The sequence below is a fragment of the Phoenix dactylifera genome, chromosome 3 (assembly GCF_051530095.1).
Source record: "Phoenix dactylifera cultivar Ajwa chromosome 3, Ajwa_hap1_PhDact_Kaust_v1.1, whole genome shotgun sequence".
Lineage (NCBI taxonomy): Eukaryota > Viridiplantae > Streptophyta > Magnoliopsida > Arecales > Arecaceae > Phoenix > Phoenix dactylifera.
The window spans coordinates 8091862-8230342 of NC_143192.1; the positions used below are offsets into that span (position 1 = coordinate 8091862).

The following is a 138481-nucleotide window of genomic DNA, read 5'->3' on the forward strand; positions in this document are numbered from 1 at the left end:
ACTAACATTCAGAAATATCTCTGTCTTTCATGCATCTTTTTAAAAATTTCTCGAGTTAGCATCTTCAAATTGGTTTTAAGTTTTCTTCTTCTTTTTTTTTCAATTCAGTTTCTCACATTTATTTTTTCTTGCTTGCATTCTTTCCATGTGTAGTTCTGCAGCTTTGTTGTAACCAGTTGTCTGGGAGTATACCCACCCAACTGGGGCTTTTGAAGAAGATTAATGTTCTTGCCCTGCAGTCGAATCACTTGACTGGTGCAATCCCTGCAAGCTTAGGGGATTTAACTCAGTTGATGCGATTGGATTTAAGCTTTAACCAGCTTTTTGGTTCAATCCCTGTTAAGCTAGCTCAACTCTCCCAGTTGGTAGTGTTTGATGTTAGGAACAATACACTATCTGGCAGTGTTCCTTCTGGTAATTTGCTCTCTTCTTGTTAAGCTTGATTTCTTCATTATTGCTTTGTTAAGCTACCTTTGTGAACTGATTCAAGACATTTGGTTGAAGATTTAAAGAGATTGGCTGATGGATTTCAGTATGGGAATAATGCTGATCTTTGTGGAAATGGATTTCCTTCTCTGAGAGTTTGCACTTCTTCTGATCTCTTCAATCCCAATAGGCCTGGTGCTGGTATATTACCGCAGGAGAATCCATATTCAGCTAATCTCAACGTGCACTGCAACAATACCCACTGCTCCAACTCTTCAAAATCAGCTGTAGCAATTGTTGTTGCCATTGCTGCAGTTGTGTTTGGAGGAACAATTTCAGGCCTTTTGGCCTTTTCCTGGTATCGACGCAGGAAGCAAAAGATTGGCAGTCCATCGGAGGTCTCAGATAGAAGGCTTAGCGCCGATCAGACCAAGGACTTTTACCAAAGGAGTGTTTCTCCCCTCATCAGCCTTGAGTACTCTAATGGGTGGGATCCTTTGGCTGATGGGAGGAGCAGCGTTGGGTTCTCTCAGGAAGTTTTACAGAGCTTTAGATTCAATCTGGAGGAGGTGGAGTCTGCGACTCAATACTTCTCGGATGTTAACTTTCTTGGAAAAAAGAGCAGCTTTGCTGCAACTTATAAAGGGATCCTGCGAGATGGGACCATGGTTGCAGTGAAGAGAATCAACAAGACAAGCTGTAAATCGGAAGAGGCTGAGTTCCTTAAGGGGTTAAAGATACTGACTTTGCTGAGACATGAGAATCTTGTTGGGCTGAGGGGATTTTGCTGTTCGACAGGAAGGGGAGAATGCTTCCTTGTTTACAATTTTGTTGCTAATGGAAGCTTGTCACGGTATCTGGATGTGAAGGGCGATGAAAATGGCCGAATTCTAGATTGGCCCGCAAGAGTTTCTATCATCAAAGGCATTGCCAAAGGTATTATAGTTACATATAACAATTGATGGATGGTTCCTTTTGTTCATATTTATTTGTTCCTTTAAGAATAGTCCATTTAGTTCAGAGAGTGTGTGATATGAGAAACTAAATGAAACACTAAATTTTGATTGAGGTTGATTCCTTGATGCTTGTTGCGAATTTTCCTTTACATATTATCATCTTTTCTGAAATTTAAATTGAAGTGAAGAAAATATAATATTAATGAGTCCTTTCTACTGAATGAATACATCTTTGCTGAGACTTCATTTTGCAGTCTCCGAACTCATTAAAACACATTTTGCAGGATACTGGGTTAATTTTCTATATTTATCGTTCTCTCTATGAATCATGAGATTAATAGGCATCGCAGATTACATTGAAATTCAAATGGCTCCTTCTCAATTCTACCACCTTTGTATAACTTCATCTTCTTCTCTTTCTTATCTAGGCATTGAGTATTTGCACAGCAACATGACAAACAAGCCCTCTCTGGTTCACCAAAGCATATCGGCGGAGAAAGTCCTTATCGACTATCATTTTAATCCTTTGCTCTCTGGCTCCGGCCTGTACAAGCTTTTGGCTGATGATGTTGTCTTTTCGACCCTCAAAGCCAGTGCTGCCATGGGTTACTTGGCCCCTGAATACACTACTGTTGGCCGGCTTACCGAGAAGAGTGATGTGTATGCCTTTGGGATCATTGTGTTTCAGATTTTAACAGGGAAGAGGACCACTCACTTACGGCTGGGAGCCGAGTCTGGAAATCTTGAAGACCTTATTGATGAGAATCTAAATGGCAACTTCTCCAAGCCAGAGGCAGCTAAATTGGCAAGCATTGCTTTACTTTGCACGAGTGAAGCTCCAAACCAGAGGCCAACAATGGAGGCCATCCTTCAAGAGTTGAATAGCAGCTGCTGAAAGTAGCTTGTTCCTGTCGAATTTTCTTAACAAAGAATCCAAAGTCCTTGGCTGAAGAGAAAGGGAAATGTGTTGCTGATGCAGAACCATTTGGCTGTCCTTTACATAGGATTTGGATCTTGTAATGTGTTTTATGTCTGACTGGGCTTATTTACCCTTGTAGGGGGTAAGAGCATGTGATCTCTTTATGGCTCTTGAGACAATTAGAGAGGAAACAGATGAAACCAGCTGGTGTAACTTTTTCTTTTCTTTGATCCTTGTGCGTCAGAATAATGTCCAAATTCCATATTGTGTAGATTGTGAGATGATTCCATGCAGAAAGAGCCAAGCGCTTTGGGCAACATGTGATTCCCATATGGATGCATGTCTTTTGTTGTGGCCTACTTTCCCAAGTGTGGCCACAGGCAAATGACAACTAATGTCTGTGGTCATTCTGCTCCTCGGAATGGGACCATTCTGGATGATGGGCGTTCGGCAAAAACTCATAAATATTAAATTTTGTTGCTTCCTTCTGGTTGTGGGCCTTTAGATGTTCCTGTAGTTTTGTCTCGGTTTGATGCAGTGTTGATTAGGTGGTGCTCCAGTGTAATGGACTCCAATGGTGGGCAACCAATCTAGCCTCACTGACATGTATCCATACAGAGAGGCCATCAGGGTGTTTAAGATTTATATTGATTTGTTTGATGCTGCTAGCCTGCTACTTTTGCATGCAAGTCTGAGACGTTGTAAGCATACCTTTTGTTGGGGAAATCACTCTATGGAATGAGAGAATAAGACTGCCGGCCTGAACAAGGCTGTCTCCAAATGCTGAATGCAGCAGAGAATTCCTGAATCCTGCCTGCATGCTTGAACTTTTTAATATTTTTTCTGCAAAGAAATGGCATGGTTAGGATTGTGAATTGATATCCAATTTCTGAATCAATTGTGTCAGAGTGTGGCAGCCTGTAGCAAACAAAGCTCCACTACTTTTCATGCTGCAGCCATAACTGATGAACTAAATGGTCTTCACTCAGTATAGCCTTCAATATAGCTCCAAATAACGGTCAATATATCTTAGAAATAGCCATTGAAAGTGTTTCGGGATATCTTTGTCGGGGTACCTTTTAAACTGTAACAATCTAGAACCTCATCCAAAATGGCTAGCCGGAAGGTATTATTTGGGTTCCTTAATCCTGTATAAGTACCTAAGATCTATCCAGCGAATAACCAATGTGGGACTAAACATACGCCCGCACGGGTCCTCACATACTCTCTCCGTTCAAGCCCTGACGTCTTCGTCAGGCTAAGGATTCAAATCCATTCAAATCTAATCACAAACACCACGATCGGCTTATAGTTAGCCCCAATAGATCCGTGCTGCAGTGTCCTCTAGTCCACATAAATTATGGGCCGGGTCCGCTTTGATACTATTTATAATAACTTAGGAACTCACCCAAAATGGCTAGTCGGAAGGTATTATTTGGGTTTCTTGATCCTGTATAAGTATCCAAGATCTATCCAACGAATAACCAATGTGGGACTAAACACACGCCCGCACGGGTCCTCACATAAACATATATAACAGCTAATAATAACAGTCATTATGCAAGAGTTGTTACTGTTATGTGGGTTTGGAGTCATTTGAAGTCATAAGAGCGTAAACTAGTGACAACCTAGAAGAGTATGGATAATAAATCAGATTTCTATACCATTTCTGAGCTCGAATTGCAGAAGTTAAAAAAAAGAGAAGTAATGATTCAAATACTGTTCTTATTCTCGGGGCCATCCATGCTTTTTAAGTTGATGGTCCAGATGTATTCTTTTCAAGCAATGGTTCACCTTAAGTACTGGTTAGATGTACATGCAACTTGTTATTGTTTCAAAATCAAAGCCATTTGTTAACATGACCTAGACCAATTACTAAACTAGTCTGGTGATGTGGTAACCGAAGTGCTGGCTAGATGCTAAGGGAAATTTGACACACAGGTGGACGGTGGATGGGTCAACTAGATGGATCAGAGGGGACTATAGGATCGGTTAGATATCCTAAATATGCCTTTTTTTACTAGGTTGTAGTGACGAGCACATGACTGATGTTTATTCCACTTATCGATGGCATGCTAGGATGGATTATATTGAGCAGCCCAATGCATTTGGGGGCCTAAGACGAACTCACTAAAAGGGACCTTTTTTCTTTCTGTTTTATCTTTGAGGCCTTCCCTGCACCAAGCCAGCCTAAGGCAAACTCACTAAGGTGGATCTTTTTTCTTTCTGTTTTGTCTTTGACGCATTTTCTGCAGAGGATTTTCTTTGGGCTGGAGCCTTAGGCCTAAGGATTGGGCTGGTCTTGCCTTGATATAATCCAAAGGTGAGCCAAGAATGAAAACTTGAACTTTTTAAATAATCAATCCCGGCCAATATGTAATGGTAAGATGACTGAACTTCTCTATCCTAATAAGAGAGAGCATGCCAACTGTAATGTCCGGGCCCACAACCTACTAGGCCCAATAAGAAATAGGCCCAGTTAGGGGTTTGGGCCCAAATTTTTACTGTGGGCAGTATTATTAGAATGGCAACCAGGAAGAGGTTGCCACCTACTGCTAAGAAACGAAAGGATAAGACCGACAGGGGAGGGTCACCTCACGCCCCAAGTGGTAAGCCAGGCACCATGGCAGAGCAGGGAGAGGTGGCCAGGGTCACCTCACGCCCCAAGTGGTAAGCCAGGCACCATGGCAGAGCAGGAAGAGTTGGCTAGGGTCACCTCACGCCCTAAGTGGTAAGCCAGGCACCATGGCAGAGCAGGGAGAGGCGGCTAGGGTCACCTCACGCCCCAAGTGGTAAGCCAGGCACCATGGCAGAGCAGGGGGCGGCTGTTAGTCCCGGAGCCAGAGGGTAGGAGGGATGGGACTTCACAGAAGGAAATCCCCAGCCATGCAAACCCTGGGACGGTGACCTCACCCCCTGCTGGCAGCCGATTCCGACGCGCCTGAGACAGGGGGGCGGCTGACAGTCCCAGAGCAAGGAGGAAAGGAGAGGATGGGACCTCTCAGAGGGGGGGTCTCATCCCTTAAACAAATTATTTAAACCTCTGCCGGCAACCCCAAGTCACAGACCCCCTAGAACACTAAACTAGAGAGCCAAAGCCCTGGAGCCAAAGGCGATGAAGCCATGAAGCTCTGAGAGAGAAGGAGGGACTACCAGGAGGGAGGTACTGCCCGACTGAAACCGACCAAAACCAGGTATGAACCCCTGTTAATAAAAGTTTAATAGAGGTAAAGAAACCCCTCTGTGGGGTATTCTCCCCTCTGTTTCAATAGTGAAACAGAGAGGAGGAGATCGGCAGAAGGAAAAAAGGCCCACAGTCCATGGGTCAGGCCGGACTCAAAGGTCGTGCGCCCGACGACCACCCGGGCCGAACCCAATCGGGCTCGGCCTACGGACGAACCGGACACCGCAGCCTCGGCCGCAGGTACCCGGGGTTCGGGGGGCAACCCGGGCCGCCGGATCTGGTCGGGACGGCAACAGAGGCAGCCACAGGGCCGCCAGCCCCCGGCCAGACCGCCACCTCTTCTCCGGCAAGGGGTGGTGGTGCCGGAAGGGAAGGACCGAAGAAAAGAAAAGGAAGGAAAAAAAGAAGAAGAAGAAGAAGAAGAAGAAGAAGAAGAAAACTCACCGGACCTTGAGGCTTCATCCCCTCCGGCCATGCCTTGCCGTGGACGGAGCGGGTGGAGGCTCTCGGTTATAGCCGGATCCCGACCCATCTCCGAGCCCTTCCCCTCTCCGGCATCACTTCGGAGGGAGGAAGGGCTGGCCTTCCCTTCCGCCGGTGCACCAGGGGGAAACCCCCGCCTCGGTCGGTGGATCGGGGGGAGCCTCGTCTCCCCGGTTGCCGCAGGAGAAGAAGGGGAGGAGAGTGGGTTTCGGAGGGAGACAAAGGGGTCGGAGATTAGGGTTTCGGCGGAGACAACAAAGAAAGAAAGAAAGAAAGAGAGAGGAGGAAGAGGCCGTAGATCCGGCCGGAGGAGAAGAAGAAGGCCGGAGGACCGGCCGAAATGGCTAGGGCTTCCGGTCGGAACCAAGGAGAGAGAGAGAAGGAGAGGAAAAGAGTGGAAGAGAGAAAAGAAGAGGGAGTGACCGAGAGAGAGAGAGGAGGCCGTAGGAGAAGAAGAGGGCCGGAGGACCGGCCGGAGGCATGGGTTCGGCGGAGACGAAGGAGAAAGAGAGGAGAGAGAGGAGAGCGGGAGATGAGGAGGCAGAAGCCTCTGGAAGGGGGGGAGAAAAACCCTGATAACGGGTTCGCGGGTTGGATCCGAATCCGAACCCGCAACCCGTTAAGCCCAAAGAAAAAGGAAAAAGAAAAAAAAAAAGGAAACAGGTTTAGCCAAATTTGACTAAACCCGAGCCCAATCAAATTGGGCTAAGCCTGGACGAGCCAGACTATGAATTTAACCAAAATTAAGCCCAAATGAAATGAGGCCCAAACCCAATTCGGCTGGGATTGATCCTAACAGACCAAATTAGTGGAAATAAGCCCAATTCAAGCCCAAATGTGACTAATTTGGGGCCAAATTAACCCCAGATTAATCCTGACTCAGGCCCAAATAGACCACAGTGACCCTAAACCCGGAATTAAACCCAATTAAGTTGGGGATTAAGCTTATTGACAATTAGAAGGCCAATTAACCCATATGAACCCAATCAAAGCTCCAATACGGATGCATTAGACTCGGGCTATAGTTCGGGTAGGATCCAAATAAGTAAAAAGGAAATAATATGCTTATTATGATGTGATTTTAGGTGGCTCAGGATCCGTCACCGGAATGTGAGAAACTTGGGAGAAAGCGAATAACAGTAAGTAACTTGTTTTAATCTTGTTGTGAATCATGTATGTAAGTAACCTGTCCTAATCTTTTATGGATCATGCATGAAATTTAACCCGTTATACTTGTATTGTAGGTCATGTACCCTAAATTATAAGCTGTGAATGGTGAATGTATATGGCATGCTTTAGTTATACAAGTTATGATTATATGTGCTTTATGATTTCCATTGTGCCTACGAAATAAGTAGATTACATTATATCCTAAGATATGGATTATGAATCATGTGTATGAGTGGCATGTGTTAGCCATATAATTGGTGATTATGCATAAATTATGCTTATGTAGATTTCATGATGCATGTAAGGTGAACAGAATTGCATGTCATAATTTTCATTAGCATGAGCATAAAGCATGATGATGAATTGCCTCTAGTTGTTTGCACATCTTGCAAGGGGTACCTAAGGGTTCTTGATGCTACGGGCCGAATGCAACTGAGCCGGCCTTGCCAGTGGCCGATAATGACTGAGCCAGCCCCGCCAGTGGCCGACTAATAACTGAGCAGGCCCCGCCAGTGACCGATAACGAATTCGCCGTAGCATCCATGAGGTACCACCTATAAGAAATATTGTCCACGAACTCTTAAGAGCTACTGATCGAATGCAACTGAGCCGGCCTTGCTAGTGGCCGAGAATGACTGAGCCGACCCCGCCAGTGGCCGCCTAATAACTGAGCTGGCCCCGCCAGTGGCCGAGAATGACTTCGCAGTAGTATCTGAGAGTATGACCACGGCATGCCAGCGGCACGATTTTCTTTATATATATGCATGTGCAAGATTCCTTGATAATGTAGGATACTGGTTTATTTACTCAGCATGGATATTTTATCATGATGATTTATTAGATAGCATACATGTCAGCTTCTCAAACCCTGATAAGCATAGTTAGCATTTTTAGTTGATTCGACAAGATTATGCAGGATTACTTACTGAGCCACATGCCTGTTCATTTACGTTTTTTTTTTTCAGATCACCACCAGTGACAGCTGCTAGAAGCATTTTTCTTTTGCAACAGGGCTTCCTTATTTTTGGGATGATATGAATATACTTTTGTGTATATAAACTATGTAGAAGCTCTGTACTTTATATGAACCAGTATGTTGTAATACCTTCTTTTTGATATATGCAAGTTTGACTGCTTTTGACTACCTGTTGACCATGTACGAGGCTGCGTGCTATTGTGGGCAGTAGTCGGCAATAGCACGGCCGTGTCACGGATCTGGACCCGGGTCGTGACACCAACGAACTACTGAAGTTGGCTCGCTCCAATGTGTATGGTCCACTAAGGGTGGCAGCTAGAGCCTAGAGGTGGATTTGAGATTTCATCTCCTTTGTAGATGATTACTCAAGGTATGGTATAATGTACATGATGTATTCCAATTTTGAATTCTTTGTAAAGTTCAAGAAATATGGAACCATAGTGGAAAAGAGCCTTGGTAAGTTAATTAAAACTCTGCATTCAGATCAAGGAGGGGAGTATATATCTGTTGAGTTTCTGAGCTATTTAGCAGATAATGGGAGCCCACCATCTGGGCCAATCCAGTGAACTGCTTGGTAGACACCATGTAATCGAATCCTCTATCAGTTGCTACAGTTATCCCACTCATGGATTCTAAGTGCAGAATAATGACTTATAGGGCTCTTTTTCTCACTTTATGATATCATTATGGTGGGAGACAATGTAGGCTATTGAAATTATTATGTGGCTGCTTTTTGGAAGTTTGGTCAACATCCAAAGTTCCCAACCAAAGGAACCACAGATTTTCTACTTTATCCCTGCAAACAAGTATGCTGATGTTTGTAACTTTTTCTTTGCCTGTCTGCTCATAAGTCATATATTTCCAGTGTGATTGATTTAAGAGGGATGTTACGGCGAGTTCGAGTTGTATCTTTCGCACCAAAGAATGATTGATTTGCTTTCGCAGCATCAACTATTGGATCGTATCTTGCACATATCTCAAAATATTCCAACCCTTTCTTCCATCTGTTCAAGGGTGAATCATTCTTTCCAGCAAAAACAACCCAAACCTTGTTAAGACATACATGCTCATCCAAGCATCATGCAGATAGTTTTAACTAATTTAGGATAGGGCTCATGCGCAACAATCCACAATATTAAGGCTACAAATGGGTCGGGTTGACCCGTGATACGACCCATTTTGGAGGACCCGTGGAGCAGATCAGGTTCTAAAATTAGACCCGTTCTATTTTTCGGAGCAGGGCTGAGTTTACTGATTCAAACCCGAACCGATCCGGCCCAACACATTTGAAATTTGTGTAATTTTGGATTTTCAAGCCTATGACTCGATCCGATCTGAATTTGTAAAATTATTTGGGTCTGCAGGCTGCAGCCCGCGAAAGTGCAAATAAGTTTTGAAGCCATTGATGGGTTGACTCGAATCAGACCAAAATTTTTTGGGCTGGGTTAGGGTTATACATGGATTCGACCTGATCCGACTCGAATGATCCGTTGGATCAAAAATAGCAGTGGACCCGACCCGACCTAATTCTCTTTTTTATTTGGTTGGGTCTGGGTCCAAAATTAGTACCCGATCAAGGAGCCAGATTGAGTGCCTCCAATCCGACCCGACCTATTTGCACCCTTACATAAATACAAGAGTTTTGCTCAAATGGTTCTTGTAATCTTATTATGATTTTTGGAGGTCTCCTGCAGTGTACCTAATAAGCACCTGCAAAAAAAATTATGTAAATTGTTATTCTAGCATTTCCAATAATAGCTAATAATTCTCGTTATAGTAGTACTTATTTCAACAAGAATTTGACTATGATAAAAAATATTGCATAGTCGTAGGGCATTAGTCAAAAATTAAGTTCTGATCAAATTAAGTTTTTTATGTGCTGCGTGTACTAAATAACTAATAAATTAGTAATAAGATGAATACAAGTTACTTTTTTTGTTTAAAAAAAAAGTTTCAACTTTGGAGCTTCCAACTTTTCGTGCATACTATTTCTCACGAGCCTTTCACGTGCCAGACTCTGGTACCGTTCGGTTTTCCGCGTCCGCCGAGCTCGTTCCGCCCGTAACGCCCCTCGCCTTCAAAACTCTGCTCCCAATAAAGCTCGGAATTCCTCGGGCGACCGGTGGGGAAGCCACAGTCTGCATCATATATTCTGCAGGACCTTCCGTTCTTCGCCGCCGCTCTGCCATGAAATCTCTGAAGAAATCAGCGGTTCTCTACCACTACCCATGCCCGGACGGGGCGTTCGCAGCCCTCGCGGCTCACCTCTACTTTTCCGCCACCTCGCAACCCGTTTTATTCTTCCCCAATACCGTCTACGATCCTATCAGGTACTTCGATACTGTCAAGTCCAGGTTTCATCTAATTAGGAGTTAAGAAATTCTTGTTTTGGTTCCGATCTTACTGTACAGATTAACTTGTAAGTGAAAATCGAGGCCTGGAATGTAAAATTCTAAACCCTAGCTCTTAATATTTCCTCTAATTTGAATTACTTGTCTTTAAGTTGTAACTGTTTATTTGGAAGACAACCCCATCGCTAAATTTGGTTGATGGAAGGAATTAGCACTGTAACATTAAAGAAAAGGTGGTCCAATTGTTCTTACACTTGCTATCCATGCTCCTCTTTTTAATATTCTCTTATTTTTATATAGGGAAACTGGCAAGCAAAATTCATTCCTTCGGTTAGGGAAATTTGAGATCCAAAATGCAATATTAAAAACTAATTCAAACCCTAGAAGAAAAGATATTGCAACCAAGAACTATAAGGATTAAAAATCAGAATGATTAGCAGCGTAGTCATTGTTATCCACTGGGAATGCTCTATCCATGCTAGTTAAATGAACTAAAGGGAAAGAATTTCACTTCAAGTGTTTTTCGTTCTTGTTTTTTTCCTAGCCGGGAGTCTTACCAAAAGCAGGTCAGGTTGGGATAATAACCAGGTTATCTGGTATATACATACATACATTATATGATGGAAGCTCAAATGCAGAGTTCTCCATTCATCACGTTGGGATAAAACCAAGGTAATCTAGTACATATAGACACACACACACACACATATGTAATGGAAGCTTAGATGCAGAGTTCTCCATTCATCATGTGGACACTTGTATTAATGTATGCAGCATTTGCTCGATGGTCATTTAAGCTTATTGCTGTTTAGTCGAACTCCAAGTGGTTGGGAAACTATTAATTGTTAATGATTGGCTGGCTTGGAATTTGAGGAGTAATGCCCTTTTAGTGTCTGAGTTGTGGTTCATTGCATTAAATTCAATACTTCTTGCATTGAATTCATTTCAAGATGAATTCTGTCCTTTTTTCCCTTGTGTCTCTTCGTTTGCTGGTAGATATTCTATTTGGTCTATATCGAAAATATATTTTATTCCAGGTATTTATTGTGATGTGCACAGTTTGTGTTTGATTTAATGGTTGTTCAGAATTTTGCTTATCTTCCTTCTTGTTGGTGTTGAATAATATTTATATCCATAACATGTTGAATAATTAGAAATATAATATAATAGATATCATTAATTTATAGAGAAGAATTATAACAATAATGAATATAAGTTTTCAACTTGCCATGGAAAATTTCGTTAACTCTGTAGATGCTTTGTCAAATCAAATCCGTTAGTTTGTAGATTAAAATTTCAAAAAGCTTTCATAGTAGAATGCTATATTTACTAATTGAGATGCTGCTATATCGTATTTCAAGAATAGTTGGAAAAAAAATTATACCTCTTGTATCGTATGGGTTATATACTAGTTGGTATCTAAATGACTTTTCCAACTCAACTAGTTAGCACTGTCAAGATATGAAATCTCTATAAAATTGCGGGACAGCGCCATCTGGGGCATGGTGGTGGGATGACAAGGAGGAGGGAGTCGAATAGGGTAGAGGGAGATGAGGGCCAATGTCGTGGCGGTTGAGGTATTGCCAATAAAGGGTGCACTAAGGACCATTAGAAGAAGGAATTGAAAAAAGTGAAGTGATAGAAACTTGGCTGGAGTTCTATTTGAGGGCCTAGTTGGATATTCCTATAAGATTGGGCTGAAAATTCTGTAGGATTTGTAGATTGGGCTATCTATTTAAGCATGGCCCTGTATCAACCAAACACCACTCAGCCCAAATCTTATGGGAAGAAGGAAAAAACCTCCATAGGTCTTTCTTTCCTTCCTGCAACTCAAAGGCTAAGATTTAGGCTGGGTTTGGACAAGCTCTTAGAAAATGCTAGCTAAATGGGCAACAGGCTTGATTCCTACAGGTTTTTCAGTCCGATCCTGTAGGAATATTCAAATAGGCTCCAAATTTCCAAAAAAACCGAATTATTTTACCTTGTATGATTGGTAATCTGGTAATCTAATCTTAACCTTCAATGTGACAAGAGATGGCTGAGATTGTGCATTTGTACGAGCTCATTGGAGTACTGTAGCAAAGCCCTATTTTGTGTAGTGTACTTTTTATGGAACCACAATTCGAGAGCCAATCATTATTCTTTGCTTGAGTTGTTGCTCGGGTTCGTATTATTCTTAGATGGGTATTCTTGGTTGAATGATGATGGCATGAGGCAAAGCACACGTGAATACTATGCCCCCATTCAATAACCTTTGCTTTCTTCTATCCCTTTAGAAAAGAAATGGGGGGAGGAGGAAGGGGATAGGGATTGATGCTTGATCGCTTTGTGGGTAATTGGCCTTTCAATGTCTTCAAGGATTTCTGCATCATATAGTCTATATTATATTTTCTTTTAATAATCTTTGGCTACTAATTATATTTTTTGTCAAAAGAGTAAAATACTATATAGACTTCTTTCTTCGTTAGGGTTTGCTGAACCGGCCCGAACTGCTTGGTTCAGGCCGTACTGAGCCGAACGGATGTGGGACCAGGTTGATTCGACTATGGTTTCGGAACTCATCTCAAATCGTTTTGAACCGATTTGAGCGTGGCGATTCAAAGCGGGAATAGTGCTTGGTTTGCACCAGTTTGAATCGATCAGTTTGCATTGGTTTGAATTGGTTCTCCCCTCCCCCACCCTTTTTAGCATTGGTTTTTTCAGAGCTGTCCTGGAGAAGCCTTCTCAGGCCCTCATGGTTTTTTCAACCTCCTTCCCCCAGACCAAAAAACGTGCTAATTTCGATGGTTCCAGTAGGATCCAACCCAAATAAAGGTATGTTTCCCCTTACCTATCTTATTTCCTCTTTTTTTCTCAATGTCGAACAATTGAAATTTCTAAAATAAGGGGAGGCAAGGTTTGTCGAACCGGTACCAGTACCTGTACCGGTCGGCGGCTAGTTTGGTTAGGTACTAGTTTAGTACGGTACCAGCACACAACACGCAATGGCGTGCCAGTTCTGAACTGGCACACCATTTTTTTAAAATATTTTTTAAGTTTGAGCTAATGGTAATCAAGTTTTTTCAATTTTTTCAATGATTTCAAGTATAATTTTATGTTACTTGATTTTTTTTGATGTTTCTATCCTCCTTCCCCTCCAAGGTACGCCGTACCGGTCCGGATCGGTGTACCGGTGGCCGGCCAGACCGGTACGGTACCGGTCCGGACCGGTACCGTACTGGCCGGTACCGCGAGCCAGACATTTTTTTTTTTAAAATGTTGTCTCTGTTGGATCTTAAATTAAGTGAAAATTGATGTTTTTTTTGCTTTTTTCATGATTTTTGATGTTTTTATATTTAAATTAAGGGTTGAAATTTGAAACATATATGATGCATGATTGCATGTTATGTTTTCCTCCCGTTCCAAATGATAAAATCATGCACATAAAATATCTTCAAATTAAGATACAATTATTTACATACATTTAAAATACTCTAGGATATCTAAAATCGGGACGAGTGCCGATGGCTCTCATAGATATCTGGATCATAAGTATAATCAGGAGGAGGCAAATCAACCCAATCAGAAGGAACGCGCGCCAGGTTATAAGAACTGTCGGATCTCTCGCTCACGCTCTGGCTCTGAGAGGTGTCCTCTGATTGTGTAGGGGCCCATCCAAATATGGCGGAAGCAAAATCCAATGCACCATATCCATATTCGTCAGACTGAGGCTGTGGATAATAGAATCCGTATCCGTATGTTGTCGGATCTGCAGTCGTATCCTGTCTTCCTGAACGACCTCGAGGAGCCCGTCTTCTATATCCAATAATATCCTCACGAAATCTATCAGGTAGTCGACCGTGGTCCGTATCCTGTGTAGCACCCATAAATTGGGACTCATCGGTGAAATAAAGACCACTCTCCGGCTGTGTCTCATGAGTATCATACTGTCCTCCGCTCCCTCCATGGCTAGAAGATCCATCACCACCAGAACCTTCATCGCTGCTAGTCCAAGTCTCTTCCTCGACACTCTCCATTGGGATTCTTTGTTTTCCTTTCCTGGCCCTCTCTGTCTGGCTCCCCTGTGCCTTCGGCTGATCAGCTCTGGGAGTGCGTAGAATATTGCGCTCAGCCCATTGCTCTGGATCGACCCCAGCTTCGGTGGCTATGAAGGTAGCTGGTCGTGGAGGCGATCCTGGCTCGTCAAGCTCGGGCTCCTGCTGCTGGCCTACAAGCCAGCCGAGTAGTGGATCATCGTCATCAGCGGTGAAGGACCCGTAAATCGGATCTGTATACTTGAGCTCCACTTCCTTCTGAATGCACTTTAGCCTCAACCGCAAATTGTAATGCACATAAACAAGGTCGTTGAGGCGCTTTTGCGTCAAACGGTTTCTTTGTTTGCTGTGGATAAGGGCAAAGGTGGACCAATTGCGCTCACATCCACTAGAGGAGACTGTTTGGGAGAGGATCCGGATAGCTATCCGCTTTAGATTTCTCGCGGATCCGCCAAAATGCACCCACCATTCAGCTGCAAAAATATTTATGAAAATTACATATATGATAGTTGCATAATAGTAACTAAGTAACACCAGGTGAATGTTTTCCTGATGTGTCACGTACCTGGATTCATATTGTATTTGCTGATGACAGCCGCTCGTTGGCCAAAACTGTAGCTGCCCTCTCTAAATAATTTGCTCTATGAAAAATAAGCATAAGAAAACCATGTTAATAATTGAAGATGCCGATATACTTACGCATGCTGGTAATTACTAAATCATAATTACCTCTTCAAGACATAGGGCCGCTTTTTCTGGATCTGCCTCCATCTTGTAAATCACATTACGCAAAGCATCCAGAAGTGTTTTATCCATACCAATTCCATCTATGCTGTACTCAAACCGGAGGTTTAGGTAGTATGCTGCACATATACGAGACTATCTTAGGCTAATTATATAATTATATCCATCACTATAATTGTCACTATAATTATATCTTAGCTTACCTACTAGATGTAATTCTGTACCCATTTGCGCTCCCCACCGTTGCTCAATGATGTTGATGTATGACCGGCCATGTGCTGGATCTGCCTCCATAATCTGATCCTTTGCCTTGACCATCATGTGATACAAAAATCCCATCTGGGGATAGATCTCGCTATCTACAGCCCGTAGCACTTCATATAATGGTTTGATAGCTTTGACTATTGTAGTAGCCCGCTGCCAGAATGGCTGTCTCGTCACCAAGTCTTCTATCTTGCTCCCTTCAGTGCCGGCATAAGAATATCTACTATCATACCACTCGGAACTGGCAAACATCTGACGTAGGGCTCCTCTCTTCTCGAGTATGCTATCAAGTGCGATGAAGTTGGTAGCAAACCGTGTGACTCCTGGTCTCAGAATCTCTCCCCCTGCATACTTTCTCATCAATGAAAGGACCCAGTTATGGTTATAAATATACCTGGTAATGCGTTGGGCTGTCTCCACCGTTTGTTGCACCCTACGGATCTTTCCAATGTCCATCAACATAAGATCGATACAATGTGCAGCACATGGGGTCCAGAAAATATGTGGCCGCCGCTCCATCAAGACCTGCCCGGCAGCCTTATATTGCGGCCCATTATCAGTGACGACCTGCACGACATTCTCCTCTCCTACCAGATCAATCACATCCTCCATAAGTTTCAGCATGTACGAGGTGTTGTGCACATAAGCCGAAGCATCAATCGACTTGTGGAAGAAGGTCTTAGCATCACAGTATGTCAGGAAGTTGATGATGCTCCGCTTGGTCGGACCGGTCCAACCATCGCACATGATGGTTAGTCCATATATGGGCCACTTGCTCTTGTAGGAGTCAATCCAATTCTCCAGCTCCTCCTTATTGTTGTCAAGAAGCTCACCGTATATGTCCTTCGGGCCTGGAGGAGCTACACCGGGACCGGCAGCTTGTATGGCGGCAATGGCAGACCTGTAGTATGTATTGTCTGCCACATTCGCTGGGATGTGGCTGAAGTGAAACCAGGATCCAATAGCTCGCCACATAGTTTTCTTCTTATCCTTCATCCACATTGTGTCTACCCTCTGCTGCCTTGAATCTCTACTGGGGAGAGCATGCGGATCTACATCATGAATTGTCGCTCCTCGTGGAATTCCTCTAGATGATTTCTTTCGGCTACCAAAACTATCCAGCATAGATGCAATCCGGCCACGTTCTTTGCCGACGCCCTCCCTGACTGAAGTTGTCCTTAAAAACTCTGGATCTTGTCTAGTGCTCCTAGAACCGCCGCCCGACTCGTATGAAGAGGGCCCAAATCGAGCCCTATGCCTAGCCACCTCCTCCTGCTGCCATTGATCATCCAGGCTTGCATGCATTGCCGCCTGAATATCTGCCTCCTCCTCATCTAGATTCTCGACCTCCTCTGGCTCCCTAGAGTGATAAGAAGGTGGCTCTGCCGCTTGGCGATCGACCTCCGCCCTCTTCTTGGAAGCCATCTCCTTCGCTTCTTTAGCCTCAACGAGATTCTGCCTCATCAGCACACGAATCTCGCTAGGACAATTTGAGCACGTAGCAACCTTACCGGAATTTCCGGCTAAGTGTTGCTTCAACCTGGTTACCCCTCCTCCCTTGAAAACCTTGTCGCAAAATTTGCATTGAAACTGGTGTCTTTGCCCCTCACTTCCAAGTCTTCGCCCATAAGACCAGCCAATATCACGCTTTGCAGGGTTCATTTTTCTTGATAGCTCCATTTCTATCATAAAAGGACAACTTATAAAAAAATTAAGCTAATAAAGTAAATTTTTTCATTATCTTATTATTTAAGTAATTTATAAATTATTTTTTAAAATAAATTATTAACAAAATTAATGAAATAACATAGGACAAAAAAACCGCACCTTAAATAGTCTCCGCTGGATTTTTTGGGCAGGACCTCCTCCTCAATTTGTGGGCTATCTCTCAAATCTTCCCGTCTCTGATTATTCTTCAGAGGCTCATTCCTGAATTTTTTATTAACAACGCCTCTCGTTCGGCTTTTATAACCGAACGAGCGAGGGTGCTGTCATCAGAAAAGAAGTGGCCTCTCGGCCACTTCTTGTTTTTTTTTGATGGGAAGGAGTGGCCGGAGGCCACTTCCTTTCCCATCAAAAAAAAAAGCTATGGCCTCGGCCACAGCTTTTTTTTTTATTTCAAAGAAGTGGCCCGTGGGCCACTTCTTCCTTAAAACCACGCGCGGGCGCGTGGTTTTAAAAGCCACGCGCCACGCGGTGGTTTAAAAACCACAGCGCGTGGCGCTGTGGTTCCCCAAAAAAAAAAAACCCTGTTTTTTTTTTATTTGAAAGAAGTGGCCCGTGGGCCACTTCTTCCTTAAAACCACGCGCGGGCGCGTGGTTTTAAAAACCACAGCGCGTGGTGCTGTGGTTCCCCAAAAAAAAAAAACCCTGATTTTTTTTTTATTTGAAAGAAGTGGCCCGTGGGCCACTTCTTCCTTAAACCACCGCGTGGCGCTGTAGTTCCCACAAAAAAAAAAAGGCTTTTTTTTTTTTTTGAAAGAAGTGGCCCGTGGGCCACTTCTTCCTTGAAACCACGCGTGGCGCGTGGTTTTTGAAACCACGCGCCACGCGGTGGTTTTAAAAACCACAGCGCGAGGCGCTGTGGTTCCCCCCCCCAAAAAAAACACCGTACCGGTGCGAACCGGCCACCGACCCGAGGCCGGTACGGGCTTCGTACCGGCCGGTTCACAGAAGAAAACCGAAAAATACCGGTTTTCATCTGTTTCCGGTACCGGTCAAGGACCGGACCGGTACGTACCGGCCGGTACGGGCCGGTACGGCATTCCTTGCTCCCCTCCTTCTTCTTCTCCTCCTCCTCCTTCTCTTCCTTCTCCTTCTTCTTCTTTTGTTGCTGCTGCTTCTGTTTCTTTTCCTTCTCCTTCTTCTTCTTCTCCTTCTCCTTCTTCTTCTTCTCCTTCTTCTCCTTCTTCTTCTTCTTCTTCTTCTTCTTCTCCTCCTTCTCCTCCTTCCTCTCCTTCTCCTTCTCCTCCTTCCTTTTCTTCTTCTTCTCTTCCTCTCCTCCCCCTTCTTGTTCTTTTTCTCCTCCTCCTCCTCCTCCTCCTGCTCCTCCTCCTCCTCCTCTTTCTTCTTCTTCTTCTTCTTCTTCTTCTTCTTCTTCTTCTTCTTCTTTTTCTTCTCCTTCTGTTATAAATCAGTCTTCACAGCCAAACCGACCTAGTTCCATACCGGCTTAGCTTGGCACAGCCCGAACCGGACAGTTCAGGCCGGTTCAGTGGACCATGAGGGGAGGCCATGCCAATTTTTTTTATTTTGGCATGATTTCATGATATATTGTAGATTGTTAGATGATCCATAGATATACACAATTCCACAAAAATATTTATTTTTTAGATTATATATTATTTTTTAAATTAAAAAATATAATTTTCAATTAAAACTTAAAAAATTTCAAAAATAATTGTAAAACTAGAAGCTTATTTAGAGACATGTAAGCTAATCTCTGGCTAAATTTGGTGTCTGGTTATTCAGATTTTGATGCGATCATGTGCAAGCTACTCTGCAGATGACCTTACATGTAGAGTAGGATCCATAGATGTATGAGATTTCGAGTTGTGCTGGAATTTATTATCCATAGCCATAGACAACCCATGGCCTATATGGATATGGATATGGTGCATCTGAGGCATCTTCCGGTGGCTACTATCCTACGTATCTCGGAGCATCTTGCAGATCGAATTTTGCTGCTGGCATATTTGGATGGGTCCTTTTACAGCCTTATTATCAGCCAGAGGACACCTCTCAGAGTCAAAGCTTTAGTAAGAGATCCAAGGCTGGTTATAAGCTAGAGTGTGTTCCTTATTGAATGAGCGTACAGGACTACAATACCGTTTGGTTAGAGGGGTGGGCTGATTTGCCTCTTGATTATACTAATAATTTGGATATCTATGAGAGACAATGCCACTCAATGAGATTTTAGATATCGGTATGTATGTTGTATTTTAAATATATGTAATTGATTGTATCATTTTATATTTTATATCTCATTAATTGATTTTAGAAAATTTCATGTTTCTTCTTCTTGCATGCAACATCTCACTAATCATTTTATATTTTGCATTACTCTAAAATATCAAGAGGCATTATTTAGGATGTATTGAGATCACAGAAACATCAAAAAATTCAAGAAACATCAAGTTATATTTAAAATTTTTGAAAAAAATTGATTCTCATTAATTCAAACTTAAAAAAATATTGAAAAAAATGGCATGCCTGGCACACCATTGCGTACCATGTGTTGGTACAGGACCGAACTAGTACCGTACCAAGCCGGCTGCTGATCGGTACGGGTCCCAATACCAGTTTGGCAGACCTTAGTTAGGAGAATAGGAACCTATGCTCAAGTTGTTGCTTGAGTTCCTACATTCCTTAGATGAGAATTCTTGGTAGAATGACGAATGAGTGAGGCAAAGCACAAGTGAAGACCATTCCACATTCGACAGCCTTTGCTTCCTTCAAATCATCCATTTAGAAAAGAAAGGGGGTAAAAAGGTGGGAGGTGATTGGGATTGATCACTTAGTGGGTAATTGGCCTTTTAATCTCTTCAAGGATTTCTACAGCATATATGTTGGATTATATTTCCTTTTAATAATCTTTAGCAAGCTGTTACATTTTCTGTCAAAAGAGTAACCAATTACTTTATAGAGTTCTTTCTACATAGAAAAATATGAAGCCATAACACTAAGTAAGCCCAAAATCAAGGTTCACCATGCCGGTACTGGAGCCCATACCGTTCGGCCAGTGGCATGGTTCGGTACGCCCCCATGTCATTTCATGTCGGGCCCGTACTGACACAGTAGAGAGGGCGAGGGAGAGGGAGAACATGAGAGAGAAAAAGAGGAGGGAGGGGGAGGGGGAAGGGAAGAGGGAAGAGGGGCTCCGAAGGCTACTGGAGGGCACCAAAGGGCCCCAGAGAGCCGGAGGGGCTTCACCCTCCGGAATCCTGTTTCATTTGAAATAGAGGTCTATCGGGGCTTCTTTTTTTATTTTGAAAATTTTAAGTCAAGTCGGTAAGGGGGTTACCGACTTTACTTAAAATTTGGGCTCTTTTTTATTTTGAAAATTTTAAGTGAATCCGACAAGGGGGTTACCAATTTCACTTAAAATTTCTAAAATAAAAAAGAGGCTCCGACGGACCCTTATTTTGAAAGAAATAGGGGTTTGGAGGTGGAGCCCCTACTCCGGCCTTCTGTAGCCCTTCGGCAGCCTCTAGCAGCCCTCCCTTCCTCTCTCTCTTTTCCTCTTTTTCCTTCTCCCTCTCCCCCTCCTGCTGGTTTCTCATGAATGGCGGAACCATCCTAGTTCGCCGCTAGCATGGCTCAGTATGCCCCGAACCGGATGGTTCGGGACGGTTCACATTCCTTGTCTAAAGGTGACCCACGTGAGACCCAAAATAGTCACTAGAATTGCTAACGTATCAAACAAATGTCAACAAAATGTGGAGGAAAAAAAATGATGTAAGTGCTTTTCATTTTGTGGTGGAGGTCAAAAATTCATTTAAGTATGCTTCATGCAATTGTAAATTTCCCTTGCAAATATTTATATAATTTGGGCTCAGACATAAAACTGAGAGAATCAAAACTAGGGCCATGCATAACTAATACTATGTGAGTGTTTTTGTTTCCAGGGTGGACACTCTTCCTTTAGAAAAGCTCGGCAATGTTTACCTCCTGGATTTTGTGGGACCCTCTGGATTTGTAGCTGAAATATCTTCAAAAGTTGAGAGGTCAGTCTCTTTGTTTTTATGTCAGTCTCCCCTTATTTGTTGATATTGTTTCTTGCCTATTCTAATATATGTTATGATTTAAATCACAAGTTTAGATGCATTACTTACAGTTGTTAGCATGAATCAAATTTAAAAAAGATCATAAGAGTCACTATTGCGTCATGATGTTTGGTAGATATACCCTACTTAAGACTAAAAATGGGTTTATTTGTTGCTTATAATTGCTAAAATAGATCTTATTAAAATATTGTAAAGGTGACTAGCATGTAGGTGTTTGATACAAAACCCTACACAAAAGAAAAAAAATCAGGTTAGTTGGTTTTACATTTTATGATGGTAGGGTTTTCTGCCTGCATCATTTTGGTTGTACTTTTTGACCATGATGTAGTCACTTTACATCACCTTTTGGTAGTTAGTAGTGCTGACTTCCAAATTTAATAATTCTTATTGTCTATTATTTTGTCTTCTTGTTTTCCAGCGTGACAATCTTGGATCATCATAAGACTGCATTTGAAACTTTGTGTGGAAATGCTTCCATTGGAAATAATGTGGCCAAGGTCATAGATATGAAACGAAGTGGTGCTACAATTGCATTTGACTTCTTTAGGGAAAAGCTTTTAGCAAGAAGTAACAATTCAGAAAATCATGCGGTGGGCAATAATGCTGTGGCTGGGGCAAAATTTTTGCCTGACAGCAAGTTTGAAAGGGTTGGTAGGCTTTTCAGATATATTGAAGATGCAGATCTGTGGAGGTGGGCTCTTCCATATAGCAAAGCTTTCAGCAGTGGCTTAAAAGATATGGATATAGAGTACAATATCAATGTGAACTCAGCTTTATTTGATCAGGTAATGACTTACTTTGAACATTTGCATGTCATTGTTGTGTGATTAATGACTATAGACATGAGGTGGACTTCTATGATTGTCTTACCATTGTTATCAGCTGATTAACACTAATTGTTAAAAATGCTTCACTTGTTTGCTTATTTATTTATGTATTTTGGTTTTGATTTGGCTAGAAGCCTAGAACCCATCCTGTTATTTATAAAGGAAATAACGTTTGATCTGGTTTGCTTGATAACTATTATCTAATTGCTACACAGATGTAACATCTATAAATTATGCATAGGAAAATTTAGAAACATAAAAACGGAAATGGAACCTCTATTATTAGCCCAAGAAGTGAAATGGGTCACAACTCACAACAAATAATTCTGGGATCCATCTGGTTGAGTATAAGAGAGAACAATTGCAAAGGGTGGCATCATATTATGTTGTCTTTTTATGGAGTGGGATATGAGATAGCTAATTCAATTATATCAGAAGTTTTGTTTTTTGTAATTGGTATTTTGTAGGAATTGGCAAGAAATCAGTAATAAGATTCAAAGTCTATAGTGGACCCCTAGCAGTAGTGGAGCCAGGATTTTGGTGTTAGGGGCAATTTATTGGTGGATTGAATGAAAATCATTTCCGTCCATTGTACGATCCGCTGTTTTCTATCTCATCGTTCCTCATTATGTCCAGAAACCCATTAACTTATTAAATAACCTATCGAACAAATTTGGTTAGAGAAAAAGATTTAACATCAAAATCTCATTGAAACAGATATTAGTACTTGAATAAAAGATTGTGTCTACACTCTACACTGAGCAAAAGCAGATCTTCTTCTACCATATATCTGTCAGAGGACAATGATACAACCACATCCATGATCAGGATCAAATACAAAATCAAGAACATAACATAAATAAACTAGCAAAAAAACATGGAGAGTTATCTTAAAAAGAAAAGTAAGGAAATGGTTTTGGGGAAACAAGGTTGATACTTGATATCTTGTTAGGTTTGATTATCATTTTTAAGCATAAACTATATTATGGCTGTTGACTTTGTTTTTTCCCCCTCATTGTGAAGCTAACAACAAAATACTGACTATCCTTTTGTTATTTCTTTCGTCCTTGCCTTTTGTAACCTCTTCTTTCATCTCTTTTTCTTCTTTAATCTCTTGAACACAAACCAAGAACAACCCCCTACATGATCTCTCTTAAATCCAATCAGATAGGAATTGCAGATGCGACAAGATCAGGGCAGTTTTAATGGGGTCATGATCACTAACTACATGCCTGTATAGGGGGTCCTGCAAGCTATATATAATTCAGATATTAAATGATTTCCATCAAAATTCATTCCTAGATCTGATATTATGTCTCTGATGAACATAACATTTTATGCATCTGTGCATCCAACCCAAGGTCCACCGAATCGGTACCGGGATCCGTACCGATCGGCTGGCGGGTCGATATGGTACTAGTTCGGTATCATACCGACATACGGTGCGGAACCGATATGCTTAATTTTTTTTAAGTTTTTCAATTTTAATTAGTTAGTAATCAATTTTTTCAACTTTTTCAATGATTTTAAATATAATTTGATATTTTTGATATTTCTATGATCCTAGTATAACCTAAATGATGCATCTTGTTGTTTTAAAGTGATACAAAATATAGAATGATTAGTGAGATATTGCATGTTACAAGAAACAACATGAAATATTCTAAAATCAACTAGTGAGTGGAAAATATAAAATAATACATATATATATTTTAATTACAATATATATATTGATATCTAAAATTTTGTCGAGTGGCGATGTCTCTCGTAAATATTCAGATCATTAGCATAGTCAGAAGGCACATCAGCCCACTCCTTTAATCAAGAGTTGTTGTAGTCTTGTGTCTTCATCCCATAAGGAACACATTCTAGGTTATAAACACATTTAGGTCTCTCGCTGAAGCTGACTCTGAGAGGTATCCTCTAGCTGATAATACAACTGTGAAAGGACCATCCGAATATGCCGGTAGCAAAATCTAACCCATAAGATGCTTCCGGCTGCGTAGCATAATAGCTACAGAAAGACGATGCCTCAGACTCGCCATATCCATATCCATATTCGTATGGATCATAAGTTGCCTATAGCTGCGGGTGATAAGATCCCGTATACGACTTGGAACCTGAGACATCTATGGATCCTACCACGCGCGAGGTCATCTACAGTTGCATTGTATTCTTTTAAATGATCTCGAATAGCCCATATTCTATATGCAATCTTATCATCGCAGGCTCTACCAGATTATGCATTGTGGACTGGTCCCTATCTTGTATAGCATGCGTAAACTGAGGCTCACCGGAGAATCAAAGACCACTTTGCAGCTATCTTATAAACGGTAGTCTCATGTCCTCCACTCTCTTCATGGCCAGGAGATCCATGACTGCCATAACTGTCATTGTTGCTGCTCCTGGTCTCTAAATGTAATGAACTGGCTCCTTCACATCTCCATGGGGACTAAACCTGCCTTTTCTTATCCTTTTTTGGTGCGCCGAGCAACTGTCTACTTATCCCTTGTGCCTCTCTTTGCCTAGCTATGCTAGAAGGATGGATGTCATCTTTTTGACTAAGTCGATTGGGTACTGTGGTGGCCTTGTCTAAGCATCTCTCGATCATATTTCTGAAAGAATGTCTCGGACAAGGAGTCGTGATAATTGGCTCCTTAGTGACCCTTGTGGCTATGACTAATCAATTGGAAGGATGCGTGGAATGTTGCGATCTGCCCATTGCCCTGCATCGATCCTAGCCTCGCTAGCTATGAAACTGGCCGGTTGTGGAGGCGATCTTCGCTTATCAAGCTTTGGCTCTTACTGCTGGCCCACAAGCCATTCGATCGTAGGATCATCCTTATCGTCAACGAAAGTATTATGGATTGAATCTGTTACTTTAGCTCAACTTCTTTTTGAATGCACTTCAGCCTTAATCTCTGATTGTAGTGAACATATACAAGGTCGTTGAGGCGCTTCTGTGTTAGGATTTCTCTGCTTGCTGTGGATGAGGGCGAAGGTGAATCAGTTGCTCTTACAATTACTCGAGGAGACCATCTGGAAGAGTATGTAGATATCTAGCCGCTTAAGATTTCTCGCGGACAAACCAAAATGAATCCACCATTCAACCGCAGAAAAATTTACATATAAGATAGTATCATATTAGTAACCATTTAACGCCCAATAATAGTTATCGTTGATGTGTAATATACTTGGATTTATATTTTTTTTACTTACGACAACTCTCGAGACTCCAAAGCTGTCAATGCCCTCCCTAAATATTTTGATCTATAAAAAAGAATCGTGTTGTAATATGCTAATAATTGAAGATACCAGTTAACTTATACATATTACATAAGTTAACTTACACATATTACTTAAGTTAACTTACCTCTTCTAGACATAAAGCCGCGACTTCTTGATCATGCTCCATCTTGTAAATCATATTACGCAGAGCAGCCAGAAGTTCGTCATCCATATCGATTCTAAGTACGATATACTGAAACTTTGGGTTTAGGTAGTATACTACAGATATAGTTCGTAATTATTTTAGTAAAATTGTACAAGTATAGGAGGAGTCTAATTTTCAATGTTCTTGCTTACTTGCTAGATGCAAGTCCCTATCCATCTGGTAGTCCCACTGCCGCTCACTGATATCGATGTACTCCTAGGCATACATCGAATTTGCCTTCTTGATCTGAATCTTTGCCCTCTCCATCATATAATACAAGAAGCCCATCTAAGGATACTTTTCACTGTCCACGGCCTGAAGCATTTGTACAATTGTTTGATAGCCTTCATTATCTTTTTGGTCCGCTGCCAGAAGTCTACCTCGTCACCAAGTCCTCCATAGTGCTTCGTTTAGTGCCGGCCCTCGCAAATCTACTTTTTTACTACTCGGAATTGACAAATATCTAACGTAGGGATGGTTTGCTGTGCTGATACTAGGCACCGTACCAGTTGTCGGGCAGCACGAGTCATACGGAGAAGGCATGTGGATCTAAATTGCGGATGGTGACTCCTACTGGAATCTTTCTAGAGGACTTCTTTCTAGTACCAAAAGTGTCTAGCATAGATACAATACGACCATCGCCTTTGCTGACGGCCTTCCTAACTGAGGAGGTTCTTCTAGACTTTAGATCTACCTTGTTGCTCGCAGAACCAGAGCCCGACTCGTAGGATAAGGGCCTAAATCGAGCCATATGCATGGCCACCTTATCCTGCTGCTACTGATCATCCAGGCTTGTCTGAATGACAGCCTGCATCTGTGTCTCGTTTTCTAAAGTGGTCGTCTCCTTTGACTTCTTGGAGTGATAGGAAGGTGGCTCTGCCGCTTGGCAGTCCACTTTCGCTTTTTTCTTGACAACCTTCTCCTTCGTTGCTTTGAAATCAGTAAAGTACTTCTTTATTAGCTGTCGAAACTCCTGTGGATATTTCTAACACATAGATATGTTGGGGTAACCACTAGCTAAGTTTCTGAACTTGTTTGATAGAACCATAATTCAAACCAATATTACGCTATTGCTCTTTTTTTCTTAATGGTTTCATCCAGTTCGTCAGTTTATCAATTATTTAAAAATAGTAAAATTTTGTTACAATTAAAATAATATTTTTTAATTCAGAAAATATATCTGATTTATCTAATACATAGTACTAATTTTTAAAATTTTATTTATTTATTTTTATATTTTTAATAATTTTTAAATTAAAAAATATGTTTAAATATTATAAATTAAGAAAAACATATTTTTTACTTTAGAAAATATTTCTAAATATGTATTACATACAACTAATTTTTCATAATTTTTGGTATTAATTATATATATTAAAGTATTTTTTAAATTAAAAAAATAATTTTAAAATATAAATATTTTAAAAAATTAATTTGAGCTTAGATCCGTATAGAATCCTAGCATGGATGCTACATATATTTTTCTAGATCCATAGCTATGGGTCAAAGTTTACTTTTTTTAAAAAAAATTTAAAAATTTACTTCTAGGCCTCTATGCGCATGATCGGATCAAAACTTGAATAAATAGACACCAAATTTATAGTTTTTTAATTTTATTTAATTTTAATCTAAAATTATATTTTTAATATTTAAAAATTTTATATATTCTAAAAATTTAAAATTTAAGGTGATTGTGTGGATTATCCATAGATCTACAACATATGATAAAATCATGCCAAAATCAAAATATTGAGCATAATCTTTCCTTATTTTGTAAATTTCAAGATATTTTTGGGTGTCCAAAAAAAAGGAGAGAAAATGAGATAGGAAAGAGGAAGGATACCTTATTTAGGGTTGGATTCTTCTTCAATCGTGCTGAATCAACATAATTTTCGCCGTGGGGAAAGGGGGTTATTCGAATAGGTTGAAAAGGCCTGAGATTTTTTGCCATGGAGGAGAGGTTATTCGAATAGGTTGGAAAAGTTTGAGAAACTTCTCTGGCCTTCCCAACTTATCTTTAAAACAAAAGAAAGAGAGAGACGAGGGGGGCTGGTTCGGAACTGGTTCGACTCGGTGCGAACTGGACTGTTCGCACCGGTTCTGCATGGAACTGGCTGGTTCGGACCGAGTCCATGTGGTTTGCGGCCGGTTTCGGCCGGTTTCTATTGGTTTGAGACCGGTTCCAATTCGGAGCTGGTTCCAAGAGCAAATAGGTGAACCGACCCGGTCTCCCACCGGGTTGGTCGATACAGGCTGAACTGGGCGGTTCGACTCAGTTTGGCAAACTTTGGTCCAACCTATATTTTGTTAGGATTATACACATGAGAGATGTCAGAGAAAAATGAGTGGGAGGAAATTGTCTTTCCCCTGGCTGCTGATGCAACAATTAATTTTTTTTTGTTGTAGTTACAAAATTTTACTAAATCCACTTTGTTTCGGAAGGTATTTATCCACAGTCTATATTGGTGAAACCAGTATCGTCTGTGCCACAAAGATGAAACTCATGCTGTACTTTATATCATCAGTAAGAATCTTCTGGCTCATTGATTTGTTTTATCTTCACTTTGTACTTCTTAAGGCTCACTTTTCATACTCATTTATATACATGTGCGCTGTCTGTAGTGTATATTTGCTGCATGTCCATCTGGAACTCCTTCTAAATTCTAAAAGAATGTACCGTCATAAACCCATTTGACCTGGAAAGGTTGAAGAGAATGATGGATCATATGGGTTGAAGATTTGGGAGAATGAAGAATCACAATCATGCAACATTTAATTTGATTGCACTCTAATACCTTGTTGGGGCTTTATGGCTCTGACATTAATATATGACTTCAGCACACGCAATTGTCACTTGTAGATCAATTCATTGTATATATGCAAACAAGAGTATAAGATAGAAAAATAAGGGAGAAAAATATGAGTGAAATAGTAAATTGGAGAAAGAAAAGGAACAGAATGAAAAAAAGCAGCTGCACCAAGGTACATCATACTGGACCGACTAGGCAGTATGGGGCGTACCGAGACTCAGTATAGTTGGCGTACCAACACTTGGTACGTTAAAAAAATTTTGTACTGTACCGTACCAATACTGTGCTAGTGTAGCACCAGTACGGAATCTGGTACCGAGATGGTGAACTTTGAGCTGCACTGTCTATTGTTACAACATGTGCCCATGGCCAACCTTCCCCTGGACAGAGACATTAGGGCATCAATTCTTATGTGGATAACTACCCAAGTCCTCTAAAAGTGCTGTAAGTGGGACCCACTTAGTGCAATTCTATGCAAAGCTAGACCCATGAAATTTTGTGGGTTGAGACCTGTACTTTGTGAAACCTATTTAATATCACATATTTTCTGTAAGACAGTCTCCATATTTTCTTTGTATTATTTTCCTTGAAGTGGATCTTGAAACTTTAGCTGACTTGTAGTGTTGCCATAGAAATAGGTAATTTTCATGCTAATGGAGTCTAGAATGTTTCTTAATGGAGTCTAGTGGTTACCGACTAGCTTAGCATCTTTGCTCCTGCACTTTCACAACCATGTTCTTTGTTTGTTATTGCACTTAGTTGTTCATCCTGTCGACGTGATTTGCATACTTTTTCACCATTCTAGTAGAGTCATTGTGTTTACTGATTGACATAAAGTTAATATATACTTTGTTTCAAAGCCTTCATTTTGTATTTTTGGCTCTAAGAAGATTTGGAAAGTTGTGACAGTTATTGGAATTGGATCCCGAGCATGTCATTGCTCATGGACAAGTGACTTTGTCGCATAAGCAAAGGCTAATAGATGAAGTTTTGGAGCAATCATATGAAATTGCACTAGGAAGTGGATTGTTTGGACATTGCTTGGTAAGAGTATAACCCTGCTCTTTTTCTATTTACTTTTCAAGATAATCTTCCAAATTGTTCTTACTTCTTAGAATATTTTTTGTGTAAATATTTTGCTTGTTTATTTGATCTTACTGCTCATGTGAACTTGGTTGAAGTCATTTTCAACATGGGAATGAGGACTAATGAGATATTGATGTAACTTCCTAGATATTTGTGAACAATTATTTCTCTTTCTCTCTTGACCACCATATCTATGGTATCATTCAAGATTTAAGAAACTATTTCATTGCTATCTCTTGAGGTTAAAAAAGGGTGGCCTTGTGCATGAGGCTCTTGACACTATGGGGTCTCAGGAAGGTCAAATTTATGCAGCCTTACCCCACTTGTGGTGAGCCTATTTCCGTTTTTTGAACCCATGACACCTAGGTTACAATGGAGCAACCTTAACAATGTGCCAAGGTTCACCCTCGGTTTGATCCCTTTAGGTAGAGTTTCAATTTTTTCATAGTTGTGGTAGTTCCAGAGGTTTTGCTCTAAGACTCATAGTTTCGATCAAATATGTTAGAAATAAGATCCAAAATTTTTTAAAAATAATAGAAAATAAAATAAATTAGGGAAAGTGATTTGAAATTTTTTATAATATTTTGCTCCTTTAGGATTATAACTTGTTACAGTTGGGTAGTTTTAGGCTGCAACTAGTTTATATCGAAGCTAAATGCATGAAATATATCATAGAAATGTTACGGTATATTGAGGTTCTACATCACCTAAGCACCATTTGTTTAAGAGGATGTATCAAAACTTTTGGATGCTTGGACATGGTAGGACACAAGGTTCGCCGTACCGGTCCGGGTCGGCGTACCGGCGGCCGGCCAGACCAGTACGGTACCGGTCCGGACCGGTACGTACCGGTCACTACCGGTACCGTACCGGCCGGTTCGTAGAGCCAGGCATTTTTTTTTTTTAAAATGTGTCTCTGTTCGATCTTAAATTAAGTGAAAATTGATGTTTTTTTATTGCTTTTTTCATGATTTTTGATGTTTTTATATTTAAATTTAGGGTTGAAATTTGAAACATATATAATGCATGATTGCATGTTATGTTTTCCTCCCGTTCCAAATGATAAAATCATACACATAAAATATCTTCAAATTAAGATAAAATCATTTACATACATTTAAAGTACTCTAAGATATCTAAAATCGGGACGAGTGTCGATGGCTCTCGTAGATATCTGGATCATAAGTATAATCAGGAGGCAAATCAATCCAATCAGAAGAAACGCGCGGCAGATTATAAGAACTGTCGGATCTCTCGCTCACGCTCTGGCTCTGAGAGGTGTCCTCTGATTGTGTAGGGGCCCATCCAAATATGGCGGAAGCAAAATCCAATGCACGATATCCATATTCGCCAGGCTGAGGCTGTGGATAATAGAATCCGTATCCGTATGTTGTCGGATCTGCAGTCGTATCCTGTCTTCCTGAACGACCTCGAGGAGCCCGTCTTCTATATCCAATGATATCCTCACGAAATCTATCAGGTGGTCGACCGTGGTCCGTATTTTGTGTAGCACCCATAAATTGAGACTCACCGGTGAAATAAAGACCACCCTCCGGCTGTGTCTCATGAGTACCATACTGTCCTCCGCTCCTTCCATGGCTAGAAGATCCATCACCACCAGAACCTTCATCGCTGCTAGTCCAAGTCTCTTCCTCGACACTCTCCATTGGGATTCTTTGTTTTCCTTTCCTGGCCCTCTCTGTCTGGCTCCCCTGTGCCTGCGATTGATCAGCTCTGGAAGTGCGTGGAATATTGCGCTCAGCCCATTGCTCTGGATCGACCCCAGCTTCGGTGGCTATGAAGGTAGCTGGTCGTGGAGGCGATCCTAGCTCGTCAAGCTCGGGCTCCTGCTGCTGGCCTACAAGCCAGCCGAGTAGTGGATCATCGTCATTAGCGGTGAAGGACCCGTAAATGGGATCTGTATACTTGACCTCCACTTCCTCCTGGATGCATTTTAGCCTCAACTGCAAATTGTAATGCACATAAACAAGGTCGTTGAGGCGCTTTTGCGTCAAACGGTTTCTTTGTTTGCTGTGGATAAGGGCGAAGGTGGACCAATTGCGCTCACATCCACTAGAGAAGACTGTTTGGGAGAGGATCCGGATAGCTATCCACTTTAGATTTCTCGCGGATCCGCCAAAATGCACCCACCAATCAGCTGCAAAAATATTTATGAAAATTACATATATGCTAGTTCCATAATAGTAACTAAGTAACACCAGGTGAATGTTTTCCTGATGTGTCACGTACCTGGATTCATATTGTGTTTGTTGACGACAGCTGCTCGTTGGCCAAAACTTTAGCTGTCCTTTCTAAATAATTTGCTCTGTGAAAAATAAGCATAAGAAAACCATGTTAATAATTGAAGATGCCGATATACTTACACATGCTGGTAATTACTAAATCATAATTACCTCTTCAAGGCATAGGGCCGCTTTTTCTAGATCTGCCTCCATCTTGTAAATTACATTACGCAAAGCATCCAGAAGTGTTTCATCCATACCAATTCCATCTATGCTGTACTGAAACCGGGGGTTTAGATAGTATGCTGCACATATACGAGACTATCTTAGCATAATTATATAATTATATCCATCACTATAATTGTCACTATAATTATATCTTAGCTTACCTGCTAGATGTAATTCCGTACCCATTTGCGCTCCCCACCGTTGCTCAATGATGTTGATGTATAACCGGCCATGTGCTGGATCTGCCTTCATAATCTGATCCTTTGCCTTGACCATCATGTGATACAAAAATCCCATCTGGGGGTAGATCTCGCTATCTACGGCCCGCAGCACTTCATATAATGGTTTGATAGCTTTGACTATTGTAGTAGCCCGCTGCCAGAATGGCTGTCTCGTCACTAAGTCTTCTATCTTGCTCCCTTCAGTGCCGGCATAAGAATATCTACTATCATACGGTCATACCACTCGGAACTGGCAAACATCTGACGTAGGGCTCCTCTCTTCTCGAGTATGCTATCAAGTGCAATGAAGTTGGTAGCAAACCGTGTGACTCCTGATCTCAGAATCTCTCTCCCTGCATACTTTCTCATCAATGAAAGGACCCAGTTATGGTTATAAATATACCTGGTAATGCGTTGGGCTGTCTCCACCGTTTGTTGCACCCTACGGATCTTTTCAATGTCTATCAACATAAGATCGATACAATGTGCAGCACATGGGGTCCAGAAAATATGTGGCCGCCGCTCTATCAAGACCTGCCCGGCAGCCTTATATTGCGGCCCATTATCAGTGACGACCTGCACGATATTCTCCTCTCCTACCAGATCAATCACATCCTCCATAAGTTTCAGCATGTACGAGGTGTTGTGCACATAAGCTGAAGCATCAATCGACTTGTGGAAGAAGGTCTTAGCATCACAGTATGTCAGGAAGTTGATGATGCTCTTAGTCCATATATGGGCCACTTGCTCTTGTAGGAGTCAATCCAATTCTCCAGGTCCTCCTTATTGTTGTCAAGAAGCTCACCGTATATGTCCTTCGGGCCTGGAGGAGCTACATCGGGACCGGCAGCTTGTATGGCGGCAATGGCAGACCTGTAGTATGTATTGTCTGCCACATTCGCTGGGATGTGGCTGAAGTGAAATCAAGATCCAATAGCTCGCCACATTGTTTTCTTCTTATCCTTCATCCACATTGTGTCTACCCTCTGCTGCCTTGAATCTCTACTGGGGAGAGCATGCGGATCTACATCATGAATTGTCGCTCCTTGTGGAATTTCTCTAGATTACTTCTTTCGGCTACCAAAACTACCCAGCATAGATGAAATCCGGCCACGTTCTTTGCCGACGCCCTTCCTGACTGAAGTTGTCCTCAAGAACTCTGGATCTTGTCTAGTGCTCCCAGAACCGCCGCCCGACTCGTATGCAGAGGGCCCAAATCGAGCCCTTTGCCTGGCCACCTCCTCCTGTTGCTACTGATCATCCAGGCTTGCATGCATGGCCGCCTGAATATCTGCCTCCTCATCTAGATCCTCGACCTCCTCTGGTTTTCTAGAGTGATAAGAAGGTGGCTCTACCGCTTGGCGATCGACCTCCGCCCTCTTCTTGGAAGCCATCTTCTTCGCTTCTTTGGCCTCAGTGAGATTCTGCCTCATCAGCACATGAATCTCGCTAGGTCAATTTGGGCACGTAGCAACCTCACCGGAATTTCCGGCTAAGTGTTGCTTCAACCTGGTTACCCCTCTCTTGAAAATCTTGTCGCAAAACTTGCATTGAAACTGGTGTCGTTGCCTCTCACTTCCAAGTCTTCGCCCATTAGACCGGCCAATATCATGATTTGCAGGGTTCGTTTTTCTTGATGGCTCCATTTTTATCATAAAAGGACAACTTATCAAAAAATTAAGCTAATAAAGTAAATTTTTGCATTATCTTATTATTTAAGTAATTTATAAACTATTTTTTTAAATAAATTATTAACAAAATTAATGAAATAACATATGACAAAAAAACCGCACCTTAAATAGTCTCCGCTGGATTTTTTGGGCAGGACCTCCTCCTCAATTTGTGGGCTATCTCTCAAATCTTCCCGTCCCTGATTACTCTTCAGAGGCTCATTCCTGAATTTTAGTTATTCTGGAGTTATTAACAGAGCCTCTCGTTTGATTTTTATAACCGAATGAGCGAGGAAAGAAGTGGCCGAGAGGCCACTTCTTTCGTGCTGTCAACTCAAAAAAATAAGTGGCCGAGAGCCACTTCTTTTTTTAAAACAAAAGTATCAGAAAAGAAGTGGCCGAGAGGCCACTTCTTTATATTTTTGATGGGAAGGAGTGGCCGGAGGCCACTTCCTTTTCCATCAAAAAAAAAAGCTGTGGCCTGTCGGCCACAGCTTTTTTTTTATTGCTTTTTTTTTATTATTATTTGAAAGAAGTGGCCCGTGGGCCACTTCTTCCTTAAAACCACACGCCACGCGGTGGTTTTAAAAACCACAGCGCGTGGCGCTGTGGTTCCCAAAAAAAAACCCGGCTTTTTTTTTTTGGAAAGAAGTGGCCTGTGGGCCACTTTTTCCTTAAAACCACGCGCGGTGCGTGGTTTTAAAAAAGCCGGGTTTTCTTTTAAAAAAAAGCCAGGTATTTTTTTTTTGGGAACAACAGCGCCACGCGCTGTGGTTTTTAAAACCACGGCATGGCGCGTGGTTTTAAAAACCATGCGCCCGCGCGTGGTTTTAAGGAAGAAGTGGCCCAAAAAAATAAGTGGCCGAGAGCCACTTCTTTTTTTAAAACAAAAGTATCAGAAAAGAAGTGGCCGAGAGGCCACTTCCTTGTATTTTTGATGGGAAGGAGTGGCCGGAGGCCACTTCCTTTCCCATCAAAAAAAAAAGCTGTGGGCCACAGCTTTTTTTTTTTATTATTTGAAAGAAGTGGCCCGTGGGCCACTTCTTCCTTAAAACCACGCGCGGGAGCGTGGTTTTAAAAACCACAGCGCGTGGCGCTGTGGTTCCCAAAAAAAAAAACCCGGCTTTTTTTTTGAAAGTCTTCCTTAAAAAAAGCCGGGTTTTTTTTTTGGAAAGAAGTGGCCCACGGGCCACTTCTTTCAAAAAAAAAAAAAGCCTGGTATTTTTTTTTTTTTTGGGAACCACAGCGCCACGTGCCCACGCGTGGTTTTAAGGGAGAAGTGGCCCGTGGGCCACTTCTTTCAAATAATAATAAAAAAAAGCTGTGGCCGACAGGCCACAGCTTTTTTTTTTGATGGGAAAGGAAGTGGCCTCTGGCCACTCCTTCCCATCAAAAATACAAAGAAGTGGCCTCTCGGCCACTTATTTTCTGATACTTTTGTTTTAAAAAAAGAAGTGGCTCTCAGCCACTTATTTTTTTGAGTTGACAGCACGAAAAAAGTGGCCTCTCGGCCACTTCTTTCCTCGCTCGTTCGGTTATAAAAAACGAACGAGAGGCTCTGTTAATAACTCCAGAATAACTAAAATCCAGGAATGAGCCTCTGAAGAGTAATCAGAAACGGGAAGATTTGAGAGATAGCCCACAAATTGAGGAGGAGGTCCTGCCCAAAAAATCCAGTGGAGACTATTTAAGTTGCGGTTTTTTTGTCCTATGTTATTTCATTAATTTTGTTAATAATTTATTTAAAAAAATAGTTTATAAATTACTTAAATAATAAGATAGTGCAGAAATTTACGTTATTAGCTTAATTTTTTGATAAGTTGTCCTTCTATGATAGAAATGGAGCCATCAAGAAAAACGAACCCTGCAAAGCGTGATATTGGCTGGTCTTATGGGCGAAGACTTGGAAGTGAGGGGCAACGACACCAGTTTCAATGCAAGTTTTGCGACAAGGTTTTCAAGGGAGGAGGGGTAACCAGGTTAAAGCAACACTTAGCCGGAAATTCCGGTGAGGTTGCTACGTGCCCAAATTGTCCTAGCGAGATTCGTGTGCTGATGAGGCAGAATCTCGCTGAGGCCAAAGAAGCGAAGGAGATGGCTTCCAAGAAGAGGGCGGAGGTCGATCGCCAAGCGGCAGAGCCACCTTCTTATCACTCTAGGGAGCCAGAGGAGGTCGAGGATCTAGATGAGGAGGAGGCGGATATTCAGGCGGCCATGCATGCAAGCCTGGATGACAGTGGCAGCAGGAGGAGGTGGCCAGGCATAGGGCTCGATTTGGGCCCTCTTCATACGAGTCGGGCGGCGGTTCTGGGAGCACTAGAAAAGATCCAGAGTTCTTGAGGATAACTTCAGTCAGGGAGGGCGTCAGCAAAGAATGTGGCTGGATTTCATCTATGCTGGGTAGTTTTGGTAGCCGAAAGAAATCATCTAGAGGAATTCCACAAGGAGCGACAATTCATGATGTAGATCCGCATGCTCTCCCCAGTAGAGATTCAAAGCAGCAGAGGGTAGACACAATGTGGATGAAGGATAAGAAGAAAACTATGTGGCGAGCTATTGGATCCTGGTTTCACTTCAGCCACATCCCAGCGAATGTGGCAGACAATACATACTACAGGTCTGCCATTGCCGCCATACAAGCTGCCGGTCCCGGTGTAGCTCCTCCAGGCCCGAAGGACATATACGGTGAGCTTCTTGACAACAATAAGGAGGAGCTGGAGAATTGGATTGACTCCTACAAGAGCAAGTGGCCCATATATGGACTAACCATCATGTGCGATGGTTGGACCGGTCCGACCAAGCGGAGCATCATCAACTTCCTGACATACTGTGATGCTAAGACCTTCCACAAGTCGATTGATGCTTCGGCTTATGTGCACAACACCTCGTACATGCTGAAACTTATGGAGGATGTGATTGATTTGGTAGGAGAGGAGAATGTCGTGCAGGTCGTCACTGATAATGGGCCGCAATATAAGGCTGCCGGGCAGGTCTTGATGGAGCGGCGGCCACATATTTGCTAGACCCCATGTGCTGCACATTGTATCGATCTTATGTTGATGGACATTGGAAAGATCTGTTGGGTGCAACAAACGGTGGAGACAGCCCAACGCATTACCAGGTATATTTATAACCATAACTGGGTTTTTTCATTGATGAGAAAGTATGCAGGGGGAGAGATTCTGAGACCAGGAGTCACACGGTTTGCTACCAACTTCATCGCACTTGATAGCATACTCGAGAAGAGAGGAGCCCTACGTCAGATGTTTACCAGTTCCGAGTGGTATGATAGTAGATATTCTTATGCCGGCACTGAAGGGAGCAAGATAGAAGACTTGGTGACGAAACAGCCATTCTGGCAGCGGGCTACTACAATAGTCAAAGCTATCAAACCATTATATGAAGTGCTGCGGGCCGTAGATAGCGAGATCTACCCCCAAATGGAATTTTTGTATCACATGATGGTCAAGGCAAAGGATCAGATTATGGAGGCAGATCCAGCACATGGCCGATCATACATCAACATCATTGAGCAACGGTGGGGAGCGCAAATGGGTACGGAATTACATCTAGCAGGTAAGCTAAGATATAATTATAGTGACAATTATAGTGATGGATATAATTATATAATTATGCTAAGATAGTCTTGTATATGTGCAGCATACTACCTAAACCCCCGGTTTCAGTACAGCATAGATGGAATTGGTATGGATGAAACACTTCTGGATGCTTTGCGTAATGTGATTTACAAGATGGAGGCAGATCCAGAAAAAGCGGCCCTATGTCTTGAAGAGGTAATTATGATTTAGTAATTACCAGCATGTGTAAGTATATCGGCATCTTCAATTATTAACATGGTTTTCTTATGCTTATTTTTCATAGAGCAAATTATTTAGAGAGGCAGCTATAGTTTTGGCCAACGAGCGGCTGTCGTCAGCAAACACAATATGAATCCAGGTACATGACACATCAGGAAAACATTTACTTGGTGTTACTTAGTTACTATTATGGAACTAGCATATATGTAATTTTCATAAATATTTTTGCAGCTGAATGGTGGGTGCATTTTGGCGGATCCGCGAGAAATCTAAAGCGGATAGCTATCCGGATCCTCTCCCAAACAGTCTCCTCTAGTGGATGTGAGCGCAATTGGTCCACCTTCGCCCCTATCCACAGCAAACAAAGAAACCGTTTGACGCAAAAGCGCCTCAACGACCTTGTTTATGTGCATTACAATTTGCGGTTGAGGCTAAAGTGCATCCAGGAGGAAGTGGAGCTCAAGTATACAGATCCCATTTACGGGTCCTTCACCGCTGATGACGATGATCCACTACTCGGCTGGCTTGTAGGCCAGCAGCAGGAGCCCGAGCTTGACGAGCCAGGATCGCCTCCACGACCAGCTACCTTCATAGCCACCGAAGCTGGGGTCGATCCAGAGCAATGGGCTGAGCGCAATATTCCACGCACTCCCAGAGCTGATCTGCCGCAGGCACAGGGGAGCCAGACAAAGAGGGCCAGGAAAGGAAAACAAAGAATCCCAATGGAGAGTGTCGAGGAAGAGACTTGGACTAGCAGCGATGAAGGTTCTGGTGGTGATGGATCTTCTAGCCATGGAGGGAGCGGAGGACAGTATGGTACTCATGAGACACAGCCGGAGGGTGGTCTTTATTTCACCGGTGAGTCCCAATTTATGGGTGCTACACAGGATACGGACCACGGTCGACCACCTGATAGATTTCGTGAGGATATCATTGGATATAGAAGACGGGCTCCTCGAGGTCGTTCAGGAAGACAGGATACGACTGCAGATCCGACAACATATGGATACAGATTCTATTATCCACAGCCTCAGCCTGACGAATATGGATATGGTGCATTGGATTTTGCTTCCGCCATATTTGGATAGGCCCCTACATAATCAGAGGACACCTCTCAGAGCCAAAGCGTGAGCGAGAGATCCGACAGTTCTTATAAGCTGGCGCGCGTTCCTTCTGATTGGGTTGATTTGCCTCCTCCTGATTATACTTACGATCCAGATATCTACGAGAGCCATCGGCACTCGTCCCGATTTTAGATATCCTAAAGTACTTTAAATGTATGTAAATGATTGTATCTTAATTTGAAGATATTTTATGTGTATGATTTTATCATTTGGAACGGGAGGAAAACATAACATGCAATCATGCATCATATATGTTTCAAATTTCAACCCTAAATTTAAATATAACAACATCAAAAATCATGAAAAAAGCAATAAAAAAACATCAATTTTCACTTAATTTAAGATCCAACAGAGACAACATTTTAAAAAAAAAATGTCTGGCTCTGCGAACCGGCCGGTATGTACCGGTCCGGACGGCCACCGGTACGTCGACCCGGACCGGTACGGCGAACCTTGGGCGGTACGCTTCGGTATGGATGGTACGGAGCTTGTACCGACTAGAAGGTGTGTTTTGTATCGGTTTTTTACCGGTACGGGGCGGTATGGCCTGTACAAGGTGGTATGGGGCGGTATGGCAGACCATGGTTAGTTGAGTTTTCCAACCAGTACTTTGAGGCTTCACAGATTCTAGTTAATAAGGTTAGAAATGACTGAAATTCATGCTTGAGGCATGATATTTATTGTCATGGTAAGATTGCCAACTTTTGTGTTGAAGTGTCCAAACTTTGAGGATTTAATTTGGCATTTATCCATTTTTATTTATTGTATTTTCACTTTCTTTGAAATGTATAGAAGCCTTCAGAGTCTGAACTGCAATGGATATGTCTGTCAGTTATGCATTATAGCTAGCTTTTGGCTAGTTTTTGTTCGGTTGACTTATTGGTTGAATGCTTGAACTTGCTCTTATGTAGATTTGCACATTTTTGTATATGCAATCAGATATGTACATACAAGTTGCTGATTCAGTACTTTGGAAATTAGAATGATTATAATTTTTCCTTGCTGGCTTTTGCTATGTTAGGCTGTTGATGCTGATTCCATTTCGAACCTGAGGAGCGAGCTTGGACACCAGCTAGCTATTAAGAGCCACAATCTAAAACTAAGGTAAGCTTCTATTCTTTGATTCATTATCGTTTTCCAAGTCAAATTAAGCTTGTCCCAGATCAAATTAGTCTTCTCCAAGACCTTTTTGTTTGTTTCTTTCTTTCATTCTTTGTTTCTTTTAAATAAAAAATTGCACTCAACTCAGAGAGCAGGTTAGCATCTTTGAGCTTCCAGCATCCTTAATTTCCTCAGCACTCTAATAGAACTCAGACTCCAACATTATTGGATCCTTAATTTTAGCATCCACATTATTTGATAAGCCCTGAATGCTAATGATTTGCCATGCGGTACGTGCATTAGTTTAATAAATCATGCTTGTTAGTTTAGTTATGAGTGAGGTGTAGGGAGAGACCCATTTTTTTTTAATCTTCATTGGCTGATTGACATGATACCAAATAATTGGGTCTTTGTAGTGTGCGTACAGCTTTATAGAAGGCTAAAAAAATTGAAAGAAGTGTTATACAAAGTGTTTCTCATTTAGATTTTGGCAAATATATGTTAGTGGATGTATGCCTGAAATACAGTAAAGAAACCAAGGTGATCCAAATCCACTGAACAATTGTGAGGGAGTTATTTGGCTTGGATTACTTGGTGGAGATCAGTTATGCTACCCTAAGGTTCTAGTTGGATTGATTTGATAGGGTGCAAAAATAGAGTGATTTGCTTAGGAGAGGAAGAGAGACATTACTCTCTTAGAGAGAGAAGAGGAAAATTTAAGAGGGTCCCTAGACGTTATGAAATAAATAATATTAGAACACTTGTAAAATCAAAATTTGAAAATCCATAAAATTTAAAATAATCTTAGAAATCAAGAAAAATGAACTAACGAGAAAAAGCCAAAAAATAGTGAACCGGTACCTAACTGTATATGCATACTGAGTGTTGGTGAGGTTCAGTTCGCTACTATACTGTACCGGCACCTAACCAGCATGGTTCTTAGTTTGAAGATTACGGACCTTTGTCCTACCTATTACCTAGGCTTATTTTTTAACTAAATTTAGGCCTTAACCAACTGCCGGTGACACTAACAATGTAAGGAGGGACTATGGTTCAAAATGGATAAATACAATAATTAGATAAATGTAATTTCTAATTAATACAACCAATTCTAGTCATTTTCATCATTTGTATTCCTCTATCTTGAGGTTGTAAAATATAAAAAAGGTGCATAGGATGCCGACTAACATTGATGAGAATGATTTCTAAATTAAAAGAGCACTATTACAATAACAGAATGAGATCGAATAAGAAGTTCCTTGTTATATCATATGATGATGAACTACCAAATGAGGTCATAAAAGTACCATGAAGAAACTTATTTGGAGCTTAAATGAAAGATCACTATTTACATATTATTTGGGGTGACGGAGATTGTCATTGGTGTGAGAAAGGTTCGCAATCTTGGTACTGGATATTATATCGGTACCTTATCTGTTCGGTTTGGTACGGTACGGTACACCTATGCCGAAATAGCTTTTTTACCCAATTGCTTAATTTTTATCTCGATATGCCTCGATATGGACCGATACGCACCTCAGTATGCCTTGGTATGGGGGCAGTATGCCTCGGTACGAGCGGTACGGGGCTTGTACCGACTTGAAGTGGTGTTTCGTACCAGTTCTCTTCTGGTATTGTACGGTATGTCCCGTACTAGGTGGTATAGGGCGGTAGGGCAGTCCTTGGATGTGAGTATTGGTTAAGTAATTAAAATTTGATGCTGATGGTTTGTCAAAAGAGTTTTGATAAATTTAAATTTTATTTAAAAATAAAATTAAAGAATATTTCTCTTTTGCAAATGATTTATTGGATAAAGTGTTCTAATGATGTCTCATCGAACTTGAAAACCTAAAGGATGGGCAATCCGGTTATGAATTGGACACTAATTGAAAATTTTATAATACAGATTAAGGTACAAGTGGCTGAATCATTGCAAGAAGGGAAACCTAACAATGTTTGTAATATTGTTTTCTCATATCACTTAAAACATAAGAGTAAGGGTTACATGAGATTTGATGAGTCCAATTCATTAAGAGTTAATTAATTTTACATTTAATGACCGCAATTATGATCCCAATCCTGGCCTACATGTGCAGTCTCATGAACTTGTATTGTGATTTAGCTTATTCTGAAACTCATATTCCTACTTAAGCTTGACATTGGGTCCTAGGTGTAGGCTTTGACTTGATGCATTAGCTCATAGTTTATTGTAGGGCACTTATGCTAGGTTAATTGTCCCTTAAACCCAAGAGAGAAATCCTCAAGACATATGTGCTATACTAGATTGAGTAGCATTGGGGGGAGGGGGCGCCTAGCTCTCTTTTCTTAGGGCAAAGAGGGGGCCAACCATAGTCCATTGTATTGCCCCGTAACATCAAATATGTAGCATACCATACTGTACTAAGTGGAAACCGGTATGAAACTCAAGTTTGGATCAATACAAGCCTTATACTGTCCTGTACCGAGGTATACCGCCCCATACCGAGACGTATTGAGATGTGTACCAACCCAAACTTAGGCATGCTAATCTGTATGGAGACGTACTGAGATAAAGTGAGAAAAAATGGTTAGAAGTTGTATTCGTACCGTACCAACCATATTGACTGTATTGTATCGAACCGGTAAGGTACTGGTAGGTTTCCTGGTTCTGCGGGACCTGGGGGCCAACCCTTAGAGCTCTCTCTCTCACACTCTCACTCCCAATCCTCTTCTTTTTATAGTTCTTTTGGGCATTTACTAAACAAGGATTCAATGCCAATACCCGAGTTGAAGATCATGCCCCATTTCCTGTGCGTGTTGATTTTGGAGGTTCCCTCAAATTGCATTGATGGGATCAACACAATGAATTAAATTTACAATCACTTGAACTATTGTATATCTTTTGGGAATTTTTTGCATGCTACTCTTCAGTCATGTGCACATAATAGTCTTGTTATCTGCTGCATTATACTGCTACCATACTATCAGATCTAGCATCTAGTGTCACCAAGTCTTTGTTGTTGCAAGATGAAGTTAACTGGGAAATAAAAGAGAGCAACAAGCCTACAGCTTGTTAGCATCACCAAGTTTTGTAGTCAGTACTGTGAGACAAGGCAATCAAATTTATGTCTCAGCTAACTGTAAAATTTATGGGAATAGAAGAAAAGGGAGAAGAAAGAAAAGAGAGGGAAAATTGAAAAAAAGAGTTGATGTGCAGTCCACTCTATCCATGTGTCTCCTCAGAACTGTATTAATAATTGTCATCATCAAGAGGGGGATGAAAAGGGTAAAATGCCATCAGAAGTGCAATTTCTCATTGCTGGTATAAAGTGAATAACAAAGGGAATATAGTTTGTTCATGTTGATTGATTGCATAGACATAAGGACCCTCTAGTTCTGACTGAAGCAACTTTTATGTTGAGGGATTTTTTCACTAATGAGAAGGGAGATTGTTCTTTTCAAGGGGGACATTTATCAGGGCCTAATGTGGTATATATGGTAGAATCTCTCAAGGTCTTTGGATGATGAATGTTGTTGGGGTTGAGACAAGTTCAGTTCTTCAACATGATGTTACTGGTTTCTTTAATCAGATTTGGAAGAATTATCTTTATGATAATCATCAGAAGGTATCAGACTAAACGTTGGAAGCATGACACCTTTTACAGTGACAGAGTTTTCTTCTAAAGGAATTGGGAGTCATGCTCGTTTCCTTTAAAGCCTAAACTGTCATCACTTGTCACTCATTTTCAAGACTTATTCATAACTATTGCTTACAAATTCTGGAGTCTTAACATTTTCTTTTAATATTCCGGTACCTAGAAAGTGTTACTATTGCACATATGCTGTGGTTTTTTTGTAGTGACTTTGCATCCTCAAATATCTAATCCTAAAGCTTAATTTCCATGAAAACTACTTTTTCAGTTTGGCCTCTGCAACTTGTGTCCTTCATGCATTTCAGGTCATGGGCCTCAGTATACTTTTAAGGCCTTGTTATTACTCGACTTTTATTTCCAGGGGTATTGGAGCTGTAGTGTACAAAGTTCCAGAGATTGGAGATGATCAAATGCTAAAAGTAAGCATCAGAAGTGTGGATACCGAGGACACAACACCCATCTCTCAGGTTGTACATTGTGTAGCTTAAGATACATGATCTGGAAGCAAATTCATATTAGTTACTTTTATATCCAGGAATATGGAGGTGGTGGTCACCGGAATGCAAGTTCCTTCATGCTAAGAGCTGTAGAATTCGAGACATGGAAAGTGCAAACTGAACCTCCTATTCAGGCAAATGATTGAATGCTTGTCCTTTGGTTCAGTCATTCCACAATCCAGTATGCAAGCAGGGGTGATTTATGCATTTGGCTTACATGGTGGCTCGCAGCACTCTGTTGTAAATTGTTCCATTTCATAAAAGGATATTTATCATTTTTATGTTCAAGCATGGCTGACAAATTGGCAGATGCTTCCTTGCAGTCCCACATACAAGTGATTGTAGTTGTGCTTATGTAAGACGAGCAATGTAATATCAGTTCACGATAGACTAGATTTGCTCCATGGTAATCTAGTCTAGGACTGCCTGATGGGGTCGCTTGTAGACCCAGATGCAGGTTGGGAATTTAGACATGTTAATGGGTGTTTGGGCTGAATTTTTAGATTTGGTAAGTTATTTGTTCTCAGATTTAATTGTATTGAACCAAATACCACTGGATATTTATACTATGGATTCAAATTATTTTAAGCCTTCACTTATGGTCCCTTAGCCTCTGCCTGTGTAGGGCATTGCCTTTTGTGATAAAAGTACCCTCAAATCTCCCAAGTGAGCAAAAGGAGAAGCCACTGTGGGAGTGCATTGATTAGATGGTATATGGCAGACATCAATGCCCCCTATTATGATAATAGCCATCCATGTTTCCTCTTATGTATACTGCAAGATTGTAACTCTAATGTTTTACAGTTGCTTAAGATTTAATGGTTGCCTTTTCCTTGCATTTTAGCTTCCTAAGCATTTTATTGAGGCATCCATATCCGGAATAATTTTACCATTATTTTTTTTTCAATTATAGTCATTACCTAATATCAGACACTAGGGTTCAACTCCGGCCTTCATCGGCCAGGGGAATTTGGAGCCTCAGCCTTTGTTACCTTGAAAAGGATTTGGGGGAGGGGAATAAATCTCATATTAGGTAATGAATTTGACATACAGTTCCAATGTAAATATCAAGCTTACTGTGCAGCGGTATTTTGGAATTTCTGCCTTGTGGTTGATGCATATTTATTTTACGCTCTAGCATGGGAAATTCTATGATACATTTGACTTCAATGATTCTAGTGACGGAAAACAAAGAGAAGCTGCAATGTGTCCCATTATGACAGAAGAAATACGAGACATGGAGAATTGTCAGAGTACTTGTTTGTGTTTGTTTTAGTTCTTGGAGTCTTAGAAGTTTGGTAACAATGCTTGCACTTATTTGACTCTATGGGTGATTGTCACGCCCCGACAGTTCACGAACTGAGGGTCGCGACAATTATTGCATACTCATAAGAAACTCTGCCCACAAGCATAAAGGACATCTCAACGTTATTTCATAAATATGCAGCAAAACAATATAAATAATAATATACACATTTTATTTTAATAATTAGCTCAACATTAAAATGTATCACGATTCTAACAATATCCTAGGATAGTACATTAATTTAAATAAATTCTATTCTAAAATAACTTGTGTCAAAGTTCTGCTAGCTCTCCCATATTGAAAAATCCCAATAGGCTAGTTCTTCGAATCTGTAAAAAAAAAATAAAAAATTGTATAATGAGTTAAACAACCCAGTGAGCAATAGCAACTTTAGTTAAATAAATCAGGCAATCAAATAGATAATAATTTACAGAAAATAAGTATATATGTAGTATTAATATACGAATCAAATCTTTCTAAAAATATTAAATTCTATTCATGGATTCAAATTCTTTCAAATATTCAATTTATCTTATCGATCCTGAGCTATGACCATATCATCCTATGACAGAGTCATAATACCGACTAATCTTCTTGCAATGAGTTGTGCATCATCTTGCAGCAAAGTCATTTAGGATCACTGGTCTACTGGCGGTATGTCATTAATTATCTTGGACACAATTTTTAGGATAATTCATATGCCAACATATTAGTCTCCATTGGCAGAGTCCTCAACATAGCCAGTCGAAATTCAAATAGTTTTTGATTTCATATTTCAGTTCTAAAATCTTGAGGGTCAAAATCAATCAATTAGGTCCATAATAAAATCATATATCATCATAATATTTTATAATAATATATTACATAATAAGATACTATCCATCAAATTTATGCATCATGAATAATACCACAATGTACCAAAAAAAATACCACTCAAAGTCATGATTATAATAATTTAATGATTGCTAATAAATTTTAAAAAAAATAAAATATTATTTATCTTGTGAATGCAATCCAGCTAACAGATCTAATTAATCTCAAAAAAAAATTTACAGCCTAATATCAAAAAATTATATTTTTTATTAAAATTTCATCATATTTAATTTTTTAACTAAAAATATTAAATTCTAACACTCTCACAAGGCTAACCAAGTGGGAATGCCCGACATCCGGTCGAAACGATCAAAGTGAAATTCATCAAATCATGCTATGACTAGAACACAAATAGTTCAACAAAGATAGAGGCAATCAAATCTAATAGTGTGTGACAGAAGCTAGGATGGGTGCTGACACACCGCTCAACGATCCTAGATCAGGACCTTTCACCTAGGTCGTTCCATAAATCACTAAGACTCGTATTTATAGGGTCCAATCAAAGTGGAGTTCATCATATCATACTTGCATTAGAATATAGAGATTTCAGTAGAGGTCAGGGTGACCAATTCTAACAATATCCAAGAAGGGCTAAGGTGGGGGCTGGCGTGCTACCCGCCAGCCATAAATTAGGGCCCTTCACCAGAGTGGATCCATAATCATGAAGAGAGGTGCCATGCTAGACCTAATATCTCTATAGAGAGAGTAGACAGACAGTCCAAGTAGAGAGAGAAAGTCCAATAGAGAGAGAATCAAAAGAGAGAGAAAATGGAGAAGAGAAAAAAAAAGAGAGAAGAAGCTTCTCTCTCCAACCAAGGAAGAGGAAGGGAAGAAGGTGGCTGCAAGTGGTGCCCGGGATCAGGCACCCACGACTGGCCAACAAGTGGCCAGCGGTCGGCAGTGACTGGCAGCCAATACTGCCTATGACTATAAAAAATAGGGGTTCTGACCCCCTTAACCCATGGAACAGAGGCATCCCGACGGTAGAAACTCCGGCCATGGCTTCCGTCCACTATGAGGAACTGGACGAAGGCCTCGGTGACAAGCGTCGTCAGCAAAACCAATTGAAAACAAGCGAAACATGGGTTTGTTTACCAAAATAGGGGAAATAGGGCATTGCTCTTTTCCCACCAAAAATTTAGCAATCACCGGCCGGAATCCCTGATCCATAAACTCGAAAAGAAGTGGAGAAATGATTAATCAAAGAATTTTGGCTCTCACCTGGCCTCCAGCAATACTTAGCCATGACAATAGTGCTAATAATGATTGATGATTGCGGAAGGAATTGGAGAAGAATTTGGTGATTAAACTTCGATTGGGGTTAGTTCTCCGGTGAGGGAGGATGGGGAGGATAGGAGGAGCTCTAAATAGAGCTTGGTTGCGACCGGAATTCGACTTGGAGTGGAATTCCATCCGACGAACTTAGGAGAAAGAAGACTCTCATCACAATGATTCTTTTCCTTCTTTCTCTGTAATCTGTAGTCTGGTGCACCTAGACTTGCAGTCTACTCCTAATGCAGGACTCATTTATGTCCATCGGGATTAATTCAGATGACGAGCTTATCTAACTTCTGGCTTCAAAAATTGCTTTTATACAAGTGCTTTACCTCAAGTAATTTTCTTTTTTCGCGAATATTTTACTCCAGACGATCAAAGACTCCCAACTTCCAAAGGGACAAGAAGATGCGTTCAATAACCTTTGGCTTGGGATGATTCCAAGGGGAACGGAACAGCAGGGCTTTGAAGTTGTCGTCCATGCATTGATCTTATCATTGGGTTGACAACGGCACATTTTCCTATAAAAGCATCGATCCATATTCCTGCACTCACCAACATAGAGAAGAAAAGAGATAGAAAGATGTCGAAGAAGGACGAGGTCGTAGTCCTGGACTTCTGGGTGAGCCCTTTTGCAATGAGGGTGAAGATAGCATTAGAGGAGAAAGGCATCAAGTTTGAGGCACGCGAAGAGGACTTGCTTGGAAACAAAAGTGAGCTACTACTGCAATCAAATCCAATCTACAAGAAGGTGCCCGTCTTGCTACACAATGGCAAGCCACTCTGCGAATCCCTGGTCATCCTCAACTACGTCGATGAGACGTGGCCTTCACCACCCTTACTTCCCACGAACCCTTATGAGCGATCGGTGGCCAAGTTTTGGGCAGACTTTGTGGACAAGAAGGTTAGCCTATAGTTTCTAATTTACAAGATTTACACTCTCATCAGTGGTGCTATACTATAACTTTTAGTCCTAGTTGACTAAAAATCAAATACTAATGGTTAAGAAACTACGTGCTAAGTTCCGGTCATATTAACTTTGGTCAAAATCTGCAGATATTTGAGGGGGGAAGCAAGATATGGAAAAGCAAAGGCGAGGCGTTAGAGGTGGCAAAGAAAGAGTTTGAAGAGTGTTTAAAGCTGTTGGAGGGAGCCCTTGGGGAGAAAGAATACTTTGCAGGGAACGGATTTGGGTTTATGGACATCGTCCTCATTCCTCACATCTCTTGGTTTTATGGCTATGAGCAATTCGGGGGCTTCAAGGTAGAGGAACAGTGCCCCAAACTCGGTGCCTGGATGAAGAGATGCTTGGGAAGGGAATCTGTTGCCAAAGTGCTTCCTGACCCGGCAAAGGTTCAAGAGTTCATCTGCAAGTTGAGGAAGATGCATGGGATTGAGTAGATAACCTGCCACGATAGTCTCATTTGTGTTCTGCTCGGTTGGTAGTGTTTCTTTTAATTTGCTTCCTCTCTTTCCTCCTTTTCTTCTCTCCTGCATGAGAAGAAAAGAGAATAAAAGGTGTACCATTTTCCTATAAATGATAATCTCATATGTCTTGCTTCCGTACTTTTTTTTATAAATTTTACGGCTGCAATTAGCTTTCTCCACGGGTTCTCTTTTCCAGATTCCACAACACCATCGTCTTCTCCGCTGACTACTGCTCACAAGGATTGCAAGCCCACAGAGTGCTGCTGTCAATTAGGGGAGGCTATTGTCCACCATTTGGTAGCACGAATTTTGTGAGAACTTATACGGGCATATGTTGTGTACATCAGCTATATATTAGATAGATTTTAGATATTTATATAGGATCAAAAAATTTGAACAACACCTTCTGATTAGCTTTTTTGGATGACACATTGCCTATATGGACTAGGGAATATGATAACATAGGCCTATTTTGGTTGTAGTAGTTATAATTAGATTTCAATAAATTTGGTATCTTAGCCTAGCGAGAATGCTAGAGTTAGCCTTTTGATTTTGGTTGTGATACTTGTGATTGGACTTCAATTAATTTAGTCTTTTAACCTGGTGAGAACATTAGGACTAGCTTTTTCGGGTGAAGTTGTGGGTCGTGACAAAGCCTAAAGTGATGAAAGGTGTCACAGAGCCTTGCGCATGGCATTGAATATAAGGTCATGGGAATCCAACTTTCTAAGGACTTATGCGGATAAACAAAAGTTTGTTTTCTAAAATCCCATTTACCCTTTCCTGGCTTAATTATTCTAAATTCCCGTTAAAATATTTAATTAATCCTTCCTCCCACTACAATTGATTCGTATAGCCGGGCTGGGATCTCGGCCATTGCTTGATAACTTGAGAGCATCAAAGTGGATGAGTTCCACAAGGTTAAAACAAAGCAGGAAAGCAAGAGGTTTGATAGAACAAGGAATCATGGCGGGGAGCTAATTAGGACTCTCAGGAAGAAGTCAAGGTTTTCTGAGGTTTATAACCGGTTGATACATCAAATACCAATTTCATCATCTAAAGCAAGGGCCAAAATCAAGTGTTCATAAAAAAATGCCATAAATAAAAACATGGCTGAAGTAAAATTCTATCTTATTTACTCTCCCTTGGTAAAACAGATGGTAGCACTTGCCATATGATAGTAATATCATCTATTACTAATGGAATATCTACATTTACCCTTATAATGTCCATTCATCTCTATTATTATAACAGAAACCTCGCCAAGGCTTTGTTGGAATTTCGGCGCAAATATTTAGTCCACCGACAAAATCTATATAATATAATATAAAAATTAGTCTTTCCAATAGGAGTTGCATATTATGTTGCTATGTGTACATAGGGGTATCAGATAATGTTGCCAAGTATACCTGGCTTAACCTCAAACAATACTAATTTAAGTATAAATAAAAAGTACTCATAATCACAAACAGTTTGGAAAAAGTTAAGAGAATATAGGGATGATATAGGATCTTCATAAGTTTATTACCACGACACTCAACCTAAAACAATGCTCATTTAAGGGTTATAGAAGGTACTCAGGATCACGAAGAATTAGGAAAGAGGTCAGAGAATGTAACCACATTCAAAGCCTTTGAAAATCAATTTCAATCATACACTGCCACACCAGCAAGTAGATAGGAGTGTGTATAAGCTATGCATGAGTATATTAGCAATTAAACGTGTACGAGAATAATCATCAATCATTAATATACAATGCTCATTGTAGGGTTAATAAAAGGTACTCAGGACCATGAAGAGTTACGAAAGAGTTAAAAGAGAACATAGGGATTATATACGATCTTCATAAGTTTACCCCCCTGACACTCAACTTCAAACAATGCTCATTTAAGGGTTAATACAAGGTACTCAGGACCATGAAGAGTCAGGAAAGAGGTGCATATAGCCTGTGCATGAGCACATTAGTGAGTCGAGGCGTACATACCAAATCCTATGCATTTGTGCAAGTCTACAGCTAGTTAAGATTAAAAGCCCAATCAGAACTTCAAACATGTGCAGGTTATGAATGACAATTGGCGCAGCCTGCCATCTTATTCTTCCTTGTGACTACATGCCATCCTTTACCCTAAAGGCAACTCCATCCCCTCTCCTCCAATCTCAACTTTTATTACAGCTTAGAATCATGCACAATCTCACTTATTATACTATATATGATATTGAATATCACAGCTACCACATATTGCATGCACAATCTTGGTATATCAACTTATATCAATCTCCAAAAATCATGGGATCTAATTATCATATTCAAATTTAGTATTTATACCAAATTATAGGATTTTGCTATAGTATTATACTATATCTGGTCCCTAGTATCTTTCCTATAATTATAGAATTTTATTATTGTATTCTACTATATCTGGGGGCTTAACTTGTACATAAAGCACACCAGTGTTATGAATAGTATAAGCAATTCAAATCATATTTTTAATACAAATTTCTCATAATATTAGAATGGATTTTTTCTTGATCGATCAACCCCTTTTTCTTGTTCTCCTATCATATTTCTAATACAAATTTCTCATGCTATCAAAGTGGATTTTTTTCTTGATCAATCAATCCCTCTTTCTTGTTCTCCTATCATCCTCCCGATGTTTGTTTTCTTTGGCCCTCTATTCTCCATTTGATAATCATGGCTACTTCTACAGTTCTACTGTTATTTCTAATCCTAGTGCTGATATAACACCACCGTTCTTTCTCCACCACTCAAATAACCCAGGCATGGTCCTAGTCTTTTAAGTCCTCACTGGTGACAATTATCCTCTATGGAGGTATGCCATGAAGACTACTTTCTTAGCCAAGAATAAAATTAGTTTTATTGATGGCTCGCTTGAGAAGCCTGACAAAAGTTCAGCAATACTATATGCATGGTAATGTTGCAACACCATGGTGCTTTTCTAGATTTGGAATACAATGTAAAAAGATCTGTGAGCAGCATAGTCTATTTTGAAACTTCAAAAGAAGCATGGAAAGATCTGGAGGAACACTTTTCTTATAATAAGGCTGCCCAAATTTATCATATCAGGCGAGATATCTTAATGCATTTTTAAGATCAATCTTCTGTTGCTTCTTATTTTACCATACTTAAAACATACCATGATGAAATCAATGATCTATGTCCACTTTCTACTTACACCTATGGTACAATGAACGAGTTGAACTAGATCTCTCAAGATAAAAAGGTTTTTCAATTTCTTATGCGGTTCAATGACTCCTTTTCCATCGTTCAGAACCAAATACTCACCATGAAGACACTACCTACATTAAGTAAAAATTTCTCTTATTTTGTAAAAGGAGAAACAAAAAATACCCCAAGTCAAATTGATGTGATCTCTTAAAGGCATGAAGTTTTAATAAACATAATTCTAGTCACTTCGGTAACCAATGAAGAGGTCGTGGTTGTAGAGGTCGTGGCGTTCATGGCAATACAAAATGATCACGCTATGATTACTGCAATAATCTTGATCACACGTGATATTTGTTACAAATTATATGGCTGCCCGAACCATCGTGGAGAAACTAAAACTCCTACTCATGCTGCAAATCATGTTGCTAATGGTGAAAATCTTCTTGGCCCATCTATTATGCCCCAACGCATGCTAAAGTTGTATGTCCAATTGCTATCCATATTAAATATTGACAAAACCACCACTTTCATCAACATGACATATATTCTTTCCAACTCACTAACATATGACATGGGTAATTGATACAAGTGCTTCTAACCACATGGTCTCCGACTCTAATAATTTTTTTATTACTTGAATCTTTATCAACTCATCAATCCATTAAACTACCTATTGAAGATACAGTTCAAATAGCACAAAAAACTATTAAAATATTTCCTTTTCTTGAGTTAAAAAATATTCTTTGCATATTCACTTTTAATTTAAATTTATCATCCATTAGTAAGGTTACTAAAACATATAATTGTGTTGCCACATTTTTTTTCCTAACTTCTGTATTTTGTAAAACGAGAAAATTGATTGATCTACGTAAAAAAAAAGTCCAGTTTCTCCTACTTCTATAGCTTGTCCTAGATTCAATTAGTTCAATAACAATAACTAAACTACCATATTATGGTTGAAATTTTTTAGTGGAAATAGGATGGAGCTTAGTACAGGCGTTTTTTTATCCTTTCTCCCTGGGAAGTCTTGTAGCGTCGTCCACAAGAACAATATTTGAGTACACATACCTTTTAGGTATAACATAAACATGAATTGTCCCATTCTCCTGAAATACCGAGAGATATAGATGTATCCAAACAAGCCCTAAAAGGGCTATCGCATTCCTACCCGATTATTCATCAAGCAGACCCAAATTGAATCAGTAATCGATTGCAGATATCTGGAATGAGATAAGATGCAATGCTAATACTGAAAACAGATTCCTGCAAAGGTACAAACTGATGTTTTAGCAAAATTCTCATATTAAACAGAAACAAGGATTAAGATTTCCTAAGGAAAATGTAATTAAAAAGAGTGTAAAGCCCTAAAAGGGTCAATTGCATTCCTATCCAATTATTAATCAAGCAGACCCAATAACTCAGTTCAATCACCACTAAATTGAATCAGTAATCAATTGCAAACATTAGGAATGAGATAAAGATGCAATGGAAATACTGAAAACAGATTCCTCCACGGGCACAAACTGATGTTTTAGCAAAATTCTCATATTAAAAAGAAACAAGGATCAAGTTTTCCTAAGGAAGATATAATGAAAAAGAGTGCCATTATCTTTAGACTAAATGCTTCTTGTGCTCATTCCAGATGGCAGACAAAACACTCCAACTACCTATATAATTGCATCAAAGTTTTGGCTGAATCATGGATCAGCAATTGTCACTTCAACCTCCACACCAGGCTCAATGGTGATTGAGGTGATCTGCTTCACCACTTCAGGTGAGCTAATAAGATCAATCACCCTCTTGTGTACGCGAAGCTCAAACCGATCCCATGTGTTGGTTCCTGGAAAAAATAAGACAACCATTATAAGCCCGAGGATTCATTAGCAAATTGCATGGTAGCTTGCATCTTTATCAGGTTTTTTTACAATTGTGATTATAGGAAACCGATATCCTAAAATCGGGTTCTCCAGCAATAGAGACAATACTAAACGACCTTTGCGTCCAACTATCCCCCCTTGGGAAAAAAAAGGGTCTTGGTGTCCATGTCATGTATTTGCTCATTTCTTAAGGAGTAAAAAAAATACCTCATTCTCCATTAAACAATAAAAACAACCAGGATGAAAATACCAAAAGAACCAAGGTACCAACTTATCTTGCTCGCAAATGAAAGAGAAAAATATTACAATAAAAAAGAAAACGGCTCTCTACCATTTTTAGGACCAAGTTAAGATATTGAGGGATTACATAATTGCAGCTAGTTTAAGAGTGGTTGAGAGAAAATTCACAGAGCAGAAACTCTATGGTTAATACTAATAGTTATTATAACTTTAATTCCGAACAAAATGAAAATTTATGTTAAATAAGAAAAATGAAAAACAAGAAGGCATAACAATGAAAATGAGAGAGAGAGAGAGAGAGAGCAGAACTATACGGTTCTGCAATGATAATTGAATGGTGAAAAACAAAAGATATTATTTCCTTGAATCTAATAAATATATATTTATCCTTGTGATATTTGTTTTAACAGTTTTTGACAAGTACCGTAGATAAATAATCAATATGTAATTTCAATTGAGTTAAATATACACATCTTCCCAATGTTAAGTTCCCCAATGTTAAGTTCCTTCTCAAGAGTAGAATGTTCTCCATGGACTCCGAACCTTAATCCCATCTATAAAGTTCCTCTGGTAAGAATTAGGTTTTCTCCCAACAGTACAAAATTTAAACCTTGCTCTACACACAAACCTCCTCCTCAATTCAGAGTGTAATATCTTACAACTTGCATTGAGTTACTCCCAGCTTAGTTGATAGTTATTTGTTTAGGCATTTAAGATTATACAGTTGCATGGACTCTGAACCTTAATTCCATTTATCAAGTTCCTCTGGTAAGAATTAGATTTTCTCCCAACAGTGCAAAATTTAAACCTTGCTTTACACACAAACCTCCTCAATTCAGAATGTAATATCTTACAACTTGCATTAAGCTACTCTCAGCTTAGTTGATAGTTATCTGTTTAGGCTTTTAAGATTATACAGTTGCATGGAGAAAGCATGTTTTGCACATTGCAACAAACAGACATATGATGGAAATCACAATAATGAAAGATTGCTTAGCACCAACATTACAATAGGTCAAAATTTGAGAAAAATTCTAGATTTTTGTTTAGCAGAAATTGCAAAATTGCAATCATGATAGACAAGTAGTAAATTGAAAAAGAAGAAAGCTTGGAAGCATCTGGAAGCAAGATTTGGAAAAAAAACAGAACTATTGAGGCAGACTTGTTGGTCCAATTGGACTAAATCTAGTAAGTTGTTTTCTAAAATCTTACAGAAAGCTTTATCTAGATCAATATACATGCATATCATTTATTTATTCTTCCATAGAAATCAGGTCCTCGCTAAAAAGTACTTTCCTGAACAATTCAACAACTGCCTTTGAAATTCAAACATAATGCATTTCCCAAACTATAATTTATAATTTTTAAGGACTTGCAGGTTGCAAAGCATAACTACTTTGGCATTGGTGCTCATTATTTTTAGAAATTGCTTGAATAATACGAAAACATGGAAAGTTTCTTAAATTTTGAGGCACATATATCAAGTACCTAGCTTTCTAAAAACTGTATGATATCAAAATTGTTTCTGAAGCTGCTTGTTTCATAAGAAACAAAATGCATTGTTATCTTAGCAATACCATGTAGTATGAATCCCACAGCTTCAGGGCATACCATCAGGCAACGGCGATATGCTTTGTCCAATTAGTGCATTGAACAACATTTTCATATACCACTCATGTGAAACCAGTAATATAGAAGAGTACAAACAATAATATCACAACAGTTTATGCTGCATGTTTGCTATTTTTAATATCCTAATTTACTTGCTTTTAAACATAGCTATATAAATTTAACTTGAATACAAAAACAAGGGGGCTAGAACATGAATCAAAAGGAAGCTCCCAAATGATAACTCATGCAGAGTCAACATGTTAAAGTAAAAAAAAAATAGCAGCAAGAATAATTCCCTTTCCGAGAACAAGTTCTTTGCTATAAAAAGTTTTTGATCCATAATCTCATGTTTACAGACAACAATTGTACTTAATTGCTGTTCATTCTGATTGTTTCAAGAAAAGAAAAATATTACTTGCACGAAAGATATTTTGGTCTTACTTGCATTGGATCATCAAAGAACCCTCTAGTGCATGTGCATCCCACTATGTACACTTTGCTTTAACCTATCTGGAAGCATCCACTCTATTTGATTCAACATCCAAATAATGTTTTGTTACTATCAACTACTTTCTATTGCATTTCCAAGTTGAGATTTACCATCATATTTTTATGCATAGTCCAGCATGTACTTAGTCCAGTTTGGTTAGCAAAATCTATCTAAAGTTTGGATCCCTCATTTGCTCTGCATGGTCTGCAAGGTCAAGGGGAACATGATAAAGAATCATTCCAGTATCCAATACCATTCCAAGTTCAAGGGTCCCAGTTATTTCAGAAGCTCAATACATGGACTCCAACATGATATAAAATTAATTCTTTAACATAGATCCAACCAATAATAACAATAACAATAACAACAGCAATTCCCTAGTTCGTGTAAAGAGAGAGAGAGAGAGGGCGATTCGTTCGGATTGGGTGATACCTTCGCCACAAGGGGACTTGCGGGTGGTGATGTGCAGGACCTTAGTGGGCATCCTCACCGGTCCCTTGACCTTCAGCCTCTTGTCCTTGGCTCCCCTCACCAGATCCGAACAAACTGGACCGGTACTCATTTGATTTTATAAGAAAAGATCAGAACGAACAAAAGAACTAAAGACCCGCAAACGAGAAGGAAGAGAGGGATATATCTATCTATATGTATACCTTTCTCGAGATTCTTGACGTTCTTCGAGGAGAGGGTGATCCGGATGCGGTGGAGCTGCTCCTGGGACTCCTCCATCCCCAGCTTCCCGGCCGCCTTCATCGGAGGTGGAGCATACGCCGCCGCCATGCCTCTTTTCCCTTCACCAACACCACCAACTACGACGATTCTGCTACAATCCAAGGATCTGATGAGCAACGAAGAGATGATAGATAGATAAAGAAGATAAACCCTAACCCTAACCCGCTAACCTGATACTTGCCGAGGGTTTCAAAGCGCGGCGCCGCTGCAGCTCCTCTCTGGGGATCGATATGCGGGGTGGGATTAGGGTTTTATTCGGTTGGTAGAGTCGCGATGAGTGGACCCCACAGCATCATGCGCTTTCCAGATGAGGAGGAGATCTGATGATTCTGATCCAAGGGCTAACCGGACCTCAACCATCTCAATTGAGCCAAATGGGTAGTGGTCGTATCAAGATTACTATTGTTTTTCCAATTTAGAAATTAGAAAATCGAGATAGGTTTATATAATTATAGAATATATATTGTGCATATATATATATATATATATATATATATATATATATATATATATATATATATATATATATATATATATATATATATATATATATGCATACGAATATACGGATATATATATATATATATGTATGTACGTACGTACATATATATATATATGTACGTATGCATATATATGTACATACGTGTGTGTACATATATATATATATATATATATATATATATATATATATATATATGTATGTATGTATATGTATGTATGTACGTACGTACATATATATATATATGTATGTATGCATATATATATGTACATACGTGTGTGTATATATATGTGTACACGTACGTATGTGTGTATATATATGTACACCTACGTATGTGTGTGTATGTACACGTACGTACATATATATGTACACGTACGTGTATATATGTATACGTACGTGTGTGTGTACACATGTGCATATATATATATATATATATATATATATATATATGATAAATAATCAAATTTACAACATTTTGCATGCTTTAGAAACAAAATTTCAAATGTTTTCCATACTGTTTTTGCATTAATAGCAGGCTTTAAATACTAAGAGTTTTTGCATTAATAACATGCTTTAAATCACATAGACTTGCATTTTAAACTACTCTCTAATTGTAGCATAAATAGAAATGAACATGTTATCTAATTTTTCAGAAAACTTATGAGAAAGTTATATGTAATGTTGGAATATTTTGAAGTCATTGATATTTTTAATTACTTCAAAATAGTTATCATAAAGAATAACATAATGCATTTTTTTTTAATTTTCCACTGGAAAAGTTTTGGTTTTTATAAAAGTAGTTAATTATTTAAATATCACGGCATACTTATTCAATTTAAGCACATGAATGAATTTTAGATAAGTATATTGAATCATCGCACAGCATTAGTGTAGTGGCTAGGAAGCCATGAAGCAAATGATAAGTCAGGTGTCAGAATCGAGCTGCTATCTAGTTTAGATCTGGTTTAATACAGATATCTGGATCAAGAAAAAATATCCTAATACCTGGATCCAAATCCAAATGATAGTTTAACTAAGAGTTTGATACGCCCGGGTTTTTTTTTTTTTTTGGCTGAAAACGGATTTTCATACAATACGTGTACGAATACACCCAATAAAGTCAAAAAACACTAACTCGCGGAGAGCCAGTGGCAGCTCCCCTTCCCCCACCCAACAGGTATACCCTGAATGATGAGCTGCGAAGGCAGCCACCTAGTCGGCTGCCTCATTAGCTTCTCGGAATACATGTTTGGCCTGAATGGCTGTCCCAACCCCACACATCATCCCTATATCCCGAACCAAGGGGTGGTCTGTGCCCTCACCCCTCAGCCCCGCCTGGATCCAACTGATAACTGTGGCCGAGTCGCCCTCCAAGACAATCGAGCCAGCCTGCAATATCTGCCTCGCATATCGGAGACCCGCCCAGGCAGCTCGTAACTCTGCCCCGGGAACCGATGTACCGAACAACTGACAGCCACCTGCTGCCACCACTCTGGAGTGCGGGTCTCGTATCACAAAGCCCGCACCACCTCGCGCGCCTCGATCCAGAACTGATCCGTCGAAGTTGACCTTGAGAAAGCTCGGGGGTGGGGGCTCCCAGGTGAAGAACACCGTCTGAGGAGCTGCCGGAGCAAAGAGGGAACCCCAGGTGTCCTGAGCTATCATAGGTCCAACTGAGAAAGGTCTGATCTCCAAAGCCTGAACTCGCGCGAACTCCGCAACAAACCTCGGTGACACTCTGCGCTCCGCGAGGGTACGAGCGTTCCTTGCCAGCCAGATCTGGTATGCTGTGCAGGTCACTCGAATAGCCTCCTAACATGTCCGAGGGCGAGCCAACCACTGCTGCATCATCTGTAAAAACTGAGGCCTCCCACACCAGACCCCCTGCGGGAACCCTGCCCACAGCCATGCCGACCTCGCCCACGTGCACTGGAAGAGCACGTGGTCGACCGACTCCTCAACACTGCATGTCCCACACTCCGCTGGTATCCCCCAGCCTCTCCTGCTCAGCACTGCTCTCGGTACGCCCGGTTTCAGCCCTAGGAACTAGTAACATGAAACACTTAGGACATATTCCTTGGCAACCTATTTTAAATCTTCTTGCCCCTAAATCTTTTGGCACAATCCAATTTGAAGTGGAAAGTCTCCAACTCCAACTGAATGTAATTAAACCGCAACTGAATGTAACTAAACCGAATCTAACCTATTCCAAGATGTAGTTGGACAGAAAAGTGTATGATTTGTCCTGCATCAGGGTGGGTTTGGCTCTGTGCTTTAATAATCTCCTTAGGCTTGTGTTATTTCATAACTTTACCTAACTTGCCCACATTTGCATCTCATCTAATTAAGAGCGAGTCCGTTGGGAGAATGGAGAATTGAAGCTTTAAGAAATATAAAGTTATTGCTCCAAAAAAAAAAAGGTTTTTTTTTGTCAAGGAAGGGGACTGTAGAAGCAAGAGTATAAGAGATACCTAGACATGTATAATCCCACATAGAAAATTTTGGCCATTAAAAATCCAGTTAAGTCAGCAAAAAAAAAAAATGGTGATTCTACAACACTCAGCTGGTCCATCACGGCCTCTCAATGACTACTATTATTTATTCTTAAAATTGTACTTAGCATCCAAAAAGTTAAAAATGCTTTGAAGATGTCAAAATTTCCAAGTAAAAGTTTGACCCATAAGAACTATAAATCCGAGAGATTTAGCAACACAACAAACGAGAACAAAAAGGAGAATAAATGCGAGGAAGCCTTCACAATGTTCTTGTCGTGTCCATTTTGAGATCATGCTTTTTGTCAATTCCTTAATCTGTACATGTAAGAGAATAAAGAGTTGAAAGTTTAAATAAATATCATTATATTGATGCAGAGAATATAATAATTGTATCTAAAGAATACTAAAAGCCTGGATAATATTTCCATTTTTAATTTCTTACAACATCTCATGTCGCTCCAAATGTTTTTTTAAACATGTCATCACATATTAAAAAGAAGTGGGCCGACCTAGCTGCAGCAGTCTTAAATACTCATATGCTCATTGCACCAAAGAAAGGAAAAAAAAAACATGCCCAAATATGATAGCCTAGTGAAGCACTTTAACAGCACCTGTATGAGCCCTAATAACACTTCAGGGCGCCTTGAGCGATTCATAAAGCAGCCAATGGGAAGAGACACAGCTATGCACACTTTTTCTAATTACAAAAGGAGCCCCAACTAAATAAACGGGATAGTTTCCACTGGCCACAATACTTATGGTTATGTTCATGGCAAAAGACAAGAGCTTAGGATTTTCTGAAGGGATGAATGGAAAAGAAAAGCAGCATGCTAGATTAAAGTTGGTGTTTCTCATTACAGGGCCCTTCATTGCCCACCTAACCAAATTAAATGTTTCATACGACCATGGTTGCCCATTTAGAAGATTAAGAAAGAGCACATCATCCTGACTTCAATACCATAAACATGGCTGGTTGCTGAAATTATCAATACATGCTAGTAATGGATGGTCAGAAAGATCATTGATCCAACATCCCTGTAGGTCATTGTCCACATTATTTCACTGAAATGGTAGAATAACAATGCTTCAGGAACCTCCATAAGTATTTGTTTTCATACCACATTAGTATGGTGACTCCGCCAATCTTCTTACAAATCATTTGCTCCACCTTCAGCAGGGTGGGATCCTAATGCATCATTCTGGCCTTTTTAAAGTCCAAGAAAATAAGAATGAACAAATATTGATCCTAAAGCAACAAAGTACAAGCATACTAATGTTTCTTCATTCATGCTATCCCTCTGAATTATTACAATTTCTTTATTCTCATTTTATTCTCTGAGTTAACCATTTCTTTACAATTTTTCATAATAAAAGTCCATCTATTAAGTTTGAGTTTTCATCAAAATCAGGCATTGCTATACTACCCTAATCTTTTTGACCAATTCAAGGTCTGTACTGAAGAAACTCAAATACTGACTAAACTTTCATGCTTGAACAATGAAGAATCATTAGCAAACAAATTAATAAATACTTAATTGGAGCAGGGTGATAGGAAAATCAAGTTTCCATTCAATTCCATCCGGAGCAAAGATGTTTTACTTGTCAACCATGTAAAATTATAGTCTATTCTCTGGTCTTATCATCTAAGTGTAAAAGAAGATTCCTCTTGCCAACCATGTACAGTATCCACATTCCACAAGCTAGTGAAATTTATAATCCTTACCTAAGAACATAAGTTTTCCCATCTACATGTCAAGCCTCCGCATCTTCCACAAAAGCATTCAGTTAATTTAGAGGGATGACAACAAATAAAAAAGACACTGTAAACAGTCTCTGCCTGAAACATAGTCGTTACAAGTCATTCCACGACTCACTTCAAATGAAACTTCAAATGCAAATAGCTGACAAATAACTTCACTGACAGATCCTTAAGGACATACCAGACACCATAACAACTGGCAATTATTATGATCAAAAGCTTCTGAAAAAGGCATCACTACTTGATTTTTGACAATCATCAACTGATCTTGCTCTTCGAAACAGTGATAAAATAACACAGGCTGCTAAAAGCTAAATCTCTGAAAAAGCTACAAGATCTGCTATCAACCCCAAAATAGAAACCACAGAACATTAATAAAGGCACACATCTTTCACCACGAATTAAAGTAACTTAGATATGGATCAAAGTGATAGGAAGTACAGAAGTACAATGGAGAGAAGAATAGGAGCTACTCTTTCTTACTCATTATCAACTGCTCAAAGACTGCACCTAAGACAGTATATAGCTGGACGCAAAACGCATATTTGTATGGATACCAAAAATACAAAAGAATTTGGTCTACAAGTAACACATCTTTAGGTTTTAACTGGCCTCTCCATTTTCATAATCAAGATACCTTCAGTATCAGCCTTTTTTTTTTCTTTGGCAAAGGCATATTTATTATTTTAATCATGTAAAAATATGAGGAAACCCCAGAGAAACCTTCAGCAAGGGAATGAATAAAGCTAAAACCCAAAGAAAGAAGAAAAGAACAAAGCAAAAATGATTCCCAAATGATACCCAAGGGAGCACATGGTACAGTTGTGCACTGAGCAAGAACATTTCAATGTCAATCATGATCATCATAATAAGATCACTGACCATCAAACTAATACCCATTGTGATGATTTATAACCACTTATCCAAACATCTGCACTGCTGTAATACATTATAGAACCTTGCATACTCAGATTCTAAAAGCATTAACTTTACCATGTTTGAGATGAAAATCAATGTAAAAAGCTGATCCATAAATGAAACTTAAAATTTTGAACAACTTAGGTTTGACTTGTGACAATCATTTAACTCATCTATGAACATGGAGGCAAGAATTCACAGCCTTAAAATATCTCACTCAAGCATTCCCTGTGGTTATCTGATAAATAAGAGATACTATCTTCAAAGTCCAAGTGAACGTAAAGCATATTTGTGAATTATTGAATTTCTGTGTTAAACAAAACATTAAAGGTAACTTCTCAAATGTCTAAATTGAGAGAATGAAGAGAGACAGGATAGAAGAGATTGTTTCAATCAGGAAGAAGCCCCTGGGTCTCAATACTTTTAAAAAGTAATGTCTGGCATCCCTTTTTCTTTTTCAGATCAGATGACCCAAGGTTCCCTGATTGAAATAATTCCTCTCTCTGCACCTACAAACACTTTCTCACGTCTAGCCTCGCAAGGATATCTAATAGACAAGCCGTACAGGCATCCAATGAACCTTAGGTAATGGGTAACCATCAGGAAACAGAATTCAACTCAAGGCTCCTCCATGAATTGCATGGTTGTACGAGACAGCTATTACCAATTAATGCAAATAAAATATAGTTTCAGTACTTTTTTTTCTTGGGCATGCCAAATAATTGAGCTGGCAAAGGATACAGTAAATTGAATAATTTTGAGACATTAAATAAAAGAATCTAACAAAGAAAAGAAAAATGAAATCATAGATTCTGTGGCCCATCGACAAAAAGGCAATCAACAAATTGGCAGATAATATCTCGTACTCATAATATGCATGACACTAAAGGATTTTGCTCAGAGATCCACTATATAAAACTTAGTCGCTAGAATCTTCTATCTAGGATAATAAACCTGCTTCAGAATCTTCTTGAAATCTCAAACCTGCACTTGCTTCCTAAGCACTTCCTTAAAGTGTTTCTAAAATATCCACCTCTCCCAGCCTGCACCACCTCTTGATTTTAGCAACTAACATACAAATCCAGGTCCCTATAGCTTGGTATAGCAAATAAGAGATGGTGTACGAAAAAATAGGTGAAACAACTGACTTCATGCCAATTCGGTCTCAAAAGCACAAGGGACTCCTTTCATGAGATTGCCATATGACCCATGTCAGCATGGGCTTATGAAGAAGCATGTGTCGTTCAAGGATTTCACTTCTTGAACATAGATGGAAAATATAGAATCATGCAGTTACATACATAGTATCCATGAATCAAGATCCTTTTCCGTAATAGAAAGTAAAAGAAACAGGCTTGGCCACAGTGCCTCTACAGAGTCATTTCTTGTGATATTTAGATGTAAAATTTTAAAAGAAAGTTCTAATTTCATTTGGTAAAACATGACTCAAATGTGATTAACATCGTCTCAACTTTTAATGAAACCAAAACCTTTATCCTTTCTCTTTATCATTTTCCTTTTTCCATTCAACCCAAAAAACTAGATCATATATCTATGCAAATCTTATCCTAGAACTGCTTCATAGTAGCTGGTACCAAGCAAGTTGATTGGACACCAAAAAAGACTTGTTTTACAGCATTTGGGAAGAAGATGAAAGATGCCATATTTAATTTCATGGAGAAGAAGATGGACAATACCATCCAAAGAATTTTATTTATGTTGGCAATTTTATAAAGGAAACAATATGACCCTTTGGAAGTTCTAGTGAAGCCTTGAAAATTAGAGATTCCAATATATTTAATCACTAAAAATTCTCATGATTCCTGAAAAAATAAGAGCAGCACCAACATCCCTCAGAGAAGGATGAGAAGACGAATGAAAATCATTCATCATATGAGATGATCATTTAAGTAGCTAATGAATGCCTATGTCATGTGTTTATTTTACAACTATTGAACTTCAAACATCTAAACTATGATAGACCCATTATCCTGCTTCATTAAATGTCCAATCAAACCCAAACAACATTAGAATGAGCTCACAGGAGACCAAGATCCAATGATTCAATTGCTCACGAGCTCAATAAATTCTTCATCATTGAATCACAAGGATTCAGCATTGAAGCATAAATTTATGTTCATCAGCATGATGCAAGGGTCATATCACGCCCATGTTAGTTACAAGATCATCTGATGCATGCCATGCTCACCACGTGCCCAAGGAGCAGAACAAAGAAAATTGGGTTTGTGTTAGTCTATGGATGCCTGCTGATATGAGTGGCAAACTGGTGATCTTGAGACAAATCCACATGGCAAAACTGAATTGGTGTCACCTATCATTTCCTGTTGCACAAACAAATCATTATGTTCAATCAAGACAATCTGATTTGGATACAATTCCTTTACTTTGATCCTATAAGAACCCTAGAGATCTTTCTTCTCGGACTTGACCTCCTTCGCCGACTAGATTCATGAACTTGCATTATAATATCATTTTCTTACCTATAGTTCAACATCGATTCAACACTAAACCCTCACTAAAATCCCCAAAATGTCTATGTTAATCTTCCCAAGTTTTCATACCCATTCTCTAAATCCTAACGCAGACTTAAAAAGCTTCTCTGTTTCATTTGAATCACAAAATTTCTCACTTCTCATTCTCTGATAGCGGACAGAAATGGTTAAAAGTTAAAACCTACAGGATATCATAGCTCTTAGATATCATACCTCTTAGGATCTATCACCGTATGCACATAAAAATTCCTATTGATCCTGCATCACTACAATGCCTAGAAAACTTAAGGATGCCTCTTACTAGTGTCCTGAAGATAGGTAATCTTTACCACAAAACAACAGTTTCAATATCAGAAAGTCATTAATTTCTTGGATTGAAATTAAGCAAAAACCAAAAATCTGAAATATGATGTAAAAATGTAAAATCTGCAATGAATATCCTCGAATCCAGACAATCAGTGCCCAAGAGAGAACCTAGAGCCTCACAATCATTAATCTAATGCTGACAACCAACAAAACAGATATTAGGCTAAGTTTTGAGATAGAGAAGAAATTCAAATTTAATTCGAAATCTGAATTATCTTTATTCCTCTCTTGTCCTAGACCTTGTATCTAAAGCAATACATTGAATATATCATAGGTTTCTCCCATATCCTGTGGCAACCATGCCTGATGCTTCCATAACCAAATCGACAGTACAAAAGTAAAACATTAGCAAATGCTAATAACTTGTACTAAATTACAAGATGGTGACCTCCAAGAAAATTGAAAAGACAAAAATGTGGTCTCAAAGATAAAACAGATCTGCATTATCCTTCATGTTTAGCTAGGCTTGGCCCTTTGGGGTGCACTTCCTTTAGGAATGACATGTTAGGCACTTGGATACAGCAACCCAACATGGAAGGAAATTCTAATCGGAATATCCTACTTAAGTATCTCAGTTTGGACCTTTGGTGCACTCTGGCAGTGTTACTGCTTTTAACTATAAAGGTCTACGCTTAGGGGATTTAAAAGTGCCTGAACTTTTGGGATTTAGTCACTTGGATACAGCATGACATGGAAGGAAACTCTAATTGGAATATCCTACTTATGCCAAAACAAAATAAAGTATCATCATTTGGCACAGGCTTATGGAGTGTCCAATTAAAGGACACTTCAACCAGTGTGTTTTAACTCTCAACTATTTCATGTGCCAGATATGATTGACCTAAGGTGTCTAAATTCTTCTAGTAAACTGCTGCACTTTTTCTCCTCTTCCCTTTCACTGATAACAGTAATATATATCTAATTGTTAAGCAAAAATAATAAACAGCAATCAACTTATTCTACTTGACAACCATAAACTACACAGAGGAATACTTATTTATATATTTAAATTGAATACAAGTGGTCCATGTAATGCTTTTAAAAATTGCAATTCTAGACCCTTTGGAACATCTAAACACTTGGAACAAGGGCCAAATGTCTAGCTAAAACTACTCCAAGTACCACAAAGAAAGGTGTCACAGAAAGCAGTACAAAATTGTCACAACATATGACTAATATAGGTGTCATAGAAAGCAGCACAAATTTGTCACAACATATGTAGGCATTCTTGTGAACACATTCATCAAACTAGTGCATGTGCATTCAACAAAAGAAAAATTTACATTGCAATGACCTTCCTGTTAAGGCGATCAAGTGGATGAGAAATTGATGGTAAACATATGCCACTTTTGAGCATCATTGTAGCACAATTTGAAAACCATGTGGCTTCATGAAAAATGGAAATTCTTTATTTGACTGATTGTTTGTCTGTCAATAGTGCAAACCAACAGTTATGACACAAATGCGGACAAATAAAATTATGACAGAATAATTAGAGTGGCCAATTGGCACAATCATTATGTTTTTATTTTCTTTTTCTGTATAATATATTATTGTAAGTATAACAAAGCAGTTATTTTGAGATGTGATAGTTTTTTTTCTTCTTCAATATGTAAAATATTTTCACAGAAAATAATTGCACTTCAACCCCCCCCCCCCCCCCCCCCCCCCCGCCTTCCCCCACCTCCTCTTCCTCAAACACATAATTCTTCTGCCTCTTCCTTGTATTTGCATCTTCTTATTCTCATCTTATTTCTCGTGTAACTGTGCCTGTCCACAAACTCATGCAAAGAAATGAATAATCTTTTTTCCAATTAATGAAACATGAATTCTGACTTTTAATAACCCAACCGAGAAGCTTTCTCTCACCCTTCCTTGAATAATATTCAGTCACATACTTTAGTTCTGTGAACAGATTGGATCTCATCTTTTGCAATAAGCAACAATTCTTCCCTAATGAGACCCCCATTCACCTTGTTATCTCATATTTCCTTTTAAATCCTTGATCCCCAACTCATAGAAGTCCTACGTCTCTTACAATCCTAATTTTCATCTTTAATTTTTGCTTTGACTTTTTGTCAGACTTCTTCAGATGTTGGCTAAATGCAAATTCATTTTTCCTCTAATAAAAAATGCTCCATATTTTATCCTTCTAGAGCCCTATATGCGAAGCACTAAGTTAAGGAAATGCAGAAATAGGTATCTGAACTTATTCTCATTTCCATTAAGATCACTAACTTTTAATTTCTGGTTCAGGACTATTTGAAATATCAATCAAATGCTTATGGAATTGGGGTGAAAAATTACAGTTACCAAGGAGAAAATTGATGACTGTTTTGAGCAGACTAGAGGCTGAAAACTGGCTGATTTTTTTGGTGAAAACTGTTTTCTGGAAACAGTGCAAGCCTTCAGAAGTTGCATGAGAAAAAGAAGCATCATAAGCAAGGGCTAGATCTGCTAAAGATGAAGATTCAATTCTATTTATCCAATTATGATAAATGAAATAGATTCACATCACAAATAAATAATGAGATTATTCTAAGGTGGAGAAGAGCCTTCCGCAGAACCCAGCAACCCCCCAACCCCCACCACCAGCACCAAAATGGAAAAAATAAGTAACACTCATACTCCACGTGAAAGAACAAAAAGAAGCATCATAAGCAAGGGCTAGATCTGCTAAAGATGAAGATTCGATTCTATTTATCCAATTATGATAAATGAAATCGATTCACATCACAAATAAATAATGAGATTATACCAAGGCGGAGAAGAGCCTTCCGCAGACCCCAGCAACCCCCCAACCCCCACCACCAGCACCAAAATGGAAAAAATAAGTAACACTCATGCTCCTTGTGAAAGAACAAAAAGAAAGTACAATAACATCATACTGGAAAGGCTGAGGGCAGAAAATATCAAAGGGTCTTCAAAGTGATAATTACAAATAAATCATTTGTAAGCTCACGATTGATGATCGTTGAAATATTGTTTACTAATCGTTGAAATATCAAAGGGTCTCAAGTAATTCAACAATGCAATCTACATGACAAGTATGCTTCTGCCTAACCCAAAACGTGGGGTCTTACTTGAGTCTACGCTGTAGCCCATTTAGCCTTCAAAAGAGTAGTTTTTTTTTTGCTTCTTCTTAATACAGAAAATGGACTACTGCAACACATAATAAAGGTTATTGGTGTCTTGAGTGAAACAGAACCAGGGAAATCATTAATAGTGAGTATCTTTTTCCTTCGTTTCTCTAATTAGAGATACTTTAAGATTTATAAAAAAAAAATGAGTTGCAAACGAAAAGGAAATTGCAAGGCTTAAAGGTGGCTGGACTCTCAATGTAAACATAGGAATGGCCAACTGCAAAAGTATATAAACATTTACATTGTAGTTTCGTTGCTAGCAGCTCCTTTCCTACATTATCTTATCCTCTTCTTTTCTTCTGATTTCCCTCTTCTTTCTTCTAACTTACACTCTTTCATTTTATTTATTACAACATTAGGTTTTGTAACTGATAATTAAAGTAGTATCAAACAAGTTCAGGTGTTTTGGTTCAGCTTCGAGGTATATAGTTTAATATGACCAATTATATCTCATAAGGAACAAGCAAAACATTATATTTCAAAATAGCAACCAATTTTTGCTCAATTGTTCATAATGTCGTTAAGCATTATTCTATTACTTTTCAATAAAGTTGGCACATAATCTGGTAAATGGAAAAAATCTTGGCAACAGAATATAAGAATACAGGAATCGGCTGATGATTACTGGGTCTCCCTTGGTGTTGTTTTCCCTTTCTGATACCATACTAAATAACATACTTACATTTAACCAAATGCCACAAATAAGAGTCCATACCCAGCAAAAAAAATAAAGGGTCTGTTACTACTTGTCATTCTAAATTAGAGAAAGATGATGGCATTAGTATTAACAACTATCTAACATGGAAGCATTGGTCTATAGTGAAGAAGCGGAATAGCACTTGAGCAAGTTTATATGCCAAGTTAGTGCAGGAAAGTATGTCTAGTGCTTGATAAGGATTTAGGAGAACAGAAGAAATGAATATGAGTTGCTAAGATTTTAAGCTGGATCTGAATTTGGTTACCACTTTTAGACCATCAAAGTTGGAAAGCAATGAAAAATATAAAAGGGATGAGAGAATCCACGTAGGATTAGTGAACTTAAAAGAACTGCATTAGATTATGATGGAAGTTGTTACAAAAAAAGGAAAAGTTACATAGCAGATTTGCTAAAATCTGCCAGAAAACCAGAAAATTTACGGTTTATAAGAAGTTACGTAAGATGATGCATTTGGATTTGGAGCTTATGAATCCAATTCAATATTTGATAATTTATGTAAGAAAACAAAGCAATTTGAGCATGTTGACTCAGATGTTGGACCAAGTAGAAATAAAGAGGATAAGCACAAATGGACGGTCAGCAACATATGATGTCCATGAATCAACATGTAGTCAGAAAGAAACATCATTGTCTAAAATGGATCAACAAAAACAAAGAAGACAAACTTTATTAGTGAAACAAAAAAAAAAAACTATTAAGGACCACATATTCCATAGGCAACTGCTAGTTCTCTGAAGCTTTATCAACACAAAAGAGTGGATGCAAAAGAAGCTTTGCTGAAGAAAGATAAAAAGAAAGAAAAGAGAAGAGAAACTTCACTAAAATCTCATAGGAAGAAAGCAAAATTCAATCCTAATGATTTCAGAACTTCATCAAAATGTTGCTAAAAGGAGCCTTCTACATACTGAATTCTTCAAGATAAATCTCTACAATCTGTACAGCTAACCCTACAACTTAACCTATAACAATTTCTAAACAATAATTGAAACTGTAATGGCCTCTTGGCTGGAAAAATTAATTGATAGCTCGAAAATCAACCTAATTTAGAAAAGGAACCACCCTCCACGCCCCCCCCCCCAACCCAAAAAAAGGAACTCTCCACTAACTCAAAGGACTTCAAAATCTTCGTTTAACAATTATCAATTCACCAAGAAATATTAATTTAAGTAGCATTCCTTTTTTACCCATCACAATCTTATTTTATGTAAAAAATCCTCCCTTGAGTAGAAAAACTAACTTGATTCATTAAACTTCAAGATGATCAATAAAATGCTTTGTGTGAATCAACCTTCCCATATTCTTGCTTCTCTTTGTTTTCTAGCATCTATAGAAGCATTTCTTTGTTTTATTTCTCTCCCCCTTTATCTCTGTTTTATCTGAAAGATTTGAAACTGACCCTACCAATCAGCTAAATTGATTAAAAAATCTGTCTTGCTTCATATCATCATGATACAGTGGTTAACACATGTTTTTAGATGTTTGCTTCAACTATTTTACCTACTATCACCTGTATTTTTTGTCAACCTCACCATGGATAAAGAAAAAATCAAGGTCCATTGATGACTGTTGTAAATTAAGGAGCGTGAAAAGTTGAAACTTTTAATTACTGCAGCCATAGTGGACTAAATCTGTAAGTTGGAACACATAATGCATCAAGAACAGTAATTACCAACCAACTTATGGCCTATCAGCTGAATAACCTGAGATAATTTTGAAACATGATGAGAACGCAACCACTTGACAACTTAGATTATTAGGCATTAAGCCCTAAAGGCATAATTGAACTGCTAGATAACAAATCATTGATTAATGGATATTGAATTATATCTTTCACCTTTTGCATCAATGATATCTTTGTCTTCACCCCAACCAGGATTCAACATTCTTCTTAGGCACTGTTTCCATATTCATGGAATTCAAGGTGATTTTTTAGGATTAGAAAGGAAGGAATCACCTACCTAACAAGGAAGAACTCCTAACAAATTTATACAACAATGGGTCATTCAGAAAAATGTATGTGACATTACTGAGATGACGGCACAGCATAAGGAGTGCCTGTACTTGTCAGTCTTAAAGATAAATAGGCATGGCTCTGTGATCTTTATAAGGCACTGTTCACCAACCCTGACTTGTAAGCATGAAGTTTCTAACATAATAAGCTTCACCTTGCTGAGGCTATGTTCATGCTACACAGACTGTTAATAATAAGGCTGAATATCCATTATCACCTAAATAGGTACACAAGATGCTGGCATGCAACAAATCCTCAACCTTGAGGTTGTCAACATCCCCTGCACAATGAAAAGAACCATCTTTTTAATTATTGATAGTTTATTCGCCTCCTCTATCATGCTTGTGCTCATTCTCATTCTTACGATATTCTTCCATATATTCGCCATCATATTAGCAACATATAAAGAACTCTAGAAGCCATAGACATATAAGACCCATTGATGCTGCATCTACAGCAATCCATGCCCTTGTTTTCCAATGGAGAGAGCTCAGAACAACAATCGTGCCCTTGTTTCCACTAGCTGGAATCAAATAATCATGAGAAAAATAAAAATGAAGATGTAATTTATATTTACACTCTCTATTAGTTCAAGGGATGTTCGTGTTGACATGGAATTGTATTCAGTAGAAATCCTTTCATATTTAAAGGTCTAGATTTTGTTTCTCTACTATGCATTCTAATTAACAAAAAATGCTACCCGAAATTCATGCTTTTAAGAAAACAACACCCTCATTTTTATGTTCCTTACTTCTCCTTATTCTTTTTCTCATACTTTATACTTTCCAAATTATTTTCCTTCATCTATTTCTTTAGAAAAATTGAAATTACCAAATGGAAGAAAGTAAACTTTGGCAAAGGAGGTAATGTGCTGGAAAAAAGGAATTAAAAAAGCAAGCATGAATTAAAAAGGCAAGGAGGTAACTTTGCCAAATTATTCAGAAGGGCAATTGAGAAATTATATGCTTGGCAAGAGAAAGATATTTGGATGATGGATAGTAAATGCCCCAACACTAATATACTTATGATAGTGATGTTTATAGATCTACATCAACATTGACCAAACAAAAATTATTAAAATCTATTATCAAAGAAAGTATACTGTACATCATCTTTTTAACTGAAAAAGGATTATAAGATAATAGACATAGCCATGCAATAAAGTATTTAACGTCATCAGCGATCAGTACTACATTCTAAGAATGGATTTCTAGTTTCATCCAATATGCCTCTTCCACTAAAATATCATCCAATACACTGAATGGGTATATGCTTGCAGCCAATACAAATAGAAAAGTCAAATGCAAACAATCTTCCCGCTCCCTCCCTTCACTCCCATTGCATATGCCACTTTGAACTATGAGCAACTTAAACCTTGTTCTCCCCTTCATAAAATATTTGCTTTCATGCCCATAGCAAAGCCTCGTTAATAAGCTTAGGTTATCAAAACCACATACAAAAACTTACAAAATTGATAACTTTACAACTCAATTCAGCAAAAGTGAAGCACAGCCAGATTACATTAAGCATAAATGTTTCATTTCAGCTTCCTCAGTTGTCACAATATCAAAATAAGAGGCAGAATCAAGAATAACACAACCAAAGGAGGCAGAGATGGCAAAACAATCTTTCAATTATCCTCTGCAGAAGGGTTAATAACAAACCCAGGGTCATGGGCTCTGTTCTTTTATTAAAATTGTGTCATGACAAGTAAGGTCTACATCAATTAGCATATGCCCTAATAAATTCATCAGTCATGTACAGAACACAATGCTAAAAGTACATATGACTGCCAGAGAGAAATGCATCAATGCAGTACGTGGAGAATGAGAGATGAAGAAAACAATTATAAAGAACAAAAGAAAGAAATTGCGTGCTTCCTTTTCTTTAGTAGTACAGATCATGAGAGCATCCTGCAAACACTAAACACCACCACTGATGTAAAGCCCCCTGCCACAGGACTCCCATTGATCGATCCCCTTCATTCCCTCTTCTTCTAGCAATTATAACAAGAGGACATAGAAGAAGTCCAAGCAGAGGTGCCGAGGAGAAGAAAAGGACACTGACTGAAAATTCGAACAAGACGAAGAAAGAGGGAAGGAAATTCCGTACGAGCGTCAATGAGAAGAGGATGAACTCGAAGAAGTGAACAATCCTGACCGCCTCAAGAAGTATGCAAGGAGAAGACCCCGACACCACGGCCACTGCTACCGCTGATCTTATCATCCTCATCAGCTATTGCTGCTGCCGCTTTTGCTGCCCCTCTTCTTGACCAAGTTAGGGCGATAGTACTGGAGATACCACCTGACAAAGCGCTTGAGCCCAGTATGGAGGTTGGTGGTGGGGTGGTAGCCGAGCTCTCGCTGAGCGAGGCTGATGTTGGCGTGGGTGAACTGCACGTCCCCGTTGCGGGGCATCTTGACGGCCTTGCGGACGGCCTTGACACCAAGGAGATTCTCGAGGATGGAGACGAGGTCGGCGACGGGGACAGGAGAGGTGTTGCCGAGGTTGTAGACACGGAGCGGGGCAGGGCCGCGCTTCTTGCCCCCGCTGCCGGTGCTCTTCCCCGCGGTGTCGAGGGCGGCGACGCAGCCCCGGACGATGTCGTCGATGTAGGTGAAGTCACGGGCGACGGTGGCGTGCCCGGGGCCCTCGAAGATGGAGATGGGCTTGCCGCGGAGGATGTTGCGGGTGAAGAAGAAATAGGCCATGTCGGGGCGTCCCCAGGGGCCATAGACGGTGAAGAAGCGGAGGCCAGTGATGGAAAGGCCGTAGATGTGGTTGTAGACGTGGGCGATCTCCTCGCCGGCCTTCTTGGTGGCAGCGTAGAGGGAGGCGGGGCGATCGGTGCGGTCGGACTCGGAGAAGGGGACCTTGGAGTTGAGTCCATAGACGGAGGAGGAGGAGGCCCAGACGAGGGCAGGCTGGGGGTCGGCGGACTTGGCGACCTCGAGGAGGGAGACGAGGCCGGCGACATTGGAGTGGACGTAGGAGGCCGGGTTGGTCATGGCGTAACGGACGCCGGCCTGGGCGGCAAGGTGCATGACGTGGGTGAAGGGAACGACGTCGAACAGCTTGCGGAGGAGGAGGGCGTCGTTGATGTCGCCCTCGACGACGAAGACCCCCGCGCGCTCGAGGAGAGCCTGGCGGGCGCGCTTGAGGGAGGGTTCATAGTAGTCGTTGAAACAGTCGAGGCCGAGGACGCCGTCGCCGCGTTTCTTGAGAGCGGCGGAGACATGGGTGCCGACGAAGCCGGCCGCGCCGGTGACGAGAACGGAGAATCCGCCGGGCCGGCGGCGGATGCGGGCGGAGGAGCGGACGCGCTTCTCCCAGGCGGGGCCGCCCCAGGAGGCGGTGCGGAGGGAGCGGCGGTGCTGGCCAAGGTTGGATGAAGGGGGGGAGTCGGCTTCAGCGGAAGGGGGGCCGGGGGAGAGGAGGAAGAGGGCGGCGAAGACTGCGACGGCGAGGAAGGCCCAGAAGGCGAACTTGGAGAGGGGGGAGGAGTGGTGCCAGCGGAAGAGGAGGCGGGCGGTGGAGGGGTGATGGTGGAAATGGTGGTTGTGGTGGGGTGGCTTCTCCATCTTGGACTTGCCCGGCGTGGAGGGAGAGCCGTCCATCATCAAATAATTACTTCCAGGCTTTCTGATTACTACTTTCAAGAAGAAGAAACTGGACAACAGAATCCTTGCTTGACTCCACCCCCTCCCCTTTTTTTATTTGTGGTTCGGCCCTTCCCTCACTCTCCTTCACGCGCCTTATTTAGTCTTCCATCCCTCTTCTTGGAGTTTCCGTTGTGTTTCTAATTAGGGATTTGGAAAGGGAGGGGATGGTTCCTTGTTCTTTGAAGAGAGGGGAGGGAAAGGTACTATTATTCTAGGCTCCGTTGAACGGCTAGCTTGTGTTCAGATTGAAAACCGAGAAGCGAAGGAAAGGAACGAAAATTTTTTTTTTTAAAAAAAAAAAAAAAACTTTCTTTGGGCAGTAGATGGGGAGGAAATCTGGGGGTGAAATGAGAGTACGGTGGAAAAGGGCTGAAGAGGGAGTCAAAGTTGCGGGCTGGTAAAAAAATAGGGATGCGGGCCCTCTCTCTTTCCAGGAACACAGGGAAAACCGGACAAATGCGATGCGGGAGGAGAGAGAGAGAGAGGAGAGGAAGGTAGGTGAATGCTTCCGGCTCATTTGGGATGGAAAAAAATATATTCAGACTTCCATATTTTATGAGAAAGTCTTTTATATAAGAATATAAAAAAGTTACTTTTCCATAAGGGGCAGAAATCACTCTAGTTTTACTTTTTTCCAAAAAAGTCATTCAGCATTAAAGAAGCATTAAAGAGGTATTAAAGATATAATTTTTATTAAAGGCATAATAAGAATTATACATAACTTTTCCAGAAAAGTGGATGGCCAACCAAACATAAGCATTTTGGAAATTTGTCACTTTTTCATGATCAACCAAACATGGCAAAAATACTTTTCTATGCATCCTCTTCATAGGAATATGTTTTCTAGGAATTCCTAGAAGAAAAATGTTTTCCACGAACCAAACGAGTCTTTGGTGTTTTAGCCAGCGGGGATGGATGGAACTATAGAAGTCGAGGGAAAATAAGACGTGTGCATGAATTAGGTGTAAGTCCTATGAATGTCTCGGCTTCTTCTTCCCAACGGATTCCTATTTCTGCTTCTATTTGTGAAGATTTTGTGGGGGGATTTCAGCTCGAAATAGCCAATTCGCATCTTGTCGCTGTACAAATCAAATCAAAGTGTTAAGAAGGTTTTGTGTATGACAATTGAGGGGTTGCAACCTTTTGAGAGGAGTGCAGATCTTGGGGTCAAGCAAAGAGAGAGATTGAAGCCTTGCTTTATACTTAGACATCTAGGGCCATTTGGTTCGCGGGAAGCATTTTTTCTTCTAGAAATATAATTTTTGAAGAGCAGTTTCCTGAGAAGATGATGCCTGAAAAAGTATTTTTTGCATGTTTGGTTAACAATGGAAAAGTGACAGATTTATAGAGTGCTTATGTTTGGTTGACCATCCACTTTCCTGAAAAAGTTATGTGTAATTCCTATTATACCCTTAATGAAAATTAGGTCTTTAATGCTGAAGGGTTTTTTTGGAAAAAAAATGGAATGATTTTCGGCTCACGGAAAAATAATTTTTCCATGTTTCTTTAGGTCTTTAATGCCTATTATACCCTTAATGAAAATTAGGTCTTTAATGCCTCTTTAATGGGAAAGACTTTTACATGAAACGTGAGAATCATATTCCCATGAAAATACAACTTTCTCTCTTTTGAAAACTCCAACCAAATAAAAGGCATTTCGTTACTTTTTCGTTGACCACACTTTCCCCACTTCTTTTTCCGTGAACCAAATGAGTTCTTAGTAAAATTATCCTAGCAATTTATTCTTTTAAGCTGTAACAAGTTAAGATTTAGGTGAGAATAGAGGAACCCTAGGGCTAGAGTTGCAAATTCTGGGATTAGCAATTTTATTGCGAATGGCAAGTGATTGATTATGTTGTGCTTATTGGGGTTGTTATTTCTATTAATTTTAAGCATTTGCCGATCTATAGATTTTATGAAAGCATTCGAATTTCATAATATTGCAAGATATTACGATTAAATTAATAGGAAAGAGTTCTTTTCAGCTTTGCCCCTTTTGTACCCAAAAAGAAAAAAAACAAAATAATAGGAAGGGTTTAGATGCATTGTTGGATTAACTGGCACATCTAGATTGGACGGGTGTTACATATTAGAGGCAAGAGGCTCCCTTGCATGCCTTTCTTTATTATAAATATGAGTCCTTTTGTTAATCCATTGTAAATATTATAAGGAATAAGATTGACCATGGCCCTTCTTGAATGTGAATATTTATGAATGATCCCGATTTGGTTTTATTATGGTACAATTGAAATGCCCAACTTGGGATTCATAATTTGGAAAACCATGAAATAAATCTTGTAATACATGAAAAATAGTTGAAGCATTATCTTGTGAATGACATGGATAAATGGGATGGTTCTAAAGTTCTTCGAATGGTAATGATATGATGTGGGCATCTGATTGGGTAAGAGTTCGGGAATAGCTATATTAATATTGATGCCCCATGACAATCCGAAAATGTGGTATTATTGCCCTGTGGCCTAGAAATATACATTATTATTGCCTCATTACAAGTTGAAATATGACATTATTATTATCTCATTATAAGAGAGAAATTTCGCACATTGCCATGTCATAAGGTAGAAATATAATAATATCATTGCCCTATCACGGGTTAGAACTTCACCATCATAGGCTGAAAAAAAGGGAACATTTTACCTCTTATTGTTTAAATTTTGGAACATTTTATTTGAATTGTATCCATGTAAAATAATTGTGAAATAGTATTGAATCATCCCGTTAAATAAAATAATTAGTCTAGTTATCTGTTTTCTTTTTGTTGTGAAATATGTGTTGAAACATGTTGAGTGGTTGATGCTGAGAGCAAATAATTCTTACTGTGAATGACATCTGAAAATTTTCATGGTAATGACACTTCGCTCTTTCTTAAATTGCGCTTGATGGTGGTTTACCTTCATATTACTATTTATTCGAATATTTTGTGGATGTGGTTTGTCAATGAGAAATTAATTGAGCTATCAAGCTCATATCCTTTCTTTGATTCTTTTTAGGATTGGTCACAAGATGGAGTAATCATCAGACTAGAGTTTTAGTAGAATTTTAGAGTACAATTGTTATCTTTGAGATTTTGGAAATTGGACTACTTAGTTAAATAGTTTGCATTTTTGGATATGGATGCTAATATTGGAGATTGTTAGCTTGAGTTTAAGGTTGGTATGATAGTTTTATGCTTGAGGAGTTGGTTGCTTTAAGTCAAAAACATAATCTATTTTATTGTTAAAAATAGATTATTTTTAAGTTATTGTACAAGTTTAAGAGGCTTTGTATGTTTCACAGGGTCATGCCTTACATGATATGCACCTGTCTCACATGCCTAGCATATGTATAGGGTTGGGATGTAACAAACTATGGTAACAGAGTTAGCTTATGATCACTAGGGTTTAATCTAGGATAAGTGCAAGATTGTTAGATATTAGTATAAGGGAATGCATTTTGCATTATATATGTTTGATATATCTTAGAAAGTTGACTCTTCTAGTTGAAGATAACTCCTAGTATGTAGGTTGGTTCTTGCGTCTGCAGATGGCTCTTGCCACCCTATGGCTTGGCTTCTATTATTGGAGGCAACTCCTTTAAGATCGAAGATGGCTCTTTTCTGGGTAGCTATTTCTAATTCTCTGGAGTAAATCATGCACTAGACTCTGGGCTTACCTCAAACTCATATACCATAAGAGGGTGTTTGGTATGGGGTGATTGTCCTAGGATCAAGAGTGATATGGATGGAGGTGATGAGATCAAGACGTTTGGTTGCACCATGGTGATCCTACGTGGCGGTGATCTTAAATCACCTCCACTCCTCAAATCACCCCCCAACTCGGTGATAAGATACCTGTCCTTGAGGTTGGAAATCCAAGATCACTCCAGGGCAGTGATCCTAGGTTGAAAGTTAAAAACAAAAATACCCCTCAAGTTAGTAAAAAAATTGATATATCAATATACCATCAATATATTATGTCAATATTATATATATATATATAATATTGATATTATATATTATATTATAATATATTACTAATCATATTATTATCTTATTATTATTCAAGAATAATTTAAAATTCTAGTGGAAATATATTATTATATTTTATATTTATATAATGAAAATATTTAATATATTACTATATTACTCCTATTTACCTTATTTTTCTAATCAAAATAATTATTAGTATTAAAAAAATCTATTGCAAGTATAAATAAAAATATTAATTCTATAATGAAAAATAACATATTTTTATAAGATTAATAATTTATAGGAGTAATAAATATATTTTTATAGAATATATTAATAATTAATATATTGATAAATATATTAATATTTTATTATAATATATTTTATATGATTAATATGATAAGGGCTACTAAAAGTAGAATATGTGACAAAATTATGGAGCTATTATAGGAATTAATATATTGACTTATATTTTTAATTCATGAGAATTAAAAATACATAAAAAAATCCATCTAAGATTTATCAAGGGTATTTGTGGTATTATGTAATCAGTGATCTTGGATCCCCGTACCATACCAAACAAGTTACTCATGGATATCCGGGAATTTTTAATCACTGTACCATGGCTTACCAAACACATTGATCTTAGATCACCGAGGATCAAATCATCCCAGCATTCGGATCACCAGGGATCTTAGATCACCGTGGTGATCCTGTTGGGGTTACCAAACGCCCCCTAAGGCACAAGATACTACTGAAGCTTTGGAAAAATAACATCCATCTATACTATCAAATGTACATCTCACGTGTATAGTTTTAGGCCCTGTTTGGGGGGTGCTGTTGGCAATAAAGCTTTTGGAAATAGAGCTATTGGAAGTAGAACTTTCTGAAGTAAAGCTTTTATAAAAAGCTGTTTGTTGTTTAGTAACTACATTTCTAAAGTGTTGTGGCACTTTAACATGTATTTGGTAAACAAACTGAGAAAGTATTTTTATATGACAAAATTACTATAAAAAACATTGCATAGTATTATACAACAGAGCATAATAAAACATAATATATATTAATACATAATTATATGGTATAGTATAATATTACTATAATATAATATACTATTATTATAATATAGTAATATAACATTGCATACCATAATAATTTAATATAATATTAAATTATTTAATATAATATATTAATGTATTATGATATAATGTAATATAATATTATATTTATAGTATAATATAATAATAAAGGTACAAAATATTATAATTATTCGCGTACATTAATTTTTCATAATATAACATAATATTAAATTATTTAACATAACATATTAATTTATTAAGATATAATGTAATATAATATTATATTTATAGTATAATACAATAATAGGAAATAAGAATATCTTTTCTTGCATGGAAGAGAGTCTGATCTACGGCTAGAGTTATTTGTTAGGACTCTAGTAGATTTTTAGGTTTATAAATGGACAAAGTATGTAATTATTATATTTTATTATGAATATTTTAGTCAAAAAATAGTTTTTTTCGTAAAGCTTAAAATTAAGTTTTTTTTTCAAAAAATTATTTTAATTTTTTAAAAAATTAAAATAAATATTTTTAGAAAGCCAAAAAGGACTTTATGATCCTACAAAAACACCTTCAAATGAAGCTCATGTGACAACCGGGCGGGCCCGTCGTCGGTGGCGTGGTACACGCAACCCTAGTCAAGAGGTGGGACGAGAGGGTCGACGACTGCTTGCTTCAACGGTGCCGTTGCCGTTTCCTCGTAGGGGCAAATACGGCACTGCCGATCTAGCGCTTCCCTTAGCAATTAGCAAAGAATAAAAGGGAAAGTAGAGTCGAAGCGGCGCGAGCGAGAGCTAGCGAGGGAGAGGTCGCTATGGTTCTAGGTTTGCAGCAATTCGTCGAGCGGGTCGGGGACGGGAGCGGGCAGCCCCGCCTGGACGCTGACGCCGGCGAGGAGATGATGCACGTCCAGCCCGGCGTGGCCATCGTCCTCGGCGGCCGGCTGCCGGAGTCCCCCGGAACCCTCTACATCTCCACCAAGTACTCCGTTAATCTCTCGAGAGCCCACCTTCTTTCCGAATCCCTTTTCTGATGACCGCTTTGTTGATTTCTTCTTGTCTTCTTATGCGATGTTAAAGGAGGGTGGTGTGGCTAAGCGACGCGGATAGAGCCAAAGGCTACGCGGTGGATTTCTTGTCGGTTTCCCTCCATGCGGTGTCGAGGGACCCGGAGGCGTATCCCCTGCCCTGTATCTACACTCAGGTATCGTCCCTTATATTATTCTAATTTTGGGTTAGGTTTTTCCCCCCTTTTTCTTTTTTCCTTTTCTTTCTAATGTTAAACTGGGTAAAAGTTGCATTGCTTAAAAACACAGACATTTACAATAGAAAAAGAAGAATCTTGGATGATTTCTGATTGTGAAATATGCCATGGAAGTCAATAAGCTGAACGACTCAGTCATTCGGTGCCTGTTTGAGCTTCTTTCTGAGACAGATAATCGAGATGAAGGGTCAAAAATATGTTAAGTATTGTATATTCCATGTGGCATCTCTGTGATTGAGGACATCACTGGACTTTGTGCTGAAATAATTCTCTCCATGTGGGAAAGCATGATTTATAAATTTTTATGATTTCATTTGTCAATTAGTGACATATAGTAGAAAAGAGAACTCAAGACTAGGGTGTCATTTTTTTTAATCCGATGACACTTTTCATTTCTCACTGTGAGGATTTCCTGCCTGAGGATGTAAGTGATCAGATTATTTTTGCTTTGTAGTCATGCATTTCCCATTATCCAAGATATTAGCCAAGCTCTACAACTCATTCTCTTTGCTAGTAGTTGTTGATGGTATTTGCTTAAATTGCCTTCAAGAAAAGTCTTGTTAGTGAATTTTGTTATGCCTTCATCCCAGTAGTTCAGCTTAATTGATTTTTTTCTTTTCTTTTTCTATACAAATTAGGCATGCATTAGTTTATGCATTAAATCTCCATTCATTTCATAGATTACCTCTGAATATGGTCTTATCAGGGAAGTTCCTATTAGCTTTCAAGACTCTAGTTCAGCTCGAATGATTTTTTAAATTATATGTCCAATATTAATTAAGCAAAACTATCTGCATCCTGCCTTTGCGAAGTAATTAATAGATAGAGACAAGAGTAAAGTGGGTTTCAATATCTTGGCTATCCCTATAAGGGAGGAGCCTTAGTCATGAGGTTGTGTTTCTGGACTTCCTATAAACTATTTATTTGGCTATCCCTATAAGTATGCTTATGTAGCTCCTCCTAGTTGGATTACCTATCTTATGATTCAAAAATTTTGATGTTTACAAGTTTTTACTTGTACTCCTTATTTATGTTATAACTTACAAAATCTAATGGGGTCTTGATCCTTGAAGATGTCAATCATTCATCTTAGTTTGCTCAGGTCATGAACTGTTGAAAAAAAAAACTTCCGGTAGTAGTTCTTGCTTGTTTCAGTATCCCTAATACTGTTTGTCTCATGAATAAAATTGTTTGATGAATTCACAAGAAGAAAATCATATTGCATTTTCTAGTTTTCTACAATATATATTTGTTTGGACTGAATGAATGTCTCTTCCTATTGCAAGTGGATTTTTATTAGCTTAAAAAAAGATGAGGAGACAAAAAGATGGTAATGAATATGAAGAGGAACCGGGTCATAAACAGGAGGAGCTTTACTTGTTTTAGTAACATAATGACTTCTCTTTCATTTGTTTAAAGGCATGCGAGGTTATTACAAGGGTATCGAGCATTAAGGCATCTAATTAGTGTTATGCATGATCTCATTTTTATTTAAGGTAGAATTTCTATTTATATTAAAATTCATGTCATATACCTAGTCTTACATGCAACAAATTGGTGTTAGATCTATGCATACAATTACTCTTCATGTCATCAGCTAACAGTTGGATGGACTTTCTCTTCGTAATATGAGAAGGCATCCCCTTTTATCAAGTTTCCACCATAGGATTTATCATGTTAGATGAGGCAATATTATTAGATTTATCTATCAAGTAAAAGATGTCCATGCGACTATCTGTTCCATGTGAGACAACTCTCACCCCTTGCATGTGCTCTGTGCCTCGTGATGCTCCCTATCACTCTTTAAGTTCAAACCACCTTTGTCTGTTGTTCTGTGCTCTTGCACCTCCGGCCAACTTTGATCACCCCATCGTTTGCTTTGGCCTTGATCCTTGGTTTACCCTGGTGCCTAGGTGCTTGCTTAGGCATCATCTAGGCAATTAGGGCTCTGTACTAGGGATTCTCTGGCCATCTTGACACTTGGTAGAGTGTCGATGGAGAAGGAGAGTAGTGGGTTGCAATATGCAGTGAAGAGGACATGTTGGAAAAGAAGAGAGAAAGGGCATGAGGCATCGATAGGGGAAGGGATGGGGTTCAAAAATTTATTTGTTTGTTTGTTTATTGATTTTTGACATTCATCCAGCATATTTGATTTGCCTATGCCTAAACCAACGGTTCAAAACTTGGAAGTTGACGCCTTTTGCTTTGAAGAGGAGAAAACCTATATTGGATAAAGATACTTAATAGAAGGAAATGAAAATCCAGTTACAATCAAGTAAACTAATCACTCACAAGTTTTTTTATTTTTATTTTGGGATTTTTCTCTGTTATATTAATTTCCTAATTTTCATATGTACGTAAATATTGTATAGTCAACTGGACATTAGATTTTCTAGGTGTGAAACTGTACTCTTTCTGGTGTTGTTGGGTTGCATGTTCTTATGACACTTGAACCTTGGCTTTTTAGGTGAACTGATAATTTTTAAAAGATTGATATATCTGTTGCCATTGAAAGCCTCACATTAGGAGTCCTGAACTTTTTCTAAGCTCGAAGCCTCTGATGTCAGCATGATATATTAGTGATGACCTCAATGCATTCACTGTTAAGGCTTCGCTTCTCTCAGTTACTATACTTCTATTCACTGTGAGTTGGTTTAATAAAATTGGAAGTTTGAATGAATTGTCCATCTGTTATTATTCATGCCTCAAGGTCTGAAGTTCACAACATGGACTACTCTTTTTTTTTTTGTTCATTTCATCTGCTTTAAGAGGATGCAAAGGATGTTATTTTGATAAGTGCAATCCAACTTTTATGTTGCACTTTGATTGCGGCTCTTGCCTCTAAGAACAAGATGTGAACTGAATTGTTTTGTTAAGTAGCTATTGGAGGTGTTAAAGAGTGGAGATGCAAACTATGCTGGTGGCCATATGAATAGGATGCCAAGGTGTTTACAGTATAACACTAGAGATGTTTCTAATGAAAAACTTCATTTTTCCTTTGATGAACCATAAGTCTCTCATGTAATTTAATGTCAAATGGTCACTTCTTCAACTATGGTGAATTTTGAAGATACTAAAGTCTTTAAGAGATTCAAAGGGGAAAAATTTTTAAGATACTGCTATGTAAATTGAGTATAGAGTCTTCTTTGTTATTTGGACATGTTTTCTGTTTTTATGCTGTGATTTAATGCCATGAAATTCTTTCACATTTAAGATTGAATCTGAAGCTGCTGAGGATGAGGAGTCTGAAGGCTCAGATTCTGAATGTGGTCAGTATTTAGAGCTGTCAAAAGTCACTGAAATGAGGCTTGTGCCATCAGATCCTAGTCAGTGTATCCTTTTATTTAATGTCTTGCCGCTGAAATTTTAATCTGACATATCTTGTTATGATAAGTCATATTCATTCTCTTCTTCTTTGTTGAGTTCATGATGTATTTTAAATATATGCTAGGCATGCCCAAATCTGTGCTTCAATGTCTCACTGTGCTATATTCTCGCATAAATTTTCATTGGTCATAAGTTGCAAAGATGGCCTATCACTGAGTGCATATTCATGAGCTCATTTATGCTTCTTGTTTGTTTAGAATGTTTTTATGGATTGCGCACTGACATCTAGGAACTACAAGGTCTTGTGCATGCATATGTTTTCGCCAGACAGTTGGACGATAACCAGTCTATACACCATCCAGTGTGGTATAGTTACTGTATTTTCCAATCCGTCCTAGTGTCTATAATAAATCTTCGGGAAATAAAAAAAGATAAAGATATAACAACACATGCATATTTTTGTGTTTTTTGTCATTTAGGATAATGTATCTAAATTATCCGAACATCACACACATCAGGTGACCTGTTGATAAGGAAATTACATTGATCAAGGATTTTTCACTGTCCAATAGAATTTTGGCAAGTGCTCATGAAAAGCATGTTATGTTTGTTTTTAGAAATCCCTCCTATATTTAGTTTTCAAACTCTCTTTAATCATACTTTGCAACCAGCAAATTGCATTTGTGATGGATGATCCAAAGCCTAGGGAATAAAGTAGTAAAAAAGGTTCTTTTATATTCTTTGAAACAGAGTAACTGCTGACTAGGAGAAAGTTCTGCTATTAATGATTGACTGGAAATTGTTATAATTACTTTGGTTTGGGATTTATCCAATGAAGAGCTTAACCTTGCTCAGGTGCTATGGGATTTGGTTTGGAACTATTGAGGTAATCAAGATGTCTTATATAAGCAAAAATAGTCTAAAGTACTACACCCACCACCAAGGGGGTGGTTGGGTAAAAGAAATTGAGCCATCTGCAAACTTATTTGTGAGTTCATGTTTTCTTCTGTACTTGTTAAATACAGAATCTTTTTAAATGAAGCTTCAGTGGCAGCTCATATCGTGCAACTGGACCCAACTGAAGGCCAGAATGATTGTAGGTTGTGTTATAATTTGAGGGCAGTTATGGCAATTTATTTGAGTTATTCTGAGCTCAAGTCTAACTGGGGTTACTTTATTTTGTGTTACATTACCTGCTGCTTCATGCAATTTAGTTTTTTGACTGTATGCAATTTATTCATTTAGCATCCCCATATTTTAGCTTATCTCTGGGTATGATAATTTTGATCTGAAGTTCAATGGGTTTCCAAGGTTTGCACGTATTATTTGCTTTGGCTTTTGAGTACCTTTAGTAGGCTTAGAGCTAATATACTTTATCTACACTTTATGCATCTGCCTATTTATTTGGATCCTTGACTAAGCTTGATAGTGGATACTCTCTTTGACATTTTCTGTCAATGCGCTGAACTGAACCCTGAGCCTCGTGAAGGTCAGCAACAGTTCCTAGTTTATGTATTTTTAGATAATGAATTCATTCTTAACGCAGATATAAATTTATGCTTGGTGATTCTTTCAGAGGGAGAGGAAGAAAATAGCTGGTTTTTTGGTGATGAAGGGATGGCTGATGATGGTACTTGCTGTGGAATATAATAGTGATTTCATATGCATCCTTGTTCTCATGTCATTAGAACTAATTGATTTCTAAGCTACTCCTTTTCACATGCAGGAAGTGATTCTGAGTGGCAACCTTCAGAAAATCTTGTCAACCCCATTGGTTATGCAAATGGTAATCATGACCTGGCTCGTCAGGTCCTTGAGGTATGTATATTGTTGATTATTACTCCACAATGTGTAAACTTGAAATCATGAAACATGCTGATTGTTTTTTTCCCCTTAAATATAAAACTGAATGCAAATATTTTTTTTTTTTGCTTTTCCGAAAAAAAGTAGGGGAAAATATACATGATAGCCTTTAGGACCAGGGGTGCATATAGGGTCGACTTGAGGACCGAACCAAACTGACCTCATTGGGTCTGTTTGGTTCAGGTTTTAGCATATATTGGTTCAGCTTTTGGTTCGTGTTTTGAAAAATCCAATTGAATTGGTTTAGTTCCATGTCAAGAGGTTTTGGTAACATGATCTAACCTGAACTGAGCTGATCTATGATATATAAATTATGCATATAAAGTTTATGGTATATATAATTCACCTCATGGTTGATTAAATCCTAGACTCATAGTTTATGTTAACTCTTGATTTGGTAGATAGAATATTAGGTTTTCTCATTGTTGTGAGTTGTGCCATGTTATGCCCGTGTTATGTCAATTCTTGTTCCAGGTTAAATACATTAAATGAAGATCAAAAAAGTTTTGGATAAGGAGGACGAGATCAAAGAAAGATGGAGAAGTTAATTTAATAAGTTATTCAATGGAAGTTATGTAGATGTTTTAGGATGCCTTACTAGTTCCATTGAGAGTAGAAATGTTAAGTATATACATAGAATTAGAGTACCTAAGATAAAGGAGGCTATGAAAAAAGATAAACATAGGAAAAATGGTTGGATCTGATGTAATCTCTATTGAGGTTAGGAAGTGTTCATATGATGGAATAACTTGGTTAACTAATTTATTCAGTAAGATTTTAAAGACAAAAAAGATACTTGATGAATAGAGCAACAACATAATAGTATCGATTTATAAGAATAGAGATTATATTTAAAATTGTTCTAGCTATCACGGTATTAAACTCATGAGCCATACTATGAAACTTTGGGAGAGAGATAGAGCACAGATTGAGGTGTGAGACAGTGTCAGAGGACAAATGTAATTTTAGGTCAGGAAAGTCAACTATGAAAGCTGTTTATCTCCTTTGGAGATTAATGGAGAACTATAGAGAAAAGAGGCAAGTTATCTATATTCACAGATTTAGAAAGAGGGTAAGATAGGGAAATACAAGAGAAACTAAAGGACTTGAGAGATGATTTGGGAGATGGGGATAGAATGTACTAGAGAGAGGGGTAGAGAAAGGAAGATGGAAAGGTTTGGCCCCGGGGGGGGGGGGGGGGTGTGATGGTGAGATTACTTTCTTAATAATACAAACTCATACAACTTAAAAGTATCCTATCACTATCCCATACAATATATGTATAGAACCCACTGTGACTTGGGGCCTAAGTAACCAAAGAACTCAAGAGAAACTTAGCAGCCAAATAACTTAGAATCTAAGGTACAAGTGACCATTTGACAACTTTAATACTCCAATACATCCTGTTGATGTTTGTTTTAATTTACTGAATGAAAGTGATTGGGCATTTCCCTAATCTTTCTCTCAAAAAGGGTTTGGTTGACACTTCCTAGCAGTTGAATCAGGGCTTAGATCATCATATTAGTAAATTTGTCACATTATTCAAGCCCTTGATCACTTTGTTGCTAACAAACTTTGCGCAACATCCATATTTTGGGTCAATAGAATCTCCGTGGCACCACATGGTTTTGAATTTTGGTAAGACTCCTTGAGAATTGAGGGGTGCTCATGGTGGTGATCAGACTTAGATGCCCTAGTTATATTCTATCCTTTTCCACATCTTAAGCCATAGTTACAATGCTCAAAGTTCTTTATGTTTAGACCATGATTGCAAAATGATGTGCTACTTTTTCTATCTAGTTTGAGAATTCTAGCAAGTTCTAGTCTTTAGAGGAGCCTTCAGGCCCCGTAGTTTTGCCTAGTTTTGCCATGCATCTTGCGCACTTGCATGAGTCATGTGTCTAGACTCTGTTTACCCACTGCAAATCATTTGGCTAGGCATTCCAACAGGGAATTGGATTTTTCGCTTTTATAAGTTGATGATGAATTAAATGACCATGGTATGCTCTTTACCATAGTCCTGTCTGAAGTTTCTTCATGCTAGTGGCTTCATTGGTCTCTTGCACCACACATCTGGAGACAATGCACTTAAAGGAAAATTTGAAAGCCATAGGTCCCTCAAGAAGTTTCATTTAGACTGCTATCCATATTTCCTTCTCTGGCTGTTATAAAAGTTCTTTCTAAGCACCGAAGCTTTGAAATATGCACGAAACTCTATTTTGGCTTTGTTACTCCACAACTAAGTTTGCCTTCACTACTCTTAAGAAATTGCTTTAAAATGCGGTGGCCAATTGTGTGCCCACATGCATATGCAGTCTCTTGATTGCATGATATTGCCTATTTATGGTTGCTACATGTAGTCATACCATATGGAGACCCAAAAGGTGGTGTAATAAGCATTGTGCAGCTACATGTGTGGCTCACCAAAGCCCTATTTGATATTGCTGTAGGTAGTAGAGCTTTTTTGCATAGAGCTTTGACCTTTGGGCAATGCAGCTTTTACTAGTAGAGCTTTTAATAAAAAACTGTTTGCTATTTAGTAATTATATTTTTGAAGTACTGTGAAACTTTAACATATATTTTGTAACCAAACTGAGAAAGCACTCTTAATATTAGAAAATAAGAAAATAGGACATTACGTAGTGCTTTCAGTTATCCAACTATTTGTGCAATCAAAAACTATTATTATAAAATATTTTTAATCTAAAAATTGTTTATTTTGATTTTTTAAATATAATAAATTATATTTTTATATTCATTTTAAATATGTAATACTATTTTTATAATTTTATTGTATTATTGTGATAATATATTATAGAGTAATCATGATAACAATATAATATTATTATAGTATAATAAAATATAATATTATTATATTATATTATATTGTTATTATGTTATACTATCAAAAAATGTTATTGTAAGATGTTAATTTATAATTTTTTATATTTTAATCTAAAGAAAAAATGAATAATATTACTATTTTTTAATTGGATGAGCATCAAGCAACAAAGAATATCAAACTAGCAATTTAAATGTTTGACTTTGTTCACCGAGATACAAAATGCTAGTAAAAATGTTCATATATCCACAATCATGGTTACAATATATATGTCCGTCAATATTTCTCAATATCCATGTTACAAGCACAATATCCTAAATTAAAACAAGTCAACATCTTATAAGAAGAGGCAATATGATCACACAAAACATCCTTCTTATTGCTATTTCATGTTTGACTTTATTTCATACTCTTTGTGGTTCTTTAGTCTCTACAATTAAGGAGGGAGTAGTTCCTTATCATCATCATGAAGTTGAGACTCAATGCTTAGTTGCATGATTATCACAATAAAGGATACCAACTTAAATAATTATGGCAGTAAAAATTAATTTAAATTATTATTTTTAAAAAAATTATTGTTAGGATTCAAAATTTCAAACCTAGCCTCTCCAAAAAAAAAGTTTTCTGATGCATCTCAAGTAGAGCTTTTGTCCAAAAGCTCCAAATTGGAGCTTTTTACTAATAAACCTTTTTCAGCTTTTGGAAGACCTTGAAAACTATTTGAATATTTTTACCTAACACCTCAAAATCATTTAAATTTTTTTTTGGCCCCCAATAAGTACTTTTTGGCCCTCAAACAACCATGCCAAATGGGGCCTTAATACTATAGCGCTATATATGCGAGCTCACTTAGCATTCTTGAGGCACATGCATGGCCCAGGATGAAGCAGGTTCAAGCTACTGGTTGGATTTGATGTGTGTTACTGTAAGGGCTGATAGAGTTACATTGACGAATATTGATTGCATCATAACTATTGCTATTAGGTATTAGATATCAAGTAATAAGCATCAATTGATGTGTGGTTCGCCTATTAATATTGCTATTATACATCCAAAAGAAAAAACATTAATATCTATTATTTTATTTAATGCATTATATTTATTCTTAAATAGTTAAACATAAAAAACCATATGTGCACCTGCATATGCAGCTCGTATGCTGTATATGCACCATGGAGTCCCTTGACTGCCCACAAATTGCAGCAGCCTTCTACAACACTAAAGCTATTAATGCGTCCGGAGATCCGACATTCACATGGATCTTGCTTAATCAAATAGATATTTTTCTAGATAGAACAAGGACATCTGATTATGTTTTAAATATCTGAACCATATGGTGAGACCAAAAGGCATCCATAACAAATGTCGAGTAGCCTGTAGCAGAGACTAGACTATATTGACTATAGTTGATTAAGTTGAGCTCTCTAGTATAGAGATTATTGAAATCTGATAGAGAATATTCTTAAATATGATAACTGTATACCTCGTGCAAGTCGATTTTTAAGTTGAGGTAATTTGGTTGATGTCATCAGGCGAGCCTTGGCATGATTTATGTCATCCCAATTCTGTATAGAGCATCTAATCTAAAATGATCTGATTGATGACTTCTCTCCATCATGTAATTGTGAAATTTGAAATGTCTGCTTGGGAGTTAAGTGAACCTCTTTGTAGTTTTGGTGACTATTAGTTATTCATCTGCAAATTCTGTCTTCTTGCTTCTCCATTCACAATCAATTAGTATTCTCTGTCATCGTAATGATTTGCATCATTATGATGCTGGTTATGAAATTTTTGACATGTAACATATTATATTAACAGCTTGCTGCTATTTAAATTTGTAATTATTTTTCCTCATTTTGTTTTCCTCTTCTGAGGTTGAGTGCAATGGTTGTCTACTTCATGTTGAGTAACATAGAGGTCCTCTAAGCCTAAGATGTTAAGTTAGCAATTAGGATTTTAATCATGAGAAATGTGTTATTTTCTGAGAGGCTCTTTTCAGGCATCAAAGATTTTGTCTTAGAAATGAGGATGGCCTCTTATAGATGCAAGATGTGCTTTACTAATTTCAAGTGCAGCTAATTTGTTACACATTTACTTCATTGCAGCTCCAAATCAATGATCAGCGATTTGAGGATGCAGAGGAAGTGGAACATGAGTCGCAAGGTGGTCGTCAATGAGCAGAATACCCATGCAGATATCTTCTTCTGCAGAGTCTGATGTATCAGCTCATGTCAAACTACTAGCGATGCAGCTTTTGGAGGTGTGTTTTGCTGTCAGCTTACTGAACATGACTTCTTCTGCCAAGAACGCGAAACTAGGTTAGCTTCATCTACTAGCATGCAGCAGACCACCTGGTAGAGTAGTTGTATCATGGCTATTTTTCATGAAAAGGTCTTGCTGTTGGTCAAGAATGTATGTTAGGTTGATTGTGTCTTGGAGAATTTACCGAAAGCCTGACTATTGGAAGCAGCCATGCCCCAAATCTGAAGTAAATATCGAGGATTTTGTGATGCGATTACAGAAATTTTATATTTAACATTAGGCCAATCAGTAGTCTTTGGAGCTGGCATGTTTCATGCAAACTGTTCTTCTTTTAATTCATACTGGAGTTACGTATTTTTGTTCATGTGATTATCATTGCATGGTTACATAGCTGGATAAGTGAAGACAGGAGGTTATCTTATGGATTCAAGTCCTGGTGGGACATCCCACAGGTACCATCCCAAGTGTCGGGACAAAATCATCCCACCGTTGTCCCAGCATTCCGATTGCATGCTGGCCATATGTGGAAAATTAAAGTGCGGGCAGCTGCTGTTTATCGGACGGCGAATGCAAGTGTTTCCATCAGTAATGCCTCAGACATATGTGGGGTTCCATCTCTTCACTGATCTTGCATGAATTTTGCTACTCTTCTTGCTACTGAAATCTTTCGTTTTCCATTAAAATTACAGAGTTATTTGAGTAGATGGGAAAAAGAAATTGTTTTAGACAAAAACAGCAAAATGGAAATGCCGCTCAACTTTCTAGTGTCTATTTTTTTCGCTACTAATGAATGAGGGAAAGACATTGGTTGGATGGGTAAAATAGATGGTTTAATCATGTATCCCTGCGCACGCTGCCCTCCATGAATTAGCGTTGTGCAAGGAAGAACGGCTTGAATGGGAGAACTGAATCATGTGCAGGTGAGGTCGTGAAAGGTTTATTAATGTTCATTTGTATGAGAAAAACCATAATTCATCCTATGGGATTCTCTAGTCCATATAAAGGCTCTCTCTCATTGCCTGTAATGAGGATCATCCTGCCGCTTGGCTTCTATACGGGGATTTGCCTTTCAGGAAAAGGTCATTTCCCATAGCCTCTCCTTGAGCTTTTTAGTAACCAAGTAAAGATGAAAAGAGTTTGTTAACCGGGTAATGGGCTTTTTTTATATGGGAACGAGGAATCCTGCCTAGTTTATGAGTATTTTAGGGTCTTAACCCTGAAGGTAGATTGGTGTTACAGGAAAGCAAAGCAAATGATGCTTTCATGCTGTTTGTGTTTTCTTCTGATTATAAGTATGGTTTTTCATTGACTTCCATCTTTTTCTTTACTTGGCACAATTATTATTCAAGTTATTTATGGCTCAATCTAGATAAATCAAATTCAACATTATTTCAGATTTCAATCAAGATATATGTATGATAACTGGTTAATTTCAAAATACATTGTCTATCGTGAAATCCTCACAGAAGTCCACCATTTCTTAGTCTTCTTCTCCCTCGGGATCAATGTGTGTCTCATTTATGGAGCCTCTCACTTGTTTAAGGGAAGTCGACCTCCAAGAGGAGCCCATCACCTATGTCTGTATCAAGCTCAATGATGCCAAGAGAAGCTATACTATGTATACAGCAGTTTGTACACTAATTATAAATCCTGAAGAACAAGAGCAACTATTTAATGATACATGGAGTTTGTGCTCCTTCAGATGAAGTCCCTTGATCATCTGAACTCCCAAAGGAAGGTCATTTACAAGAATAGAAAGTGAAACAATTTTTTGTACAAATATACTTTAAATCTTTTTTCCCAACTCGAGTGTTTGAAACAAAGTTACTAATATTTTCAGGTGATATTATAGCTAACAGTGAAGTTACGACCTAAATAAGAAAAAAGAAAAATACAGCTTTTGTGCCCGAGATTGTTACCTTTTGGCCCGCCTGCATTTCTTTATGGAGAGGAGGCAGAAGTTGTTCCATTGGCTTAAGTACCAGAAGCATGAGGTTATCTGTTTGGCTAAAAATACTAGCAACTTGGATACTATATTTAGTGAACTCAACTCTAGTAATTGTGTGAGGACCCAGCATGTTTAGTTCCACATCGGTTATTTGCTAGATAAATCTTAGATACTCAGATCTTAAATAGGAAAAGTATGTGAGGACCTATGCGAGCGTTTGTTTAGTCCCATATTGATTATTCGTTACAGAGATCTTGTGCAAGATTGACTGTTGAAGAACCCAAAAAATACTTTCTGGTGAGGCTCTAGATTGCTACAGATTGACTGTTGAGGAAGCACGAGTCTCATTCTTGTGCAGGATTAAAAATGTAGCACTCCATTGAAAATGAAGGCCCTCTGCTGGTTGGTAATCCAAGACAAGATTCCAACCAGAAAAATTCTTCTTCAGAGAAATTAAAATGAATAAGCAATCCTTTCCGTATGTTTTGTGACTAGAGGTGGGCATTGGGCCGAGCCGCCCATGGCTCGACACGGCCCGGCACGAAGCGGGCCGTGCCAGACACGGCTGGCTTGCTACAGTAACGAGCCGTGCTAGGCATGGCTCATAAAAGAGGGCCAAGCTGGGTTAAGGATTTCCGGCCCGCGGGCCAAGCCCGGCACGGCCCATAAGGGCCTGGGCTGGCACGATTCGTGGGCCAAGCACAGCACGGCCCGTTACAATTTTTTTTTCAAAATACCCCTCAAATTAGCCGTTTTATGGCTGTTGGAAGGAGTAAAATGGGTAAAAAGCCACAAAACATCCGCCACCCCAAGGGCCTAGGGCCGTACCGGGCTTAGCCTTTAGGTTAAACGGACTGTGCCAGACACGGCCCGTTTGATCTGTGGTCCGGTCCGGCCCGATGCCCATTTTTATTTGTGACTCACAGGCTGAGACTTTGTCATATTTTTATTTCATGCCCTCGCTTGTCAGAAGCTTTTGGGTTTCAGAGGCCAGTAGAGCTCCGAAATTTTAGGCGAAGAGGTCAAAGGAAGAAGCTGCACTACTGCAACCGTTATGCTGAAGATGCGAAGAGCACACAATTTCTTTGAAGAAGGGGGCATTTTGGATTAAGTTGCTCTACGCAGAATGTGGCTGCGTCTCTCTCTCTCTCTCTCTCTCTCTCGGCCTCTCTACCTTCCTATGTTGCAGAAGATATGAAGAGAATAGAATTTCTTTGCTAAGAAGGTGCAGTTTGTGATTAAATTGCTCTATGAAGAATGTGGCTTCCTCTCTCTATCTCTACCTATCTGTCTAAACAAATAGGAAACATGGATTAAATGACGAGCTGCTAATTTTAGGAAAAAACTATATACATTTTGCTTTGCACAACATTACATCAGAGAAGTACAGGAAAAAAAAAATACCAATTCAACATTACGTGGGAGAAGTATCGTTGTTTATGTTCTTGATTTGCGCAACAAGAACAAACATTAACGCTGAACCAAGAGCACAGTCAGCAGCTAACAGCAGGATCATCTAAAGTTACCTAAAGAGAATTCTGTGGAAAAGTTAATTGTAGCTCTCTCTCGGCAAATGATGTCAGTTCTCGTTTCAGTTGGAGTTCATTTTCTTTCATGCTTGATTCAAGAAGATACTTGACGCTCATTCCAGCAATGACCATTGAAGGTCTTCTGTTAGAGTGACCAACAACAACCTGGTCATATCACGTGAATTTGGCCGGGAGCAAAACCAATGATCAGGTGGAGCCGATCATTGGTATGAAGAATAGAACACCTATTTGAGTATTGATCTGCTGCAAAATGCTTGACGAGATTATAACTTTTCATATGGAGATTAGTGAGGATGGAATGCTTGATCTCTGAACTGCTGTTGTTTGATGAAGAGCCAGCAATAAGATTGCCTTCGCATCTCTCGAATTTTCAATGATATTCACAACATACTTTTATAATTTGAATCCTGAAAAGTCAAGTAGCAATAATTTTAGTCACAAAATAAGAAAAAGCTAAATATGCATAATCTTAAACGACTCCTGTACATAAATCCCAAGCATAAACGTGAGAGAAAAAATTAAGACTATTACTGTCCAGTAGAAGTGTATCATCAAAGCATGATATAAAAGCTGATTCAGAACTCTCTCTCTCAAAATACAGAATAGATTTTAGGTAACCTTTTTATTATTTTTATTCAGGCAGAATGAGTACTATAATACTAAGCAGTGATACAAAGAAGAGTAACATGAGATGCTTGGATAAACCCGAGGATATCCTTAACGAACTACTTTTAAAAGCTTCCAGTAGTAGCATGCATTGAAAAGAAGTAAATGTACAAATCAACATCGGCGGAACCAGTACCGGGCACCATACCGGTTGCCTAGCGGGACAAGTTGGTATGGACCCGCATCGGGCCCGTACCTATACAGTAGAGGAGACGGGGAAGAGGAAGAATGGAGAGGAAAAGAGAGAAGGCGGAGAGAGGGAAGGAGGCCAGTAGAGGCCGGCGCTGGTACGGGTGGCGGAGGCCGCGGTCGGACCCCTGTTTCGTTCATGAATCCTTCTAAAAATCGTTTATAAATGCAAGTGAACCATACAAAGTCTTTTAGGCCAATAACTGATCAGAGCACTTCTATAGAAGTCTACCTATAAGCTAGTAACCATTCAAACACGGTAGACTGAACCTAAAATTTTTTAGAAATGTAAATCACATAAAGTAGAAGCACTCGATTAACATTTTAATCTGTATATGTTACCATTACCCATCCCAATGAAGAAAAGCAACCAATCTGACTTCCATACCAGTCAAGGATGGAAAGTGAGTATTCGAGTACCCAGATGAGGGCACCAAAACAGATGCATAAGACCAAAATCAAGCTTATGTCAATGAACAAATACACAGCAAAATCTAGTGAATATATTTTTTATATATAGGTCAATACAGGTCATCTCACTCAAGATATCTAGAATATAAATTTTTTATTGGATGCTTGTTACTTTCCCAGGACTAATTTTCCTACTACATTTATTATATGATAACAATTCAATTTGGTGACTCCTAATATATTCTACTATGAAATTCAGGTCCAGAGTAATAGCAATTAAATAGTTAGGCCCATAAAAACATTATGTACTTCTATTCTAATAAACAAATGCAGCAAAAATTGGCAACTGTTGATCAATTATGGTTCCTTAAACCAATAAGCACTTAATGAAAATCAGAGTCTACTGTGGAAAGTATTAATGCAGTACCAGCAGAAGAAGTTTCACTCGGTACACCTTTCCATCTTATTTAGCATTTGCATCCATGTACGAACATTTTCCTTCGGTCTTATTCTTTATAACATCTAAAACTAGATGAGAAAGAAACTCTGCTAGGTAAGGATGTACTCTTTTAAAGCAGTACAGCTTACTATCACAATTAGTGCTAAAGAACTAGTTACATTTTAGCAATTCCGTGGTGGTAGGAACTGACTGTATTATATAATTTTCCATGATTTTGATGAATTGAACATTGTAAAGAGGGAATAGAACGTAAATGTGGTCACCTTTGAATCATCCATGCTGTACTTTTAAGCATCCGATGTGGTATTCCTTGCCACACAAGCACTAAGATACATGCTGATAACTGCATAAGTCATATAAAACACAATTCCAATTCATATAGTTGTATTTATACTTGATAATAACAAAAATGCATCTGATAAACAATATAAAAGAGTACGGACCAAATCTAAACTCAACAAATTCTTCACACCTGTAATATATGAAAACGGCCAATAAGATATGTATTGTTTATCAAATTCATATTTTTTAAAAAAAGAGAAAAACTTAGGTGCCATTTGGCATCACTTTCCTTTTCAATATTCAAGAATAGAAAAATAAATATTATGTTTCTTTTATTTTGCAAATTTTAAAAATATAAATATGTTTGATATAATTAATTATATTTTAAAGGTAGCGATGGTGTTGGTGGTTGGTATAATGGATGTGAAGTGGAGGCGGCGATTATGGTGGTGTTGTTATGATAGAGACGAAGCAGTGATGGTGGCATTGGCAGCAACAAAGGTGGTGGTAAGGGCACCAATGTGTGGTAGGTGACAACCATGTCACCGATGGTGTGGTGCAGATGTTGATAGTAGTGATTATGACAGAGATAATAGTGGTGGTGGAGGTGCCGTGATGTGGCAGAGATGGCGGTGAAGACAGGTAAGGTGTAGCAGCGACAGTGGCAGTCATTATAGAGAGGGTGTTGATGACGGTGGTTTTAAAGACATGAATTTTATTTTTTTCAGAAATAATGAAAGTGACTTTTAAAAATAGAAAATAAAAGACAAGAAATAAAATCAATGGCAAATAGGACCTCAGTGAAAGCTTTAAGTGCTTTAATATGACTGTCAAGCATGGATGTATATAAAAAAAAAAGGCTCAAGCGACTTGATTACATATTTTAGGGACTTCAAGGCTACAATAATTTCATACACAAAATGATCATGACCAACCTGCAATGCACACCACAAACATTAGTCTCATGCGCTTTGACAAGTTGGATGCATCAAGTAAGCATCTGCACAACAGAACGACTCCAGAAACCTTCCCAACAATAACTGGGTCTGTGATCATGTCCCATTGACCTCTCCCTAAATCCCTCCTTTACATGACATAAAAGGGGCACAGCCAAGACTTTGGAATGCTTGACAATCTGCAAATTCTGTTAGAAAAGGGACTTCTATTACGATAGCAGACACAACAATCATAAGAATTCATTCATCAACAGATTTGGATGAAAATGCATTTAATGCCACAAAATGGGCATTAAGAGTAACTGATGTATTAGCATATTAAAATGTTCTCCATCCATTAAGAATAGGCATGGTTCATACACGCTTTATGTATGGCAGAGAAGAAAAGAAATAAATTACCTCCTCAAAATAGGTTTAAATATATCATATTTTCAGAAGGGTAATTTATGGGCATGATCAAATTCTAATTATTCTTGAAATTATTGAAACATATCATTACATGAAACAAAATGAACTTTGACACAACAAAAAATAAATTGGACCAAAAGAATATGAGTAAGAGTGTTGATGGAGACCAAGAACATGCTAACTTGATCCGAAACCAACATGAGATATAGGATTTGGGTCTTAAAAAATGCACCAATATTGGATTGGGTTTAGGTCTCAAAATCATAATTAAAGCCTTACTGGCTTGGTATTGAATTTAGAACCCAAACCCAAAAATTAGAAACCTAACTAGATACATATGTATGTATATATGTGTATATATGTATATGTATATATGTGTGTATGTATATATATATATATATATATATATATATATATATATATATATATATATATGTATATATGTGTGTATATGTATATATATATATATGTATATATATATCTATAGATGTATGCATGCATGTAAGTGTATAGATACGTATATATATATATATATAGATGTATGTATATATATATATATATATATAGATGTATGTATATATATATATATATATATATATATATATATATATATATAGATGTATGTATATATAGATGTATGTATGTATATATATAGATGTATGTATGTATATATATAGATGTATGTATGTATATATATAGATGTATGTATCTAGATGTATGTATATAGATGTATGTATCTAGATGTATGTATATAGATGTATGTATATAGATGTATGTATATAGATGTATGTATATAGATGTATGTATATAGATGTATGTATATAGATGTATGTATGTATATAGATGTATGTATATAGATGTATGTATATATATAGATGTATGTATATAGATGTATGTATATATATAGATGTATGTATGTATGTATATATATAGATGTATGTACATATATAGATGTATGTACATATATATGTATGTACATATATATAGTTGTATGTATATATATATATAGATGTATGTATATATATATAGATGTATGTATATATATATATATAGATGTATGTATATATATATATATATATAGATGTATGTATATATATATATATAGATGTATGTATATATATATATATAGATGTATGTATATATATATATATAGATGTATGTATATATATATATATATATAGATGTATGTATGTATTATAACAATTTTTAAATTATAAACATCAAATAGTAACCCACTTTATTCCGGTGGATTGTTATCCATGGCTTATGAATTTGACTACTAGATTTCAAACATGCAAAGCTAGCAATAAAATCCTTTTTCAAATTCTTAAGATATAGTAGAAGGAAAATAAGTTCTATGCTAATTGCCAAACCTTGCTACTTGAAAAATTGGTGCATAGGGATCGGACTCTGAGCTTTAAATATGCATCCGATTGAAGGGTGCCACCAATAAAATCTGGGGGTCTACCTCTCCATATCTTAGCCCTAGAATTTTGATCGACATTTGCAACAAGACCGCAAGATTCCAAGTATTCCTCGTGCATAATGTTTTAATGTGTACCCTAAAAATAGAATAGAGGAAATATAGTTAGAACGAAAGAAAGATAAGTCATCAGAAGAAGACATGAAAGAAGACCCAAAACTACAGCAATGATTTTTAAAAACCTCTCCATCGGACTCCATTATCAAAAAGAAATTAATACCATAACGCATAGTATCAATATGGCATAATAACATGAAAAGGTTCTTCCAGAAGCTTTCCACAGTGGCATTGTGTGAGAATTAAGGTAATAAATAAACTTATAATAGTCTATCAATAATTCTTTGCCATACAAAACTGACATTTAGTTTAAAACAAAGCAATTGTGGTAACTACCAGCCATTTTATGGAAAAAATTGGAGATTCAATGTTCTCGATTTTCCTAAATTAAATGATCACTATTATTAACAAGTTTTTAGTAACATGCACATATTCAATACGATATAATATATATAGCAGTATGTAAGCGAAATAACCTAGAAGCACCATGAACCACAACATTTCCCATTAGTATGCTGCTGCAAAAAGGGGAAAGTTATGGTTCACAATGCCTTCTGGCAATTAATGCCCAAACATCAGTTTTATACGACACGTCTCGGTAATTGTTATTTTACAGAAAAGGAAGGTCAAACTATATAAAAAAAATAATGAAAAATCAAGGCTCTCAAGCAAGAGTTTTCCCCTGACAACTCAATCTCCTTTAGAAGAAAATCTTGGGCAAAAAGGTGATATTTGTAGATTCTGTAGTACAAAAACTTCTTCCTACTACATCAGGCTACTATTTATAAGAAAAGTTAAAATCAGTAAAACAAGCATAACATATTTCCCCAACAGATCATACTTCTAATTTTCAAATAAAAGACAGTACCAACCATGCACATATATGAGCATGACATATATCTTGCAATTAAATGCATAATAAATAGGCATGTTGGTCATCAATCCTGGCATATAAAAATAATATTGCTGGAATTTGTCAACCAAACAACCAAATATCACGCTAGTACGTACTCCAGCCAAATGACAATTTTTGCACTACCAAGGCAGCTTTAATAATTTTGGTTCACAGGATTTGGATTTCTTTACTCCAGCTTTGTAATTTTAATTGACATGAGTTGGATTTTCTACAATTCTCAACCAAATCTACTGTTAGCATACCTGAAAGTCTCAAACCATGAAAACTGCCAAAGTGGAAACTATAAATCAAATCAGGACCAAAACCAAAACTAAGTTTTTCGGATCTTATCAGAGGATGCTTTCTTGATAAACATAGAGATCCCAAGCTAGAATAATGCCATTGATCTAGTCTTCCCATTAGCTTTCATGATCCACTAAAATCTACTTGTACATTGCACTCATGAATTCATCCTTAGTTTCACTGAAATCTACTCGTACATTCTATTCATGAATTCATCCTTAGTTTAAGTTTCAATCGATGCAATTTTACTTTTAGAGGTTTCTATTTCTGTTACATTTGTTCTTTTGTCTTTGGGAGTCAATATTTCATCCAGACCTCTTACGGTCATTTTATGTTTTGAAAGGATTAACTCTAAGATTTAGGTTGTTTGATGGATCGATAACAAGGCTTGGGTCTATTTTACGGTGCCACCATGTGGATTAAGTGTTTATTCTAAGTTGTAGGAAGCCCCCGACTTATTCATGTCAACTAGGGAAAGACTAGCACTAAATTAAGAAGCCTACAAATTTTAGGTGCCTAATAGATAAAAAAGGAAAGGAGGAGGAGAAAAAAGAGAGAGATGGAAAGAAGGCAAAACAAAGAAAAAAGAACACAAAAGGGAAAGATAAAGGGTCATAGCTCCTTGCCAACCAGACATCTCCATTGTTTGCTCTTCTTTCATTTATTATCTATGTCTAGTACTACTCACAAAGTTATGAGCAAGTCCTGGCCTCCAAGGAGTATTTCTATACTAGTTTTGGTTTCTAAAATGGAGACTGAAAATGGTTTCATCAGAAGATAATAAATGCTCAAATCCTTCTTCTCTAATTTTCTTCAATGAAGGCTTGTCCCATATGTAAATTTAATCTCTCTAAAGTGTGATTCATCCCTACACAGATTGCAAAACCCGAATTGTATTGCATCATGTTTAAATAAAATGAAGAGGCAGTGCAGGAGGCTTCTATAGCTACAGTGCTTAGGAAGGGTCATACGTACAAAGCCCTGGGAGGTTGTTTCTATAGTTCAAATATATGAAACCTCGGTTGCAATGCAGTCACCTTACCATTACGCCAAGGTTTGCCCTCTCATGTTTAAATAAAATAATGGATTTTAAGATTTTACATCCCGCAATTATGTAATCAACATTATTGAAAGACAATGGTTGTTTTTGCGTCTCACCTTAGAATGAATGTGCCAGTAACCTAACAATGCATACATCTAAAAAAAATTTGCATATTAAAGTTCCACAAATAGTATATGGTACGAAAGAAAAATTATAAGACTGTCTTACTTAGTCACTAGTAGTACATCATTTTTTGTCCTAAATTAGGGCTGAAAGTAGGTAAGATAGATCACAGAATATACCTCAATCCAAATATATATCCAGATTTAAGTGTTTTTTTCTAGATCTAAATCTGGATATCCGACTACATATAAACCTTTAAAAATTAAATACTCCTATTCTATTATTCAAACAAAACTCCTTGGTGCCCCTTCTCTAGAGGCTCCATTCGTGCACCCCCAATTTTCTGTTCCAAAAATAGCTTTTTGCATATTTGTGCCTCCCAACTTGTCTGTTTTCCAACAATCCATCTCTCATGCTACAATAGCTTAGAATATACGGCTGTGAACCATTAAATCAAGGGTTCAAACTTTTGTCCTAATATTAATTATTTATCACCTTTATAACTTTTTAAGAAAACACATACACAAGCATCACACCTCCCACATACTAGTTATAAAATAAAATGAGATAATCCAAATCTTATTCTTGTCTCTTCCAAACTTCTGCCAGCTGCACTACCTTAGTAATCAAAATCTTCTACTAGGATAAATCATCTACTTCAGATTTTTCTCAAAATCTCAAAAGTGCACTAGATTCCTAAGCGATTCCTTACTAAAAGTGTTAATGAGGAATGTTTGGTGCCCCTATTTCCTTTTAAAACATTCTTCTTGCAAAAGAAAACGCCGAAATCTAGATTTTCTAGCTTCACTTTACAATGCTTTTTTGGCTTTTCTATTTATAGAAGCATTTCTAAGTATTATTACCAAAAATTTATTTTTCTAGGAAGTACTTTTCTGGTTTAAAAGTTGCAAAAGGATTTTTTTAGCAATAACCAATGTGCCCCAAAAAGTCCACTTCCCCATGCTTGCACCTACTTCTAGTTCTAGCAGCTAAGTTCCACGCGCAAGCTCCAAGACCTTCATTTGACTCTTTTACCTCCATTCGCAGTACAAATATTGTTTCCACTGGAGCTAGATGTGATGTGAGGACTTTGAGATACATGCACAAATGATGTGGGCACGGTTTTGGCGTGACATGCAAAAGCAATCAACTATCATGCATTAATCCCAAAACAAGTCTTGCACTGCACATCATTCTATATTTTAACCCTACTATTTAAACAATATCTTTTGTCTTTTTCAGCAATCAGCTACACATCATGATTTACATCCATTACTAATCATCCATGACACCATGCCTTGGTTCAGTTTTAAACCATCGAGTTTCATTTCATAAAGATTACTGAGTTTGTTTCTTAAATGTTGCTGAGTTGATTACATAGATTTCTCATGTCATAGTTACCTACATACGAAGATGGTATTAACCTTCAAGGCCACATCGATTCCATGAGTGTATTTTTTTTCTCCAGATTTTATTTGCATAGAGCTTTTCATCACAGGCTAATTTAACACTAAAATGCTAATGAAGCAGTGAATAAGGCTCTTTAGTTCCTTGAAGTTTCTTCACTAATAACCATTTCATATTTAGATTTCTTTAAACAAGGATATGCCTAGCATCCTATTCATATCCACATCCATATTGAACAAATATGTCCATTTATAATAAGTATGAATACAAATTTTGGCATCAAATTGACACCATACCCCTATCTGATATCCACTGAATAAAGTGGAAATGGGATGAGTATCGTGATATTTTCAATCTATGTTAGCTGATCCTGCACATTGCATATATTTCAGTTATTTGTTTTATCTAAGACATCAAATGATTATCTATACAAAAAGAAATTTTGGTCTTTGAGCATCTAGTTTGCCGCATCCACTAATTGCATATCATTTACAATGAATGCGTGCCTTATATAAATTTATCTTTCCACAGACCCAACCTAAATCAATCCAAATGTTGTTATTACATTATTAGTTTGTCAAAACCATTGGTCATAATCATCATCCATCAATGCATGCATTTCATAAATTTGAGTTCATAACAGGACAAAATATAGCAGGTGCAGCATTAATTGCATGCATGTAAAACTTCAAGCTTGAATACAAGACTTATTATCAAACAACTCTTTAAATGACCAAGTTAGGACTTGACAAGAGCGGCAGATGAACTATTTTCTCTCCAAAATAATCCATGCAAGAGGTCAAGGTACCTCATAGTGCATATATATTACGCAAGTGCATATGCAGGTTCTAATGCAAGTATTTTAAAAATACTAGCAATCAGACGTTTGTAATGCATGTTTGAGGGAAAGAAAAGGAGGTTGGAAGACCACATACATTTTAAGTCGAACAAGAGACTCAGAGAGAGAGAGTCCGATTAGCTTGGGAATTGAATCAAAGAATCTCATCTGTGTAAAGCAAGATATAGAGTCCACATCTATTTGGAAGCTTTGCGAGAGGGGTCCAATTTGATAGGGAAAGGAGTAAAGACAGCATATGCATGTGATAGCATACAGAGAATGAGCGAGATAATCAATGAAGATAAGTGGGAGGATTTCTCGGTATAAAAAAATGATAGATTAAATCAAGAAAGAACATTCCATGATTTCAAGATTTTCAATTTCGTATATGGTATGGATGAAGATAAGTAGAATTCATAAAGTTAGATAAAGATAAGTTAAAATTATGAAATAACTATGTAAAATTTTAGAAAGAATAAGAAAAAAATCTATATGTTTCCATGCTTATTTAAGGGCCTACTTTAGTACATGATGTATTAATCTAAAAAGGAAGCAATATTCCCTATGAACTACGCTCAAATTTCAGGTAAACTAACACAATGAGCAAATTTACAAACTGTCAAATTACGAATCAAAAAAGCAAGTAAGAAGGATGACTAAGGTTTTTTAAAAGTGCTATACAAATACAACAAAATCTTAAGTATCCTTTATATAGTTTATGTTGCCCATCACAAATGGGACCTAAGATGAATATAAGCACTAGATGTAACAATTTTTTCACCTTCTAATACTGAAATGCCACAAGGATGTTTGACAATAAATACAAGATAAAACTCCGTTATTGAATTTTCATAGTAGTGCAAGAACTTCATGTGCATGAAGGTGTTAGAGCAAAAGGCTAATGACAAGGGCTCAATTAAAATGACTTTCATTTTCCATGGATATAAGAATATTGGTTCCGAGTATCCATGACTTCTACAGTAGTTTTGGAATCCCATGCTTTAGAAGGTACAAAAGCAGCAACTAATTTATGAGAATGTGATAAGAACTCAAAACATAGATGTCGAGGACATACCAATCCATTGATTCCTCAAAATCAATTAATTGAAACCTAGACGACTAGAACTGCAAATTGGGTGTCTTTTTGTATGATCTGATCCATATAGACCTATCCAAAGAATTTCTAGGCAACTAGAACTTAGTCTAAGTTTTGACTACTTTCTGCAGGTTCATAGAGAATAAAACTGTCCAAACCATGCACCACTTCAGAAAATAGGCGTTCACAAATATCAAATTATTATTTTGTCTCATAATTCAATTAGCAATAACAATCAATCAACTTCTTCCATTTGTAATGATTTGTGAAAAGATCAAGATTATTTATAAACCAACATAGATTCTTAATTTGTAACTCGATATGAGTTAATTCTTTACTTTCAGCAAGAAGCAGTTTGGCTATTTCCAAGAAACTATTAGAAATTTACATCAAAAGCTACCATACGAAATGATGTTATTATTAAGCCTTATTTATTTCATCAAAAACTCTCCAAAACCAAGCCTAATCTTCGAAAAGCATTGGCATAATGGTAGTCTGGATTAATATCAACTTTTGATCATTATACATGGGTTATGCTGGTGTTGGGAGAGAGACGATAGAAAGCCCATTCGCCACCTTTTCTCTCCAAATTTTGCGTAGTAAACCATAACAGTCAACAGTCATGATGTCGAACTTTTGGCATCCGTTCTTACACCACTTCGGTATCCAATAAAATTTGTTAAAAAGATAGCACTGATTTCATATTTCAAATCATAAAAATAGTTACATATGATGGAATAAACAGATCTGGCAGAGAATCATAAAAAATAACTCATCTTGGCGGAAAAAGAATATCCAAACCTGACGCGTAGGAGAGAACTGAGCCGATCTAACTCCTCCTCATTATGCTTCTCCTCCCACGGTTTTGAAACGGATCGTTATTTTCTGGATCTAGAAACGATAGAGGAATCTCGTTTTCTTCGCAGGAGATTTCGACATCCTTAGAAACCCTAGGTTGCCTTCTTTTGCGGCGCGTGCCTTCGGACGCCCAGGCGGTCTATAAATTAATGCTTTATCCCCTAACGGCGGCTACCCCGTTACCGTTATCGTCCGTAACAATGCTTAGAATAGAACGACTGTTATTTACCCAGTCAGCCCTTGGACCACAAATTTTTGACCGCAAACCAAGTCCCACATTCAAGCTTTCTCGAGATGAACTTCCATAATAGTTTGTCTGATGAAGGAGAAAGAAAAATTATTAGATTTGTAATCAGAGATGCTAACTCCAAATTGGTTGTAGCGGAGGTAGTCGTTTTTATAACACTTCTATTTCTAGAGCCGAGCTCAGAGTTGCTTGGAAGAGGATCACCCATATGCGTCTCACCTTGGTAATAGATCGAATTCACTAAAAGGAGACTCGATGACTATGATTGGGTGGATCTAGAGACACGCTAGGGCAGACGATGAGTACCCGTTGATGCAGAACATTCGTAACTTGTTGAGGGACCGTGTGGCCTCCCAGGTCACTCATGCTTAACAAAAAATGAATAAGGCAGCCGATTGGAGGGTCTTGTATATTACGCAGCACTCTAGTGGCTGGTTTTGTGACAACTACGAGTCTACTCCACTCTCTCTTCATCACTTTTTTTTTTCTGATTTTATTAGATATAGTTATGCTACAACGGTATGGTATATCCAACTTACTAAAAAAAACTGTTATAACAATTATTATAACACAGAAATAACGGCTGAATTACAACATTATTTGCAAAGATACAATTTTTTGCCGGTTTGTAATTTTTTCGAGCTTTTTTCGAGATATTTTGAGATCAGTTATCTTAAAGTTAGTAGGAGAATTTATAACATTTACGATATAAATTTATTATTAGTGCAAAATAACTGATAAATAAAGCATGAATGAAATAGTGACCAAATTGTACTTCCTTCGATTTGTAAGATTAATCTTATTCTCTAACAAAGCAGATACATGTCTTGTTAGAACTAATGTCATCAATTTGTTATCATTAAACAATTAGGTTCAACTAGTAAATTTGTCATAATACATTAATCGTTAATTAACTAAACAACGTGTTACTTGTAATTAGTGATACTATATCAATTGAATACAATAATTATTGTTTATGGAAATATTGTTAGCTACCTATTTAATATAGTATTATTGGATATTTAAATATTTACTATTATGTATCTAGTATAGTACTAATGGATGCCCAAACTATGTTTTATTTAACTTTATAATTTTAATAGTTAACATTGCCTTGAGAGATGGAATTTATGATAAATTATACATATACTCGAATAACACTCGTTTCGTTTCACTAAAGAGTAACAAACTTGTACGTACAGGGATTTTTGTTATCCCTTCATATAGTGCATGGTACATTTGTTTTCTCACAATTCATTAAATTTCAAACATCCTCATGTATCGGTTAATAAAAAATCAACAGTCATCAGGGCAAGAATATAATAATACAATTAAATATAACATGCTCTTGGATAAATGATAATTGTTGGTTTTATACTTTTAATACAGTGACAAAGTTCATAGAGCCAAGGTGAGAAACAAAAAGAGAAGCAAAGCCATGATCTCTATTTAAAGAAAAATTGCATGTAGCACAGCCATAGAGAATTAGTTATTTGTCGAAGCATAAAAGGACCATAATTCAATATATTATTATTGAAAAACCGAGATATGATAACCTCAAGCAAGGCATTTGTATAGAAATTTTGTCTTTACTAAGGATATGCTTCATAATCTAATTGATGGAGTTTTTTTACCTTTTTCATCATTTCTTTCAATGCCTCGTCAAAAGTATCTTTAGAAAAGGAATGGGCATTTTCAAAGTATCTTCAAAAAAAGGATGTGAGTGAAAAACTACTCACATATTACTTGTATGAAAAAAATAAACACATGGATTGATATATTTTAAGCAATAAGTGAATGACATACTTACTTCAACCCAACTCCTAGGTGAAAATAAACAATGATCAAAATTAATTAAGCAACATAAAATTCAATCAAACCATCTAACAAGCATAAGTAGTAATTAAGTACAACATCAGAGTTTAATAATAATTATGCAAGCATAAATAGAATATATGAGACCATCTATATAATCATGCTTAACCCCAAAGGAAAATTATTGTCATGAGAACTCTAAATAATTCTAGAGCCCAAAGATGGTTGGTCCAATTATGCCTTTAAGACCATGATGGTTTGCCTTGGTCATATTGAGTGTTGCTATACTGACATCTGATTAATGAAATCTACCTAAAGTACGGATCATCTAAAGGTTCAATAATAGGATTTTTGCCAAGTCTTTGGCTAGTTTTTAGCATGAACAAATCATGTTAAATGTATTCCAACCACTCTCCAATGATCTTCAATAGCTAGAATCTACTCTTCATCATCTTTACTTTATAAAAGAGCTTACAAAATTAAAAGAAAAGTGAAGAGATTGAACATATTGAAATAAAAAGAGCCTCATATATTGAAGAGCATTTAATATAAGCATAACCACCACTTCAAGAGTATTGATTATAGATTTCCATCTGAAGTGCATAGCAAAGAGATCTTCGCCCAACAAACCAAAAAGGATTTTATTGGTTTTACTTCTGTTAATTAAGGAGTATTTATTATACTTATTGTTTTTAAATTTCATCTCTTTGTATTTGTGGGTGACAAGTTTTAGGTATATTGAAACTTGAGGAAAGGTTGATCCAAACCTTGAAACAAAGTGAATTGATCTTGCTCAGACCTAGAAAAATGAATGACTAGCTTAGGCAAGGCAGGGTTCTTAGTTAGTGGCATCCAATGTTTGTAATTATTTGTGGACAATTAGTGGATTGAAATTTCCAAGGAGGAAGCTTGTGGAGTGGATGTAGGTGCTAGGTTTGGTACCGAACTACTATAAACTTCTTATGCTTGTGGTGCCCTAATTGTTTATCTTGTGCATTTTATTCTTTTTATTATTTGTTGCTTATACTTGTCTTTGTATATTTATATTTTTGAAAGCTAATTTTTTGCTGCACATAATCTGTAAAATTTTTGAAAGTTCTAATTCGCACCCCTCTCTTGGGTTGCTTCGCTGGGAAACATATTGAAACCATCAAAAAGAAGTGAGGATCGGGTTTTGATAGTTGTCAGCAAAAGAAGTGAATGGTTATCTAATGTAGTGTATAAATACTAGAATATAATTCTTGCAAAAAGATCCTTTTAGCTAATCAAACGCCTATCATTTATCATTATTTGTCTTCACATTTACCTTTATTTACTTGTGTTATTTACCTTTCTTTATCTTAGTTATCCATAGCTTGTGGTTCTTAGTCTATACTCGTAACCTAGCTACATCCTTCTCTTTCAAGAAGGTGGTACTTGGTAGTGAAAGTTCTTAAAGCTTAAGGCAATAGGATACATATTACCACCCTTATCTTTTTCTTGTTTTAAACACTAGTAGCATGCCTGCACAATTGCAAGACCAGCTAGAGATGCTCGTGCCCTTCCACATGACAAAAAGGATTAGCCACCATGTCTTTTCTAGAACAAGTGGTGGGAATGTACAAGTACATACTAAGATACCACTCGAAAGAGAAATGATGCTCGATTGTCATGAATGCCAAAACGTCCACTTTGTCATACCATTGAAGAACCTTAGAGTTCCCATGCTAGGCCAAATTGACAAGGCCCTTAAGCTCAACAAGAAATTGAATTTCTTGGCAATTAGACTAGCTTTGCTCCTTGGGATCTTGCAATTCAAGTTCTATGGATGAGAGCTAGTAGGATTTAGTAGAAGCTTTTACATGCTAGTGGCCTCTATTTCAAGGCCATTTATGGAACAGCATGAGGCAGCCTCAGCATTGATGGTGAAGTAGGTCTAGAGGCTTGTCTCCTTGATTTCGAGCAAGTAACAAGCACCATAACATGCTTTGGTATATCCCATGAGGAACTTGGCTGATCATACCTCTATAAATCAATCCATATATCTCTACACTATGGAAGTATTAAGATCCTTGAGAAGTCTGACCTTCAAAATTTCATGGCCCACTAGAAGGGCAAGGCTGAATACTACCCTCGTAAGTCCTCGGGATCCAAAAACCGAGGTAAAGGAGTGATTACTTTGCAAGTTGATGCATGACTGGATGATCAGACTGAACATGCAATCATTGATACTTGGATCAATATTAGATTGACATTCAAGCCCAAGGTAGGCTTTAGCCACCCTGGATAGCTATCTGGAAAAATATTAGTGGAATCATCCCGATATAGATTCCAACTATAAGAGTCGATCGTTTCTTAGTGGAAAAGGATGGGGAGCAGCAAACCTATCACCCTATGATATAGCCTGCCCTTTGTTCCAAGGGCTAGAGGGTAACCATCCTAGGGGGTACGACAATGCTCTTCTTGGGATGTTAGATTCATATGTCGGGGGCAACCTTGTGTTGATTTTGTTGGAAAAAGTTTTGTTTGGCTTGAAAATCAATCATTGTTTGGCTTGAAAAAAATTTTCATACTTGCATTCTTGGAGGACTTGAATGGGGGCCCCAAGATTAGTCCAAAAGTGAGATTTTGAATAAAGTATGCAGTAATAATGATCGGCAATCAACCAAAATGGTTTAATCTAATTACGTAAAATTTTCGGCCAAGTGCCTGATGCCAATGATAGACCTTATTGTTGGGATTTGTATCCTAAATATCAATCGTCAGCATATTGATGATTGAATTTTGTAAATGAATTGACAAATTAATAAAGTGTTATTTGGCATTATTCATCATTTCATCTTCAAATGAACTCTTATATGATGAAGTCCTTAGGACTTATGTTATGATAAAGGAGGATTTATCTTTGAGTCCTTAAACTTGTTCGCGACCAAATGATATGTTGTTACTAGGACGACAGCATTATCGAGATTAGGTCGTTGTGTGACATATACGTTGGTTGTCCTCTTAACCAAGGAGTGTGGAGACACTGGTATGCCACACAGGTGAAGTGTAGGAGTACATTTTATTGAACATGACCAATTTCGGAACGCTCTACTGTCGAGAGATGTTCCGAGTGGATATGGGTATAAGTTTGGCCCTCTGACCTGAGACCGCAACCTGTGACTAGCAAGCAACTCACTGTACTTTGATACCGGACTACCTGAATTTCTAATTCAGTGACGGAAGGTCACTGGGTGCAGTCAAGTACTTGCATAGTCAGTTGTGAGTCAAGATGGAATTGACCCCTCCTGAAAACAGGAGATAATGTCTTGTGATTAATTTAGCAAAACCTTGGCCAGGGTAATCCCAGTGAGGAGTCACGGGATATCTAAAGTTAATCACATAATGGATGTACTAATTATAGGGTTGACAGTGAGCTCTAAGTCATCCTGGCATTAGGAGTCAAAGGGATTGAATTATACAGTAACCATAGTTCAGGGTTCCAGAATATTTGCTTCGCATATATTCGGCCTATTCGGACGTTGGGTACCATTGCTAGATGGTCACATCAATTAGTGTAGGAAATTGTTCCTATATTACCGGCTTAGGTTCGAACCTATAAGGTCACACGCATAGATGATTCCTGATTGATCAAGAAAGCTGATGAATGATCAAGAATCATTCAGGGATAATTTGGTCAATTTGATTGGCAAATTATCTTATAAAATAATTAAAGTAATTATTGAAGGATTAATTAGTAATTAAATTACTAATAAACTCAATTTGATTGAGTAATTGTGCTAAGGATGAGCCAAATTGAATTGGATTCAAGTTTGGGCTCAATCAGGATTTTGACCTGATTGGATTAGGTTAGAACCAAAAAGGACTTAAGCTGATCAAATTAATTTTAAATTAATTTATTCTTAATTGGGGATTGACCTAATTGGATTAGGTCCAACACAAAGTAATTAATTCAATTTGATTGAGTTTGCATGAGCCAAAATTGAATTGGATTCAATTTGAGCTCAATCAGGGTCTGACCTCATTAGATTGGGTTCAACCAAATTGCTTTGTTTTAATTCGGGTTTGACCAAATTTGATTAGGTGCAACCCAAGGGGATTAGGCTCAGATGATGTGGCAATTATTGGTGACATGGAATTGGATTTCATGAATTTTAAATAAACCAAAATTATTGCATGGCACATGGACCCATTGCTTGACACATGGCGACATTGTTTGTTATTTGAATTTAAATTCAAACATTAAGCAATGTGTTAAATGATTTTAATCACTCAAACCATCAGCCAAGGTGGCGTATGAGTTTTTGAATGGATTAAATTCGAATTTCAAGAGGTGATTTCGAAATTATGAAGTGTTTTACCTTGCCGCATGGATTTCAAATTCCTTCCCTCTTGCACATGTGTTTAAAATTTGAATTTAAATCAGATTTGGTTGAGATCTGATTTGGGTTGTTCCTATTCCTTTGCATGTGCCAACTAAAAGAGGTTTTCTGAAAATAAATTTTGAATTTTGAATGAAAATTCGGAGGCCATTAAAAGGGGTCAAACATGGGCACCAAAAACATATCCATTGCAGCCTTCTTCCTCACCCGCCTCTTCTTCCTCTTCTTCTCCATTTTAGATAGGGTTTTCAGGGTGAATATCTAGAAGATTCAAGATCAGATCTGAGTCCTCTACTTTCCTTACAAACCTCATCTCCATCTGCTTCAAGACGATTGATCAAGAGTTGATTGAATCCCGACGGGCAGATTTCAGCTTTCAAGTGTTCTGCAACTGCTAGCACTGTTGCAGAAGAAGATCCTTCAGGACTTCGCGTGTACTTCTCGTAGAGGCCATTCGTGTGCGTGGCTGCGAAGTCAAGAATCAGATTCACAACTTTCATCCATCATAAAAGGTATTAATCTAGCATTAATCATTTATTATGGTGTCAAGGTTTAGGTCCGATTTTCCGAGGTTTTACTCTCTTTTGGGGCTCCTCACGGAGATATCTCCAGAATCCATTCGATGGATATTCGGAGATTAATTGAAATAGAGTTCTTAAGTTTCAGATCTGATAGTTAATCATGCATAAAAGTTTTAGCATAATTGTTTAAACGATTCCGGCATAATCCTATGTGTTCTTAATGTGCTGATTTCTAGATTTGATCTTGTAAGCATGCATGAATTAAATTGTTTGATTCATTTTTCCGCTGTATTTTTGAAATTTTAAAAGAACTACGTGTGGCTTGATTCCCCTTGTGAAGGGGTACGTAGGCAACCCAATCAGGTTCAGCCATAGTTTTCAAAAAAAAAAAAAAAAAAAATTCAGCATGCTAAACACCGAAGAACCTAGGAATCACTTTCACTTATGTCAACCACAATTCTATGAAGATAAAATAGATGAGAGACTCAAAGGTCTCTTATAATATCCTTGATCTTGTTCAACTTGTCTTGAAGCTGCTCAGATATTTTCTTAGACACATCTACCCTAATAAGGAGATTAGGGAGCTTCATCTTGCAGTCCTCCAGCTGTCTATGAGCTGTGTATAGGGCTTTTAATTTCAACTTTATTTGATCATTCTCCAAAGTTCTCAGTTGTTGGTGGGCCTCATTCAACACTAGTGATGCATTCCAATTCTTTCAGGCATGGATTTCATCCTTAATTGTCTAATATGCATCCATGATAGGTATTTCTTCCTCTTCTTCCAAGGAAGCAACCTCGAGCTCCAATTGGTCTACTTGTGATGCCAACTTGTCAGCTTCTTCCGTTACGTATACTGGGAAGTGGTGAATTTATGAAAGATTGGCCGGTCTTTTTTGAAGTTTGGAGGCCCTGTCGATCGAAAGGTAGGCCAAATGCTGTAAAACATCGAAAGCATTTGATAGCTTAACCATCTTCTTTGGAGAAATAAGCTCAACTATGGTGATCTTGGTGATGCCTTGTAGTAAACTTTTAGCATTCTATACCTCGGTTGGAACCTCTGGAGAAGGCATAGAATTAACAGAAGAGACTTTGGCTTAACATGCCAATAGATTTGGTCCTACTATTTGCCAAAGATTGGAAGAATGAATGCCTGTCGATGACCTATAAGTAAAGATTCTGAGTTAGGGTGTTGGAATATGATTAATTATCAGGAACATAAAATCTTGTACCTCATGTCTAGTGACAGAAGAGCTGAAAAGATAGAGGATGGCAATGGAACTAGATTGGTGAGAGGTCTGCATTCATGGGGAACTAGAAGCATTTCAGTTGCTATCTCAGTAATAAGAGCAAATGGCTACTTTGACATTTGAGTTTGCTCCAACGAATTCCCAGCATGAAGTGGACAGGCATATGGTTGAGGTAGTCCATTGAAGATATGAGATAGTTCCTTAGCAGGAATGATTCGGCCTATGGTGAGCAGGTTATGCGAGTAGAGCCTACATTGTTCGATGAGAAAAAAATATTCCAATCAATATGGATGCCAAATAAACAAAGAGTCTGACATTGCTCTTCTAGTAGAACCAGTTAAAGCAGTTAAAGCGGCGATCGAGCGAGCAACGAAGTGACCAATGAGTGATTCCCCTATAGGCTGCTACTGCAGTCTATGGGCCTATAGGCCCAGATGGATAATCCAAGTTCGGATCAGGTCGTTAGGTAAATCATCGATCGAGATTTAGTAAACTCGGATCTGATCCAAAAAATAGAATGGGTCCAATTTTAGAATCCGACCCGGCCCCACGAGTCCTCTAAAATGGGTCGGGTCGGATCTTGCCGGGACGGGTCGGGTCGAGTCATGGGTCCACCTGACCCATTTGCAACCTTACCCCCAGCTTAGGAGTCGAAACTAGGGTCGACCTTCCTATTCTACTAGGTCTATAATGGCTAATTTTTTAGCATGGACAAACTACACTAAATGCATTCTAATAACTCTCCAACGGGCATTAATGGTCAAAAACTTTTCTCTGGCATCCCTCCTTGATATAAAAAGCTTCAACCATCAAGAGAACATAGGGATATTAATAGATTGAGCACATTAAAAGAAAAGGAGCCTCAAACATTGACAAGTATTCAATACAAGCACAATTACTACTACAAGAGCATTGATTGAAGATCTTCATCTGAGTGCATAACAAAGAAAGCTTCTTCCAGTAAACCAAATGGAACTTTATTAGTTTTGCTTCTGCTTATTAGAGAGCATTCATTGTACTCATTATTCATTCATCATATCTCTTTATATTTTAGGGTGACAAGTTTTGGGTGTATTGAAACTTAGGGAAAGATTAATGCATACCTTAAAATGTAGTATATAGGGTTTGCTCATGCCCAAAAAATGACTGACTAGCTTGATATAAGTTAGGGTTAATTCTTGGTCGGTGGTATTCAACATTTGTAATCGTTTGTGGATGATTAATTGATTGAAATTCTCAATGAGGGAGCTCCGGACTACTATAAATCTCTTATGGTTGTGGTGCATTGATTGTTTGTCTTATGCATTTCATTCTTTTCATTATTTATTACTTAATATTGTCTTTGCACATCACATACACTTTCAAAAATTAATTATTGCCGCACATAATCTATAAAATTTTTAAAAATCTAATTCACCCCCACTGTTGGGTTTTCCGCGGGGCAACAAGTGGTATTAGAGCTTAGTACTCTAACCCCTCATTGACCTAACTGTCAAGAGTTAAAGATCAATGGCAACCATAATTGGATCTTCTCTTGCTAAGAGACAATCTACAAACTGACACAAATTATACCTACTAGAAGGCTCACATGAGAGTTTTCATTCAAGCACTTAATTCTGACTTAGGGAGTATCATAATCAATGGACCTCACACATCCACAAAAATGATAGTGCATCCTCTCCCAAGCCCGAAGGCAAATGGGATGAGTTTGACAAAAAAATAGCTCAATTCAATGCTAAAGCCATAAATATTTTATATTGTTCTTTAGATGCTAATGAATTTATTAGAATCTCAACTTGTATTTTGGCCAAAAATGTTTGGGATAGATTAGAAATTATATATGATAGAACAAATCAGGTTAAAAAATCTAGGATAAACATGCCTATACATAAATTGAGATGGAACCAAATGAATCTATAACTAAAATATTCACTTGGTTTATTGATGTTATAAATGGATTAAAAAAAATGAAAATTCTTGTACTAACAATGATCTCATGAGAAAGATTCTAGGCCATTGCTGAGGATTGGGAGGCAAAGGTCATGATGATCTAAAATACAAAGGATCTCAACAAGCTACCTTTAGAAGAGCTTTTTGGTTCATTGATGACTCATGAGCTGACCATGAAGTAGAACCATGAAGATGAGTCAAAGACATTTCAATAAGCAACGAATATTTTAGTTAGATAAATCAGGCAATAAATTAAATAATTATTTATAAAAAATAAGCATATGAAATTTATCAATTTAAAACTAAATTCCAATATGCAGCATTATCGAAACACTATGCATAGCAAATTCAATTTTTCTCAATATTTAAATGTCGTTTATAAATTAATTTCTTTCAAATCATCAAATTCAACTCGATAACTATGAACTATGATCACATCAAAGTGCCACTGCATGATCTCCTAACAGCAGGGTATCAAAATGCTACCGCATGATCCCCCAATGCGGACATCGAAATGCCAACATATAACTCTCACCGACGGAATATCGAAATGTATAATACCCACCGACAGAATATCGTAATGCCAACATACAACCCCCACAGACAGAGCATCGAAATACCCTCATATAACCCCCATTAGCAAGGTATCGAAGTGCCAACGTACAACCCCTACTGGCAAGGTATCGAAGTGCCAACGTTCAACCCCCACTGGCAGGATATTGGAGTGGCAATGTTCAATCCCCACCGGCACGATATCGAAATGCCAACATACAACCCCTATTGGCAGGATATCAAAACATTGTCTCACTGCGAGTCCAAATCTATTTCGAATCAAAACGCTTTTTCTCAAAAGCATGTTTGGTACTCTAAATTGTAAGATACATTAAAATTATATAATATGAAAACCAATTAACTTTGGTTAATACGTTCAATTAAGAATCATACAATATTCTAGAAACAACATATATATTATTAAAATACTATGCATCAGATTCATAAATCAAGTATAATTTGATTCAAAAAATATTATAATTTACTGATAAATCTAGAAAAATGGTTATATTATTTACTTTGTGAACGAAACCAAATTATAGATCCAAATAATTTCAACAATCTTTCTCAAAACCTAAAGCTCCGACAAGCGCTAAATTAAAATTTCAATTAGTATTGTGAGCCAAGACTGTTGGAAGTCAAGAGAAAGAGAAGAAACTAGCAATGGTTTAGCGGTGGTGATCAGCAAAACTTATCGGCAATGAGAGAAAAAGGGGATTGGGATTCTTTAAATAGCCGTTGGAGGCTAGGTTTCTTAGCTCCCATAGAAACGAGATGGAGGAGGAGTCTGTGTCTTACTCCAAGTCGAACATGGCTTTATTTTTTTTGTTATCCATCTCTTACTCCAAGTCGAACAAGGCTCTATCCTTTTTGTTATCCATCTCCTACTTCAAGTCGAACAGAGCTCTATCTTTTTTTTCATCTCCTACTCCAACTCTTATATTTGAACTGGTCAAGCAGACTAGGCCCAATTCCTTACTAGCTTGGCTGAGTGCAAGCTAGTATTACAGTTAAATTGCTGGTATATTGCCAGGGTCATCTGAATTTTATGGATGGAATAAGTATAAAGTGAAAGTGAAATGAAGGGGGGAAGGAGGAAACAGAGTGAGGGTTCTGGATAGTTAGAGAAGTGATCAGACAGGAAGAATCAGAAAAGCTAAAATATCAGGTACAGAGAAGTAAAATACTACATTAAAATGATGAGAAATTCCTAATGCAGTCTCCAATCAAAGGTGAAAAAGGTTGTAGAAGACTTCAGCAAACAGAGGATATCAACCTCTTCTCAGTGAGGGTGCATTTTTCCAGATTGTCCACAAGGAAGTGAACTTGGCAAGGAGCCTGAAATTTTGAGCTTCAGCAAAAAAATTGGTGATTAAACTATGAGCAATCCATCATAGACTTGGACTATCAATAGATTAGTTAAGACACAAATGAATGAACCTGTTGGACATATTCATGTAAATGACCACATGGAAAGGAACTTTAAAAATTCCATCTGTGTAAATAAACTTTAAAATGTTCCAACAAAACCAGAGTAATGGCATCAAAGCATTTCGATGCACGCAAAGTTTGACTGCATGAAGCCTATTCAATGTCATGTCGCTGGTTGAGAGTGGCAAGCTCGTTAAGAGCCAAATATGGTTCAGAGTGCAACCAGCTTTGATACAGCTAATACATAGATCAAGAATGTATCAAACCAAATAGGGCAACCGAGTGCTTTCATCACACAACATATACTAAAACTTGGAGTACTGATCAGACATTGACATGAACATAGAACTCGGGTTTTCATTTTCATTTATCACTGTGGATGCAAGAATGTAAAAGAACAAACACTCAAAAAGGAGACATAAGTTTCAGTGTTGAGTTCTTCCAAATGCCTTGTACATCAAGAAGTAGAAATGAAGCTGAATATAGAAAACATTACAAGAAGTATAGCACTATTCAAGTATCTGTCGAAGAGCTCCACATGGCATAGAAGACACCATTCAAAGAACCAGTTACACTTCTCAATATAAAACAATGATACTGTTACAGAAGTAAAAGTGGCTCTCCACTGCACTGCTATAAAGTGCCTCTGGGTTGGATTCATTTCACTTAGGCTTGAGTTCACATCCCCTGGATACCAGTTGTACAAAATTAAATATAAACAAGAAAAAATTATGATGATCAACAGATCAAGTAAAGCACATTAGAGGAGAGACAATGGAAAAATACTATATCCCCCATAACTTATCCTATTTTTGGTTCCTGATATTAGTTAGACATCATAACTCTTTTAGGTGTTAGGCATCATAAATATTTACGAAATCAAGAGTCATTAACGATGAAGTCAGAAGAGAAAATAAAGTGATACTTCAGTTAATCATCCAATACCAAGAGTCTTAACCACATGAGGGAAGTATAAACGTGTGATTGATGGTAGTCTGATTATATCATTGATTGGATGCAACTAATGTTTAGCATGAAGAAAATCCACTTATTATTCTGTGCTGGAAACTTGTTACTCTAATAATTATTGCCACTAGTGATCATCAACAACTTCTCTCTGAAGTATCTAATGATTTAATTTTTCACATGAAAAGGAGTCCATCTAGGATACAAGCCCCAGATGCACTAAAAAAATAACTCTCCATACAAATTCATAGCTGAAAAAGGACTTTACATACATTTTGTCTAGAATATTTCTCAATTCAGCAGAAGCACTTGTGGAATGCTTGCTCTCAGATGCTGGACGCATGTTTCTCTTTTCAATAGGTAGGAGGTAGTCACTTTCTTCAAGTAGCTGCATCTGCAGGTTCTTAATCTCTTTGTTTAGTGCCTTGACCTTGGATAAAAATTAAGAAACTACATGTTTATGATTTATAAGAAGAAAAAAAACTTAGACGTCTATGATTGGTAATACAAGAGAAAAATTGTTCAATCTTCTTACCTCCAAATTGGATCTTTGAAGGTTGATGCTCATGCTGGTGTTCTCACTTTGCAGGGATTCAAGCTGAGAAGACAATCTTGCCATCTGGAGAAATAGCAATGTCTTATAAAGGAACAAATTTTATGGATACAATGTTATGTTGATCGGGCAAAAAGACTGAGGAACGTGAGTCTACAGGTTTAAGGCTATAACTGAAGATATAATTTATTTAAAAACAAATGAAGAGAAAACTATCTTATCTATAGAATATAGCAGGGAGACCTATTTCAAATCCAGCATACATATACAACTTCTCTGTAGAAGTTACAAACTCGCATTAAGCATGCTAGTGACAAAATTACAACAAAGAAGTACTGCATGAGAATCAATCTATGGTGCTAGTAAGTTGGTGATCAAGAAAGCTGATGTGGACCCTCGGTCGAAGAATCCATAACATTTTGGCCCATCTTTGGAAATCAGATACTATCTTATATGTTTACAGAAGAAGAATAAAGAATAAAGGAGCATAATGCCTTCAAAGGCCATAAATAATTATACAAGACCATATATAGGTACTATATCCATGAGGCTAAACGAAAGAGAAAAGATGAAAAGTTTCTAAAATGGAAGGGAGATGGAAATGATGCATATTAAATACAGGTGAAGCAGGGCATCCAACAAGATCGATCAACGGTCCGATGTAACCCATACAAGATTTCAGAACGTAATGCAAGAAGTTATTCTAACAATTAAAAGGATCAGTGAAACACCCATTGTCTAGTCCAAAGACAAACGATTACTCTGCCTTCATGTCCTTGTGTTTTCCATAAATAATGCCATAACATATTAAAAAGAATTCTTCAATGTTGCTCTGATGTTGCAAAAAATGGTATAACATGTAAACAAAGAAAAGATTACTCTTCCTTCATGTCCTTGTGTTTTCTTACCAATGCAAGCATTAGTTTTCACCATTTTCTTGATATATATTTTTCTACAGTCAGTAAAATTTCTACGTCCAGCATATTGAAGTTGGTTGAATCAAGAAAATTCACAAAGTATTACTATTTCAAGTTTTGATCAAGAAGAAGCAAGAAGATTCATCTCGTACCTGTTCCTTTTGATGTCCTTCTACTGTCTCAAAACGCTCAAGTTCTTCCTTGATAGACTTCGCTGTATCCTCTAGTGCGGCACTTTCCCTTTCCTTGTTCTCCTTTTCCTGGAGGCACGTCATCAGCTTCATCCTCGTGTCATCCTGTTACAATTACAATGGAACATGATGGTAGCAAAAAGAAAAATTAAAGAACCCTATCCATATATCTGTGGAGAGATAGAGAGAGATTAGAAAGGCAAGAATTAGGGAAAGGAGCACAAACCTCGAGTTGTTTCAAGCGCATGCCAGAGTTGTCCATTAACTCCAGGAGGACCCGGATTTCATCTCGAAGGCGGATCTGTTCCTTCTCGCAATCGTAAAGCTGCTGCTGCTGCTTGAGATCAGAGATCTCATCTTGGACTTGGAGGCTTCTGCGGTCGTCCAGGTTGATGAAGGGCTGCAGCTCCGATGATGAGCTGCTGGTGGATTCTTGGATGTTCCTCGGGAACCGTGGAAAGAGCTCCATTGTTGGGGAACCGAGAGAAACCAAGAAACCCCACAAGAACTCCAAGAACAAGAACGGAGGTGGATATCGAAACTAAGAGCAAGCTCTTCGCGTCGGAAACGGGAAAAATGGACCTATTCAAGGAACGATGAAACGCCAATTCTGCTCTCCACACGTGGCGCTGCAGCATTGGACCATTTTTAAGGATACTCGTCCAATGCTACAGCATTGCATTTGTTTAAATATAGTATGCTCCGTCGGTACGAACCCAACGGTATTGGGTGAGGCTGCAAATAGGTCGGAAGAATCCGTGATCCAACCTGCGGAGATTCGATCTGACCCGATGCAATCCGAATTTTAGAATCTAGGGATCTGAATCGCGTTCTAAAATTAGATCCAAACTATTTTTTGAGTCGGGTCTAGATTTGCTGAATCTGATCCGACTCAATCCGAATGGACCCAAAAGAATGAGCAAAACAGAAAGGAAACCCAAACGCCGAGCTCTCAAGCTTTTGGTTTAACTCGGGACAGGTATAGCTGCAAGAAAGCCAGAGAACCAGACCCAAGATGGTTTCTGTTACGGAGGAACTTAGCCACCATGCCCCACGTGACCGGCACGCGCGCCCAGGAAGACTACGGCAGCCCCTTGATCCAGCAATCCGACCCCGAGTCGGACATCTTCATCTCCGCAGCCCGACCCCGAGTCGGCTGCCCCTTGATCCAGCAATCCGACCCCGAGTCGGACATCTTCGGCTCCGCAGCCCGACCCCGAGTCGGCTGCCCCTTGATCCAGCAATCCGACCCCGAGTCGGACATCTTCGTCTCCGCAGCCCGACCCCGAGTCGGACATCTCTCGACAACGACAGGCTATTTCCCAGAGGCACGCCGCGACCCTCTGCTCCACTACTCCCTGCAACGGTCGTATCCGGCGCTGCTCCACGATCCCCTGTAACAGCCGTACAAAGCGGAGCTCCACTACGCCCTGTCATGGCCGTACCCAGCGCTGCCCCACGACGCCCTGTAACGGCCATGTCAGTGGCAGCTCCATCGTGCTACACGATGACCAACCCCCCAAAAGGGCCCCCCAGCCTGGTATATATGCAGCTGGGGGGAGAAGGGGGAGGGTAAGCAAGAACTTCCAGAGCATTCTCCTACTTGCTACTATTATCTTTCCTTCTCCTCCAATCTCCTCTGACTTGATCGTCGGAGGGCCCCCACTACCCCAGTGGTGGTGCGAGGCTTGCTTGCAGGTTTCCCGGTGGAAAGTGGAGCGCAATCAACACCAACCAAGGCAACCCAAACGGAACCCCGTTCACACCGCTGTGCCAATCGTTCTCGGTTTGGACCACCAGCAACAGTTGGCGCTAGAGGAAGGGCACCGAATCTCAAAGCGATCGTAATGGCACGGCGAGGTGGTCGTGGAGCTTCCAATGCCTCCGGTCGCGGGGCCTCTCGCGCCTCCGGCCGGGAGGCCGCTGCGTCTCCAACACATTCTCAGCAACACTCCACCGTTCCACCCCCCATTCAGATGGTCGAAGCCGCTCAGTTCGACCAGTTAGCCCAGCAGGTTCGCACCCTCGCGGAGGCAGTGCAGAACCTGCAGGGTGTGATGTCTCGGGCGCCGCAGCGGGCCCAGGAGCCGCTGCTCCCTGAGCGCTCGCCTGTCCTCCTCAACCCGCGCTCCTTCCTCTCCCATGGGGAGGAGCGCCGGCGCGAGGAAGATTCTCGAGCACGGTCCATTCTGCCGGGACCTTCCCATCGGAGCTGCGCGGGGCACGAGAGGCGGGCCCGGGCACGTTCCCAGACCCCCCAGTCCTCAAGGAACCCGCGCTCCAGTCGGTCTCCCTCTCGGTGCTCCTTGTCTCCCACCCATCGGTCGCGCTCCCTAGACCGGCGGGTGGACGATCTCCACCGACAACTCCAGGTCCTGAAGGGCCACTCCAAAGATCCCTTCGCCGACTTGGAGATCTCCTCCCAGCCGGCGCTTGCCTCGAGGATCCTGCGGACCCCGAATCCGCCGGGGTTTAAAATGCCGGCGATCGAGCCCTATGACGGGGCGGCGGACCCGCGGGATCACGTCGAGAGTTTCAGGACCCTTATGCTCCTCCACGGAGCATCAGATCCTCTCCTCTGCAAGGCCTTCCCGGCGACCCTCCGTGGCCCGGCAAGGGCGTGGTTCGCCGGCTTGGAGGCTAACTCAATCCAGTCCTTCGACCAGTTTACTCGCCTCTTCATCACCCATTTCGCCGTCAGTAGCCGGCGGCGACTGGTCTCCGACTCCCTCTTTGATGTCCGGCAAAACGAGGGAGAAAGTTTGCGGGATTATCTTACCCGCTTCAACAAGGCTACGCTGGAAGTCCGGAACCTGAGCCAGGAAGTGGCTCTTTCAGCCCTGAAGCGTGGCTTCCGAAAGGGCAGACTCACCTTCTCCCTGGACAAACGCCTGCCGCGGAGCTTCCCGGAGCTGTTGTCCCGGGCGAACCAGTATGCGGACGCCGAGGAGGCGGCCGCCCACCGGAGCAAGGAGGCCGCCGAGATCCCTCCAAAGCTTGGGAAGAAAAGGCGAAAAGAGGCACGCCAGAGGAGGAGCCCGACGCCTCAACGTCGGCGCAGGAGCCTGTCGCCGGCGAGGAACCACGGCGCCCTACGCCCTCGTTCTCCGCCCCGACGTTTCAACTGGTACACTCCTCTCCTGACTCCCCGGGCCCAGATCCTCATGAAAATCAAGGGGCGGGAGGACCTCCCGGTCCCGAGACAGATGAAGAAGATTCCTGGGAGGAGGCCCTCTCGGGCGTACTGTGAGTACCACCGGGACCACGGCCACGACACCGAAGACTGCTTCCAGCTTCGGGACGAGATCGAGGCTCTCATCCGTCGAGGGCGTCTCGGTCGATATGTGAACGACCGACGTCCCCCCGCAGACCCGCGTCCGGCCGACCCGGCCCCTCAGGAGCCTCGGGAGCAGAATCGACCCGTCGCGGGCGTGATCCACACTATCACTGGGGGCTGCCCCCGGCCCGAGAGGAACGCAGGGGGCTCGACTGAAGCGTCAGGGACAGCCGTCGCGAAGAGGCAGAGGGTCGGTAATGTAATCACTTTTTGTGATGAAGATGTAAAGGGGGTTCAGACCCCCCACGATGACGCCATGGTGATCTCCCTCACTATGGCAAACTATGATGTAAGGCGTGTTCTTGTGGATAGTGGAAGCTCAGCTGATATTTTGTTTTACGAGGCCTTCCAAAAGATGAGCTTGTCCAGACAATTGTTGCACAAAACATCCACCCCCCTCATAGGATTCACTGGTGACGCTATTTCGGCCGAAGGTGTCGTTGAGCTGCCTGTGACTGCGGGCGTTGCACCCGCAGAAGCCACGGTGCGGCTCGGGTTCTTGGTCGTCCGTGTTCCCTCGGCCTACAATGCTATCCTCGGACGACCCGGACTGAACGCCCTTCGCGCGGTGGTCTCTACGTACCACTTGCTCATGCGGTTCCCCACGGCGGCCGGGATTGGAAAGGTCCGAGGTGACCAACCGACCGCAAGGCAATGTTTCCTAGCAACTCTCAAAGGGAAGAAGCCCGTAGAAGCCTTAAGCGTCGAGTCCCTCGACGCCAGAGACGAGGTGGCCTTGCGGCACGGGGAGCCGGCCGAGGGTGTGATCGAAGTTCCCCTCGAGGAAGGTCGCCCGGACAGGACGATCCGGGTCGGCGCCAATCTCGACCTGGGAGCTCGGGCCCGGTTGGTGGAATTCCTCCGAGCCAATGTCGATGTGTTTGCCTGGTCGGCGGCCGATGTACCTGGGATCGACCCGGAGGTCATTTCTCACGCCCTCAACGTCGACCCGACCCACCGACCGGTAAAACAGAAGAAGAGACACTGTGCCCCGGATCGGATCCGAGTGGTCGACCAGGAGGTAGACAAACTCTTGGAGGCAGGATTCATAAGGGAGGTCAGCTACCCCGAATGGCTGGCAAATGTCGTACTTGTCCGGAAGGCGAGCGGAAAGTGGAGGATGTGCGTCGACTACACCGACCTGAACAAGGCATGCCCCAAGGATAGCTTTCCGCTTCCGCGGATAGACCAATTGGTCGACGCGACTTCCGGATATCAGCTGCTGTCTTTCATGGACGCCTTCTCCGGCTACAACCAGATAATGATGGCTCCACAGGACGAGGAGAAAACTGCCTTTATAACAGACCGGGGGCTGTACTGTTATAAGGTAATGCCTTTCGGTCTGAAGAATGCTGGTGCCACTTACCAGCGCCTCGTCAACAAAATCTTCAAAGAGCAAATCGGCCGGAACATGGAGGTGTACGTGGACGATATGCTGGTGAAGAGCCGCCATGCAGACCAGCACATCGCGGACCTGGAGGAGACTTTCGCCACCTTGCGGAAGTTTCACATGAAGCTGAACCCAGTGAAGTGCGCCTTTGGCGCTTCGGCCGGGAGGTTCCTCGGTTTCATTGTCAACCAGCGGGGGATCGAAGCCAACCCGGACAAAATCAAGGCCATCCAAGATATGTCCCCTCCGACCAAAGTGAAGGAGGTTCAGGAGCTCGCTGGGAGGGTCGCCGCGCTCGGACGATTTGTGGCAAAATCGGCCGAACGCTGCCAACCTTTCTTCAAGGTGTTGAAACGCCCGAAAGACTTCCTCTGGACGGCCGAATGTCAAGCAGCATTCGACCAGCTCAAGGAATACTTGGCGTCTCCTCCCCTGCTGTCCAAGCCGCAAGAAGGGGAGATGCTCTACCTCTATCTGGCGGTCTCCCCAACTGCAGTCAGTGCGGTACTGGTTCGGAAAGAGGCAAAGCTCCAGAAGCCTGTGTACTACATCAGCCGGGTCCTACGGGATGCCGAGACGCGGTATACGAAGGCTGAAAAGATCGCCTTCGCGCTGCTGACCGCGACCAGGAGGCTTCGCCCCTATTTCCAGGCCCATTCTGTCACCCTCTTGACCGATCAACCGCTGCGGCAGATCCTCAGCAATCCAGAGAATGCGGGACGGCTGGTGAAGTGGGCAATAGAACTTGGTGAGTTCGACATCCGCTACCAGCCCCGACCCGCCATCAAGGCCCAGGCGCTCGCGGATTTTCTCGCTGAGTGCACGGTGCAGGAGGCGGAACCTAGGTCGCCGGAAACACCCAGCCTCGACCTCCCGATTTGGACGCTTCACATGGATGGGTCGTCGAACCCCGAAGGTGGAGGGGCCGGGCTGGTCCTTACCAGTCCAGATGGAGTGATAGCCGAGTATGCCTTGAGGTTCGAATTTCCAGTGACCAACAACGAGGCGGAGTACGAGGCCCTAGTCACGGGACTCAAACTCACCAAGGAGCTCGGCATCCGGCGCCTGAAGGTCTTCACCGACTCCCAGCTGGTGGTCGGGCAGGTCCGTGGGGAGTTCGAAGCCCGGAACCCGACCATGCAGAATTACGTCCGGAAGGTGCAAGCACTCATTCCCGACCTCGGCAGTGTCGACATCCAGCAGGTCCCAAGAAGTGAAAATGCCAGGGCCGACAGGTTGTCCCGCTTAGTGAGCGCAGACGCGCACAACTTGTCGAGGGCGATCTACCTGGAGACCCTGGATGCCCCGAGCATCGGCGAGGCTGGAGCGGTGATGGCGATTGATCCGGAGCCGTCTTGGATGGACCCGCTTGTCGCCTACCTCGCCGAAGGGATCCTCCCTGAAGACGAAGATCAAGCTCGGCAACTTGTTATGAAGTCCGCCCACTACGTACTCTATGAAGGGAGGCTGTATCGGACCTCGTTCACCGCCCCCCTCTTAAAGTGCCTCCGCCCCTCGGAAGCGACCTACGTCCTCGGCGAAGTCCACGAAGGCGTTTGCGGATCACACTTGGGGGCTAGGTCCTTGGCGCACAAGATCATGAGGCAAGGCTATTATTGGCCTACCTTGTTGGAGGACTCAAAGGATCATGTACGGAAATGCGACGCCTGCCAGCGCCACGCCAACGTCCAGAGAGTCCCTTCTGTCCCCTTGGCACCAATCACTGCACCCTGGCCCTTCGCCCAGTGGGGAATGGATATCCTCGGACCATTCCCCGTCGCTTCAGCTCAGCGGAAATTTTTGATTGTTGCAATCGACTACTTCACCAAGTGGGTGGAGGCAGAGCCGCTGGCCACTATCACGGAGGCGCAAGTCCGGAAGTTCGTGAAGAAGAACATCATTGTCCGATTTGGGGTACCTCGGGTCCTCATCTCGGATAATGGCCGATAGTTCGACAACAAGCATTTCCGTGACTTCTGCGAGGAGTTTGGGATCGAGCATCGGTTCACATCTGTGTCGCATCCCCAAACCAACGGCGAGGCCGAGGTCACAAATCGGACAATCCTCCAAGGAATCAAAGCGCGAATCGGTCGGACGGGGCAAGCTTGGGTCGAAGAACTCGAGAACGTCCTTTGGGCGTATCGGACCACGCATCGGACCCCTACCGGGGAGACGCCTTTCAGCCTAACCTATGGCACGGAAGCCGTTGTCCCCGTGGAGCTCGGACTCCCCTCACCTCGGGTGGCCGCGCACCGACCCGAGGCCAATTCGGAGCAACTCCGAGGGAACCTGGATCTCTTGGAAGAAGCAAGGGAAATGGCGCAGGTTCGGATGGCGATGTATCAGCGGAGGGTGGCCCGATATTACAACTCCAAGGAGGCCGCCGAGATCCCTCCAAAGCTCGGGAAGAAAAGGCGAAAAGAGGCACGCCAGAGGAGGAGTCCGACCGAAGCTTTTCAGAATCGGAGATCTGGTGCTAAGGCGAGCTAAAGCATCTCAACCTGCGGAAGGTGGGAAGCTAGCGCCAAATTGGGAAGGCCCGTATAGGGTTCGCTGGGTAAACCGACCTGGCTCCTACCAGTTGGAGGCCCTAGATGGTCGAGAAATTCCAAGGAGCTGGAATTCCGCTAACCTGCGGATGTATTACCAGTAGAACGACAATGCCAGAAAGACAGTTCAAAAATGTATAACACTTTTCATTTCAATAATTTCTGGTTACAATGGCGTGCTCGTGTGATTACAAGGAATTCCCAGAGGGGAATTAGGGCGTAAAGAAAGTAAAGAAGAGGTGGAGACTCCGAGGAGCTGAAGATCTGGGATCCCGAAACCTCCATCCGAAGCGGCTGCAATCCCGCCGGAAGTGGGTGCTTCCAACCGGAGGCGCCATCGGCGTCTCACGAAGAAGACGAAGAGCCGGCGCGGATGAAGAAGAACTGGACGAAGGAGAAGTCCACACTGCTCCTACCCAGAGGCGCCATCCACGCCTCACGAAAAAGACGAGGAGCCGCCGCAGACGAAGCTCCCGCTGCCTCCAGGGGAACGCCACCTCCAAGGGATATTCCGGTCCTCCCCAGTGTTAGGGGAGAGAAGGAATACATGGGAGAAGAGCATATGGAGGCGCGGTCCCGGATCAAGCGCCTGGTGCGGAGCTCAATCGGGAGGCCGAACTTCAAGGAGGGGAGACGTGATCCCGGATGAAACGCCTAGAGCGGAGTTCCGCCGGGGAGAACCTCCTTGTTGATCCCAGATGAAACGGCTAGTTGGCGGAAGTCGCGAAGGGCGCGTCTCCCGTTCCTTCGGTAGGGGTCTCTCAACCATGCGCCGGAGAGGAGGCCCACGATCCATGGCAACCTGAACAGCTCCGGCTTGGCCGGCTTCATCGCACCTGCACCTATATTTATAGCCAAACTGCGGCCCCCCGGTCGTTCCGCTGCGGGTGGCTCCAATAAATGCGGGCGCATTGAATCCGGAGCCGATCCGGCTCTCGAGGCGTATCTTTCCGCGATTTCCTAAGCGTTATTCTCCTTAATCGCATTCTTTGTGCAGGACACTCCGGGTGGCCTGTACCCCTAGGTCCACATATCTCCGCTCGCGCCCAGGCCGCATCCGCCTCGAAGAACGCGCGTATCGCGGCCGCTTAACTGACACTCCTCGCAAGCAGCAACTGGCGATCCGATTTCCCAGGTAACCCCTCAATTAGCATTTAATGCCCATCTGGTGTTCCCCAGGCGACGCTTGGAGAGGAGGAGAAACACGATCGCAGCTGGCCATGGAGAAATCCCGTCGGGCGGCAAGCGACAGGCGCACGACCAGCGAGCGGAATTTCCCGAGGCTCGGCCCTCGGATGCCAGGCTAACCCGATGATCATCCCGGGAGCAGACTAGCCTGAAGCCCCGACCGGTCGCCTCGGCTTGCGCTAGCCTTGGCCGACCAACGAGCGGAATCTCCCGAGGCACGGCCCTCGGATGCTAGGCTAACCCGATGATCATCCCGGGAGCAGACTAGCCTGAAGCCCCGACCGGTCGCCTCGGCTTGCGCCAGCCTTGGCCGACCAACGAGCGGAATTTCCTGAGGCCTGACAACCCTCAGATGCCAGGCTAACCCGATGATCATCCCGGGAGCAGACTAGCCTGAAGCCCCGACCGGTCGCCTCGGCTTACGCCAGCCTTGGCCGACCAACGAGCGGAATCTCCCGAGGCTCGCCCCTCGGATGCCAGGCTAACCCGATGATCATCCCGGGAGCAGACTAGCCTGAAGCCCCGACCGGTCGCCTCGGCTTGCGCCAGCCTTGGCCGACCAACGAGCGGAATTTTCCGAGGCTCGGCCCTCGGATGCCAGGCTAACCCGATGATCATCCCGGGAGCAGACTAGCCTGAAGCCCCGACCGGTCGCCTCGGCTTGCGCCAGCCTTGGCCGACCAACGAGCGGAATTTTCCGAGGCTCGGCCCTCGGATGCCAGGCTAACCCGACGATCATCCCGGGAGCAGACTAGCCTGAAGCCCCGACCGGTCGCCTCGGCTTGCGCCAGCCTTGGCCGACCAACGAGCGGAATCTCCCGAGGCTCGGCCCTCGGATGCCAGGCTAACCCGATGATCATCCCGGGAGCAGACTAGCCTGAAGCCTCGACCGGTCGCCTCGGCTTGCGCCAGCCTTGGCCGACCAACGAGCGGAATTTCCTGAGGCCTAGCCCTCGGGAGTCAGCGAGACGCTACCAAGAGTTAAAAAGAAGAAGGACGAAAGTGAAATGAAGAAACTCTATTTGCATTAACTTTCATTGTTTCAGGGCCGAGACCCATACAACTTGGCAAAACGCCAACACACAAAGAAAAGAACGAAAATGCAGAAGGTCAGCTTGGAGGAACCCCCGGGTCGGGAACGCCGGCCACGTCCGCAGGGGGTAGGGAGACGGTTGGAGAAGCAGCAGGCAATGGCGCCGGAGGGGAGTCGAGAAGGGAGATCCCACTCAGGTCAATTTCGGGGTACTTAGCCGACACCCTTGCCAGGCCTTCCTCGAAGCCTAAGACAAAGGAGTCGGACCCCGCGTCCGACATGTCACGGACGAACTCGTCAGACTGACGATAGGCCTGTACCGCCTCCGACATATCACGGGTGAACTCGGCGGACTGACGATAAGCCTGTACCGCCTGACGCCCGATCTCCGCACTCTTCTCGGCCAGCGCCGCCTCTGCCCGCTCCATAATCTGAGCCTTCGCCTCCAAGACCTTCGCCACAATCCGGTCGTCCGCCTCGGAGGAGATCCTCAGCAGATCAGCCTGAGCCTCCTTGTGCTTCGCCTCGGCAGCAATGCGAGCAGCCTCAGCCTCCTCCAGGCGCGACTGAAGCTCCTGGTCGCTCGCGCGGGACTTCTCCAAGGCCGACTCCAATTCGCCCAGCTTGGCTTCAAGAGACCGGGTTCGGTTGCGGGCGTTGTCGGCTGACCGCTGGGCCTTCTCCCACCTCTCCCGGTAGTCGGCAGCCTTCCGGGACTGCTTCTCGGCCCGCTCCTCCGCCTTTTTGATCTCGCCCTCGAGACCCGAGGCAACCTTGAGTTGCTCCTGAGCCTCCAACAGTTGCTTCTCGAGGGTGACGAAGCCGAGTGCCCGCTCTTCGGCCACTTGGAGCCTCATCTCGAGGTCCCTGGTCGTCCTCCCCGCCGCAGCCTGACCTCCCTCCTCTACTGCCTTCAGTTGGCTCTCGGCCCTCGCCAGAAGCCTCGCCTGTTCCTCGTAGCACTCCTCCAGGCGGATCATGTACTGGGCGAGCTAAGAGATAGGAAAAACGAGGGCGTCAGGCGGGGATCAACAGAGCCTATAAATGATGAAAGCAACCAAAAGAACACTCACCGACATGAGACAGACGCAGCTGGCAGCCCCAACGTCAGGGACCCTCATCTCCCGGACCTGCCTGCGGTCCTTCTCCAGCAGTACCGTCTCGATGAGGCTTCGGGCGCCGGCGAAAGTGAAGGCCGACCCCGACTTCTCCCCGGAGTCGGACGGTGGTTCCGCAGCCTTACCCTTACCCATCGCTTGGGGAAGAGTCATGCTGACCATGCTCGGGGCGGGGACCGCCCCTGGAATTGACAGGGTCCCGCTCGGCCGGGGCCTCGGCGCGTCCCTCCTCGTATCATCCGGAGCCGACCGAGTCAAAGGCTGGGCTGGGGACCGATCACGTCCGACCCGTCCATCTCGGCCGCGCCCGGGTGATGCCTCCGGAGAAACGGTAGTCTCGGCATCGAAGGGCTGATACAGCGTCCACTCCCGGTCCGCGCCCGCGGCGTCCCCCTGATCGGTGGGTCCGGACCCGTCTGTCGGCGTCGGAGTCGCCTGCCGGCGGGACTTCTTCGCCGGTGGGGCCCCGCTCGGAAGAGCTCGTTTCTTCCTCCGGACTGCTTCCAGTAGGGACGTCCTACCAACAGCCGTTGCCTTGTCCGACCGCATGACGTCGTCGATCTCTGCAAAAAGGACGAGGTGGTCGGAGGTTGAGAAACTGAAGGAAAGAACGAGACGAAAGAGGAGAAAAGAGCTAAAAAAGAAATGGTGGCGGGCTCACGGTCAGTGGGGACCGAGCTCAGACCAACGTTCACCAAGGTATCCTCGGAAATAAGGCAAGCCACCGAGGGGAGCCGGCCCTCGGCAACCAACCCCTTCAAGACGGCGACGCCATCGGATTCCTCCCTCGACAACCTCGATAGGCCAGTCGGGGACTTCATCGGCGTCTCCCAGGTTGCCCTGATTCCCCAAGAGGGATCTACGTCAATGAAAAAGAAACGCTCCTTCCAGCCGTGAATGGAGGAAGGAGCCTCCTTGACGAGGCCGCACCCTCGCCGCGCCGCAAAGCACCACCACCCTTTGTCCTGGGGGTGGCCGCTCAGGCCGTAGCATTTCCAAAAGACATTCAGGGTGGCGGGAACCTCGTGCATGCGGCAGAGAACCTGGAAGGCCGTCAGGGCGCGCCATGAGTTCGGCACCAGTTGCGTCGGCGCCACTCTTAAACCCCGAAGCACCTGCACAACTAAGTCCGAGGGGGGAAAGCGAAACCCAGCCTGAAGAATGCCCTCATTGATGGCGACCTTCCCTGGAGGAGGATGGGACATCCTCTCCTCAGGCCCCGGGAGCGTAACATTGTAGGCCTCGGGAAGGTGGTATCGAGCCACGAACCTATCTAGGTCTTCAGCGACCAGCTTCGTCTTAATGCGGTCTGCTCTCACTTCGCCCATCCCTAATGGCCAGTGAATCTACGGTCAGGACGGGGTCAAGAAGGGGGAAAGGACCGGAACGACTGGAGTACCCTAATACAAAAGGAGAAAGTATGGAGAGCCTTAAATTGAAGAATGGGGCAACTCACCGGAAGAAAAGGAAGAACGGCTCCGAGAGCGTCAAAGGAGGAGCAAGCGAACAGTCCGACGGCAATGGCGGCAGCGCAAAGGAGAAACTCGAAGATGTCTGTAAAGAGAAAGGCGGACGGAGGAGGGCCCCCGGTTAAATAGGCGGAAAGGTGGGTGACGCCTCGGTGACGCCAGAGGACGCCTGGCTGCCGAAGGGTCGCTCGCGCCCCAAAGGCGAATCGACGCCATTAAGGAGGGATGTCCGCCGAAATCCTCAGACTGCCAGGTCAGCAACAACCGCCGTACGCCATAAAGAAGGCGGGGAGCTCGAAGCGCGCGCGCCTCTCCGAGGGATGGCGGCAATCACGAAGCATCACTCCCTTCACCCGTTCCCCTTCTGGTTCCAGGCTCGGAAGTGGGGGGCTACTGTTACGGAGGAACTTAGCCACCATGCCCTACGTGACCGGCACGCGCGCCCAGGAAGACTACGGCAGCCCCTTGATCCAGCAATCCGACCCCGAGTCGGACATCTTCGTCTCCGCAGCCCGACCCCGAGTCGGCTGCCCCTTGATCCAGCAATCCGACCCCGAGTCGGACATCTTCAGCTCCGCAGCCCGACCCCGAGTCGGCTGCCCCTTGATCCAGCAATCCGACCCCGAGTCGGACATCTTCGGCTCCGCAGCCCGACCCCGAGTCGGCTGCCCCTTGATCCAGCAATCCGACCCCGAGTCGGACATCTTCGTCTCCGCAGCCCGACCCCGAGTCGGACATCTCTCGACAACGACAGGCTATTTCCCAGAGGCACGCCGCGGCCCTCTGCTCCACTACTCCCTGCAACGGTCGTATCCGGCGCTGCTCCACGATCCCCTGTAACAGCCGTACAAAGCGGAGCTCCACTACGCCCTGTCATGGCCGTACCCAGCGCTGCCCCACGACGCCCTGTAACGGCCATGTCAGTGGCAGCTCCATCGTGCTACACGATGACCAACCCCCCAAAAGGGCCCCCCAGCCTGGTATATATGCGGCTGGGGGGAGAAGGGGGAGGGTAAGCAAGAACTTCCAGAGCATTCTCCTACTTGCTACTATTATCTTTCCTTCTCCTCCAATCTCCTCTGACTTGATCGTCGGAGGGCCCCCACTACCCCAGTGGTGGTGCGAGGCTTGCTTGCAGGTTTTCCGGTGGAAAGTGGAGCGCAATCAACACCAACCAAGGCAACCCAAACGGAACTCCACACAGCTGTGCTCTGCTTCAGAATCTCTTGGGCCCAGAAGAGAGAGAGAGAGAGAGAGAGAGAAGACTGCTGGTTTGAGTTGGAAGGAAGGTGGCTTGTCTAAGGACCAGATATGTTGCTAAGTAGGTGGCTTTAACAGCACTGAGTTGGTGGTAATGGAAACAGAAAAAGAGAAACAAAATCAGGATAAAGGCTGCACAAAGCCACCTAAAATCCAGCAAAAGCTCAGAAAAATGAGTCTGCTTTGTGATAACATGCAAGAGAGTTCTTTTTTTTGTTTGTGGGTGGTGGTACTATTGGTGGTTTTTAAGTGAATTTATGGCGGGTTTTCAAGGCAGACAGGAAGGAGATATGGGTTTCTTAGGAGCTTGTTAGCTTCCTCCAATGGCCTTATTATTCTCTAAGGGATGGGAAATGCCAGCCAATGAGGAGGAAAAGCCCTAATTTGAGTAGGGTTCAAGTGTGGAAGGATAGCAACAAGCATAGGTTCACAGAATCCAAAAGAACCTCGGCCCGTCAGGATTCTCTCTCGATCTATTACATTGTTGATACCTCTGGTGTCTCGGTAGCTGGCCTTTTTTTTTTCCTTCTGTTTTTTGGTTTTTGTTTCTTTAACTTTTGAAGAGAGAAAGTGAGGGAACACTGAACTAAATATGGGTCATGTGCCAGTTTTCAGCAATGGAATTGGATTTTGGAAGAAGGTCTCGGATTTTTTTTGTCCTCCTGAGAGGGGAGCAGGGAGACACCAAGTTCTGTCCAATCAGTCATGTAGATAAAAATTAGTGTGATATGAAATTTGGCTTGTAGAGCGACTTACTTAGTAAGTCATGGGTCATCTGTTCTAACTGGAGGTCAATTGCAAGTCTTCAAGTCATGGGTCACCCAGCACCTCATAATGTGTACTCATTGCCCACAGACCCCTCTATTAAAAAGAGAAAAAAATCATATACTTACATACCATGGGCATCACTTTTTTTTCTTCTTATTATCAAAAAAAAAAATCTATTTTATTAATAAAATTTTAAAAAATATAAATTGTTTGCTATAGTTAACTATCTTAAAAATATAAATATGATGATAATGGCTGAAGCGTAGACAGGGGCGGCCCAATACATTTGGGGGCCTAAGGCGAATCCAATGAATGAGGCCTTTTTTTTTAATAATAAATTTTTTTAATAAATATAAAATATTAAAAAAATGATATGAAAATGGATAGCTATCAAGTACACTATTTCAACAAAGGTACATGAATCTAACAAAGATAGGCCAGAAATCTTTTTAATTTAATATTATTTTTGAATGGAAATGCAGAAAAGTAATTATCCTAAAAGAAGGGCCATAAAACTGATTAAATAACTGAGATAATGCTTGGCAATTTTGTTTATCATGTCAAGCAAGAGCGGAATAGGAAAAGGTCATCCCATGGCACTTCATGGTCATGGTAAAGGAAAGGATTTCTCCAGAAGCTTCTCTATAAGAGAAAGTAGGGGCATTATGGGAAATTGACTCCATCTAATTAATAAAAGTCCCATCCCTCCATCTCCCCTTCAAGTGAGTACCCAAGCAGCAACCGCAACATCACAGCACAGCAGCCATTCAACCCCCTCCCTCCTTCTCTCTCTACCACCCAAGAGGGGAGAAGAAACCGAGAGGAGAAAATTAAAAGAATCTCCACCCTCCAAGAAGTCCATTTCCAATCCCCCTTTCTTCCTGATGGCCCAGCTGGATCAGGAGTAATGTGAGGGAAGGAAAACCAAGACCAAAACCAAACAAGAGAAGGGATGAAAGGTAAGAGTGGCTTCAGGCGTGTATCAAGCCAACCAAATCCCTCCTCTCTCTCTCTCTCTCTCCATCCAAAACAAAACTACCGTCCCCAACTTCCTAAATTTCCCCTCTGCAGGCCAAGAAACTCTCCACCTCCCTTCCATCAAGGGGGAAGACTCGTAGCCAGCTCATGCCGTTTTATATGGGGCCTTTGCTTCCTTTTAGTCACGGTCGGTCCCTCCCTCCCTCCCTCTCTCTCTCTCTCTCTCTCTCTCTCTCTCTCTCTCTCTCCACCTTCCGGGGGCCTTTTGTTGGCCCGGGGCCTTAGGCGACCGCCTCAGTCGCCTAAGGCTCGGGCCGGCCCTGAGCGTAGATAGTGATGGTTGAAATAGTAGAAGCTGTAGTAGTGGTGGCAATCACATCAATGCGGGAGGTAATAATAATGTGGTGGTGGCAGCAATAATGGTGGTGATGGTGTTAAGGCAAAGATTGTAGTAACACCAACGAGATGCAAAGGTGGCGAGAGCAAAGGTTGATAGTAGTAGTGGAAACGATAACAGTAATGGTGATGGCGTCGTGGTGGAGATAACGACGATGGTGGAGGTAGAGATGAATAAGGCTATGGTTGTAGCAATGGCGAGGATATATAATGGAGGTGGTGGGGATGATAAAAGACAAGAATTTCTTATTTTAGAATTAGTGAAAGTAAAAAAAAATTATTTTTATTTTTTAGAAATAATACAATATTTTTTTAAAAAAATAAAATAATAAAAAAATATTACAAAAATATGTTTTTATCTTGATATCCATGACTTTGCTTTCAAACAAAAAAAATAAAAAAATAATTGCCAAATATATCAAGCATCAACTCATACCCTCAAACTAGGAACAACTCAGCTTAGCTCATCTCAAATATGAGCTGGATTTGACAACCCATGAGCTAGCCCAGCTTATAATACACTAATGGTTACACATGTGAGATCTAATATCTTTTGTGACATTGCAAGAACTGGCTTTCACCAAGATTTGAGAGGTTGGAGAAATTTATGGAAGGGCTATCTCTCATTGTGTAACCCCTGCACCTTGGTGCCCGACTCGACCAAATCTTAATGGTGTAGGTTATATCCGACCTGTTTAAACTTGGGGGTGGGGCTGGCTTCAATTCTGATACTCGAAGCGGATTCGTGGCGCGTGTGGGTAACGATAAGGCTCCGTCGTCCCATCGGCCGTCTAATGGTTGCTCATCCCGTCCATCAAGCCGCTGCATGCCCATCCTCTCCATTGTTTCCATGGTGGAGCTTAAGAAGCTCTTAGAAAGCATTCCAACATTCGTGGCTTGGGCATCAACTCTACCCTAAAAGCCGCTGTTTTCGAGGGCATGGTCGGCTCGTAGCCCACCCACAAGGCTCTCAGCCTCGGCTTCGAACTCATTCAGCATGGTTGGCACCAGCCATACCATCATCACCATGCGCCTCGCCAAGTCCATCGACCAGGAGTTCACCACCGTCTCCGGCTTGAACTCTTTTTTCTCAAGATATCCAAGATGGAGGCCTTCACCCAGGCCTTTAGCCATGCCATTGGCATTTGCATCAAAGGAGGCGGCCAAGATCATCGGGGGTGAGGTCGTTGAACTCGCTGGAAAAGTTGCCAGCGGGCGCCTCCCGTTGTGGATTTTTTTAAATTAAAGACGGGCTGGCCGCGTCCGCGGAATGCCGACTCTCTTTGGCCTCCACAAAAAGACCCATATACCCCTGCACTAATATCTCTATATATACCCCTCAATTTCATCCTACTCAGATAGATCTGACCACGGTTCCGGTTCCACAAAAACCTAAAGCCTTACCGGAACCGAAAATAGTCGGTTCGGTTCCGATTTTAGAACTGCCGGTTCCGGTTTCGGTTCTAAACGGTTCTGGTTCCGATTTTTCAACATAAATTATAAAATTTTTAAAAAAAAATAGATTGTGTAATTAATTTGGAAAAAAAATTAAATACAAATAGATTGTGTAATTAATACAA

General features: G+C 40.2%; 8 protein-coding genes and 1 long non-coding RNA gene across 17 annotated transcripts in view; 5 read left to right on the forward strand and 4 right to left on the reverse strand.

The window, feature by feature from the left end:
* Window positions 1–2618, forward strand: part of LOC120107149 (protein CLAVATA3 INSENSITIVE RECEPTOR KINASE 1-like) — a 4448-nt gene extending 1830 nt beyond the window's left edge. The window contains exons 2-4 of the mRNA XM_039120324.2: window positions 154–414; window positions 505–1362; window positions 1811–2618. Coding sequence (XP_038976252.2) covers window positions 154–414; window positions 505–1362; window positions 1811–2277 — 1586 coding nt within the window. The 3' untranslated portion in view covers window positions 2278–2618. The remainder of the gene's footprint in view (window positions 1–153; window positions 415–504; window positions 1363–1810) is intronic.
* A 7518-nt stretch (window positions 2619–10136) lies between these two features.
* On the forward strand, window positions 10137–44578 carry LOC120107153 (DHHA1 domain protein). Of its 4 annotated transcripts, none has more exons than XM_039120326.2 (7): window positions 10137–10444; window positions 21135–21233; window positions 21712–22078; window positions 29273–29407; window positions 39775–39857; window positions 43848–43953; window positions 44022–44578. In XM_039120326.2, the coding sequence occupies exons 1-7, from the start codon at window positions 10302–10304 to the stop codon at window positions 44127–44129; spliced, it is 1041 nt and encodes a 346-aa protein (XP_038976254.1). In that variant the 5' UTR covers window positions 10137–10301; the 3' UTR covers window positions 44130–44578. The 4 variants fall into 4 exon arrangements, 3 of the variants coding, with proteins under 3 accessions (XP_038976254.1, XP_038976255.1, XP_038976256.1); XM_039120327.3 differs by having other exon boundaries at window positions 10160–10444; window positions 43848–43905; XR_015976101.2 differs by having other exon boundaries at window positions 10161–10444; window positions 43792–43953.
* Window positions 36108–39098, forward strand: LOC148714223 (uncharacterized). Its single transcript, XM_088717652.2, has 3 exons — window positions 36108–37387; window positions 37472–37768; window positions 37861–39098. Exons 2-3 carry the CDS (start codon window positions 37759–37761, stop codon window positions 38715–38717), a joined length of 867 nt encoding a protein of 288 aa, XP_088573778.1. The 5' UTR covers window positions 36108–37387; window positions 37472–37758; the 3' UTR covers window positions 38718–39098.
* Window positions 44579–48020: 3442 nt separating the features above from the next.
* Window positions 48021–48952, forward strand: LOC103710563 (putative glutathione S-transferase parC). Its single transcript, XM_008796339.3, has 2 exons — window positions 48021–48341; window positions 48494–48952. The coding sequence occupies exons 1-2, from the start codon at window positions 48021–48023 to the stop codon at window positions 48836–48838; spliced, it is 666 nt and encodes a 221-aa protein (XP_008794561.3). The 3' UTR covers window positions 48839–48952.
* Window positions 48953–53522: 4570 nt separating this feature from the next.
* LOC103710562 (small ribosomal subunit protein uS10z/uS10x) lies at window positions 53523–57325 on the reverse strand. Of its 2 annotated transcripts, none has more exons than XM_008796336.5 (4): window positions 57173–57325; window positions 56924–57090; window positions 56703–56816; window positions 53523–53892 (listed from the first exon to the last, which is right to left on the reverse strand). In XM_008796336.5, the coding sequence occupies exons 2-4, from the start codon at window positions 57048–57050 to the stop codon at window positions 53750–53752; spliced, it is 384 nt and encodes a 127-aa protein (XP_008794558.1). In that variant the 5' UTR covers window positions 57051–57090; window positions 57173–57325; the 3' UTR covers window positions 53523–53749. The 2 variants fall into 2 exon arrangements, with proteins under 2 accessions (XP_008794558.1, XP_008794559.1); XM_008796337.5 differs by having other exon boundaries at window positions 56924–57093; window positions 57173–57278.
* A 15714-nt stretch (window positions 57326–73039) lies between these two features.
* LOC103710561 (UDP-glucuronate 4-epimerase 3-like) lies at window positions 73040–75596 on the reverse strand. Its single transcript, XM_008796335.5, has one exon. It carries the CDS (start codon window positions 75042–75044, stop codon window positions 73656–73658), a length of 1389 nt encoding a protein of 462 aa, XP_008794557.1. The 5' UTR covers window positions 75045–75596; the 3' UTR covers window positions 73040–73655.
* A 5126-nt stretch (window positions 75597–80722) lies between these two features.
* LOC103710559 (nucleotide-sensitive chloride conductance regulator (ICln) family protein) lies at window positions 80723–92053 on the forward strand. Its single transcript, XM_008796334.5, has 7 exons — window positions 80723–81113; window positions 81212–81335; window positions 84610–84727; window positions 86152–86211; window positions 86299–86352; window positions 86449–86540; window positions 91533–92053. Exons 1-7 carry the CDS (start codon window positions 80947–80949, stop codon window positions 91602–91604), a joined length of 687 nt encoding a protein of 228 aa, XP_008794556.1. The 5' UTR covers window positions 80723–80946; the 3' UTR covers window positions 91605–92053.
* A 2916-nt stretch (window positions 92054–94969) lies between these two features.
* On the reverse strand, window positions 94970–106794 carry LOC120107155 (uncharacterized). 2 transcript variants are annotated; one of them, XR_005509082.2, is made up of 5 exons: window positions 106605–106794; window positions 99933–100121; window positions 98131–98339; window positions 97177–97256; window positions 94970–95594 (listed from the first exon to the last, which is right to left on the reverse strand). It is a non-coding gene; the product is annotated as an uncharacterized LOC120107155 (long non-coding RNA). The 2 variants fall into 2 exon arrangements; XR_015976103.1 differs by having other exon boundaries at window positions 104805–106775.
* Window positions 106795–119119: 12325 nt separating this feature from the next.
* On the reverse strand, window positions 119120–122147 carry LOC103710548 (uncharacterized). 4 transcript variants are annotated; one of them, XM_008796314.3, is made up of 5 exons: window positions 121642–122142; window positions 121377–121520; window positions 120290–120373; window positions 120027–120148; window positions 119120–119475 (listed from the first exon to the last, which is right to left on the reverse strand). In XM_008796314.3, the coding sequence occupies exons 1-5, from the start codon at window positions 121882–121884 to the stop codon at window positions 119451–119453; spliced, it is 618 nt and encodes a 205-aa protein (XP_008794536.2). In that variant the 5' UTR covers window positions 121885–122142; the 3' UTR covers window positions 119120–119450. The 4 variants fall into 4 exon arrangements, with proteins under 4 accessions (XP_008794536.2, XP_038976253.1, XP_026661793.2 ...); XM_039120325.2 differs by having other exon boundaries at window positions 120027–120184; window positions 121642–122137; XM_026805992.3 differs by lacking the exon at window positions 119120–119475 and having other exon boundaries at window positions 119794–120148; window positions 121642–122147.
* Window positions 122148–138481: the final 16334 nt, after the last annotated feature.

Excerpts from the sequence above, each read along its gene's own strand:
- LOC120107153 (XM_039120326.2), top strand. The coding sequence starts at position 10,302 with ATGAAATCTCTGAAGAAATCAGCGGTTCTCTACCACTACCCATGCCCG. Across the intron at positions 21,234-21,711 it reads ATATCTTCAAAAGTTGAGAG|CGTGACAATCTTGGATCATC; the intron begins GTCAGTCTCTTT and ends CTTGTTTTCCAG. Across the intron at positions 43,954-44,021 it reads ACACAACACCCATCTCTCAG|GAATATGGAGGTGGTGGTCA; the intron begins GTTGTACATTGT and ends TTTTATATCCAG.
- LOC103710563 (XM_008796339.3), top strand. The coding sequence starts at position 48,021 with ATGTCGAAGAAGGACGAGGTCGTAGTCCTGGACTTCTGGGTGAGCCCT. Across the intron at positions 48,342-48,493 it reads CAGACTTTGTGGACAAGAAG|ATATTTGAGGGGGGAAGCAA; the intron begins GTTAGCCTATAG and ends CAAAATCTGCAG.
- LOC103710562 (XM_008796336.5), bottom strand. The coding sequence starts at position 57,050 with ATGGCGGCGGCGTATGCTCCACCTCCGATGAAGGCGGCCGGGAAGCTG. Across the intron at positions 56,817-56,923 it reads CGTCAAGAATCTCGAGAAAG|TTTGTTCGGATCTGGTGAGG; the intron begins GTATACATATAG and ends GTACCGGTCCAG. Across the intron at positions 53,893-56,702 it reads CAAGTCCCCTTGTGGCGAAG|GAACCAACACATGGGATCGG; the intron begins GTATCACCCAAT and ends TATTTTTTCCAG.
- LOC103710561 (XM_008796335.5), bottom strand. The coding sequence starts at position 75,044 with ATGATGGACGGCTCTCCCTCCACGCCGGGCAAGTCCAAGATGGAGAAG.
- LOC103710559 (XM_008796334.5), top strand. The coding sequence starts at position 80,947 with ATGGTTCTAGGTTTGCAGCAATTCGTCGAGCGGGTCGGGGACGGGAGC. Across the intron at positions 81,114-81,211 it reads ACCCTCTACATCTCCACCAA|GAGGGTGGTGTGGCTAAGCG; the intron begins GTACTCCGTTAA and ends GCGATGTTAAAG. Across the intron at positions 86,353-86,448 it reads TGAAGGGATGGCTGATGATG|GAAGTGATTCTGAGTGGCAA; the intron begins GTACTTGCTGTG and ends TTTCACATGCAG.
- LOC103710548 (XM_026805993.3), bottom strand. The coding sequence starts at position 121,884 with ATGGAGCTCTTTCCACGGTTCCCGAGGAACATCCAAGAATCCACCAGC. Across the intron at positions 121,521-121,641 it reads TGCGCTTGAAACAACTCGAG|GATGACACGAGGATGAAGCT; the intron begins GTTTGTGCTCCT and ends TAATTGTAACAG. Across the intron at positions 120,185-120,289 it reads TTCAAAGATCCAATTTGGAG|GTCAAGGCACTAAACAAAGA; the intron begins GTAAGAAGATTG and ends TTTTTATCCAAG.